This window comes from Urocitellus parryii, chromosome 3 (assembly GCF_045843805.1).
Source record: "Urocitellus parryii isolate mUroPar1 chromosome 3, mUroPar1.hap1, whole genome shotgun sequence".
NCBI classification, from domain to species: domain Eukaryota; kingdom Metazoa; phylum Chordata; class Mammalia; order Rodentia; family Sciuridae; genus Urocitellus; species Urocitellus parryii.
In genome coordinates, this window is record NC_135533.1 from 157,414,167 (window position 1) to 157,553,708 (window position 139,542).

Consider the following 139,542-nt stretch of genomic DNA (forward strand, 5'->3'; position numbering starts at 1 on the left):
CTGCAACATCCGTATTTAAAGTGTACAGCTTGCTAATGCTAAATTTGGAGGTGCTGGTGATCTTGATGAATTGCTTAAGGTGGTGCCTTCCCAGATTTTCTTTCTCCCTGCAAAGCTGTTTCCTCTCTTGTAATTACTGGAATATCTAGGGGAGAGAAAATTTGCAACTGTGTTAAAAAACAAAAACCTGGGAGTGTAGCTCTGTGTTACAACAGCAGGCTCAGCATAGGAGAGGCTTTCGATTCTAGCCTCAGCACCAAAAACATAAAAAACAAAACCTTGTGGCTGGAGATACAGCTCAGTGGTAAAACACTTGCCTAGCAAACCGGCGACCCTCGGTTTGATCCCCAGTAGGACAAGAAGAGAGAACCTATTTCTCATTTTCCGCTCATATACCATATTTTTGGCATCTGATTTTCGTATCCAGCAACAATGATAGAAGAGCCTGCCAATGGTCAATCATCATCCCTTCTATATATATTGGCGGAGTACTAATTTAGGGAAGAGCTGTCCCTTCTCTATTTCTATCCTCCCTCTTTTTACGGTTCCAGATATAGTATTAGCAAATGGAAAACTGTCAGACAGTTGAGCTTACTTGATTTTTAAGAAGTGATTGTTTGCTTTTAATTGGCGACTGTACGGTGCCTAAGTGTGCACGGCCTCTTCCACACTGCCCACTTCGGAGGCGGCCCGCTGGCTGCTCTGTTTCCGAGTACCCGGCGCTCCAGTTCCCGTCGCCCGCAATAATTCCCGCGCTCCCTTCCTCCCGGCATCCCTCGCGCTTGCCCTCCCGGCGCTCCCCGCGGCCGCTGCCCTACCCGCGCGGAGCCCCTCCCGGGCGGTGACCGTTAGTACAGCTTCAGTCTCTGCCTCGGCGCCTGGTCCCGCCTGCGCAGTCGGAACTATTGGGCCGCGCGCTCCTACCGCGCCCGCCACTCGCCTTGGATTGGCAGCCTCTGCAGCCGGCTTCGCGGCTCCTCCAATGCTGGGTAACCGCACGAGGGGATTGGCCACGCGCCTCAGAGGCCCGCCCTCCGCTCGGCCGGCGCGGCAGGCGGGTCCCGCAGACCGGAGGGTTTGGGTGGCCTTTTCAGATGGCGGCGGCGGCGGGGCGGTGAGGGTCTTTCTGCTGTGGTTGGGCTGCGGGCGGCTCCGGCAGGCCACCGCGCCGCAGGTAGGTGCGGGGCGCTAGGGGCGCCCCGCGTGTGGACGGGCGGGCGCTGCGGCCTGCGCGAGGGCGCGCCCTTCTGTCTCTCCCTCCTCCCCCCAGGCTGAGGCCTGGTGCCCGGGCTCGGGGCGGGGCGGAGGGCTCGAGGCGGGCTGGGCCCATAAAGAGACCCGGCCTTTGTGAAGCAACATGGCCGTGGGCAGCGGAGGTAGCCGAGAGCTCGCGGCGGGCGCCAAGACCGGGGCTAGAGCTGGGATACGGGGCCCGGGCCCAGGCGTCGCAGACTCTCCTTGTCTGTATGTCTGGGTAAAGAGCCTCCTTGTCTGGTGGCCCCAAAGCCGTATCATCGCCCTAAGGCGGGATCGATGTGGACTGGACCTTATCTGCTTTAACAGAGTTTGGGAAATCTGAGAAATCAAGTCTTCACCAAATGCTCTTGGATTATCATGTAGATAATCAGATCGTGGTTTTATTGTAACAATGAACGTGGTAGAAATAAATGGAAAGTGGCAACCTGTTGACAGCGGTATCTGTCAAGTATCATCCAGTGGACTTAGGTTGCTCATGGTAGGAATTTGATTTTGCCATTTTGCATGCCTGCATGTACCTTGTTACCTGATGCATAGCAGTTCCAACTAGTGCCGACGACTCTTGGAGAACAATTACTAGGCAAGGGTCCTTCATTTTTTGGCCACAGACTGGACTCCCAGTCGTGGGAGTGGCCCAGACCGTTTTTGCAAGGCTCTACTCACTGAAGGGAGTGAATGGCTAGTCTGGGATGCCAATTGAGTACCGCTTGTGAGTATAGGATGTGAGGCCCATTCGAGGATGACAAAAGGAATGGATGAGGTCATAATGCTTCTGGGTCGGGTGGGAGGCTGCAGCAGGAGAGGCATGAGTGGAGGGCTGCAACCACAGCAGGGACACTACAGCTAGTGCTTCCATGTCAGTCCACCAAGTGGACTCCAGGGAAAGGTGCTTTTCAAGTGTGTTGGGTTTACTTACAGCTGTGCAGGAGTTTAGGGATCCTGCTATGGGTCCGTTGCTGGCTCACAGTCCAGATTACAAGGCAAGGTTTGTGTCTGTGTGTTGAGTCTGCTCAGGTAGCAGTGAGGCCAGAGAGCCATTCTTAGAGCCCTGCATGGCCAGGCATGGTCTGGAGCACTTTCTAGGGGCGGTTTTATAGTCTCATGGTAATCTTGGGGTGGGAAATCTGATTTTGACTAGATTGCCTTTTGGACTTTTGTTGTTGCTTGCTCCTCCCATGTGATCTCATCCAGCCTCCTGGCTTTTTTTTTTTTTGGTACCAGGGATTGAACTCAGGGGGAATAGACGACTGAGCCACATCCCCAGCCCTATTTTCTATTTTATTTAGACGCAGGGTCTCAGTGAGTTGCTTAGCTCCTCACCATTGCTGAGGCTGGCTTTGAACTCACGATCCTCCTGTCTTAGCCTCCTGAGCCGCTGGGATTACCATGCGTGCCACCACACCTGGCCAGCCTCCTGGGTTTAATGCCAACTTTCCTTGACATCTTCCATGTCTCCATCTTCAGCCCTGTCCTCCTTTCTAGGTGCCTCTTCTTATTATCACATTACTTTAATGCCAAGTAGCTGTGTTCAAACCAAACTCCAGTCTTCATTAACATCGAAATGATCCTCCTCATACTTTCTTTTATTTTTCTTTCTTTTTTTCTTCTTTTTTTTTTTTTTTTTGGTACTGGGGATTGAACTCAGGGCACTCCACCACTCAGCCACATCTCCAGCCCTATTTTGTATTTTATTTAGAGACAGCGTCTTACTGAGTTGCTTAGCGCCTTGCTTTTGCTGAGGCTGGCTTTGAAATCTCGATCCTCCTTTCTCAGCCTCCCTAGCTGCTGGGATTACAGGCGTGGTGCCACCATGCCAGGCAAATGATCCTCCTCTAAAGGAGGAGGATCTTTTCTAAAGTCACCTTGATTCCTCTTTCTTATGCCTTCATATGTCCCAGAGGAGGCCTTCTGTGTCCAACAATGTGCCATTTCTCAGCACTTCAACTAAATGTCTTATTCAAATTTCCTAGTGGGTATCTTAATTCTTCTCTTTGTTCCCCACTGCCACCTACCTATAGTTTTTCTGGATACAGAGTGATTCTTTAAAACTATAAGATAGTATATAACGTGAGGCAGTACAAACTCAGACCAGATTGATTGGATGGCAGAGCAGCTGCACCATTTCCTAGCTGTGTGACCTTGAGTGAATTGTGTGTGTTTAACCTTTCTCTTCCAGTGCTATGTGAGTTGTAATGCATGAAGTGTTTAGAGCAGAGCCTGACTGAGGGCTGAATGCCACTGCTTATCTTGGATTATGTGATATCATTGTTTGGACCCTCCTATCCAGTGGCCCATATCTCAATATAAAAGCCATAGTCTTCCTGACCTGGCCTACTCTCACTCCCCATCAGTGCACTGCCCTAATTTGACCATACCACACCTGGTCCTTTGCTTTTCCTCCAGGTATCACCTGGAATGTCCCCTCTTTCCACCTCTGTTACCCCCTTAGCTTCCTTTCCCCTACTGTCAGGTGGATACTGGTTGTGAGGCTTTCTCTGATCACCCTTTTGGAAGCTGCCTCCAGTTCCCCAACACTTTTACTTTGTTTTAGCTTGTATACTTCTTAGCATGTGATGGGGTAGATGATTTTTTTAGTTGTTACTTGTCTTTCCTGATAAAATGTGAGCTCTGTGGGATGGGTTTTGTCTGTCTTGTCTTCATAGCATCTAGAATGGCATGTGTACTATATGGAAGACATTCAGCAAATACTTGTTGAGTGAATAGAGAAAATTTATAGAAGGAGAGTAAGGAGCTTACCATGACTGCCCACTGCTGATCTTTGGGGCTGGGCAGCTTTCTTGTTCCTCCAAGCTGTGTGCTTCTTCAAGGTCCCTTTCACTACCTATTATGACCTTTGTTTTGTGCTTGTATGCTGGCAGTCTTCCCCATCCTGTACCACCATTTATTTCCAACCCTCACCTCCCTTGATCTTCTTGCCTTTAGCTTTTTTTTTTTTTTTTTTTTGCCCACAAATCATGAATTGCCTCCCTAGATTCCCTGCACAATTGCCAGGTTCTGTGAGGTCCAGTCCTACCTTTTCATAATTCAGGGTCTGTAGCACCGAGCATGTTGACCTGTCCTCTACAGTGGTCTTTCTTGGTTGCCAGGAGACTGACCTTCTTGATATTCCTTGTGCCCATCTGGATGTAGGCTCCTTAGCAATTGCTGCTCTTCTCAGTCTATCTTTATCTTTGTGCCATACCTCTTGAATCCTAAGCAGTTTGATGGACACAACTTTGGGGAGGTATTGTGTTAAATTCCCATTGAATTCGGAAGTGTTAGAAAATCCTAGGATCTAGGAAATAAAATGACAGTGTTGTGGTCATTGCTCTTACAACTGTGTCCAGGCTCTAGGGACTTTGTCTCTTTTTGTGGTAGCATCTCCCTCGGTAGATGGTTAGTGAATATTTAGTTGAATTTAACGCAAATAAGACTCTTTGTGTTGTGTCCCTTTCAAAGTATAACTACCACACTCTATCCCTTCTTAATTGGATGATTTCTGTTGTCTCCTGTTCTTTCTGGAGTCTTTGGAATATGAGTTATGTTACATGCAACTGATTGAGCTGTCACCCATGGATGTGGCCATGTTTGTATATCTATACTGGTGTGCATGGCATGTGCATGCCTGTATGTTTCTGTGCATGCAAGGTGTAGGAATGTTAATGCATTTGAGTGTGTGTGTGTTTGCATGTGCTTCTGCTGATGGGCCTCTCTTCTTGTGGCTCTTGGTGTTTCTGCTTCCTCATGCTCCACCCCTGTCTTCTCTACCTCCTGTCATCCTTTTTTTATGGTGCTTCCTCTGTGGTGAAGCTTCCTAGAGTTACACTACAGTTACAGTCTTCCTTCTCTGGTACTTCCCCCCCTGTGATTTTGGCACTTACCTCCTTGCTAATGTGATCTGGCTTACTAGAGCTATTTGGGCCAGTCAGGACTCCAGAGCTGTGGCCTCAGCACCTGTCAGACAGGTCTGCCTGGAGCTTTCCTTCATCCTCTTCTCCAGATTCCTTCCTAGATCTGGAATGGAAAGGAGAAGCCTTCTTGTTATCTGTCCCTCTTGTTATCTATCCCCATTGGGTCACATACCGTCAGTTCTGACACTGTTCTTGATGTATCTAGATCTTCTTTTGTACTTTTGTCCTCTGGCCTGGAGGGCTGTCCTGGGCACAGCTGTTTATAATTAGCACAGCTGTGAATCTTTTTTCTGACTAGAGTCACTTCACCATTGGTGGCTCATTATTGCCCCCAGGATGGAGCCAGGCTTCAGGTGGCACCCAGGACTCTTTGTACCTTGGCTCCAGCTGTCTCCTACAACTCCCCAGAAATCCTAGCAGGCTCCCTTCCCAACAGCCACTCGCCCCTTTCCTCTACTGGGAACAGAACTATGCCGCCACCTCTGGTGACCTCAGCACGCTGCATCACTATCCTGTCCACGTGCCACGTTGTGGGCCCAGGAGAGGGGGTCCCTGGGTAGCAGAGCACCTGACCATACCTCTGAGGCCCTTAGTGCTGCAGAGTTGAACTGAGGGTCTCATGCTCACCCTTTGACTGACCCGGCCCTTGCAGGTGAGTGGATTGATGTCGCTCTGATGGCCTGAGGGAAGCCACACACTTTATGTGTGTTCCAGAAAGGGCGGCCTCCCACCGCATGCTTGATTATCTACCTAAATAGGATGAGTTAGTGGAACACTATGGTGAAGTTTACTGTAGTTTTTAAAATCCTTTTTGAGCCTTATTATATTATTTTTGTTCTTCTAAAGGAGGAATTAAAGTGGTCAATAAAAAATTTAATTATAATTTAAGAAATTATAATTTAGGTGCTGAAGGAAAATAGTGAAGTTAGTATGTTCTGATGTCTAAGAGGTTCTTATAGGCAGTATTATTTTAAGTACTTTACTATGCTGTTAATAGCGCTTGATTCTTAACTTGATACCAGGGAAGTGAAAGGTTTCTGTCATTTCGTGACGGTATTTTTAAATTTCTTTGCAGGTGGAAGAAGAAAGGTGCCACTTTGGCATGAAGACAGACTCACTTAGTCGTCAGTCTTTTAAGCTGAGTGCATTGTGATTTCCAATAATTGAGGCAGTGGTTCTAAAAGCTGTCTACATTAATGAAAAGAGCAATGTGGCCAGCTTGACTAAGCAGCCAGTGTGCACAGCGCGGGCAGGACGGCACTGGGTCTCGACGGACTTGTGCATGTTAGCTGTATAGATTTGTGTAAGGTGTTTTAAAACTTTGGTCTTTTAAAATAGTCTTAACTGCTTTTAATATGGAGACATATGAGAGTCCCTCTCCTCTCCCGCGTGAGCCCGCAGGAGAAGCTATGATGGAGAACCGAGCTTGCCCTTTCCAAGTGCTGCCCTGTGAACAGTCTCCACCACCTCCCCTGCAAACGTCCAGTGATGCAGAGGTAATGGACGTTGGCTCTGGTGGTGATGGACAGTCCGAACCCCCTGCTGAGGACCCATTCAACTTCTGCGGAGCTTCTCTTCTCTCCAAAGGATCCTTCTCTAAGGGCCGCCTCCTCATAGACCCGAACTGTAGTGGCCACAGCCCACGCACCGCCCGGCACGCACCTGCGGTCCGGAAGTTCTCCCCTGACCTTAAGTTGCTTAAGGATGTAAAGATTAGCGTGAGCTTTACCGAGAGCTGCAGGAGTAAGGACAGGAAGGTGCTGTACACAGGAGTGGAGCGCGACACTCGGACCGAATGTGGTCTGCTCCTTAGTCCTGTCAGTGGAGACATGCATGCTTGTCCCTTTGGCGGGAGTGTTGGTAATGGGGTAGGCATAGGGGGTGAGAGTGCGGATAAGAAGGATGAGGAGAATGAGCTGGATCAGGAAAAGAGAGTGGAGTATGCAGTGCTCGATGAGTTAGAAGATTTTACTGACAATTTGGAGCTAGATGAAGAAGGAGCAGGCGGGTTCACGGCTAAAGCAATCGTTCAAAGAGACAGAGTGGATGAAGAAGCCTTGAATTTCTCCTACGAGGTATGTTGGCGACCCCTCCTCTGGAGGGCTCTGAGCAAAACCCAAAGAGAGGTTTGGGAATAGCTGTATCTTTTGAAATCAGGAAAATGAAAAACAAAAACAGGAGCCAAACCCATGTGAGGTTTCTCAGCAGCACCTAAGAAAGATATAAGGAGTCTTGGTTTTTAAGTTTCTTCTTGAAAAGTTTGGCTGACATCTGCCCATGTATCCTCTTTCCAACCTGATTTGGCAGGTGCTGCTGAAAAGCTTCCTTGGCAGGGTATTCACCTGGACCAGGCGTGTTGGTTTCACTTGTTTTATCCTGTTTGTTTTTCAGATGATCATGTACTATCAGGGCACACCTCGGCCCCCTTGAGCGCTGTTGCTCTATGTCTGTCCTAATATTGTTAAGCTTCCCTGTGGTGCAGGAGAACAGGCACTAGGGACTGTGAGATCTGAACACCTTGTTTTGCAGGATGACTTTGACAATGATGTGGATGCTTTGCTGGAAGAAGGCCTTTGTGCTCCCAAGAAGAGGCGAATGGAGGAAAAATATGGAGGAGACAGTGATCATCCATCTGATGGAGAAACAAGTGTGCAGCCCATGATGACCAAGATTAAAACAGTGCTGAAAAGTAAGTTTGTGGGTCACAAAGTAGTGTTTTCAGGCATTAGAAGTACCATTGTTTCCTTCACAAAAAATGTTTGAAGAGCCCTCTGATACCAGGCATCAATCTGGGTAGAGACATGTGTTTGAGTATAGCAGTCATGTCTGATGAAAGGAAAACAGATTAGACATAAGGACTCACCCTTTGCACAACCCAGGTACAGATTCTGTTGTTAAGTGTTTTGGAAATTATAGAGCCTTAGACATTGTGCAGAGGAGGGAGCATCAGTGTGTGCTGGGAGACAAGAAAACTGGCAGCCAAAGGATGTGGAAGCCCAGTGATGGGTATTCAGCAAGGTGGCAGGCAATGGTTATGGTTCAAGCTTTGTGTCAGGTTATGTGGGAAACCACTGAAGGTAGGCCATTGTTACCTAATTTCTATTTAAAAGCATGACTCCTGGGCTGGGGATGTGGCTCAGGCGGTAGCGCGCCCGTCTGGCATGCGTGCGGCCCGGGTTCGATCCTCAGCACCACATACCAACAAAGATGTTGTGTCCACCGAGAACTAGAAAATAAATATTAAAAAAAAAAAAATTCTCTCTCTCTCCCCTCTCTCATTCTCTCTTTAAAAAAAAAAAAAAAAAAAAAGCATGATTCCTAGGGCCTCAGCATAGCATGTGTACTTTAGGTGGGAAAGGTAGAATTTCCTTGGAGAGATGTGGTAGTGTTTTGTATGAGCATGCAGTGGGTCTTGCACTTGGATTTGAGGATCATTAATACGAGAACAGTTGAGAGGTACCCAGAATTGTGCTGTGAGGCTCTGTCATTAAAGTGGGGCAGGTGTGGGATGAGTTGGGATTGGTTTCAGTCTGCACTTGCCTAGAGGCACCTGTGATTGTCCTGGTAGAGATGTTGGGCTCAGAAGAAGGGCTAAAGAGATACATGAGTACTCAGGCACATGGATGAGACCCTGGGTGCAGAAGGTGATGAGTGAATGGGATGGAAAATAAGAAGTAGGTGGCATGTGACTGCCCTCCTTGGATCACTTAGGGGACAAGTCAGCAGATACCTTTTGTTTGGTGGTAGATGAGTAGAAGGAATGTCAGGATGGGTAATTGCAGATGTAATGAACATGAGGCTGCAGCTTCTAGAGGAGATGTGGGGCAGGGTGTGATGATTTTGGAAGGTTGGCATCGTGTTCTTCCTATAGTTTCAGCAGGCTTACTCTGAGCATTTAAACCTAAGTCCATTTTGTGCAACCCATAGTCAGCAGTAGACCTGGTCTGCCTAACTGCCTAGCAAGAGCCATGGCAGGGACCTCAATCCTTACAGCTGTTGTGAGGTCTTCAGCTATCTGGGCTGGTTATGACTACTCATTGTCATAGATGAGTGGCCAGAAACCTGTGTTATGTATTATTCTTGGCTTGTTTGCTTCTCCAGATTTAGCCCAAAGATAGTATGAGGAAACTCCACCATGACCCAAACCCTGGGAAGAAGGGACCATAGGGTGTACTCTGACCTACAGAGCACTCTTCTGAGCCATGTCTAATAGTGACCTATGTGTTAGGTATAGGCCCTAGGGTCAGGTCCGCCAGGTTGGGAGACTACATTTCCCTGAGAGTCATTGATACTTTTTTCTTTTAAAAAATGTTTGTTTATTTACTTGGTACCAGGGATTGAACCTAGGAGCACTACTGAGCCACATTCCCAGCCCGTTTTTTTATTATTTTTGAGACAGGGTCTTGCTAAGTAGCTGAGGGCTTCCTTAAGTTGTTGAGGCTGGCTTTGAACTTGTGATTCTCCTTCCTCAGCCTCCTGAACTGCTGAGATTATAAGTATGGGCCACCATGCCTAGCTGTTATTTTTTCCATAATATATATATAGTGTTTAGATTTCATCTGCATTTTTTTCTTTAGTTTCTAAATTTTATTTTGTTTTAAATACCAGCAAAAACATTGCTTTATAGGGAGGTTTGAGGCAAGAGGATCACAAATTCAAGCCCAGCCTGGGCAACTTAGCAAGACTTTGTCTCAAAACTTAAAAAAGGGCTGGGGATGTAGCTTGGTGATAGAGTTTTGTTTTTTTTTTAAATTTAAATATAATTTTTTTAGTTGTTATGGCTGAGGATTGAATCCAGTGCCTCACACATCCTAGGCAAGCACTCCTCCACTGAGCTACATCCTCAGCCCCAGTGGTAGAGTTCTTGCCTAGCATGTGAGGCTCTGGGGAGCCCTAGCATTCACACATTTAAAAAAAAAAAATTCTGAAACTTTTTGCTTTATTTTTTATTTATTTATTTTTTAGTTGTAGATGAACACAATACCTTTTCATTTATTTTTATGTGGTGCTGAGGATCAAACCCAGTACCTCACATATGCTAGGCAAATGCTCTACCACTGAGACACAACCGTAGCCCAAAACTTTTTTCTTATGGCCTATAAAGCAAAGAAGGGGTTGGGAGTAGTGTCTTAAAACCAATATAGAGCTGGTTGTGGTAGCACATGCCTGGCATCCCAGTGGCTTGGGAGGATTGCAAGTTCAAAGTCAGCTTCAGCAGCTAAATGAGGCTCTAAACAACTTAGAATTGTCTCAAAATAAAAAAATAAGGATGTGAGGGTGATCTGGCTGCAACATCTGTTACCCCATTGATTGCCAGGGTTGATTTGACTGATCTGGCTGTTAGGTGGGTGCTCCCTTCCTCCCTCACTACTCTATGTGCATCTCTCCTGAAGCTGCATGCTTGGTTGTAGGGGATGACTTTCCCTGATAGAGGAGGAATGTTCTTGTCAAGGGTATACAAGTAGCTGCGCTCTCCTGCAGCTACTAGAATCTCCAAACAAGCTCTCAAAATAAAAAATAAAAAGGGCTGAGGGTTTTGCTCTGGGTTCAATTTCTGCTACCAAAAACAAAAACAAAACAAATAAAACCCCACCAATATAAAATTTTTTAAATTAATTTTTATTTATATATGACAGCAGAATGCATTATAATTGTTATTACACAAATAGAGCACAATTTTTCATATTTCTGGTTGTATACAAAGTATATTCACACCAATTTGTGTCTTTATACATGTACTTTGGATAATAATGTCCATCACATTCCACTATCATATCTCACCCCATACTTGCTCCCTTCCCTCCTACCCCTTTGCCCTATCTAGAGTTCCTCTATTCCTCCCACGCTCCCTCTCCCTACCCCACTATGAATCAGCCTCTTATATCAGAGAAAACATTTGGCATTTGTTTTTTTTGGGATTGGCTACTTTCACTTTGCATTATTTTCTCTAACTCCATTTACCTGCAAATGCCATGATTTTATTCTCTTTTATTGCTGAGTAATATTCCATTGTGTATATATGCCACATTTTTTTTTTTTTTTATCCATTCGTCTGTTGAAGGGCATCTAGGTTGGTTCCACAGTTTAGCTATTGTGAATAGTGCTGCTATAAACATTGATTTGGTTGTGTCCCTATAGTATGCTGTTTTAAGTCCTTTGAGTATAGACCGAGGAGAGGGATAGCTGGGTCAAATGGTGGTTCCATTTCTGATTGTCCAGTTGCTTTCCATATTGGCTACACCAATTTGCAGCCCCACCAGCAGTGTATGAGTGTGTGTTTTTCCCCAAATCCTCTTCAACACTCATTGTTATTTGTATTCATAATGGCTGCCATTCTGACTGGAATGAGATGATTTGCATTTCTCTAATTGCTATTGAGGATGAACATTTTTTCATATATTTGTTGATTGATTGTATATCACCTTCTGAGAATTGTCTGTTCGGGTCCTTTGCCCATTTATTGATTGGGTTATTTGTTTTTTTGGTGCTTAGCTTTTTGAGTTTTTTATATACCCTGGAGTTTAGTGCTCTATCTGATGTGTGAGGGGTAAAAATTTGCTCCCAAGATATAGGCTCTCTGTTCATCTTACAGAATGTTTCTTTTGCTGAGTAGAAACTTTTTAGTTTGAGTCCATCCCATTTATTGATTCTTGATTTTAATTCTTGTCCTAATTGAGTCTTATTAAGGAAGTTGGTGCCTAATCCCACATGGTGGAGATTAGGGCCTACTTTTTCTTCTATTAGATGCAGGGTCTCTGGTTTTGCTCCTAGGTCCTTGATCCATTTTGAGTTGAGTTTTGTACATGGTGAGAGATAGGGGTTTAATTTCATTTTGTTGCATATGGATTTCCAGTTTTCCCAGCACCATTTATTGAAGAAGCTATCTTTTTCTCTAATGCATATTTTTGGCGCCTTTGTCTAATATAAGATAATTGTAATTTTGTGGGTTAGTCTCTGTCCTCTATTCTGTACCATTGGTCTACCAATCTGTTTTGGTGCTAATTCCATGCTGTTTTTGTTACTATTTCTCTGTAGTATACTTAAGGTCTGGTATAGTGATGCCACATGCTTCACTCTTCCTGCTAAGGATTGCTTTAGCTATTCTGGGTCTCTTTATTTTTCCAGATGAATTTCATGATTGCTTTTTCTGTTTCTATGGGGAATGTCATTGAGATTTTGATTGGAATTGCATTAAATCTGTATAGTGTCCAATATAAAATTTATTAATTTAAAGTAGTGTTTTATAATGACATGTCACCTGGTCACTAGGAATACTGGTTGACAGATAATGCCATTTATTAGCAAAGCATACCTGACCCCTGGGTTGCCATTTTTGATCAGGCAGGAAAGAAATACAGTGTTCACCAGAAGTGGAGACGAGAGCTGAGGCTAGAACTCCTATCTTGCACAGTCTTATTCCAGGCTCCTCATGCACTAATTCTTCATGTATAAGTTCCTACCTTACACCAAATGCTGTCTTAGAATTAGCAGGGAGCAAGACATAGGAACTTAGATTCTCTGGAAAGACCCAGATATACAAATACACAAACATAGAAAGTTTGATGTGCAGGAGGCTCCATGGTGACAGTACTAAGTGTTTAAAAATAATTGCAATATGTTCTCATCTTTCATGCAGGTCGTGGCCGCCCACCTACAGAGCCGCTGCCCGACGGCTGGATTATGACTTTTCATAACTCTGGAGTCCCCGTGTATCTGCACAGAGAGTCTCGGGTGGTCACCTGGTCCAGGCCCTATTTCTTGGGAACAGGAAGCATACGGGTAGGGGAGGCATCAGTTGTGAATTAAGGGTGTTTGTATGACTGAAATGTGCCTGTCTATAATGTTTTGTACTGAAGCCAAATGGAGGCTGGTGAAAGGCATCAGGTTTTCAGACTTTGAGTTGTTCTTGTAACCTCTTGCAAATTCCCTGTCCACAGAAACATGACCCTCCTCTGAGTAGCATTCCCTGTCTGCATTATAAGAAAATGAAGGACAATGAGGAACGGGAGCAGAGCAGTGAACTCACCCCCAGTGGGGAGGTGTCCCCTATCAAGCCCCTGAGCCGATCTACAGAACTGGAGTTCTCCCTGGAAGAGCCTGACCCCATGGGCGCAGACTCCGGGCCACCAGATGAGAAGGACCCGCTAGGGGCTGAGGCAGCCCCTGGGGCCCTGGGGCAGGTGAAGGCCAAAGTTGAGGTGTGCAAAGATGAGTCAGTTGGTAAGTTTTCCTAGGGCATTTTCTTCCTTCCTTTCCACTTAGAATCCATCTGCAGGGGTGCTTCTACATCCCACCCCTACCCAGAGATCTTATTTCTCCCACCAAAAGCCATCGTTTCTTGTTCCTAGTTGCATCTGTGTGTGTGTCTGCTCCAACATGACTGGAAAGGCCTGTCTCCCTGCTTTTGAGAGAACCTGCCTGAGTGTGGCATTGACAAGTTCCTGTGCTCAGGCTTTTCAGAATCTATATGATTGAAGCTGCCATACAGGATGAGCAGCCCTTTTCTCCTGGTTACTTATATGATCTTTCCTGAACTCTTAGTTTTTTGGTAGAATGTGCTCTTGTGGTGGTGTTTGAATTTATCCTTATGATCTCAGAATGGACCTTCAGTCCATACTCTTCAATCCATATGTTTCTTAAATTTTGCAGTTGCTTATTAGATACTTTTTGGTGTTTTCTAGTCTCTCCTCCACATCTTTTAGTTTAGTTCTGTCCCCTCAAGTAATAGACTTCTCTTTAGGGTAGCACATCTCTTTCAGCCTATCTGCTGAATCACTTCAAAGAGGACTTTGTTTTCAGCTTCTCCGTGTATTGCTGTACTGCCTATGCTATAACTCAGTTGAGTGTGAGGTGCCCTGGAAGAGGTGTGGGGAGGAGAAAACTGTTGCTGAGGTAGGGGAAGTGGACTGGGAAGAGTTCAAGTACAAAGGTCCAAAGGAAGGGAGCTGTCTGGATGTGTTAGTGATTGCAGAAGTGGGAGGATGGAAGGGAAGAGAGTGACAAGGTCAGAGTGGTACTGGGAAGCTGCTATTGGAAGTCAGATACTTTTCTTTTTCTTTCTTTTCTTTTTTTGAGGTGCTAGCAATCAAAAAGGGCCTTGTACATGCTAGACCATGTATAAGGTGTACATGCTTGTACACCAACTGAGTTATATCCCAGCCTCAGGTACTTATTTTGATAAAGGGAGAGAGAGATCTGAAGATTATGTCATTTTGTTTTTTCTTTCTTTTAAGCTTTTTTTTTTTTTCTCATTTTTCACGTTCTTGTTTTTGCTGCAAATAAGATAAAAGGATATCCCAGGAATCTAACCACATGGGACCTGCCAGAATAATTTGAATTGGTAGAGGGAAGAGGCTTGATTTCTTACTTTCTTTACGCTTTGAAAGGGACAGGGAAAGGGAAAGAGAAATGGGTATTGTGTGGTCCAGGCTTATTTGACGAGTAGCCTTTCATTATCTTGTATACAAAGGGAACATGACTCCTGCTTTCAAAGTTTTGTTGGATTCTCTGGTAAATCTTGCACAGATCTGGAGGAATTTCGAAACTACCTGGAGAAGCGTTTTGACTTTGAGCAAGTTACTGTGAAAAAATTTAGGACCTGGGCTGAGCGACGACAGTTCAACCGTGAGATGAAGCGGAAGCAGGCTGAGTCTGAGAGGCCAATCCTACCAGCCAATCAGAAACTCATCACTTTATCCGTGCAGGATGCACCTACAAAGAAAGGTGAATTGGGCTTATAAATGTCAACATCAGCACACATAGTATGTTTGTTTGTTTTAATTCCATTTGTTTAGTGTGTGTACTTTGTGAGTGAATTGCACTTAATTTAGAGCTTATGTTTATCCTATGAATGCAGAGGTCTGCCACATTCACGGTGGTGAGCCCCTAATGAATGATTCAGTAATACAGATGGTGCCAGCTCCCTGAGTACTAGCTTGTGGTATCTCCTCACGCTGTTGCTGAGATGGTCCTTCTTGTCACAGAGTTTGTTATTAACCCCAACGGGAAATCCGAGGTCTGCATCCTTCACGAGTACATGCAGCGTGTCCTCAAAGTTCGCCCTGTTTATAATTTCTTTGAATGTGGTAAGTTTGACTTTCTCCATTTCATTCCTAAAGAATATTTAAAGAATAAATGTCAACATCACTTTGGTATGGGCTAGGGAGGTGGCAGCTGAGTATTTGGAATGGAAGTACAAAGGAAAGTCAAAGAAGTGTATTGCAAATAGGTACTTTGTTTTCACAGAGATGAGGGTGAATGACTCTGTTTCCTTTCTCTAGTTCTTCCCATTTGCCTTGCTGTCTCTTGACCTTGTATTGTCTCAGAGCCTTGTGAGGAAGGCGTCTCTACTGTGCCTTGGGTCCTTTCCTGTTCCTGATACCCCTAGTGGATGAATAGACCTTAGATTGCCACATCCCACCAGCTATCTTGCATGATATCTTCCTCACATTTTTATGTGAATTAGCCTGTCTTTGGAAGTCAAAGCCTGGTTGTTTCTCTAGTTCACTGCATCCTGTGATTCCCCACTCCTAACAGTCCTGTGTTCCATCTTTCAGAGGCTTTATCCGTATTCCAGGAGGCTCTGCCTCTAGCTCCTGCTTCCCCTTTGACTCAGTCTCTCATGGTTCTCCATTTCTGTCAATTTTCCCATTTGTGCTGTCTGTTCCTGACCATCTCATTCCTGTCTTTACACTTTAGGGATTCTGTGGTCTTTGCAGATGAGCTGACTTGCTCTCTGCAGAGATGGCTGTCAATGTGGGCAGATTGTGTGTGTACATACTTTATGTCTTGGCAAGTGTGTTTTAAAACAAGTAATTTTAACTTTAAGAGAACCCAAGTGAACCTTTTGGTGCCTCGGTGACCATTGATGGTGTGACTTATGGATCTGGAACTGCAAGCAGCAAAAAACTTGCGAAGAATAAAGCTGGTAATGTGTTTACTTCAGTGTCCTGGAGACATATGATGCCTGCTGGGTTTGCCTTCACCTTATTAAGGGAGGGGTGTTAAGGGAGGGGCTGAGCAGTGGCAACAGGTGTGGGTGTGTGGGTGGGGCACATTGACATTATTTATGTAATCATCTACTTGATTTTTAATATTATATGTTCATTGGAGTAGACTCAAATAGGGTAAAGTATGAAACTTGAAAGTAGAACAGAAACTCCCTCTCTGCTAAATGACAGGTGGGCCAGTGTCTTCTGTGCTTGCCCTGTCCATGCACTGGTTAGAGTATACTTTAGAGCCAACTGGGCCATGCTGGGTGCATATTGTAGAACAAATTTGTTTTGAAACTGAGCAAAATGTGGGCATGTCAGTAAAGAGAAGAGGCGGATCAGCATGCTGCCACTATTCTCAAGTGGTTTTTACATTTTTGGGCCTATTTCCTGAGTTTTTTAGACACTACAGTAGGGAGTAAGTGCTCATTACACACAGCTTATCTTATCTCCTGGAAAACTGGTGTTTACTAGTTCAAATCCATTGCTGTTTTGTACCATGTCCTTCCTATTCACTTCTATTACTGGCCCTCATAGTAATTGGCATTCTTTTACTAAAGCCATTTTGCTTAATATTGTTTTATTTGGCCTCCTCTATGGAAGGTACACATAGCAGAATAATGTTGGTTGTCCTTCCCAGCCCTTAAATCCACAGGTGTATTCTTGAGGTTTCTCCCATTTTTATGTTGTCTCCCAGAGCAGGTCTGCCCTGTGCAGAGCAGAAAGTGTGTACAGTTTCACTGGATTTCGGGGCAGTGAAAATCTTTTCTGCTTCTAGAACTCAAGAGTGTCCCTCTGTGTTGCTTTTTTGTGGTGGTGAATGCTGAGAACAATGGGAAACCTTTCTGCATTGTGTTTACTGTCTGTTATTTCCTCTGCATGGCTGATCCAAGGCTTACACTGTCCACTTCAGTCACCAGGAAGGCCTACTGACAGTGTTAGAGAGATTCTACCTAAAACTGGTTTTACCAAGGTTTTGAGCATATAATCTACAAATGGGGCCTGGTGTAGGGTGGAAATATTCTGGGGTATGGTCTGGGCTGTCCCCTTGGCAGTGTCACTGTTTGCTGCCCAAGTGCTGGTATTTGCTTCCTCCACCCAGACTCTAGTTCTAGACATCTGCATTGGAATGTCTTTTTTACTTATTTATTTTGCTGCGCTGTCTTGCTGGCAATTGAACTTTGGCTGGGTCAGACTGAACCATCAGCACATGGGCTGTTATACTTACTTCTCCTAGCCAGTGGTGGGTAGCAGCCCTGTTCATGTGGGTGTCTCCCCTTGCTCTGCCCTATATATATTCTCTCCAGAATGTACCTCAGATCTAATTGCCTTTCCTTGCCCATGGCAGCCACTGCCCTGAACCCTGTTCTGGATACCTGCAGTAGCCTGCTATCAGGCCTCTCTGTTGGCCCTCTCAAAGTTATTTTTTCACACATCACCAATGCAGTTCTAAAACACATTCGAACTCCTCTTTTGCCTGTGATGAGAACTTCATGGTAAAAGTATACACACTTGGTATGGCTTGTGAAGCTTCTTGTAGCCTGTCCCATTATTGCCCTTCCTTAGGATGTGCTTTTTTTCTTATCCTATCCTGACCCTGCCTCTAAAATGCTTCCCCAGGGCTCTTGCTTACACCTCTGAGCTGTGGAGATGGGAACTAGCACAGGGCTCACTCTATAGGCCAGGCAGTGTACCTGGCTTCCCTTTTAGCTAGAGCCCCAGAAAGAGGGCTGTGTTTACTCTCTCACCCTTGGGCTTTTTCTTTTTATAGCCCGAGCCACACTGGAAATTCTTATTCCTGATTTTGTTAAACAGACCTCTGAGGAGAAGCCAAAAGACAGTGAAGAACTGGAGGTGAGTTCTTATGGTCCTGCTCTGTTTAGAGTTATGGCTGCAATGTAGCCACCTGACCTATTGACCTGATCTGAGGCTTGCCCACAGGCCGTGCCCATGTCCTCTGTGCCCTGATTTAGTCATCCAGCCTCCAGGTTATTGTTCATACTTCATAAAAGAGAAAACTTGCTTGTCTTTTGTGCAATCAGGGAAAAAACTGTCCTTTTTTGTTGGAGATTTTTGTTCCTTTGTTTTGCCACATTGAGTGTACACTATAAATGTAGATCTGTGGTGGGAATGAACCTTTGAGGTAGAATCTATAAGATTTTGATTGTTCTTTATGTTTTAAGAACCGTTTAAATCTAGTTGTAAACTTTTTAAGGTGAATATGATTTTATGGTTATTTTTAGCAAGGACTTTTCAAATTCTGAAGGATAGATTCTTTTTTTTATGACAGCTTTATTGAGATAATATATATACACTATAAAATTTTACCTTTCTTAAAAAAACATTTATTTTTTAATTGTAGTTGGACACAATACCTTTATTTTATTTATTTTTATGTAGTGCTAAGGATTGAACCCAGGGCCTCACACATGCTATGCGAGTGCTCTACTGCTGAGCCACAACCCTAGCTCTATATTTACCTTTTAAAAACTACAACTCAGTGGATTTTTGTATTTTCAGTGTTGGACCACCATCACAACTGTTTAATTTTAGAATATTTTTATCACTCAAAAGAAACTCAAAACCTATTAGCAAGTCACTCCCAGTTCTTGTTTTTCAGCCCCTGACAACCACTAATTTGCTTTCTGATCTTGTAATTTTCTAGTTTCAGATATTTCATGTAAATAGAATCTTATCATATGTAGTCTTTTGTGACTGGTTTCCTTCACTAGTATGCTGTATTGTTAGCTGTAGGTTATCAGAATGAGGATGCTTCCTTTTATTTCTGGTTGTGCTGAATTTTTAAATTATTTTGAGACAAAATCTCACTATGTTGTCCAGGTTGGACTTGGACTCCTAGGCTCAAGTGGGCAGCCTACCTCAGCCTCCAGAGTAGCTGGGATTATAAACATGTGCCATCACATCCAATTTACTACTGAGTATTTTCTTTCTGTTTTTGGTGATGCTGGGGAATCAAACCAAAGGCCTTGTGCTTGCTAGGCAGGTGCTTTACTGCTGAGCTATATCCCAAGTCCCTGCTGAGAATTTTTTGGAGTTTGTTAGATGCCTTTCTACTTCTATTGAGATAGGTGATCATGTAGTTTTATTTTTTATTTTATTATGGTTTATCTTAGTATGGTGTATTACATTGAGTTTTAGATATTAAAACAACTTTGTATTCTTGATAAATTCCACTTTGTCGTACCATATAATCATTTTTACGTGTTGCTGGACTTGGTTTGCTAGTATTTTGTAAAAGATTTTTGCATCTGTATTTAGAAGGAACATTGGTCTATAGTTTTCTTGTGTTGTCTTTGTCTGGTGTACTTATCAGAGTAATATTTGCTTTCTGGAACAAGCTGTACTTGATCCTATATCTTTTTTTTTTCCTGATTGTATACAAAATATATTCACACCAATTCTTGTCTTCATATGTATACTTTGGATAATAATGATCATCACATTCCACCATCATTTTTTTTTTAAAGTAAAACTTTCTAATGTATCTTCTTTTACCATTTTTTTTAGATATTTTCCTAGTGGTTTTTCTAGGAATGCTAATAACATATAAACCTATTAAAACAGCTAGTTCAGATTAATACCAACTTTAGTTGCATGTAAAAATTTGTTCCTATTGTAGTAGGTACTATGATTGAGCCCAGGACCTTGTGCTTACTCTCACCATTGAGCTACATCCCCAGGCCCCTCTGGGGATCAGGCCTCTCTGTTGGCCCTCTCAAAGTTATTTTTTCACACCCCACCAATGCAGTTCTAAAACACCTTTTAAAAAAATTTTACTTTGAGACAGGGTCTTATGAATTGCCCTTGCTGGCCTTGATCTGAGCCTCCAGAGAACCCTGTATTGTAGGTATATATCATCATGTCTAGCTTAGAAACAAATTTTTTGCTTTTCAGTCTTTTGTCATCCACTGCTCTCTGACTTTTGTGGTTTCTGAAGAGAAATGCTGGTACTCTTATTGAGGCTAGCTTGTATTTGCTGAATCCCTTTTTTTGCTGCTTAGAGATTCTCTTCTTTGACCTTCAGCAGATGTGTCTAGGTGTGGATTTCTTTAAGTTGAGCTTCTTTGATGCGTAAATGAAAGTTTTTCATTCAACTTGGGAAGTTTCAGCCACTGTTTCCTCAAATATTCTTTTTGCTGTTTTATTTCCCTGCTTTCTAGAACTCTAATCAATGTAAATTGTTATATCTAATAGTAAATTATTCCACAGGTTTCTGAATCTATTTTTCTTCATTCCTTTTTTTCTTTCTGTTCTTCAGACTGGATAATCTCAATTGATCTATTTGTAAGTTTGCTGATCTTTCTTCTGCCTGTCTGAATCTCCTGGGGAACTTCTCTAGTGACTATTTCATAATTCTCTCTCTCTCACTCTCTCTCTTTTAGCAGTGTTGGGGATTGAACCCAGGGCATGATGCTGTGCAGGTGCTTAGCCATTGTGCTACACCTCCAGTTTCTCATTATTGATATTCTGTATTTTGCAACATATTCTTTTTATTTATTTATTTATTTGTTAGTTGTAGTTGGACACAATATTTGATTGATTTATATGTGGTGCTGAGGATCGAACCCAGGACCCCACACGTGCCAGGCAAGTGCTCTGCCACTGAGCCACAACGCCAGCCCCATTGCAACATATTCTTAAATTGCCCCCTTTTTTTTCAGCATTCTTCTACAAGCTTTATTAATATTTCATCAGTGTTTTACCATAACATTGCTATTTTACAGATCAAAAAACTAAAATTTTAAACTGATTATAGTACCGCAGTAATCCCAGAGGATGAGAGGCTGAGGCATGAGTAGGATCTCAAGTCTGAGGCCAGCCTCAGCAACTTAGGGAGATCCTGTCTCAAATAAATAAATAAATAAAAAGGGCTGGGGATGTGGCTCAGTGGTTAAGCACCCCCTGGGTTCAATCTGCAGTATCCCCCCTGCCCAACAACAACAAAAAAAACCCTAAAATTTTTAGCATAATTAAGTAACTTGACCAAGGTTATACAGCTAGAAAGAAAACCAATATTCAGATGCAGACTACAAGAACTCTTTGCCTAATGAAGCTGTAAGTCTTCCTTTTCTTTCTTTTTTTTTTTAACAATACTGAAACTCAGAGGTACTTTAATATCGAGTCATATCTGTAGCTCTTTTTATTTTTATTTAAAATTTTTTTAAAAAATTTTTTTGGTACTTGGGATTGAACTCAGGGTCACTCAGCCACTAAGTCACTATTTTGTATTTTATTTAGAGACAGGGTCTCACTGAGTTGCTCAGCACCTTGCCGTTGCTGAGGCAAGCTTTGAACTTGTGATCTTCCTGCCTTGGCCTCCTAAGCCATTGGGATTATAGGCGTGTGCCACTGTACCGGCTTAGTTCTTTTTATTTGTTCTAATTAGTTATACATGACAGTAGAATGCAGTTTGACACATCATACATAAATGGAGTATAACTTCTCATTCTTCTGGTTGTATAATCATACTGGTCATATAATCTTATATGTACATTGTGTAATAATGTCTGATTCATTCTACTGTTCTTCCTACCCCCGATACCCTCTCCCCTGCCTTTATTCCCCTTTGCCTAATCCAAAGTTCCTCTATTTTTCCTTAGCACCCCCACCACCACCACCATTGTGAGTCTGCATATCCGAGAAAACATTTGGTCTTCATTTTTTGGGATTGGCTTATTTTGCTTATCATGATATATTCTCCAGGTCCATCTTTAATTCTCTAGACAGGATTTCTTTTAGTTTGAGTTTTTTTTTTTTTTTTTTTTTTTTTTGAGAATTTATTAACATTTATTTTTTAGTTCTCGGCGTACACAACATCTTTGTATGTGGTGCTGAGGATCGAACCCGGGCCACACACATGCCAGGCAACTGCGCTACCACTTGAGCCACATCCCCAGCCCCTAGTTTGAGTTTTTTATAGGTGATTTAAAGTCTTTGTCTGGTAATAGTTTGTATTAACTCCCCCCCCCCCAACATGTGGACTATATGTACTTTATTGTTTTTTTTGGCATGTCTTGCCATTTAAAATAATGTGTGGCAACTCTGAAAATCAGATTCCTACCCCTCCCCAAAGTTTATTGTTTATGCTGTTTATTATTGTTGCTATCTATTTGGTGACCATATTAGTTTGCTAGGACTACTGTAACAAAATATAACAAAACAGGTGACTTAAACAACAATAATTTATTGTCATAGTTCTGGATGCTAGAAGTCCAAAATCAAAATGTCAGACCAGTTAGTTCTTTCAAGGGCTGTGAGGGAAGGCCTTTCTTTTGGTTTGGAGATGGCTGTCTTCATGTTCATGCCTTTCCTTGGAGGCATGTTTGTCTCTAAATAAGGACACAAGTCATATTGGATTAGGGCTTACCCTAGTGACCTTGTTTTGTGTCACATGATTACCTCTGTAAAGACCTTATCTTTAAGTGTCTGGAATTGTGGCTCAGTGGCAGAGCGCTTGCCTAGCATGTGTGAGGCTCTGGGTTTGAATCTGAGCACCACGTATCAATAAATAAAATAAAGCTCCATTGACAACTTAAAAAAAAAAAATATATATATATATATATATATATATATTTTAATATTTATTTTTTAGTTTTTGGCGGACACAACTTCCTTGTTTTGTATGTGGGTCTGAGGATCGAACCCAGGTTGCACACATGCCAGGCCAGCGCGCTACCGCTTGAGCCACATCCCCAGCCCCTAAAAAAATATTTTAAAAAACCCCTATCTTTAAATACATTCACATTATGAGATACTAAGAGTAAGGACTCCAACATGAACATTTTGGGGGGAGACAATTCAACCTGTAATTATAATGACTTTCCCAGACTAACTTTGAGAAGTCTATATTCTTTTTAACATGTGCCTACCAAGTGAGTCACTATTGCATTAGCTTAGTGGTCAATTGATGATTTGACAGAGATTTACTTAAACTGTCCAGACCAGTAAGTCTCCCATCCTATGCTGAGGGGCTCTATATGCTTGTTGGGGCCTCTTCTGTGATGCTGCAGGGATTGGCAGCTCTGTAGTAGCCTTTCCTTCCACCCACGCACAACCTTCAGCCTCCTAAATGGAGCAGTTAAGGCTTTTTCAGGTCTTTTCTGTGCCATCTAGATCCCTAGACATTGAAAAGCTTTTCAAAGTTCTATATGAACACCTCATTCCCCAGCTTTTCCTTATAAGATTTTTGGTCAACTTCTCGTTTGCACTATTAGTAGCACAGCCTCAAGCAACTGCAGTATGAGGCTGTTATCACTGATTACTTTTGCCAAAATGCCCTGGGGAACTGGACTATTTTTCCTCAGTGAGCTCTAAGTCAGGGCAAACAGAAAAGTCCTGCCATGAGGCTTTTCCAGAGAGCTGCTAGATAGGCAAAAGAGTGACAGTTCTCTTGGGTTAAGGTCTTGGGAACACATTCTGCCTTCAGTGGCTGCCACAGAATTGGTGTGAGTGGATGGGAAAGGGCAGGTTAAAGGGCCATAGAGTTCACTGTTCTTACCAACATTTAACTGCTTTTCTTGAATAAATAAATACTCCTTAGATTGTTGAAAGCCTTTGTTAAGTTTCAGAGTTCTACAAAAGTTGATTTAACAATTTTTGCTAGTGTTCTTTTGTGGAGGAGCAGATTTTGAAGATCATTATTTCACCATTCCAAAAGTGCTTTAGGATGCATTAAAATTTCTTTTTTTATCTTTGTGAACTGATTAATATAAATATGTAGTGTTAAATTGCTCTTAAGTTTCTAAATGTTTTTTGTGCTTTATGAAACTTATTTTGTCATGGATGGTCCACACAGATAGGTCAGAGATGCCATTCTGCGTAGGTACAGTCTTATCAAAAGACAAATTGCAACAAACTTAGTTTAGAGATCTTAATTGGTTTTATTTGCAATTCTATATTTGGGCAATTTGTAATTCCATATAGAGTGAGTGGTCTAATTGGCTGAGCAGAGGTATTTGGTTTTATAGAGAGGGACTGAAGAAAGATGGAACAAAGAACAAAAAGTAGATTGGTCATTTCGAAGTTACTTTCCTTATTAGAAGAATAGAAAAAATAACTTTTTGGGGGGTGGGGTGGGGATGGGGGGTACTGGGGACTGAACCCAGGGTCGCTTAACCATGGAACCATATCCCCAACCCTTTTTTATATTTTATTTAGAGAAGGGTCTTACTGAGTTGCTTAGGGCCTTGCAGCTAGGGCTTTGAACTCATGATCGTCTTGCCTTAGCCTCCTCAGTTGCTGGGATTATAGGGTGTGCCACTGCACTCTGGCCTGATTTCTTGCTAATTTTTGGCCCCAAACTGGAGGTCCTTTTCTCCTCTCAGAATTGTGGACCCAATGATAAGACCAAATTCTAACTTAGCAGTGAAGGAAGATTTATTGTTAACTAAGATAATAGGAGAAATAGGGAGAAATGCTCACTGACCCACTTCTGAGATTATTTTATATATATATATATATATATATATATATATAAAGAAATGAGGGAGAGATTAGGCTAATTATATTCATGTCTTTTCTGTGAATGGACAGAGAATTTTTAGGAATTTGGGTGTCACCTTCTTTTATTCCTTTTATGGTTCTTTCCTATCCTTGTCATGGCAGTTGTCAACTGTTATGGTATTGTCGTTTATCATGCAGATAGAATTATATGAAGTTAAAATGTTTGGCAGTCAACTCTGGCAACCATCTTAGAACCAATCAATTTTGGGTAGCCTACCTGAATGGGTACTACTTCTAGCTTAAGGGCATCTTGTCTTCAAAGACTAACAAGATTAGGGCAGAATTCTTAGTGAGAACTTAAGCAACTTAGCAAGACCCTCCCTTTCTCAAAATAAAAAATAACCCTAGGTTTAATCTCTGATTAAAACAAAACCAAAAAATTAGGACAGGACTAGGTCCCCTAACATACAAGATTAGAATGGGGTAAGAGTTTTGGTTTGGAAACATAGAACTTTATATCATTGGATGGACTACATTTTGATTTTTAGTCTTTTTTTCTGGTGGGGGGTGGTGTCTCAAACTTAGTTCAAAACATCCTGTAATTCTTTTTTGACCAAGGATTGAACCCAGGGATGCTTAACTACTGAGCCACATCCCCAGCCCTATATATATATATTTTATTTTGAGACAGGATCTCACTAACTTGTTAAGTTGCTGAGACTGGCTTTGAACTCTTGATCCTCCTGCCTCAGCTTTCTGAGCCTCTGGAATTACAAAGAGGTTCCACTATTCCTGGGGCATCCTGTAATTTTTTAACTGTCTCCAAGTACTAAACTTCTCCAGTAAAAGTTGCATTTCAGCTTATTTTCTGAATGACTCAACTATGGGGAAAATGGTTTTTCAGGGCAGCCTTCTGAATAATGTCTGCTAAGACTCCCTTGTGGCCATTTGCACTCTGAGGACAGGATTTGAGGTTGATGGCACTTAGCCACGTAGGGTTCATAGCACCATCCTGAATGGTGACTCTGCCTGTCCTGTGATAATAGGGAACTCTGTGTGTGTGTGTGTGTGTGTGTGTGTGTGTGTACACATGCACAGAAGTACGAGTAAGTGACTAGGTTCTGGTATTGGGGATGGTCCAGCTGTAAGTTAGTTTCTCAGCATATACTCTGGGACTTGTCTGGGAAGTGGACCAGAGACTGTACTGGAAAGTAGCTCTAGAAAGAGATTTTCCTAGGTGAAGAAGAACATGTAGGGGAGGAGTGCTGCTCAAGTAGCTTCAATTAGGTTTGGAAATCCCCCAAATCTCCCCTTGTGTGGAGTCTTTTCCACACCAGTCTTCGAGTTATCTGAAACCAACTGTGTGTCTGATAATTCAGTTCTGACACTGTCTACTTTGAGTTAATGTCAGATCTTACAAGGTAAAGGGCTCAGTCTCACAAGGCTCATCCCACAAATGGGGGACCCCTGGCTACTGACATTCCTACTCAGCCAGCTACAAATTTGGGGATTCCCACATGCTTCTGTCAAGTTCATTAGTTTTCTAGAATGACTTCCAGAACTCAGGAAAACATTTTGCTTATTACATTTGTTATTAAAGGATAAATGAGTGGCCAGAAGAAAAGTTACATATGGTGAAGTTTGGAAGGATCCTAAGTGCAAGAACATTTATGTCTGGGGAGTTGGGGCATACTGCCCTTCTGTCATGTGATGTGTTCATAAAACAGGGAGCTCCCTGAATATCCATCTAGAAATTTTATGACTCAGTCTCTAGTCCTCCTCCTCTCCCACTGTGGTCAGGGTTAGGGTTGAAAGTTCCTACCCTCTAATCTCATGTTTGATCTTTCTGGGTACCAGCCCCAATATTGATATTCTAAAAGAACTCCTTTATCTATCTCATTAGCATAAGCTTGGATATGATGGTGTAGGTTGTTTTATTTTGGGGAGGTTTTGTGTTGTTCTGGAATTTAACCCAGAGCCTTACCTTGCCTTGCCACTTGGCCTTTACCACTGAGCTATATCCCTAGGTCCTACTGGGTCATTTTGAATAATAAAAGATACTGGCATCACTCAGGAATACCTCAGGTTTTAGGAGCTATGTGCTCAGGATTGGAGACCATACAAGACGTATTTTTATTATACCACACCTTGGTATAAGAGATACTTTTATATAGTGTCCCAGGTGCTCTGGAGAAGTTTTTGGATCCTTCTAACTTATTGCATGTATGTGTCTCTGTAGTTTCACATTTCTCTTGTCAGAGGAGAAAGTAGCTTTTCCTTCAGCAGGGTGGATATTTGAATAGTACATGCCTGACTGAAAGGGATGGCCATTCTGTTTCTAGAAAGTCACCTGGGATTGGCAGTTTTTCATGCTTCTGAGGCTCTTTAGGTTGGAGTGGTCAGAATTGTGCAACTCTTCTCCAGGCCTTCCTGGCAGATTTTGGAATAGTATCCTCTCCTTGAGTGGCCTGGGGCAGGGCTGCTTTGGAAGCCCTCAGGTGATGCTTGTCAGGTGCAATGATCTCAGAGTCTACCAGGAGGGCCTGAGTCCCTGTGCCACCACAGAGTAGAGAACCTTGGGATAAAGTGTGTGAATTGCATGATTAAAATGAGGAAACTTGAGGAACAGAATTGTCACCATTTCTTTTCGTGAAACTTTTGATCCCTTCATCACATTTTGTTGCTAGCAGTGGGTTAGCAACATGATTCATGGTTGTTTGAGAATTTAGGTATTAGTGACCAGATATGTCTCTTTAATTTTTTCAACTTACTTTTTTTTTTTTTTTTTTTTTTTTTATTTTTTATTTTTTTATTTTATTTTTTTTTTTGAGAGTGAGAGAGGAGAGAGAGAGAGAGAGAGAGAATTTTTAATATTTATCTTTTAGTTCTCGGCGGACACAACATCTTTGTTGGTATGTGGTGCTGAGGATCGAACCCGGGCCGCACGCATGCCAGGCGAGCGCGCTACCCCTGAGCCACATCTCCAGCCCTCAACTTACTTTTTTATTATTATAAAGTTAAATACACTTTTTGGTGTAATTCTAGGAGTTTTGACAAGTGCATAGAATCATACAATCAGTACCACAATTAATATAGAATATTTCCCTGGCTTCCCACATACTCTCTCAAGCTGTCTCTTTGTAGTCAAACTCCTAATTTGTATCTGCTGAATTTTCTCTATAGTTTTGCCAGTTCCAGAATTTCCTATCAGTGGAGCCAGTGATAGCCTTTGTACCTGGCTTCTGTGACTTGGCATATTTATCCATGTTGATGCATATGTCTTTAGGCCTTTTGTTCTGCTGAGTAGTCGCTACCAGATGGTTGAGCTACAGTGTCACTCCATTCTTACATGAGGGTCACTGATGCATTTCCAGTGTTTCATTGGCAATAAAGTTGCTCTGGGGCTGCCATGAGGATAGTGTGATCCTTGAGATTGATTTCTCTTAGGTAAATACCTATGATGGGATTGCTGGGCCAGATGACAGTTGTGGTTAACTTGAATTGCCCTGGTGCCTTTCTTACTAATTTGGTGGCCGTGAACTGTGTGTCTGTCCCTTCAGCGAAACCACATTACCTTGATATCTTTAGAAGGTATAAATCCTCAGGCTTTGTTCTTTTCAAAGAATATTTTTGGCTACTTCAGCTCCTTTGTCTTTTTATTAAAATCTGCTAATAGGATTTAAAAACAGTATGTTGATTCCTATTAAATTTTTTGTTTGGACTAGTGCTGAATCTGTAGATTTAATTTGAGGAGAATTGACATCCCAACAATATTGAGTCTTCTAAATTATAAATAGTCTAACTCTCCATTTATTTACATGTTCTTTGATTTTTTTCATCAATGGTTGGTAGTTTCAGCACATAAATTTTGCTTATTTCGTGTTTTGGCACTATTATGAGTAGTACTTTGGTTTCAATTCCAATTATTCATTGCTAGAATGTAGAGAAAATTTATTATTTATATATTGACCATGTGTCCTGTCATTTTGCTAACTTATTAGGTTTGGTAGTTTTTCTGTAGATTTTTAAAAAAATTTTTTAAAAAAATTTTCTGTCATGTAAACTATAAGTAAAGATGGTGTGGTTTCTGTCTTTCCAACCTGGATATCTTTTTTTTTTTTTTTTTTTTTTCATGTTCTTACTTAACTGCCCTGGCTAAAGCCATTATTGAATAGAAGTGATGAAAACAGACATCCTGTTCCTCATCTCGGGAAGCATCTACCTCTCACTGTTGAATGTAATGTGAGCTATGGGTTTATTGTAGATGCCCCTTAACAGTTTGAAAAAGGTCTTCTCTGTTCCTGGTTTGTTCCTGTTTTTATCATGAAAGTTTGTTGGATTTTTTCCAAAAGCCTTCTGTATCTATTGACTTCATCATTTGATTTTCTTCTTAATTTGTCAATATAGTTAATTATGTGATTTAAAAAAAAAAATTCTTGGGATAAGTCCTACTTGGGTACTACACACACACACACACACAGTCTATATCCCATATATATGTATGTTTATGTATCCCTTTTTATATGTGAATGGTTTCCATTTGCTAAGAAGGTACTATTTAGAATTTTCGCATCTGTGTTTGTGAGAGATGTGTGTGTGTGTGTGTGTGCGCGCACACACACACACACATGTGTACCCACAGTCGTTGCCTGGTGGTAATGTCATGGTATTAATGTCTCATAAAATAAGTTGGGAAGTGTCCTCCTTGAGTTTTTTAATAGAATTGTTGTTTTTTTCTTACTCAGTAGTCATCACCAAAGAAGCCCTCTGGACCTGGTGTTTTCCTTGTGGGAAAGTTTGTAATTACAGAGTTGATTTCTTGAATAGCTACGGGGGTAATCAGACTATTTTGATGGCTTGTGACCTTTAAAGTGCTGGTCTGTGTTGTCTAGACAGGAGTTAATGGGCATTAGGCTATCCATGTGTTCCTCACAGTTCTTTACTGTCCACAAAGCACTGATCAGTTGGGTTTGTCCTAGGCTGTTTGTCAACAGTGATTATCTATAGGTCACTTCTGCAATTTTGTCTTCTTTCCCCAGCTGGAGCTTCCACACTTCCTTGGCAGGTTAACCCTCAACATGTGTGGCCTGTGGCAACTTGCTCTGTATTTTCATGGCATGGCTCTTTTACAGAGACTAATGTCTTTGTGCTTCTGAGCTTGTGCTCTCTAGCATACATGCTGGCTGGGCTCTGCCAGGGAGGAGTCTGGAGCCAGAGGGTAGGCAGCCTATCTGCCCAGCCCTGACACTGGCCCAACAGCCCAGGTGCTGACCTGTGGTTAGACCGTGTGTTCTTATAGCTGAGAGCACCACACATTGCTAATTGGTTGGCTACCTTGCCAGCCCTTGCTGATGGTTCCAGGGCCTGACGTCCTGGTGAGTGACTTTCCCACACTGATGCGGGCACTTGAGAGTAGAGGCGTCTCTTGGCAACCTGTTTGAAGACAACAGCCAAACCATGGCAGTTGGAGTTCCTGCTCACCATCCTCTGCAGTCCTCATCAGAGATGCATCTTCCTTCCTCCGTGCAGTCCATGGTGAGTCTGCTTCCTCGCCAGAATAGAGCGAGGGCAGAGGAACCTATGTCAGTGCGGAGAAGTTCTGGCACACCTTGGGTCCTGCACAGCAAAGCATTTATGTTGAGTCTCAGCTTCTTCATGTGTCTTCAGGCCCCAAGTATTTCTCCCATCCATGGCTCTAGGCCTCTGTAAGGGCTGTGGGCTCCTGGTGGACTCCCAGGAGAAGCTCTGTAAGGGCTGTGGGCTCCTGGTGGACTCCCTCTGGCTGGTGAACCCCACTGTTTCTTGTCTGTTTTAATCTCTTCATGCGTGTTTATTGTCAAGTGGGTAAAGCTAACCTTTGCTCAGAATCTCAGGGGGACCCTCTTCTGGGTTGCATTGTGTCCTCTAAAAAGCCATTAGCACTTAATGCTAATCTCTAATACTTCAGAATGTGACCTTTTTTGCAAATAGGGTTTCAGATATTGTTAGTTAACGTGGTCATAGTGTGGCAGGGTGGTTGTGACTGGCATTCTTATAAGAAATAAGAGAGGGAGAAAACACCAAGTGAAGATTGGACTGGTGCTGCTATAAGCCCAGGGAGCCTGGACCACCAGAAGCTGGAAGAGGCAAGGAAGGATTCCCTAGAGCCTCCAAAAGAACTGACTTTGAATTTTTTTTTTTAACTTTTGACCTTCAGAATTGTTAGACAATAAACTTCTGTTTTTTAAAGCCACCCACTTTGCTGTTCAGTCATGTGTTAATGGGGACACATTCTGAGGAATGTGTCATTAGATGATTTTGTTGTATGAACATCAGTTGTGCTACATTAAGATGGCCATGATGCCACTAGGTGATAGAATCTTGTGCCTATTATTGACATGTTTGTTCTCATTGGTGCATTTCTTTGCTTTGTTACTGCAGCTCCTTCTAGATAGGTGGTCTGTGTGCCAGAATGGGCTGGACAGCATCTTTCATTCATCTGATACTGAGTTAGCCAGAGAGTGAGGAAAGGAAAGGCAAGGTCAGGTATGAACTCTGTCCCTGTGGCCAGTGCACGGCTGGTCTTATACACTTCATAGTTGCCTGTTTCCCATGACTTGTGCAGAATTTTGCTTTTTCCCTTTGGTGGTTATCTTGGTTCCCTGTTAACCCTTCTTGCCTTTTCTGTTTTTTGATTTAATTGATCTGATTGTGTAGGCAGGGCAATGACATAGTTGGAGATTACAGCCAGGCCAGGGCCAACCCTTCCTGGCTTTCTCAAACTGGTGTCTTTGTGAAACTTTAGCTCTCGGAGAGCCAGCTTTAATATGTCTGGCTTCCTTTCTCCTACAGTCTGAATTATGAGAATGTTAAAGGATCTCTTGGAAGATGGTTTATCATTAATTTCTGTTGAGTTGTTCATAGTTAATCAGAATCAGATTGAGAAGAGATGTTCCAGATCTTCTGTGTGCCCAGGCTTTTTGTCATGCCATGCTTAGGGGAGTGGCTGAGGACATGGGCAGCTGGTCAGTGAGGTATAGAGTCACTGGTCCTCCACAACTGGCAGATTTCTAGCAGGTCTGTAGGGGGTGTAAGTGAGGTAACAAGAAAAGACATCTAAGCACCTGGGGGAACTTAACAGCAGGGGGCCACCTCTCTGAGGCTGTGGGTTTGGCCAGGACTAATGAGCATCTGCTTTGTGTTGTAGTATTTTAACCACATCAGTATCGAGGACTCGCGGGTCTACGAGTTGACCAGCAAAGCTGGGCTGTTGTCTCCATATCAGATTCTCCACGAGTGCCTTAAAAGGTAGGATGGGAGGTACTTTTTGTCCTCAATCAGGTCATGGGAGCTCCTGGGCATCCCATGTCCTTGCTGGCTATTTGGGATGAAGTCACTGCCAGTTTTCCCTGGGTTCACAGGAACCCTTTACCCATGGATGTCAGGCAGAGCCCCATGGGATTAAATTAGGTATATGGAGAAGTTCCTTTTTGTCAGTTAGGAAACACTTTGGGGAGAGGTTGGCCTTTTCTTCAGTCTTTAACAGGCTTTTCCAAAGAGCTCTCCTCCCCAGAAGCTGCCTTTTTGTCCCTACAGTTGATACCCCTTGTTGTCTTTGTTTTCTCTTGAAGAAACCATGGAATGGGTGACACATCCATCAAGTTTGAAGTGGTTCCTGGGAAAAACCAGAAGAGTGAATATGTCATGGCATGTGGCAAGCACACAGTGCGCGGATGGTGTAAGGCCTTTTTTCCCCTGCTTCCCACATAGGCTGATGTTTTCAGATAACTGCTGGGGAATGATGCCAGATTGTGTGGTCTTATCCTCCTTTCTACATGGCTTGGTCCCTCTGTCATTGCCCTGAATATCAGTCCTGAGCCACAGCTGTTCGTGTTGGCTGCACATATTTGCCTGAGGTTGGACTGGTGGCTGTCCTGCCTGTATGTCTTCTTCCTTTTCTACTCCTCTCTTCATCTAGCCCCTATCCATGTGGGTGGGAGAAGGGACCAAACTCTTGGAGCAGCAGGCAGAGGTTCCCATCTACTAGCTGGCTATCACCTACCCCACTGTATTCTGATCTCTGTGGGTACTACCTGTAGTCTGCTCACTTTGCATCTGTTTTTTTGTTGTTGTTGTTTTTTTTTTTTTTTTTTTTTTTTTGGTGTGGTATTGGGGATTGGATTCCCAAGGGCCTTCTACCACTGAGCTTCATCCCCAGCTCTTTTCATATTTTATTTTGAGACAGGCTGTCATCAAGTTGTCTTGAACTTGCAGTCCTCCTGCCTTAGCCTCCTGAGTTTCTGGGATTGTTAGGCATATGTCATTATGCCTGGTTCTGAAGTAACCAGTTTTCAAAGCTAATTTAAGCTGGGCATGGTGACACACCCCTGTAGTCTTAGTTACTAGGGAGACTGATCGGGTAGAATTGCTTGAGGCCATGAGTTTTGAGACCAGTCTGGGCAAAATAGTGAGATTCCATCTTAAAAACCAAACAAAGCAAAATAAAAACATCTAACTAATTGTAAAAGAAAACTACTATAAACACAAATTAGTTTTATATGGATTAGAAGTAGTATACAGTGGGTCTGAGAAATTACAGAACCACATTTAAACCCATGTGTGCCCTGCTGCCTCTGGGATTTCCCTGTACCCTGCAGAATGTAGTCACCACTGAGACAGGCCCCTGAGCAGGCTGGGTAGGCATGAGCCACTTGGTTAAAATGTTGGGAAGTATCATTGATCTGTCTGGAAGGCCTAGGAAAGGCCTTTTGCTGGATCTCCACCTCATAGCACCTTCCCTCAAGGAGCAGCATGCTTACAAGGTAGGTTGCTGCTAATCTGTTTGTCAGGGAGTAGGGTGGAGGATGGAGACTTCTCAGCTGCTTGGCCTGGGTACATACCCTTACCTGGATTGTCTAAGGTCATACTCTAGGCAGCAGCTATTGCTTGGTCACAGGACTGTGACTCTTGGGTACCCAGAAGTGGAACATTGCTTACTGTCCTATAGAATGCTCCAGCTGGTCCCTGGGTAAGTGTGGAGGATCAGTGACTTCTATTTGTGTGAAGTGGCCACGTGAACACTGGGTGTTTCACATCCAGATTCCCTCTCTTTAACTTTGCTCTTCCTTTAACAGGTAAGAATAAGAGAGTTGGGAAACAGTTAGCTTCTCAGAAAATCCTTCAGCTGCTGCACCCACATGTCAAGAACTGGGGGTCTTTACTTCGCATGTATGGCCGTGAAAGCAGCAAAATGGTCAAACAGGTAACTGGACCCCTTGTCAGATCCTAGGGTAATTCCTCTGCTTCTTTGCCTCATGCCCTAGAGCTTGCATCTGGGGTCTTGCTGTCCGAGGGTCACAGTTTGGCAGCACTGCTCTTGCTCATGACCGCCTCTCTGCTATGTCATGTCTGTGACCATATGGGTAGGAGGTAGGGTCATCTAAGCCATCTTCAGGGGACATGGGCTGAGCCTCGCTTTGTGGCTTTGGGGGAGGTGACTGAAGTGAGAGACAAGGCTACAAGGCCAGGCATAAGATGTAGACCATGCCCTATTGCTGAGGTTTGTGAAGGATTGAGAGCCAGGCCCTCAGCCCTTCCCAGGGCAGTGTCCTCTTGTGCTTAGTTCAGGACTTCCAACAGCCTGAAGAATGTATGTGTTTCGTTTCTTTAGTTTTTGCCAAGATTTTAAAATTTAAAACAGTGCCCAAACCTAAGGGGTGGAGGGAGGTACTGGGAGGTGAGTGTTAACATTTTCTATTTTTATACCTAATGTTTACAGAAACCATCAGGGTTGTCAGAATCCCATTTAGTTAAGGGGTAGTGGGTTGGTGGCTGCAGGTAGGATGACCCTAAGGGTTGTGTTGAGTCTTCATGCCACCCTTCCTTGGACTGAACCAGCAGCCGGGAACAACACAAGAACCTTGAGACCATGTCCTTGCTCTGGTCATGACAAGGCAGAGTCCAAGAATTACATGGATGCATTAATGACCTGTATCCCCCCTACCCCCCACCTGTGGTGCTAAGGCTCAAACCTAGGGCCTCTTATGCTAGGCAAGTGCTCTATCACTGAGCTATACCTCCCACCCCAGGGTAGACATTTTAGGTAAATGAGTTCAAATGTAGGTTAAATTTGCCTTTGCTGTGCATAGTCCTGGGCTAAGACTGAGGGAAAGAAGGCAAGCATTGCTTTGGCTGTGGGTGGAAACCTTTCTCAGCTGGAAGACAGTAGGCCCAGCCTGACACAGCCAGGAGGAGCTGACACAGTGCAGGAGGAGCTCTGGCATCTCAAGGCACAATAGGTGTCCTTGGCCATAGCCTCTCAAGACAGCTTATTCTGCCTACTGTGCAAGTTGTGGGAATATAGAGAGCTCAGTTCTGGGGATGTATCTGGCTGGCAGTGTGCTATCTCCACAGGCTGCATCCATGATCTGGTCACTGTTCTGAGGGCTTCTGGCACAGCAAGTTCCTGGCTTCCTGTTCTACCCATTGTAGGAAGTGTAGCTTTCTGTCCAGTGAGGTGGCATGTTCAGGGAGCTATGAACTGCTGCTTCACATTCTCTGCTGCTGTCAGCAGGCCAGGTGCAATCATAGGCAGGTGTCAATGTGTAGTTGCATGGCCACAGCTCCTGGCCGCTATGTGCCTGACAGATCCTAGTGCTTCTACCTCAAGGGATCATGAGACAAACTGCTGCTAGCGGTGGAAAGGTTATGGGCCCTAAAGAGCAAGGCTTTGTTATTCCCTAGGAGACTTCTGACAAGAGCGTGATCGAGCTGCAGCAGTATGCCAAGAAGAACAAGCCCAACCTGCACATACTGAGCAAGCTCCAGGAGGAAATGAAGAGACTTGCTGAGGAGAGGGTGAGCACTATCCACAACTACTGTCCCCTCATTTACTCCTGCAAGCAGTCACTGAGCCAGTAGCATCCCTAGGGCAGCCATGGAGGAACATTAGATACTATGAACCCATTCCTGACCTCTGACACTCTGGAAATGTCTGAATCCTCCTTCCAGATGAGACTTGCTTTTCTTTGAGCTTCAATGTCATACTTTTGTAAAATAGCTTTATTTTTAGTTAAGGTAGAGAATCAGTAGGCCAGCCTGCCAGTGGGTGAAGGGCTCAGCCTCTGAGGACTGACTGGGTCTTCATTTGGAGCTGGGTGTTTGATGACAGGGATGGTACAACAGCTTAGGTCTCCTGAGGAACTCCAAAGGGTCACAGAAAACTGAACCTGGGCAGGGCTTTGTCCTGGTGAAGCTCCCCCCTCCCCTCAGGCAGATAGTGGTGTTCCCTGTCCCCAGGCACTGTTCATGTGATCATTTACAACCCCACCTAGACCTTCCAGGTTGCAGTTCTTTCAGCTCTGGCATCAGCCTGCACCCATGTACAAATCCTTAGAACTAGATGTCTGCTGCTTGTGGTCTGGGAGATGCCTTGCTTTTGCTTTCAGGTGGGGTTAAACCTTGCCTGCCTGAAAGTAGCAGGGCTGACAAACCTGCTCCTAGTTGGGAAATAGGCTTTGGGGCCCAAGGGCAACAGGCCCAGGACATTGTGACATTGGGCAAGCAAAGCAAATGAAGAGGCTAGCTGAGGAAAGGGTAAACATTGCCCGTGCCATCTGTGCCTTATTTTGCCCCTGCAAGTACCCATACCTGTAGCTGGGATGAGAGAGACTCGCTCTAAAGGGAGGGGTGAATCCTGGCTTCTAAGATGTCACCTCACTCAAGTTCTTCACTTTTGGGTATGTGTCCTGATTGCCAGGAAAGTGATAGCACATGGTGTCCCTGGGAGATCCTCTTCAGTCCCAATCTAGCTTGCTCCTCAGGCCTTCCATATAGCTAAGCACTGCAAGCACCTGTGCCCTCTGGAGTCCAGGGGTCTCCTGATGCTGGTCTGCTGGCCTCACCCTGCCTCTCTCCTAAGCCCACCTCACTCATATCCTTGACCTTTTGTTCTTCCAGGAGGAGACTAGGAAAAAGCCTAAGATGTCTATTGTGGCATCTGCCCAGCCTGGTGGTGAACCCCTTTGCACTGTGGACGTGTGAGGGAGGCAGCCTGGGCTGGGGCAAGGGGCCATCAGCAGCACTGCCTGGGAGAATACCAGCCACCCACCGCTCACTCTGCAGCCTCAGGCCACCAACCTAAGTTAACTTCCCTGCAGCCAGTGTCTGGAACCAAACCAGACGAGGCTCTGGTACATGGGGACAGCCATGGCCATATACAGCACAACGGTCAAGCAGCAGTTCTCTTCTGGAAGCTGCTCCCAGGCCTGAATGGATGTGTTTAAGGATCAATTCCAAATGATTACCCAAGTGGAAGCTAATAATTTGGACTGCTGCAGACTGCTCATATGCACCTGCTACAGGCTTTTAATGAAGGTTTTCATGAATTTTAGTATATAACACACACTGACAAGAAATGATACTCAGATGACAGTTGAGTAAGGACAGCTGAGTCCTGTGGCTGTGGCTGGCTCCTGATGCCAGGTGGCCCCTGTGCCCTGAGCCACTGCAGGGACCTGTTAGAAGGTGCACATGGCACCCTGTCCCTTACCACCTGCCTTCTGTGTTTTCCCTTTTTCTCTGAAAAAGTTATAAGAGTTAGGAATATTTCAGACCATTTTGGTTTAAAATAAACAATTTTAGCATCGAACTATTTTTCAGAGATTGCGGGCAAATCATCAAGGTAGCTATTCTCTATTTGTGACTGAAGTTGCCAGTGAGGACACCAGACCCAGTCTCTGCATCAACTTGGCCTGCTACTGGGCTTGGTCTACTCTTTGATCTTGTCTTAATGTCCTAATACTTGCCTCCCTGGACACTGAGGCCCCTGCCTTTGTTGGCATCTGGCAACAGGTTTTTTTACAAAGATTTTTGCACAGTTGAATCCATCTGTCCACCCATCAATTTTTAAAGCTTTTATGATATTTTAGCATTTGCAAAGAAACTTTTACAGTGAGAGTAGAAGGTAGATTTGAAATCATGCATTTAAGCAAGCGGACTTCTTTGAAGAAACAAAGGCCTTTAGTGCAGTACGCCAAGGGCTAGCTGAATACATGGTGGCTGACTCAACTTTTAGTGACAGTGGCCTCCTTGGGTTTCAAGGGCAGTTCCCCTGTATAGCCAGGTCCAGTGTCCAGCTGGCTTTTCAACTTGTCACCTGTGCTCACGGGGTAGCCTCTCTGAGGTAGATTTTTCTGTCTGAATTAGCATGTGTGTGTTCAGGACCCTGGTGGTGGTGGCCAGCAATTGAACTGTCCCCAGCACCTGTTCAGGGGTCATGTGCTCACTGGACACCAGAGCCCAGCACTGGGCTGTATCCTCATGTTCCATGACATGTCTCCTATCATATCCCTGCAGTCAAGAAGGCATTTGTCCTAGAGACGGAATGTCATCTGAGTTGCCCACACTGTATCCCTCCCTCACACCTGTGTGACTGAGGTTGACTTTTGTGTTGACCTTGAGGGGGGAAAAAAAAAAACAACCAAAATCAAGTTGCTGTAATTAGACACTTGCTTCTGTCTTGCCTCCTGTCTGCAGCTGTGAATAGTCATTTGACCATGACTGTTGCCCTTGAAACGGCCAGATTGACCATTGTGAACCAAAGCTTTGTGCACACATTAGCCTAGAAGACAGTGAGCTTCACTGGGCTGGTTTGTCCCAGATGCCACCACAGCAGGTGCTGCCACACAGTTGTGGTCTCTAGTGTCCTCCCTCTGCTACACATGGGCACAAGCCCTGTATGCACACAGCTGTACTGTGGGGCCTGTGCCAATGCTGCTTCTGTGCACTAGGCCACAGCTGTTTGAGTGAGCCTCAATGGTCTGAACACATAAAGCAAACTCTAAAAGGGAATGGCTGATATTTATTTCTTCTGGGCACGGGGGTGGAATAACATTGTGGACCCTCAATTGGCTGGACTCCAGCCCCTTGGAGGCTGCAGTGCCTACTAGTAGACACATCTGTCCTTGTTAGGGGGTTAGCAGCAACCTGGTATGTATAGCCTTTGGTCACAGTATGGAGGTGGCCTTCTTCCTGGGTTGAGGGTCAGGTTGATTTTGGGAGCAATTAGGATCTTTTCCTCAGGTGCAGGGACATCCTTCTGCTTGCATACTCTGGAACATCCTGTTGATGCTTGGTCTTGAGGCTTGTGTGTCTCTGCCTCTCCAAGCATAAAACCTAACATCCTATTAAATAGCAAGCTTTGCACTGTTCAGGGCCTTGGTGAACTCCTTTGGCAAGCCATGCAAATTGACCCCCAGCCTGATATCCAGGCCTGGTAGGGTGTCATAGAGGCTCAAGGGTCAGACTAAAATGAAGGGCAGAAATTCCCAGGCAGCTTGGATAGGGTTGAGATATTTCACTCACCCTGTCCCTTTGCATGCACAGAATGGGGCAGAGAGGAGTCCCTGTTTACCAAAGTTCTTCACAAACACCCTGAATTCAGCAGTTGTTTATTCTGGTCCTCATAGCCTGGCTGTTCCAGAAGGATGGGGTGAGGGATGGACAGGCCATAGAAGTCCAGCTGTCTTCTGAGCCATATCACGGTCATGTTGGTCCTGGCAAGGCAACTAGGCCTTGTGCCCTGTGATTGCTCTTCTAAGCATCTTGAGACAAGCAAGACTGCGGGAAGCCCCCTAGCTTCTGCCCCCATGATAAGCCCTGTTCTGGAAGAGCTGGACCCTGCAGTTTCCAGGGCCTAGGATGAAAAGGAGGCCCCAATTTCCAGAGTGGTATCATTAGCGGGCTCTTGTGAGGGCTGGGCTAGAGGGCCTTGGTGCTCTAGGACTCCTGTACTATTGGGGTGTTCCACCCTCTCGAACAGAATGAGCATCTCACAGTGTGGGGTTTGTGGGAACAGGTCCACGGCCACAGCTTTGACTGGTCGGAAGGGGATGCCCTTGACCCGGTTAGATGGGGCCCTGCAGAGGCTGTAGTGGGAAGGGAGTGCCAAAGTCAGTCCTACAGGACTAGCCAAGGACTCCTGGGGGAGGCAGAAGAGTGCTGGGCCCCGGACCACCCCAGATCCCTGTTTTAACACTCACTCCACAAAATTGCTCATGGCTGCCCGGGGGTTGCATGAGACATACAGGAGCCGCTTGAGGTTCTCAGCTCTTCGGATGGCAAGGATCACCTTGGAATCTGAGAAGGCAGATATAGGCTAGGTCCCCAGACCTTAAACTGCACAGCCTGGCAGGCCACCTGCCATCTCCCCAAGTGTATGTCACTCACGCAGGCCAGCTCGCGGTGGGTCCAAGATGGCCACAAGCTGTTGGGAGGCCAGTCTGCACACCAGAGTGGGCACCAGGTCCTCAGCCCTCCCGCAGTGGAATTCAACGTTGCTTAGCTCTGAAGATTGCACCATTGTTGTCAGTGGGCCTGGGATAATCTCCCCCATGGGTCCAGCCCTGAGTGGCACCATAAGGCTCTTTGGAAAACACTGGCCAAAGAATTTCTTCTGTCCTATTGAGTACCTTCAGAACTGGAGCATGTGGGTCTACAGGTTCCTTTTGGGCCCCTCTGCCCCCCAACAGGTCCTCAGAGCCATGGAGTATGTTATAGGTACAATGGTTGAGGTATAACCAGGACCACCAGCCTGCTGCATGGGCTACAGACTCTCACCATTGGCATGGGCATTCACCCGGGCATCCTCCACAGCCTCCTGGCATAGCTCAATCCCAATGACTCTCTTTACCTTCTGAAATGGAAAAAGGGCCAGATGATGGCTCCCTGTCTGAGGCAAAGTGGGCAGCTGAATCAGACTGGGTCTGGGACCTGGGAAAGGACTGAGCCTTCAAGTTGTAGAGGTCAGTGGGAGTAATGGGGGAGGGTGGAGAGGTGAGAGGGCAACCTCAGCTGGGTCAGGAGGGCTTACCCAGGCAAGGGCCAGGCCAATGGTACCGGTGCCACAGCACACATCCAACACTGTACTTTCCTTGTCCAGCTGGGCCCAATCCTGGATGACTGTGTAGAGCACCTCAGCTGCAGGTGTGTTCACCTGGAAGGTGGCCATGGCACACTCAGTGCAGGTCTCCCCTCCTGGGGCAGCCCCTGACCCCAGAGGCAGGCCTACCACCCCACACACCTAGGTTCCCAGCTCCATCCTGCTGAGACTTTCAGGGTCTCAGTGACACGCCCGCTGGCATCATGCCAATAATCTTACCTAGTCTCTTGACTTTAAAAACCAAATTTGTGCCAATGTGCACAACCCTAACCACACCCCCAATTATAAGAAGCATTTCTATAATTAATGGATTTGTATGGCCCGCTCAACCTTATCCAGCTCCCCAGACTACAGCCTCCAATGGCTTCCTTCGCGATGCTAGTAGAGCGTATCTCCCAGCCCCACCTCTGGCCTTCCAGCAGGTCCTGCCAAGCCTGACTTCAAAATAGGGTCTTTACCTATTCTAAGTCTCCATACCTCCTAAAAGGTCTCTCCAATGTCAGCAAGAATGAGGGTAAAACTATTCTCTAGCCCAAAGACCACTGAGGCCTCCTCCTTGCCAAGGCCTGGGTAGTGTCCTATGGTAATAAAATGTGCATGTTCCTCAACCTCTCTGTGATGAGAAGGGCCATCACCACGTGTATCTATGGGTTACAAGTATCGAATCAGGGACCAACAACCACTTTCCCACCCCAGTCTTCCTGTGCCTCCCCCACCTAGATGCTTTCCCCAGATATCTGCAAGACTAGCTAGTTTTTTATTGCCATCTAGTCCACACTGTCTCCAACATGCTCTGATGTTGTGTCAGGCCTCCCATTCTTATGTCCTTGTGCCACACCTACCTGGAAAAAGGCATGAGGAGAGATCTGGAATGTCAGCCCAAGCAGGTCCTCCTGAATACACCGGTCCCCAGCCACATGCTCCAGGAGTAGGCCCTCCTGGCTGGGAGTCTTTCTGTGTGTGGAGAGGCAAGTGTATCAGGGTCACCTGCTCCTGCAAGCTTCCCTCCTGTTCCCACCTGGGCTCCTCACCGCTGTCCCTCCTCCACGAAGTAAAGACAGGTCACCCCGCTGGTCCTGCCTGGTCCCTCCATGAAATGTTGTACCAGGGAGGCCTTCAGCCCTGCCAGTTCCTCATGGCTCAGTTTCTAGAGTAGGTGGTTCAAATCTATCAGGTTGTGCCAAGGCAACTCTCAGAGACCCTCCCCCACCAGAGCCACCCGCCTGAGACCTGGGGGTGGAAGTAGGCAATGGCCATGGCCTGGCCGCGGCGGCTGGTGCGTACAGTCAGCTGCTTCCAGTGGCCTGCATATGTCTCAGGGTCATATGCAGAGTATGGGGTGGACCTGTGGGAGCCATGAACAGCCATAAGTACCCAAAGTTTGCCAACCAAGACCAGAGGGACAGCATTCCTGCTTTCTCCCCCTGGTCATCTCTCCCCTCACCCTCTCCTCATGTTTCCCAACAGCAGGCACTCCAGAACCCTGGGGAGGACCCACACCCTCTGCTCCCAGGTGCTCTCAGAACTTCCCAGGGGCCCAGTCCCAGAATCTCACCGTATGAATTCCTGGAAGGATTTCACCACCCGTTTCGTGGCTTCAGGGATATGCACTGTGTCAAAGGGGGCTGCTACAGCACACGTCCCACCCTTGTATTTGCCAAGTCGGCAGCCAACAGTGTTATCTTCCCCATCTACCCCAACGCCAACCAGAAACTCACACTTATTACGATACTCAGTCTGTGGGGAGAGAAGGCAGAAAGAAGCAGCCAGAACTTACCCTGGCTATCCAGCACTTGTGTAACATAGCAGCAAGAGCAATACCCCAACTTCCCCACAGAGGCTGGCAGTTGAAAAACAAGACAAGTACTGGTCACATGATGAAACCAGGAAGAAACAAAATAGGAAGAGCAAAAAGAAAGTTTTTAAAAAACACAGGATGGGCTGGGGTGTATGTTGCTCAGTGATATGGTGCTTGCCCAACATGCTTGAGGCCCTGGGTTTGGTCCACAGAACTGCAATACCTGCCCCCAACACAGGATAGGGGCTTGTGGCCATCCCAGTCCCACCTGACCTGCTGGGGTGATGGCCTGACCCCCTCCAGTGGGCAGCAGGCCTTGTTGTGCTTGTGCCTCTGTGTGAGCAGCCAGGGCAGCAGTGTGCGATTGGTGTTTCCAATTTCCCTGCAGGATGAAGGAGATCTGTGGTTTCAGTCAGCCCACTGCCCCCACCCACATTGGAATACTTCCCAAAAGCTCAAGCTCCTGGGTCCCTCCCTTGAGACCTCACTATTGCCACTGATAATCACAGGAGACTTACTGGCCACCACCCTGACAGCTCAGATCCCATGGTGTATATCCCTCATAGGGCAGGCAGCAGAGTTGAGTTCTGGTGCTGAGAGTATCCTGCCCCAAACTCACTTGGCAAGCCTTTGCAGCACCTGCTCACACTCCAGCCGCTTTCGCTCCAGCTGCTCAGCATAGGGCACTGTCCAAAGAGGGGTCACCACATCAGCAACTCGCATTGCTGGTGGCTCACCCTCTTGCTGCCTCTTCCTGGCCATGGGGTCCGCCTTGGGGCGGGCCAGGCGCACGCTGAGTGGGCGGCCTTTCCAGAGGGCCCCATGTAGCACCCGAAGGGCCTTGTCCCGCTCAGCAGCACTGCGAAAGGTCACAAAGGCACAGGGTGGTTGCCCAAAGAGTTTTGTTTTATGGGGCTGCAGGCCAAAGCGGCCCAAAAAACGTCGGACATCGCTGAAGCTGGCATGTCGAGGCACATTCTGCAGCTCTAGCTTGAAGATCTCTGAGGTGAACAAGTCATCCCTGATGTAATTGTAAAGCCCAGGTTGAGGACCAGAGCCTGCAGCAGTCCTAGGCCCCTCTTTCTCCTCCTGCTTCTCCCGGGGTAATGGGGCTTCAGGGCTGTCCAGGACATTGCTGCAATGCTGGCTGCAGACCTCCATGGGCTCTGAGGCCTGTGTGGACAAACAGCCAGACTGAGAACCAGATCCCGGGGCCTGACATCCCCTTCCCCAGGATCATTTTTCCAACACCCAGGCCCTCAGCCCACCTGCACCTAGCCCCACCCCAACAGGCTTCTCTTTTCTATCCTCCTGAGCCCACTACCATCTCCTTCCCTACCCCGTGTCACCTTTTTATCCCACCTCTTCTTCCAGGGGATTCCTACCCCACCCCAACTCCTCCTCATCTCCGCCCGCGTCTCCCTTCATTTTACTTCGTTGTTCGGCTTCTCACTCATCGTCGGGACAGTCAGCTGCCTGGAGTGGGCGCCACACGAGGGCCGCCTTGGCGCCCAATCTTGGGCCTGTCACACAAAAGGTGCTCAGAAAGCAGGTGCGACGTCGCGAGGCCAACTCTCCAGCTCTGCCCAGGAGATGGGGGGGCGGAGAGGTATGTCGGGGATCGAACCTCCGGTGTTCAGAGCCTCGTTTCGGGCACGGGGATGCACCACCCGCCAGCCCACCAGGGGCCCGTGGCAGCTGCTCGATTCGCCAGCCACTCTCCAATCCGCCAGCGCGTATCTCCGGGCCGCGTTTCTCTATGGTCTTGGCTTCCGGTGACGACATCAAAACGCGCCATATCAAATCCTCAAGCCAGTCCCTTTCACCAGCGCCAGAGCGCGCGCGCGGCCGGTGGACGGAAATGTGCGCGGGGGCCGTCGGGAGAGCCCGCTGCTGTGGCTGACTGGCTGGCTGGGCATGCGCCGCGGGCGTTTTGGCGGGAAGCACAGGGTGGGCGGGACAATGAGTGTCCGCTTCCTGCGCCAATAAAGCTGCACTGGTTTTGAATCGCGGCGCGTTTCCCGCCGCCGGGGTCAGGGGTTGGGGTTCGGGTCGCGGGGCGGAGGGAAGAGCGGGCAGGCGGGAGGCGCCGGAGCCAGACGCGGAGGAAAGAAGCTACGACTAGTCGCCTAGAGGCCTCGGAGTCAGTGAAGACCGAACCAGTCGAGCTGCCGCCGCCGCCGCGTTCCCATGGCGGCCGCCCAGGTGCGGCCTGGGCCAGGCGGGGACTGGGCGGGCGGGGGCCAGGGGGCTGGGGCCGCTATCGGCGGCCACGTGGGCGGCCCGTGCCTCCGCCACCAACCCCCGCCGGCCTGTGGAGCTAGGGGCCGGAGCGCGCGGGGCCTGGGGGCTCGAGGCCTGTGGAGTCAAGTCTAGCGGGATCTGGGGGCGTAAGCTTGGTTCGCGCGGGCTGGAGGGCGCTCGCGTGACCTTGGGGTGGGCCGGGAAAAAGCCATTGCCACGCAGGGCTGTCCTGCTTGCCCCAGATAGGGGCAGGAGACCGGTTTCCTCCGGCTCGGCCCACTGGTGGGCTTTCCACCGGGACAGTATTCTTCCATCCCGTCGCCCACGCAGCACTTCATTCATTCGGTCCTTAGGTCTGGAACCGCCGCCGGCCTCCGTGGCGGAAGCTCGTGTTCCAACGAGGGGGACGGGTCGTGGACACGCCGACCCAGGGCGGGGGCGGCTTTGTTGGCTGCTAGTGTCTGGTCGGATGCCGGCCGCAGCGGAGCCGCAGTGCTGTGAAACCAAAGGAAGAACAGCGAAGGGCTTATGTTTTCTTTTCCTGTTTGAGTCTAGTAGTGAGTCTGGGGTTTTTTCTGTATCGTCAAGGCATGTGTTTTGTAAAACTTAAACTTAAATGTGATAATTTGTGCTCTATAAATCTTTGAGTTGGTTCAGACCCTTATGACTTTGACTTGTGATTTTCTTAGAAACCTATCAACTTAATTTTCCAAGCCATGATAAAAATTTTGGCAGAATTGTGAATTCCGTGTAAATACTAGTAGTCTATAGCAGTCTTTTGTCTTTTTAGTAAGAGCATGCATGGATATCCCTTAGTGAAAACTCTTAGATTTGCATTTTGCCATAAGGCTAACATTTGCTGAGTTCGTCATTGTGTCTTTTGATCTTCACATGGCAGGTATCATTATCTTCATTTTACCGGTGAGGAAACGGGGCTCAAAGAGATGAGGGAGTTTCTCCTAGGCTACTCCTCAAGGAGCCACAGACAGTCTGCATGGTTCTGATTGATGTTTGTGGATCTGGGGGAGGGGTGCTGAAATCCAGTGTCTTGCTGCACACTTAGTGCTGTGATTTTGTGGAGTTGGATGTAAATGCACATTTTTGCTGATGTGAAAGTCTGTGAGCTTAAATTCTGATTTGGGGTGAGGCCTGTCCTTGTTTTCCGGATGCCACTCACTATTGGGGATGCCTGCTGTGGGCCAGGTTCTCCAGCCTGCAGCATCACCTCTTTGCATCTTCCTGCACAGGACCCTCATCAGGACCATGATACCTCTACTGAGAATGCAGATGAGTCCAATCACGACCCCCAGTTTGAGCCTATAGTTTCGCTCCCTGAGCAAGAAATTAAAACGCTGGAGGAAGATGAAGAGGAACTTTTTAAGATGTAAGTATGTTCATGTCACTGGAGGGAAAGTTATCTTTAGTAATGTGGAAGTTATGGTTTTTGTGAGCATCACATCTTGGCTTGGCTTGATTGTGGCTATTTGAAGTGTTACCAGAGATAGGCTGTGTTGACAGTAGAAATGAGATGAAACAAAATATGAGCACACACATGCAAGGATTTAATTTACTTTCAACCGAAAGGAGAAGACCTGACCTATGGAGGGACAGGCTGCTCTTTGAACAAAGGCATACATAAGCTTTTTATTGATTTTTCTGGGGTTGGGCTAAAATCTGGTAATTTTCTATTGGTATAGTTTTTGAAGATGTTTTTTCTTGTACCACACTAGGACCCTTCCCTGGGTTCCCTAGCTGTCCTTACTTGCCATCTCACCTCCAGCAGTCCAGTTTCCTTCCCTTGGTGGAGCTGGAAGTCTTAATTGTTTTTGCAGCATAAAGTTGTATCTTACCTGTTTTCTGTTGCTATATCAGAATACCAAAGAGTGGACCATTTACAAAGAATAGAAGTAGGGGGAGATGTAATTCAATGGTAGTGCCCCTTTCCCAGCATTATGTTAAGATATTACTTGGTGGTAGAGCACTGCCTAGCATTATGTTAAGCTGAATTAAGTTTTCAACAAATGTTTAGGGCACATTTAAATAAGTACAAACTTTGGCAGTCTGAAATTTGGGAATTCCCGACTCTTTATTTGGAATTACAAGTGAAGATGGATAGCTTTATTTATGAGGTTTATTTGTGTGTGTGTGTGTGTGTGTATTTAATTACTTTTTGGTTGGGGATTGGTTGTCTGGAAATTGAACCCAGGATACTCTACCACTGAGCTACATCTGTACCTCTTTTTACTTTTTGAGACAAGATATTAAAACGAGGTCTTACCCAAGTAACCCAGGCTGGTCTCGAATTTGCAGTCCTCAGACCATGCCTGGCTCAGGGTTACTTTTTAAAAAGTAGTGTACACACGTTAGTGGTGGGGAGGTTTTGAAGTACCGCTAAGTATGAGCTTTGTGTTTTGTGTCTACATCACAGAACTACAGAGATCATAGCTTACGCCCAGAATTGCCTGAGATATTAAATTCAGTTACACTTCAGTGAAAGTAAGGTTTTAGTTTATTCCTTGTGCAAATTTGTGCCCTCTAGTCTCCACCCACTTCAGGTAGATCCAAGATACCAGGTTTGGCTATTCTGAGGTGGACGAAGGAAGATGAGAGAATTCCATCCCAAGCCATTCTTCCAGGGATTGGGGCTGGAGAAGGAAGCATGGGCAAAGAAAGAAAGCTACAGGTGCCCTTTCAGTCCTAGAGGGTGGTGGGCATTTTCCTAAAGATACAGGATTACTGGTCTCTGTTCTACCTTGGGATTGCTGTGGCCCCAGGTGGGGATAGCTCGTACTTGAGGTGACATGATACTTGTCACCTCCTTACCTGCCATGGGTTGAGAGTGTTGCTGTCTTGGGCAGGGCCACTTGCTCTCAGACATGAGGCCAGTTGATTGGGCCTTTTCATCTGGACCTTTGGGTTTCCTGTTAAGTAATCTTGTTTTGTTTTTTGGTAAGGGATCGAATTTGAGGGCACTCAACCACTGACATCCCTGGCCCTATTTTGTATTTTATTTAGAGAGAGGGTCTCACTGAGTTGCTTAGCACCTTCCCTTTGCTGAGGCTGGCTTTGAACTTCCCATTCTCCTTTCTCAGCCTCTCAAGCCTCTGGAATTACAGGCATGCGCCACCCACTGTGCCTGGCCTGTTAGGTAATCTTGTGAGAACATGGTATCCCTGGACTGAATTGAGGTTGGAGGAGGGTAGAGTCTTTGGTAGAAGAGAGACAGGCAGAACTGGGGGTGCAGAGGGAGGATGCTAATCTGAGCCCTCAGGACAGAACTATTGATTCACTGCTGGATCCTGGGTGCCCCTATAGGTGTGAAGTACTGCTCCTTGACAGGGAGATTCATGTCCTGGTCCTCTGGGTTGAGGGCACACGAGCAAATTTATCTCTGGGAAGACTTGGGCCTGAGAAAGACCTCTATGTGGCCATGGGATGCTATGGTAGGCTCAGCCTACTGAGGGCTTTTTTACTTTTTCCCTTTGAGGGGGTCATATGTTTTTGCTGGGGAAAATGTTGAAACTATTCACATTTTTTTCATTTTGGCTGTGAAATTAAAGTGGCCTGTAATTTGTTGGCTGTGCTGCTCTTTTGGGTGGTACTGGGTGCCTAGTAGTTATTTGAGCTCAAAGGAGGGAAAGAGTGTTTGTAGAAACATGGGATCCAGTGGCACATAGCTGTGCTGTGTTTAGCACTCACTTAATGGCTTTTCTTAACAGGCGAGCAAAGCTATTTCGATTTGCTTCAGAGAATGATCTTCCAGAATGGAAGGAACGAGGCACTGGTGATGTCAAGCTCCTGAAACATAAGGAGAAAGGAACCATCCGCCTTCTCATGAGGAGGGACAAGACCCTGAAGATATGCGCCAACCACTATAGTAGGTGGCCTCTTAAGGTTGATTTTTAAATTCTCAGCCCCTAAGCTATGTTAGATTGACTTGGGACCTACAGGAAGTTTTTTTAGGCCTGACTTGGAACCTGGGAATGTGTTGTTACATGGAGTGCATGTTTGTGGTGTTTGTTGAATTTAAGATATGAAGTATACCTTTCTTTTGGGCTCAGTGGTACATGCCTATAATACCAGCTACTAGGGAGGTGGAGGTAGAGGATTGCACATTCTAGGCCAGCCTGGGCATTTTAGCAAGGCCCTGTTTTGAAGTAAAATTATAGAAAGGGATGAGCATGTAGTTCAGTGGTAGAACACTTGGCCTAGCATGTGCAAGGCCCTGGGTTTGACCCCCAGGGCTGGGAAGGAAAAAAAAAGTCTTTCAAATGTGCCTTTTAACTATGAGCTACAGTGAAGCTTAGAGAACATGGGACGTGAGGTTTAATTAGATGGGTCCTGATAGGATGGATGCAGAGCACCAGGCCAATCTTGGGACATGGAATGAATGGGAGGGTGTCCCTACTGCTTTTGTCTGCTGACTGCCATGCAGAAACAATTCATGCTCCTCTTGGTGGGTGCTGTGTTGAGAAGCACATGTGTCCTGGACCATCCCTTGGTAGACCTCCTAGTGCTGAGTCTGTATTTTCCAGAGCTATCTGTGTGGCTCCCAGTGTCTGGTGCATTTTATGGGCCCTTGTCAGGTGGGGAGGATGGTTGTGAGTGTAGGCCAGGCATCCAAGTGGGGTGTGGAGGAGGTACGGATGTGTAGAATGTACAGGAGGCCTGGAGACTATTATGTTGGGCTGCAGTGGATGAGATCTCTGAGCTCTAGTTTACACTGATTTGTAGGTGTGGCTGTGAATGGGGTCATAGACCCACCTGGAGTCCCTGGAGACTTCTGCCAGAGGCACAGGGGTCATTGACTGGGTGGAGATACCAGGGACAAGGTGTCTACAAGATATCTGTAGACAAGAGGCTCTCTTTAGGGGACGCTCCCTGATTGGCTGTGGGACCCGTCTCCCTTCTTCTCCCCTCAAGTTTGCATGGGCCTAATGGGTTCAGGATAAGCATGTTTATTCTAGGCCATTGCCCTGTCTTCATGACTTAGAAGTATTTGTTATGGGACTCTGATATCAACTATTCTCATTCCTCAGTGTTCGTCTTAGACGATAGAACATGGAGTGGTCATGCTGGCCTGATTATGTGTCCTGGATGAGAGTCCTGTTTCTGGATTTCTTCCCTTCCATTGACCCCCACCTTCCAGTCAGCCAGATTGAATGCCATTAGGAAGGGCTGGCTCCCTTGACTTTGCCCTGATGTCTGACTTTAGGCCTTGGGACTACAACACTGGGAGGCTACTACCAAGGGGCTTGGTGTGAGCAGTCACACTGGAATCAAAACTGAAGCTTGCTTTACCCATGTCCACTTTTCTGGAGGTAGGGTCATCTGTGATGAGTGGTCTTAAGATAGTTCATTCAGGAAACCCTCAGAGATATCCTCATGGTCAGGGAGCGGGTGCCTTCCCACATTTAGGACAGTACTAAATGTGGATGGTTTTAAGTGAATATGGACTGTTTTCAAAGAGGTTTGGGTGAAATGTAAACCCTGTGGGATTTTGTCTGGGCCTGGTTCTCAGACCCCAAATTTTCTATGTTGCCTGAAATGAGTCTTTCAGTTTGATGAGCTTCAGAACTCTTTTTGGCCGAAGGATTTGTGAGCTTTCCTAGGTAGTCCCCATCAGCCTCATAGGCTTTTCTCTTCCAAGTCACGCCAACGATGGAACTGAAGCCAAACGCCGGCAGCGACCGTGCCTGGGTTTGGAACACCCATGCTGACTTTGCTGATGAGTACCCTAAGCCAGAGCTGCTCGCCATCCGCTTCCTAAACGCTGAGAGTAAGTGGAAAGGGGTACCCTGGAGACCTACTGATTGTAGCATTGCAGTGCAGTGTTGCTTTTGGAGAAAAGGTGACAGTGACTGGGAATGTTCATTGGAGAGTTTTGGCATGCTATTTGGGAGCTGTGCAGGGTGTTTCCTCTTAGGTGCTAATGTTGAGCAAGTGTCCATGGTGCAGTCCCAGATCTTGCTCCTCAAGCTCCAATTCCCATTGGGTGAGTGGAGCCTGAGTCAAACCTCAGGATTTCCTACCCATTGGTGCTTTTGCCAGGTTTATGGCTCCCTGAGGCTAGGTACAATGATGTCACCTGGATACCAACAACCTACAGAGACCATGCAGAGGTCCGTAGATCTAGGCTGACCTCTCTCCTGCTTAGGGTTTTTTCATGGATTTGTGAAAGTTGAGGAGTTAGTGGTTGCCATGTCTAGCACCCCAGTAGTTGATGGTTTGGTGGAGTGGGGCTGTCCCTCCAAGACTGTGTGGCTCCCAGTGCCTGGTGCACTTTATGGGCCCTTGTCAGATGGGGAGGATGGTTGTAGAGAATAGTCCTTGGAAAAGTCCTTCGTTGTATGAATTATCACAGTCAGATGAAGGGAGATGGCCCAGCCCATCCTTAGGTTAAAAATTGCATAGGACAAGAGCCCTCTGGGAATCCTGGTCTTTCAGACCCTCTAGGATATGTCCTTTCCACACTTGGGCTCTTAGGAATTTATCTCTTTTCTTTCCACAGATGCACAAAAATTCAAAACAAAGTTTGAAGAATGCAGGAAAGCGATTGAAGAGAGAGAAAAGAAAGGTGACACTATGCTCCTGGAAATGGGGGGTTCCTTGCAGACTCACTCTGCACCCAGCTGCAGTCCCAGGCGGGTGCTTTTTCAGTCTGCTAAAAAAACATTCCAGGAGCTGTGGCTGCCTGAATCTGTCAGGGACAGTGCAGCTGCCTGGGGACACAGGGTACTTCCGGGGGGGGGGGGGGGCTCCTGAGCTCATGTTCATCATCATGGCTCACATCAGTGGGATCCAGGTGGGCAGTTAAGTCATAATGTATGGAACCTACCAGGTGATTTGAGAATCATATCCTCATTTTCTCTTTGTAGGACTTGATCTCCTGGTTCTTAGGGGCAGATGGTGGCTGAGGTAGTAAGTGACCAGATGTCACTGAGCAGCCCAGTAAGAGTGGCCAGCAGTGTTTTCTCTGGGCTCAGCTGGGGAGATTAGTGGGCAGTTCTCAGGGATGAAGTATCCCCTGTGCTCTGGGCCTGGTGAGGAGGCAGCATGATCTGGACTTCTATTTTCTTACTGTGCTCTCCTTTTTGGTAGGACTGGGCAAAAATGATAATGCTGAAAAAGTGACCGAAAAGCTGGAAGCTCTTTCTGTGAAGGAGGAGAACAAGGAACCTGGAGAGGAGACCGAGGAGAAATCGGAGAAGCAATGAGTCGTCTTAATTTCTTTTCCTTTTTCTTTTTCTTCTTTTTCTTTTTTTTAATTTTGCCCTGCCCTTCCTTTTGGGTTTATTTTTATTCTGTTATGTTTTCATAAGGACTTTATATAAAGAACTGAATTCCAACATTCAGGTTTTTTTTCTTAAGTTTTTACCTTATTGAAGATGACTTGAGAAAATCCATTCCCCAGTCATGAAAATGTACTGTGCTAACTTTCTTTTCCATAGTGGAAACACTTATTTATAGTCATCAAAAATAGTGAATAAAAAATGCATTTGAAACCTGGAGCAGATGGTAGGACTGCATGTGTGTGGACAGTACTGTGAGCACTGTTGGTCCTGGCTAGCTCCTGGGGGTGCCTGCCTGAGCTCTTTTGAGTATGCATGTTCAGGTCTGCCTGTGACTGTGATGGTGGGTCTTGATGTTGCCACGGGTTGTATCTTGGAAGACTCCTTACCTTGCTGAGGTTGTGGGTCTTGGAGAACTTGAGCTGCTGTTGGCCACTGGAGGCATGGTGTGTCAGCCCGTGCTGGAACAGGGGCTGGTGCATGGGGCTGAGGTGTGTTCTGCCACTTCTTTAGGCCTGAACAGCTGTTGTTGCACTGTGGTGAGGAGATAGGTGTGTATGTGTGTGTGTGTGTATGCATTTGGTTCTAGTTGGCCCCTGTTGGCAGAGTGGTGGGCATAGTCCTTGCCAAGTGGGGTTTAGTCCTATATCCCTCCTGTGGGAAACCCTGTCAGATACCTCACCACTTGGAGCAAAGTATCTCAACTCTGGACCTCCTGGACTTGAAATCTAAACTCAGCCTTGTTTGAATTGTGAGCATCTGCAGTAGCTTTAAATAAGAGGTGTTTTCAAGCATGCTCTTTGGGGTTTGGTATAGCAAAACATGTTCTCAGACATTTTCTTAAGGGGAGAAAGGGTTTCGTGTACAAGAGGCTTTTTAAAGCATGTCCTGACTGTCATGTGTCTAAGGTGACCAAGAGACAAGGCTCTGGGAGTTGTGCCAGCCCTCCCCACCATAGGGCAAGATTGAGCAAGGACTTGACCCCAGATGGGCCACAAGATACTCAATCATGACTTGTGGCAATTTGCCCTTAACATCTACCAGGGTAAAGTGTGGGCATCTGCCACACTTCTGCTGTTGCTCCTTAATCTCTCCATCTGTCAGTGGTGTCTCCTACTGGCTGTTCTGTCTGACCTTCCTGAGTGCCTGGTCCTGCTTGGTGAGTGTATGTCCTGTTTAAACACAGTTCCTAATTCCTGCGGGAATCAGCTGCTCTTGTTATAAAAACCCACACAAAGACTGCACAGGCTATCTCTTGTCTGCTGGGAACCTTGTGAATTACCTCCAGCACATTGGTACTGGCTTGGTGGGGCTCTACCCCAGGAGGAGTTGAGGATTGCACACAGTGACCATTAAGTCCTATAGCAGTAGAATTGTGATGCTGTAAATCAGGTGGAACCTCACTGTGCTGTTTACATTCCCTTGAAGCCTCACAGGCACAGGAGTCAGATATGTTGCATACCATGACTTGATCTTCCTTGAAGAAAGCCCTCCACTGGGATAGAATGAATGTTTAACATTGTCTTCGCTTTGGGTTCCAATAATCCTCCAGCTAAATTACTTCATCTAGGGATGGGAGAAGTATTTCCAAACGGCGTTTCTGGCAGCAGAAAGACTCTTCAGAATGGATGGGGGACACTACCATCCTCTGCTCAGGTTGTATCATGGGGTGCATTGAAGGAAATAGCTTGTGACACTGTAGGAAGTTCTGCTCAAAGGGAGACATGCAGGGGACTGAGTCAGCATCAGCCCTACTGGCCATCATGTAGGCTAAGTAAGGGTACATACTGCCCAGCCTGACATGTTTCCAGGTTGTCATCCTTTGGCAAAAGCAATGTAGGTCCTAATAGAAGTTAGGGATTATGAGGAATGCATCAGTGTATCTGTGTTCCAGATGTGTGCCAAGACTGCCTCCCCCTACCAGTGGATACCTGAAACCTCATTAGTGAATATACTATTATTTCATATATAAATATACATATACACATAACTTATGTTAAAGTTAAGTTAGGCATAGTAAAAGATTAACAATGGAAGAAGATTAAATGGTAATAGTGAATGTAATGTTGAAATTATTGTACTAAATATCTTAGCAACATTTTTTTCCTTTCCTAATTAAGTGGAAAACTCACCTTTTCATTTACAGGAAGAACTTCACAGCTTCTCTTTACATATCCAAATTGGCAGCATTACTACTACTTTGCTTTGGGGCCATTATTAAATAAAGGTTACTTGAACATAAGCATTACAATGCTAGGGCAGCTGATCTCATAACTTAGAAGGCTACTAAGTGTCAAACGATTAGGGTAGTAGATACAGTGTGGATATGTTGGGTGAAGGGATAATTCACATAAGCTGTTTGGAGCAGGATGGTACAAAATTTCATTTAAACACAATATAAAACTCAAATTATGGGCTGGGATTGTGGCTCAGTGGCAGAGTTAGGCACTGGATTCAATCCTCAGCACCATATTTAAAAAATAAAGTTATTTAAAAATTCATTGTTATTCAATTTTCCATTTAATAATTTTTGGGTTGCAGATAACTGAAACCATTGAAAGCAAAACTGCTGATTAGGGGGTATAGATAGCCTTACATCTCAGGTCTGTGTGTTGAGTTGACTGAGGAAGCACCTACTTGCTTCGTTTTCCCTGTCCCTGTCCCTTGGACAGCATGAGGCTGAGGAGCAGTGAGTGAGGCCTGTTTCATCCTCATGGTGCCCCAGCTTCCCCACTGCTGGCCCCATTGCTTGTCTGGCCCTGCAGGTAGAGTAAGTACTGAGGCTTACCTCACTGGGACCCCTCTGGACCCCTGTCTGCCCGCTTATCTGTGTTAATAAGAGATCCAAACCTGTTTCTCCCTGTGACATGTTTGACATTTTTCTTCAGGGCTCTCCAGCCAGGGGAGGAGATGACTGTCCTTGGCACCCTGTATACAGAATGGGTGTGGAGTCAGACCTGGACCTACAGGGCCTGGTGTGATATAGGTGTGTCACATAAGAAGTTACTGTGAGGTTGGGGCCATTCCTAATGGAGGGCAGGGTCTGAGCTTTCTGTATTCTGAGTGCAGAAGGGCAGAAACAAAGTCATGGGTTGAGTTGCTCTTCTGAGATGTGTTCCCATCCCTGAAGTTCCTTTTGAGACCACCTGAGAGCTGGGGCGAGGTGGTATCAGGTCTTTGCTCACCAGTGTGCAGGGATCCCTCTATCTCATTGTAGTCCCCATTAGTGCTGGGAGAACCCTCCCCCTTCCCCTGTACTGGGCCTTCTGGAGTGGAACATCCTGCAGAACAGAAGTTTAGGAGAAATCATTTCTGTTGGATAGCTAGCTGCATTAAGGCCCCTGGTCCTCTAACAGCCAGATCTTCCCTGAGGAGCTTGTTAGGTGCTTCATAAGACTAACAAGGCAAAGATCCCAGGTTTGAGATGGTGTGACAGGGAGGAGGTAGCTGCTGGGTGCTGGGTCTTGGCTAGAGGATGAGGACCCTCCTAGGTCCCCATATGGGGAGGGCTGTAATAGGTTCCAGAGCAGAAGACACCCGGGGCATTTTGGAGTGGCCAGGACAGGCCCTTGTTAGAGAGGCAATAGAACTATGAGGTCTCCACTCAGGCGCTGAGTGTGCTCTGCCAGGGAGTCCAGTGCAGTTGCCCAGAACTCATTCTCAGACGACCTCATTCTCTAATGCCGGTCCACCTTAAGTGATAACTGCACTGGTACTGGAGGGTGGGATTTCCTGCGGGAGGTGGGCCTGCTCACCGGGCCTATCCCGTTACTGGGCAAGGTGATGGCGCCCCCCTGTGGGGCATCCAGCCTCTGGGAGGAGTCCCAGGGTCTCACCCTTCCAAGCCTGCAACCTGGGCCAGGATGCGGAGGGGCCTATGGCCCCTGCTCGGTTCAGACCTGAAGAATGGCATGAGGGTTGTGAGATGGGGAAGGTTGATAAACGACACTGATGCCCCTGCAGTACCACAAAATCCACCCCACCCTCGTGACTGCCAGATGGCTCCAGATGAGGGGGCTGTCCCTGCCCAGGAATAGCGTGTACCTGTGGCCATCAGCCTGCGCCAGGATGCACATGTGATTAGGAGAAGGAACTATTTAGGAAAGGTCTGTGCAAACAGGCCCAGGAGGAAAAACCGCACCGGGTAGGACCAGGATTTCTGGCTTTCACGGAGGTTGCCACTCGTCCCGCAAAGTCTGCAGGGTACAACAGCTGCGCTGAGCCCGAGGCAAGGAGTGACCCCGCCCCTCTGAAGGTCTGGGTATCCGAGGGCGGAGGGCATTTGCGTGGGGCTGCAGGCGGGCCGCGAAGGAGGCCAACGCACCGCCCCCCCTGCCCCCCGCGCCGGCCTCCATCCTCGGCAGCCGGGTCCACCTTAAGGGGCGCGCTGACATCAGTGCGCCGCCGCGCCCCGTGGGGTGGGATTTCCTCCTCCTCCTCCTCCTCCTCCGCCGCCGCCGCCGCCGCCGCGGGTTCTTCGCCGAGTCCAGCCCGCCCGACCCCGGCCCGACCCCGGCCGGCTCCGCCCGCCCGGCCCCGGGGAGGGATGCGGCGGCGCGGCGCCCAGGATGCCCCGCAGCCCCGGGACGCGCCTCAAACCCGCCAAGTACATCCCGGTGGCCACGGCCGCCGCGCTGTTGGTCGGCTCCAGCACCCTCTTCTTCGTGTTCACGTGAGTTGGCATTGCGTCCGTGTGCCCGGGTGGCAGTCAGGCCTGACATAGATTCTTGGGAATACAGAGGCAGCTACCGGGCTGGGTAGCTGGGCCGGGCAGGGGGCTGGAATCAGACGGGCTGGGCGGGGCGCGGGCTGTGAGCAAGGCGAGCCCCCACCCTGGCATAAGGGACCGCATCCCGGAATGCCGCGCGTTCTGGAACAGGTGAGCCACATGTGTGTGAGGACAGTGGTACTAACTGGGCATCTCAGAGTTGTGTCAGGCAGGCCCTGGGTGTGGCAGCAGCCCTTCCCTTTCACAAAGCTCAGGAGGGGATGCGGGCTGCCCAGAATTACTAGCCTTCCTTGCAAGCAGCCGTGGGTGCTTCTTGGGTCCCCTCCAGAATGCCACCCCAGGCCAGTGCCAAGTTATTCCCGCGTAGGTGTGGCCTGGTCTGGTTGCCACATGCTTACCCCATAGCTGCTGATGACCCTGGCCAGGTGGGGTCCTCTGCCCTCTGTTGGCCTTCCTCTTTGGAAGCTCTTAGTGGCCATTTGAGTTTGAGAGGCTAGGCTGGGCTGCACTCAGAGATAGATGTTTAAATAGCTTTGCTGTGGGCTTCTCATAGGGGACACTAAGACCTTTGAGGCTAAGCCTCTAGTTATAGAGACAGAATCCCCTTGCTCACAGGGCCTCAGGTGGCTCCAGTTTCAACTTCTTCACCTCAGACATGCTGGCTTACGGCCTGGAGTGATCTGCTGACCTCCCTCTGTTGTCCTGGGGTCACCCTAGGGATCTTTCAGGCATGAGAAGGGATTGCTGCGGACCCTTTCCACAAGTCCAAGCCCAGGTGGGCAGAGTGATGGCTTCTGAGTGTGAGTGAGCCTGGAATGGGCAGGAGTCAACCTACTGCTCTTTCACCTTTGTAATAGCTGGGGTGGCAGCCCATGTGCATGGCGAGTCTGAATTGGGTGCTTGAGGAGGCGGGAGAGTACTTACCTGGAGGCTGGGGCTGCAGACTGCCAAGAATGTGTTTAAAAAAGGCCTGTGTGGACGGGCTTATTTCTGGCTCTGGAGAGTCAGTGTGTTCTTCTCACTCTGATGCTGCTGACTATGGGGCAGAGAGAGGTGGGTGGTGGGTGAGGTTGGGGACCCATTCCCTGGGGCTTCTGGGAGCATGGATCTCAGCTTGGTCTTGGCCTCCCAGGCACTGGGGTGGTGTGTCTGTCTCAAGTCTTATTACCCAAGTGCAATCCAGTGTCTTTTCTTATAACTTAAGGTTCTCCATGGAGAACTTACGAAATGCAGGGGGAAAAAAGTTTTAAAGAAGTTAAAATTCATCCTCCAGCTCATGGAGACCACCCATCTCCTCATCCTCAGAGAGCTTCTCTGTGCCCTGGCCTCACCTCTGTGGCACCCAGGCCATGCAATAGGAGTGCTTGTGAGCCACTCACCTGTGATTTCAGAGTCTATTATGTGCTCTTTCCTGTGAATTGACCCAGCCTAGGCCTTGAGTGCTGAGGCTGCTGCCATTCTGCAGGCTGCTAGTACTTCCTTCCTCCGTTCTCAAAGCTGGAGTTCTAGGGTCATGGACAATGGTGCTTTTGAGGTATCGGGTTCCCTTTGGAGGTAGCACTCCAATTTGTGGCCCACGCTGAACTCAGCTAGTCTGGGAGAACATGCAATATGTGTCTCAGTGGCAGGATGGAGACTCAGTGGTGTTATTGGGTCCCATTTGTAGGAACCATCTAGTGAGACTCAATGGCTTCACCTGTCCCTTGGCAACCTTGAGGCCATATTTCCTGGGCTAAATTGGGACTTTAACTTGCCCCACCCTAGCTCTTCTGGAATCCACTAGGTGGCTCAGTTTTTGAGAAGGGGTCTTTATAGGGTAGGCCATGACAATTCTGATTAGATGGAATACTAGGTAGGTCTGGTGGCCATGCTGAGTGGGTGTCCTTGGAACAGGCTTCAGTGCCTCCTTTGTGGCTTCCTCATGTCCGGTGGCTTCCTCATGCCTGGGCCCACTTTGGCTTCAGTGAGGGAATGGTTCCCTACCCTGCTCTCATGATCTATATGGGGTTTCTATTTTCTTTTTTTGCTCCTTGGACTTTACCAGATGGTGAATGGACCCCAGGTCTCCTCTCTGCACTCAGTAATGTGAGTTGCCCCTTTCAGGGTAGATTCTATTTCCATACCAAGTGGGCCATGTTTCTGGTATCATGCAAGATCAGGAGTCTGAGGCCTGCAGGACTAGGGATCCCTTCCCTCAGCCAGCTCACCAAAGGCTGTGGGGCCAGTAGGACATTCAGACATCTTTCCAGGAGAGGCTGAGGTGTGGGAAGGATGCCCGATTGAGAGTGTACATATTTTGAGGTTGGAGTGTATGTTGTATGGCAGATTCTTAGAGCCCTCCAGGTGGGGTTTGTGTCCTCTGGGCTCCAAAGGACTTCTTACTATAGTGCAACACTAGGTTGGGTCAGGTACTTGGAGGGTCCAAAAGCTTTCAGGGCAGTCCTCTGCTCTGCCTCTATTCTGCCTCTCCCCAGAGTCACTTTGCAGAATGACAGGACACTATGCATGCCAGAGGACTAGGGCTGGGCAGTCTTATCTCTGAGGCATCTGAGTTGGTGTGGCTGGACCTGAGCCCTCTCCATGTTGGAGGCTTAGTCCAAGACAGCAGATGGTCTAGGCCTGAGGGTTAAGGGGCTAGGTAGAAGAAGGGCTGATTGTGCCTTGTGGGGAAGAGCCTGAGGGTGGAAACTCAGTGTGAACTCCCCTGCCAGGACATGATGCATGTCACCAGGGACTTCCCTGCCCTCCTGAGCCTGTTTCCCCATCTGTCCAGGTGACTATAGGGATCAGACTGGTAGGTATAGATGCTTCATGATCCAGAGGCCCTGCTTTGAATGACCAGGGCAGAGTGGAGTCCTGGCATTCCATGGGCCAGTACCACTCTCAAATGCAAACTGTTAATGAAGAACCTGATATAAAAGAAAATGTCTGAGTTAAAAATTTCCATTCCACATTTAGCTGTGGCAGACATTCTGCCTGTAAAAGTTCCCCATCCCCCTTTACAGGGAGACTCTGCTAGCCTAGGCAGGACTTAAGACCTCCACCCTGGTGGGGCACACTGTAATGACTTGTGTCCTGGCTTATGTCCCTGCTATTCAGGAGGTAGGGCTGGAACTGGAGGAGTGCTTGGAACTTCAGAGCTAGGCCCCCTCCTGGTTCTCCATTTGGTCCACAGCATGGCTTGAGTCAACCAGAAGGGGGTCATAGGGAAGTTGTAGGCAGGATTCATGAAAGGCTAAATGCTCTGCCCATGGCCCAGGGGCCTGTGACCTGCCTGTCTCTTTCTGACCCTCCTGCAAACTCAGGTCTTGGGTTATGTCCTGCAGGGGAAGAGGGTGAATCCAGCTGGGGTCTCTGGAGCCAGGTAGAGAAGGATCAGCATGGTGCACATGAGCGGGGAATATCCCCGGGGGCAGAAGATCCTCTCAAGCTTAGTGCTGGCACAAATATGGTTTGGACATTGTTGCCCAGGAGAGCTCACATGTCCTCTTGTTTCCTCCTGTGTCTTTGTGTATCCTTGCATGTTCTTGTATGTCTTTCTGTGTCTTCACACATCTTTGCATGTCCTTGAGTGTCCTCATGTGTATTCACATTTGCCCTGTCCCACAGGGGAACAATGGAAAGCCCAGAGAGGCAGAGGGATTTGCCTGAGGCCTACAACAAGGGGCTACTGAGCTGAGGTTGGACAGAGCTGGGTGTAGGGGGAGGAGGGGTGTGTCTTTGCATGTGTGTGTTCATGTGTGCATATGCATATGCTTAGGCCTCTATGATTGAATGTGAGCTCTGCTGGCATTTTTGCATTCATTCACCTGCACACAAGTGTGTGTGCCTGTGCATGTGTATGTTCTTGCATATATGTGTGTCTTGCTTGTGGATATATTTGTATGTGTTCATGCATATGTGCTTTTTTTTTGGTAAAAGAGTGGTTGTCTGTGTTTATGGACCTGTATATTTGTATTTGTGCATGTGTACTTTGGAGCATGTTTGTGTGTGACACATATATGTGTGTCCACATGTGTGTTCAAGTGTGTGTATGTGCCTGTGTATTCTCTTTGTCTCCTCCACCACTTAGCATGCATGCTTCCTAAGTTCTGGGATCTGCCAGGGCCATGATGGGTTAGCTAGTGGGCCTGTCCCCCTTAAGTGGGGTCTAGGTTCATGGGTCCCTGCAATAACACCTAGAGGGCGACAGGGAGGACAAGTGCCTGGTCCTGGGCCTGAGTCAAGCCAAGGGGCTGGAGATAATAAGAGAATGGTGGCTTAGGTCTCAGAGAACTTGTGTGTCTCTTCAGTCCTTTCTGATACTCAGCTAAGGCCCCCCACTGGCCCTCCCAGACATTTGGCCAGGTGGTGCCCACACTGGACAGAGGCTACCCAGCATCTCAGTGCAAGCACTGCCCTATTAAGAGCACAAATTTCCAAACGTGACCCTATCATTGCACAGCTACTGTCCACATCCCTTTCTCCCAGGGAATCTTACTCAAGTCAGCTGTCTAGCCCACCTGCCTTGAGGGGAAGAAATTGAGGCTCAAGGAGGTTCTAGTGGTATAGACTACCTGGCCAGCAGGGACTGGACAGCTGAGGGGTTCAGGCCCTGCCTACACCACGGGTGAGGGCACTCCCAAGACCAGTTCCAATTAGGGCCAAGGAACAGGTTGAAAACCCAGCTCAAATGCACACTGGTCCCAAGGCCTCGGATCCTCAGGTCCTTGTCTATAAAATGTGAGGACAGCAGCTTTCCCCTTCCTCACAGTTGGGAGAATGGGGATGTACCATACAGGATGGGAAGCCATGGATACAAGGACAGAGCCCATGACTGGCCTCTTCATGTGTCCCTCCACCCTGGGGACCTGCCTACTGCCTCTCCCCTACATCTATTCATCCATCTACCTCATCTTCAGCTAGCCCCTGGACTCTTTGGTCTCTTCCTTTTCCAGCGCAGGCCAACTCCACATGCTTAATGACATACTATCACTGTCTTGATTTTTGTTGTTGTTGGTACTAAGGATTGAACCTAAGGGTGTTCTACCACTGAGCCAAATCTCTATCCCTTTTTTATTTTTATTTTGAGCTAGATATTCTCACTAAGTTTCCCCAGCTGATCTCAAACTTTCAATCTTCCTGCCTCAGCCTTTCAAGTCTCTGGGATTTCAGGCATGCACCACCATGCCTAGTGTTGTTTTGTATTTCTTAATAACTTTTTAATAAGGCATCCATATTTTCATTTCACACTGATTATGTAGTTAGCCCTTCCCAGAAAGTTCTGTAGGGATCTTGTTTGTGCCATCCAAGGGGGTACCTTACCTCGCCCTGGGCTGGACTGGTTCTCTCAGTGTGTCTCCCCTGTTTGGCATCAGTTGGGGTATATGCCTTCCACCATGCCAGGCTGGCCATGCCTTAGGGCCTCAACTGTTGCCTTGCTGAACAGCATTAGGTCGGTGGTCAAAGACATGTGTTAAGTGCCATCCGTATACCAGGCAGGGATGGGGAATATGAAAAGAAGGTGTATACGGGGGTCTGCATCCCAGAACACCAGGGTAGGGGTGAGAGGCAGATCTTCCTGGCAGAGAGACCCTTGCAGCTGCAGATTAATGTACACACACTGTGTCCATGCTGGCTGTGGAGAAAGGGAAGGGGTAACTGACAGCTCTTGGCCCTGTGGAGGACACTGCCGTGGGAAGCAGAATCTTTAAATAGCCTCTTGCTTTCCACTAAAAATAGTTCTGCTGCCATGGAGGTGGTTGTTGGGGCGGCAGAGCTGGCTCCTGGCCAAGGCAGGCGTGGGTGCACTAGCGTGGCTGATGTGAGCTGGGGTGGTGGGCAGGACTGTGGGCCCTATTTGTCTTGCTGGCAGCCACCATTGCTACATCCCTATAGTTAGGACTACGGTGGGGGAATCCCCACTGGCCCCTGACTCCAGAAAGGGCTCAAGCGCAGGATGGGGAAGGGAGTGTGTATCCCCTGTGTACCTGACCACTTGTCACAACAGCTGGGTGCAGGGGAAGCCGCAGAAAAACAATATGAGGGTCCAGGTGCTTTTTAGGACCTGAGAGGTGGCACTCAGGAACTTGCTGTAGGGTCAGGGTCAGGGGAATTGAGAACCAGTGGGTATCCATGGAGGGGACTCTGGGCAGGCTCCTTGAGGATTAGAGCAGGTTCTCTTTAGGGAGATGTGCAAAACCCTTTCAAGAAGGCTGCAGAGAACCAAGTGTCCTGGAAGGCTTCTTGGAAGAGCGGAAAGACTTGGAGCTAAGTGCTGCAGGGTGGTAAGAGGTGGGAAGGGGTAGGAGCCTTGTGCTTTTCAAGTGTTTCGAAGTGTTCTGCATTGTTATCTGGGGAGCAAGGTGACAAACTGAGAAGAGGCTGCCAGTGGTGAGGGATATGTTGCTGTGCCCCTCAGGGAAGAGCAGGGAGACTGTCCCTCCATATATGACTCATGTTTGTGGTTTTCATTACTCCAGAGTCTTCCTTGCGAGGGGTCCCTGCAAGGCTGGGGATAGGTTTAGGTGAGGCCTGAACTGACTGGAGCTACCCAGGCAGGTTACTGGCCTCTATACATCATAGCACCTGTGTGTTGTCTTATTTTCTGTCTTGGTGTTCACTTCCTTTCTGTGTCCCCCCAGGAAAGGGGAGCCAAGAAAAGTTGTGCCTGGGGCAAAAGGATGTTTGTAGTTTGGCTCTGGGCCACCCATCCTTAATGATATAACCCCAGTCAAATGGGCCTCTCTGAGCCTCATTTCCCTCAACTGTGAGTTACGCTCCAGACAGCTACCCTGGGGTGTTGCCAGGTTGGAACTGGCATGGTGGGAGGACTACACACTGTACACGGTGTACAACAGCATCTGGTGGTTGAGCCAAGGAACAAAGGGCTAATGGGCAGGGGTCTCCCAGTAGGTCTGCAGCTGGTGGCCTGATGGGTCCAACCCGCACAAATCAAATTTCCACGTCTTATGGATCTGCCCTTTGCCTTTATACTGTACCCTACGTACTTAGCTCTCTTCCTGGCTTTCCATTGCAGGTGCCCATGGTTGACGAGAGCCGTGTCCCCAGCTGTTCCTGTCTACAATGGCATCATCTTCCTTTTTGTCCTGGCCAATTTCAGCATGGCCACCTTCATGGACCCTGGTGTCTTCCCCCGAGGTAGGGCTCTGTGTTGAGGCAGCTCGTCTGCTCATTTTCAATGAAGTATGAGGGGCTGAATTGAGGGACTTAGTGGTTCCCCATAGATAGGCTGGGCAGGGGTTTTCCTGATAGGGAAGTCACTTTCTTGTTCCCTGCCACTCTGTCCATCTCCTGATCTGCAGCGGACGAGGACGAAGACAAAGAGGACGACTTCCGGGCCCCGCTTTACAAGAATGTGGATGTGCGGGGCATCCAGGTCCGCATGAAATGGTGTGCCACATGCCACTTCTACCGCCCACCACGCTGCTCACATTGCAGTGTCTGTGACAACTGTGTCGAGGTGACTATCCCATTGCTCTGTGCTTCCCCAACCAGGCCTTGCACCTAATCTTCACCCCCCTATGTGCCCTGATGCACTGCCTCTGCCTAGGACTTTGACCACCACTGCCCTTGGGTCAACAATTGCATTGGACGCCGGAACTACCGCTACTTCTTCCTGTTCCTGCTGTCACTCAGTGCACACATGGTGGGCGTCGTGGCCTTTGGCCTGGTCTACGTGCTGAACCATGCCGAGGGGTTGGGAGCTGCCCACACCACCATCACGTATCCTTGATCCTTGAATGCCCCTCCCAAAGGCAGTGTAGGCCAGGCATGTGTGTCACAGGGGAAATTGAGAACCAAAGGGGTTGATCAGCTGCCTAGGGGACCCAGTGGGTGAGTTGTTATTCTTAAATGGGCAGAGGAGGGTATTTGGACACAGGTACCTGCTCAGTGCCACTCTGATGGGGTCCACCCTGTCCTTGCCTGCAGCCATTGACCTTAACCAGTCAGCATGGCTGTCATGTGTGTGGCTGGACTCTTCTTCATTCCTGTCATCGGCCTCACTGGTTTCCACGTGGTGTTGGTTACTCGGGGGCGCACCACTAATGAGCAGGTGCAGATCTCACTGGGGCAGGGCCTTGGAAACCCTTGTGTGAGGTGTCTTGTGCAACTTTGGTGGGAGGGGTCGCAGGTGTGAGGCTGTGCCTACCTGTCTCCCTGCATGCCCCATGCCTGTGGACACTGCAGTCACCAGCAACTGATGGCCTGTATATTCTACAACTCCCTATAGGGATATGCTGGGATGGCCTGAGTGAGGGTCACCCCTGGGCTGACTGCTCAAGCTGCTTTCCACAATCACCACTTCTGAGGAACCCCAGTTGCCCCTGCCTATCCCTCTGCCTACCCTGGCCTGTACCCTGGGTGGCCAGGCTGGCTAAGGGGTCCCGTGTCCACAGGTGACTGGGAAGTTTCGCGGGGGTGTGAACCCCTTCACCAGAGGCTGCTATGGGAACGTGGAGCACGTGCTATGCAGCCCCTTGGCACCCCGGTGAGGCCCGGCCTGGGCAGGGGGGTGAGGTAGCTTGTGCTGGGTGCAGGGTGGGCAGCCTTGAACCCTTAGCGTGATATCTTTCTGCACTTTCCAGGTGGGGTTGGTCCTGCCTTTGGTGTGTGTTCATAGCCAGGTTGTTTGGCTGCTGATTCCTCTGTTCCTGATGCAGGTACATGGTGGAATCACCCCGGTTGCCGCTCTCAGTGAGCCTGAAGCCACCCTTCCTTCGGCCTGAACTCCTGGAGAGAGCTGCACCGCTCAAGGTCAAGCTTAGTGACAATGGGCTGAAGGCAGGACTGGGCCGCAGCAAGGTGGGGGCCTGGGCTGGGAAGGAAGAGGGGATGGGAATCAGACCCTTAGAGTAAGCAGGTGGAAGGAGGAGGAATTGGGAGAATTATGGGGAAGGGTCCCACCACTCCAGGAAGGAATCCTCAGTTAAGTCCCACCCCCTATCCAAGCCCCACATACCACTGAGCCCATCCCTCCCAGTCTAAGGGCAGTCTGGACCGGCTGGATGAAAAGCCACTGGATCTGGGGCCACCACTGCCCCCCAAGATAGAGGCCAGCACCTTTGGAGGTGACCTGAAGACCCCACGGCCTGGCAGTGCTGGTGAGGTTGGACAGCCAAATTGGGGGAGGGACATGGACTGACCCCAGTCTGACATTGGTCCTTTTCCCCAGAGAGTGCCCTGTCAGTGCAGAGGACCAGCCCTCCGACACCTGCCATGTACAAATTCCGGCCAGCTTTCCCCACGGGTCCCAAGGCGCCATTCTGTGGGCCTAGCGAGCAGGTGAGGAGACCAGGCCATGCTCCTGGAGAGTCCCCACTCACAGAGGGCCATGTGAATGCCAGTGGGACCCTACCCGGTTGGGACCCTGAACTGGGGTCAATTGGAGGGGTACAGGGTGAGATATTCTGGGAGGGCTGATTCTAGTGGTCCTAAGCCTGGAATCTCTATCTCTTGGTTGGCATTGCCCTTAGGCCAGATGAGAGGCTGCCCCCAGGAGCAGTGTGTGCCAGGATGACTTGGAGTTTCACCATTAGCGAAACTTAAGGCCCATGGGAAGCCTTCAGAAGAACTTGAGATTTCTTTGAGAAAACCCATTTATTTTCTCCAAGTTCAGTACTCTGCTGTCCTGCTTTCAGAATAACCCAGAGCCCCGAGTTTTCTCAGGGCTGCCATCCCTCCTTGAGGTCTAGCCTTAGAGGCAGGCCTGAGTCCAGGCCCCATTCATCTAGACCAGCTTCATCCCTTAGGATTCACATCCTGTTCCACCTCCATTTTAGGGATTGATAGCTGGGGCAGTGAGTCTGGGCTTTCCTCGATGAGGGTCCATTTCTGGTGGGTATGCAGTGACCCTGTCCACCTGGAGGATGGTCAGCCCTGGTTGCTAATGGGGGTATTCTAGGTTCATTCCCTGCTTTACTTCCTTCCCAGGACTGACCTGGATCCTTCAGCCTATTGAAGGTTCAGTTTAGTTGGCTAAGTGCACCAAGACCATTTTTCACCCTCACCACCTTTAGGATTTGAGGTTCCTTGGGCTACTCTTCAGCCTAAGTCAGCTGCCCCACAGAGACTGAAAGAGACCCCTCTTTTCTGTGGCCATGGCTGCCCTGAGAAGGTGGACTCCCTGGCTGGGTAGATTCTGAGGGCATTACTCTGGCCTAGAGTAGTGGAGTTCCCACTTCTTTGCTGCCTAGAGTCAGTGTTAACCTGGGTGTTGCCCATGTAGCCCTTTCTCACCTGGGGCTGGTGGGCAGTGGCAGGCCCCACACAGTCTTCCCTCCGAGGCCTCTGTCCTGGCTCCATTCTGTTCCAAATTCCTTCCATGGTTGGCATGAGAGAGGTGGGCATAGTCAGAAAACAGGAAGCTTCTTCTACTATGTGTTGGTGGCATCTGCCATGGCCTATGTCACCAGCATTACAGTCTATATTACATGGGCACAGAGTACCTGGTGGCTACAGGTTGGGGGTGTGATTGGGTAGGGGTGAGAGTGCTCTCTTTCTCCATAGGTTCAAGGCCCTGACTCCCTGACTATAGGGGATGACAGCACCCACAGCCTGGACTTTGTGTCTGAGCCCAGCCTGGACCTCCCAGACCATGGTCCCAGTGGCCTGCACTCAACCTACCCACCGTCCCCACCACTCAGTGCCACTGATGCCTTCTCAGGCGCTTTGCGCTCTCTGAGCCTCAAGGCTGCCAGCCGGCGGGGTGGGGACCATGTAGCTCTGCAGCCCCTGCGTTCTGAGGGTGGTCCTCCCACACCCCACCGGAGCATCTTTGCTCCCCATGCATTACCCAACCGAAATGGCAGCCTGTCCTATGATAGCCTGCTTAACCCTGGCTCACCTAGTGGCCACACATGCCCAGCACACCCCTCTGTTGGTGTAGCTGGCTACCGCTCACCCTATCTACACCCTGGGGCAGCAGGTGACCCACCACGGCCCCCACCCCGCAGCTTTAGTCCCGTGCTGGGTCCCCGGCCTCGGGAGCCCTCACCAGTACGCTATGACAACCTGTCGAGGACCATCATGGCCTCCATCCAGGAGCGCAAGGACAGGGAGGAGCGTGAGCGGCTGCTGCGCTCCCAGGCCGACTCACTCTTTGGTGACTCTGGAGTCTATGACACACCCAGCTCTTACAGCCTGCAGCAGGCCAGTGTGCTGTCTGAGGGTCCTCGTGGCTCTGTGTTGCGCTATGGCTCCAGAGATGACCTTGTGGCTGGGCCTGGCTTTGGTGGTGCCCGCAACCCTGCCTTGCAGACATCACTGTCTTCACTGTCAAGCTCTGTGAGCCGGGCACCACGGACATCCTCCTCCTCCCTGCAGGCCGACCAGGCCAACAACAACGCCCCTGGGCCCCGGCCTGGAAGTGGCTCACACAGGTCGCCTGTGCGTCAGGGTCTACCCTCCCCGCCTGGCACTCCCTGCTCGCCCTCCTACATGGGCCCCAAAGCTGTCGCCTTCATCCATACGGACCTCCCGGAACGGCCACCCTCGCTGGCTGTGCAGAGGTGGGTGTCCAGAGGTGTGGGTGGGTTTCCCAGTGCAGGGCAGCCATCCAACCACCTGCAGGGCTCCTCTTGGCCCAGTACTCAAGGGTTGTCCTGGAGCCCTTTGGTTGCCTGCTGGGATGGGACAAGGAGGGTGGGCCTCATCCTGCCTTGAAGACTTCTCAGTTATCCATGTGAGAGTGGCTCGGTTCTGAGGATGCCCTGGGCATGCTTCATATGTAGGAGCAGGAAGATTTGTACCCTGAGATCAACATATCACATTCTCCCAGAGCTGGTGCAGGCTCAAAATGTGGAAGGGCAACTGGGCACTGGTACCTTTTTTTTTCCGGAACTAGTACCATGTGGCTGCATGGGTTTCCTTTGGGCCATGGGCTCTGACCTTCCTCAGTCTGTTTGGCACTCTCCCTGGGCCTGTCTCCATGCATCTCCAGAGGCTGAGACTGGGGGACATCTCCTTATAGTGAAATGTGCCACCTCGGGCACATAGTCCCTGGAACAGATGCTTCCCTGTTTATAGAAAGACTGGCTATAGGCTTCTGGTGGGTTGGTAATTGGTTCTGCCTCATAGAGCCAGGTCCAAGTAGGAGAGCTGAGCCTTGTTTGGGTCCAGTTCTCATGTTGGGTAGGTCACAGAACTGCTGTGTCCAGGTCCTGAGAGCTCAGGCTCAGTTGTTTCAGATTGGCAGATGAGGCCCTAAGGGGAGAATTTTTCATCCAGGCCACTTGGCCACAAAGGAGTGGGAGCCCAGTCACCAGTGGTCTTGCCCTGACCTGGCCTCCCTACCCTACATATGGCCAGGAGCCCATTTACTTTTCTTGGGATTAGGGATGTGGCTGTGGTAAGGCGGGGACAGTAGTTGGGGAAAGGAGGGACTCCTGCCTTTAGGAATGTTTAAGTAGTGAAGTCAGAAACACCATGGTCAGCACTGGACAGGCCAGGTAGCAGGAGAACAGCCCTTCATTTTTCTGAGAGGGAATGGGGAGCAGACCCGGTGGTGGCTTTCCCAGCTCAGGGCACCATGACATGGGCAGGACCTAGAACTCCAGTTTGATGTCCACCTGCCTGCCCTGTTCTCTGGTCATTGCCAGCTGGGAGGTGTTGAGGCAACCAGGAGGATGATAGCAGTTCTGACATGTTTGTCCTTCCTGTGATGGCACAAACGCTCTTTAAGAGGCCAGGACAGAGGGCTCCAGTCCATGTCTGCGTGTCCTGTCACCCCACCATCCTGTGTTCACCATGAGTGTATGTATGTGTGTGTGCTTGTTTTAATGCAGAGACCACCCTCAGCTGAAGACCCCCCCAAGTAAGCTTAACGGGCAGTCCCCAGGCTTGACCCGACTGGGGCCTGCTGCAGGTCCTCTGGGACCCTCCGCCAGCCCTGCCCGGCACACGCTGGTTAAGAAGGTTTCCGGCGTGGGTGGGACTACCTACGAGATCTCGGTTTGAGAACTGACTGCCACCCGTCTGCTGTGGTGCCATGGGGACCAGGACCCCATAGTGGCTCTCCCCATCCCCACCGACTTCTCTACCCCAGAGAAAGGAGGCCGCCCAAGCCTGGTGTGGATCAGCAGGAGAGAGCCACGCCTCCACAAGCTTGTCCCTGCACCCTCTGCCTGTCCATCCACTCATCTGCTCATGGGGAAGACAGGATCTTGAGCAGTTTGTGCCAGGCGGCTGGCCCTGTGTTTCTGTTCTTGATGGGGCAGTGAGGGGGACCCAGACTGCCTCCTCCCTTGGCCAAGCTCAACAACATCACTCTGTCATGCTCCCTGGCTAGTCTCCAACAATCCCATGGGTTTACCTCCTCCCCTTTCAGAGGGTGCCTGGGGCCCTGCCCTCCCAGCTGCTCCTAACATGTTGCCTTTCACTGACCCAGCTGGCAGCTTGTAGCTTGGCAAGGCCGATGCTTCTGCAGTCCTGGTCTACTCTGGGTTTTGACGGATGGATGGACAGATGGACAGCCAGCCAGCTGTGGCACGGGCCCTAGCTCTGTGCATTTTGTCTTGCCTGGCCAGTGGGCTTGTGTCCCTGTGTCTGCGTGCTGTGCTGCCGTGCTACGTCTGATGTGTTAATGCTCGGCCGCCGCTGTCCCTTTCATTGAAGCCTTAACTTCTGCTTTATGCTCTTGTGGGAGGCGACGGGGGGTGGGGGGGGGGAGAGAAAGTAATGGGAACAGGCACAGGGGTCACACACAACCCCAGGAGGCCAGTGAGACCTGGATCACCCTCCCTGCTAAACTGGAGAATCCCCACCCTAAATCATACGCAGTCCTTGGCTCTAACCCGGCCGGTCCCATGTGGAAAGCACATTGGGGAGGGGGGGACCAGTGCTTCCCCTGGTGTCAGGGACCTGAGAGTAAGCACATGGCAGCGTCAGCTTGCGTTGTGTCTGTTTTATGTTTTTATATCTACATCTATATATCTATAATTTTATTAAAAAAAGAACTTAAGAGTCATTTTGATCCTTTACTTGGGCAAGGTCAGGGCTGTGGGTGCAGGGGCCCCAGGGGGTAGCTGATTGGCTCAGGGTAGCACATTCTTTGTGTGCATTTCTGCTGATGAAGCCGAGTCAGGTGAGAACTGGTAAGCATGAGGCATCTGTCCTAGGGAGTTGGAATGGGGTGCTGGCTTGGATAAAGGTTGAACTTCAAGGCAGTCACTTTTGTCTGCCATATGCTAGAGATGGGATTGGGGAGTTCCAGGAATCAACAGCTTTTCAGGGCTGGCACAGCCTGGCAGGGACTGAGGGGACTGGGGCAGACCCAGTGTAGGAGCAATGGGGAGGCTCAGGGACCCAAAGGGAGGTTCCCTGAGCCTTGGACCCCACAGCTTTGCCCTAAGCTGACCTCCACCCTTTCTGCTTCTCTCTCACGGATGCCGTGGCCCACAGGGGGCGAATAGGCACCTGTAGCCGTGGATGGGGGCAGCGTGGCCAGCCCAGGGGGACCCCTGGCCTGCACCTGTGCCATCTTGGCCTCCCTGAGGACCGCCCTCCACTGCGGGCCCCCTGGAGCCAGGCTGCTGGGGCACCCCCTCGTGGGACCATGTGCCGCCTACACTCGGCAGCCTCCAGCCTTTTCCCCAGCCTCTCGGGACCCTAGTGGGATGCAAGTGGGCAGCTCTGGGGCCCTGGACAGCCCAACTGGAGAAGCAGGAAGCCAGGCTGCCATGGACCCTGGGGTGGGGCTGGGTATGGACTGTGGGTCCTTGTCTCTACCAGCTACATCTTGACTGACTCAAGACTGCCAGGGCCTGTGACCCTGTGTCCAGGTGACCTCAGGAAGTCCTCCACCTGCTGCAGGGGGTCCAGTACCCCATTGAGGGTGGCCCTGGAGTTGCTGTGACCAGCATGACATTCACCCCAGCCTCCCTATCCTACCAAGCACTTTAGACTAAGCCACTTCCTCCTGGGGAGCCTGGGCCTCTGTGGGTTGGGCTGGGGAGGGGGTCTCAGGTTTCCCCTGCCAGTTACTACAGTCCCTCTACCCTGCCTCTCCAGAACATAAACAGATGCCTTAATTTCCTAGAGCCACCAGCCTGGTGAGCCCTGGGATCCCAGCCCATCCAGCTGGGCCCCTTGCCTGCCCACCGGATTTCCATCAGTATCTCTGCTCTGGCTCCACCTGGTCTGTCTGTGTCCAGGGATGAGTGATCCATGGTCCACAGTCCTGCAATCTCTGAGCCTGCTGGACCTGGTTGTCCTCCAGAGGCAGAGCAGGATGACCCTCCTGTGTAGGGTCCTTGTCCCAGGATCCACCCTGGGCACTGGCTCTATTCTCCCATTTTGGGACAAGAAAGCCACAAAGCTATTCTCTATTGTTCTAAGGGATACTTCCTCCATTTAAATTCCCCCAATAAAATTTTTGGTGTTTACCTCCATGGCTCTGTCCACCAATGTGGTTCCCCTGTCTGAGCCTTGGGCAGTGCCAGGAAGCTGGACTGGGTTGAAGAGTGGAGTGGGGTGGTAGGAGGGGAATGGTGGGTAATGGGAACACTACAAGGTCAGTTGAGTCAGCAGACTCAGGGATCCAAGCATGACCTCTGAGGTACCTGGGAGGGCCTGAACCATGGACCCCTGGTTCTCACTGTGCAGATACCTTTCAGGGGAAACCATCATTGTTGGGGTGGAGGGCAGCAATATGGGACATGGGAGTCAACACTGGTGCTTGCGGTTGAGGCAGGGATGCTGCCCTGAAGGACCCCTCCCCACCACTGCCAGATTGACAGGGCTCCTTGGGATAGGTTGCTTTAGGAAGCACCAAAATGCCCCTTCCACACTGTTTCCATGGAAACAAGCTCACACACCAAGCATGTCACGACTATATGTCCAGCCACAGGCCCAGCCCTCAGGACAGACCCTGCCTCCACCCTTCTCCGCAGCTCCTGGCAGGGACGGTGTGCAGCAGTGCTGTGGCCAGGGGCTGACGGGGCCAGTGGGCACCCAGGGCAGCGCCGGTGGCTGCCTGGCCTCCTCCTCGCTGGGGCCGCTGGGCCTCCGGCCTAGAAGGGCAGGAAGTCGTCCACCTCGAGGCGCAGGAAGGGGCCCAGTAGGGCCCGGAGCTTCCAGACGGCGGCTCGGCTCATCAGGGGCGGCACTAGCCCCTCGAAGGGTGCGGGGTCCACCACGTACACGTAGGCAGCGGTGCAGGCCAGCAGGGCGCCCAGTAGCAGCCTCAGGGCCAGCAGCCTGCGGGCGGTGGTGGTCAGGGGCAGGGGGTGCCCACAGGGACGTTCCCAGGGGGACTGGGCTCTGCCTGCAAAGTGACCTACCAGAGCTGGCCCTTGAGGCCCTCGGAACATTCCAGCTGTGGCCTCCCTTTCTGTTGGGGAGGGGGCTGGGTCAGAGCCTGCCTTGAGAGCTATGGCAGAGGGTGGGGGTCCCTGACTCTGGAGGACCCACAATAGACAGGGATTTCAATACAGTCAACCCAGTTGTGCCCCTGCCCCATCCCTCCCGCAGGGGCCACCTTCTGCAACTACTTTCCACGATGACTCTGGTCACCTGGTTCCTCAGGAGGATCCCACCTTGGGGCTTGCTGTCAAGATACCATTTCTCCACCACCCCCCCCAGAAGTACCCCTGGGCCAGGTCTCCAAACTGGAAGAGTGGCCTGGGGTGGGGAGCTCACCTCCGTGCACTCCATCTGTTGCTCCTTCCTGGCCTGGGTGCGGCACTGGGCCCGCTCCCTGGGGGGCCGCACTGTCAGGACCATGTGCCCCTCACCCCATACTTGTGCCACCCCCTACTGTGGAACTGGGGGATCAAACATTGATCCACCCCATCCCGACCTGGTTCAGTCAGGCCCTGGTCCCCTACATCACCCCAGAATCTCCAGCTGAATGTCCTCCATCTGCTCTAGCACGCCCCGGATGTCCTTCTTGAGGTTCTGGGGGATAGAAGAGGTAAGACAGATCTTCCACCCTGACTACCTGCTGCCCTCCCCTGCCTCTCACCACCACCTAACTCCTGCCCTGCCCTCCTCATCCTCCTGGGGACTTACCAGGAGCCCAGTGGCCTGGTTGTTCAGAGCCATGTGTACCTCTGCCACACCGTCCCATACCTGGGAGTAGGAAAGTTTGTATTATGTTCAAGGAACAGGATCTACCAGTGGGGATCCCCTCATACCCTCTCCCACTCTGGTCTGGGTGAGCACCTCAGTGATGGCCATCTTCTTCCTCTCAAAGGACAGTCTTATTTGTTGTAGCTCGTTCTGGATGAGGAGAGACAGTATGGGCACGGGAACCCCCTCTCTGGGCCCAGGTCCCTACTGCCAAGCCCACCTGAGACTGCCGAACGAAGGCCTCCTCCCCCTGGCACAGCTCCCGCCGTAGCAGCTGAACAGGTGTCCTGTCCTCCAGGGGCCGGGTGCTGGCTGATTCAGGGGACTATGGGAGAGCCTCTAGATCAGCCCAAGGCTGTGGGCAATGTCTGCAGCCCTGGGCAGCTGGGGGGATGCTGCTGTGCAGGGTCACAGGGCTGCACACTTGTTCTCACCCAGGCCAAGGCTGTGCAACTTGAGTGCTCTGGACACAGGGGCAGGAACTGCTGTCCTGGACCCAGGAGGACCCCCAGCTGCTCCCGAAGGTCCTGGTTCTGCCTTTTCTGGAGTTGGGAGACAGAGAGATGGGGTCATCTATCATGACTGCTTTTCATGTGGGAAACTGAGGCAGGGTCTGGAGCTTTGAGGTGAGGTAAAGGCCTGGGCAGCTAGGATCAGCCTGGAGCCCATCCAGCTGGTGGCTTTGTACTTACCAGGCTGTGGTTCTCCTGCTCCAGCTGGAGAAAGGATTGTTCTGCAGACCCCAGCGGCCCGCTCTGGAGCTGAGAGGGGGCTACTCTGGGTGAGGCTGGGACCCCTCTTCCCAATGGAAGGCTTGGACATGGGCAGGGTCTAGGCCCTGTACAGGGGGATCCCCCCTGCCTGAATGGCCCCTGCTCTTGCCCTTGGTGCAGGGGCCAGCCCCACCCCAGTTCTGCCTCCATTTCTCTTTGTCTTGGCCCTACTGGCTCTCTCACTCTCTGCCACTGCATCTCTCCTTCTTCACTTGAAAGAAAGACCCTGGTTGCCTCACCCCCCACCCTGGGCTCCCTGCCCCCTGACCCCGGGGCTGGAAAAGTCCTCACAGACTCCAGTGAGTGAGTGGAGGGGATGGGAACCAGACAGGGCCACCTTACAAATCCCTGGCAGGGCTGATCCAAGCATCCTCCGTGGCTGCCCGAGGCTGGGGCTGGGGGACACTGGGAGTGGGAGTGGCCACATGGTCCCAGAGTTTTTGGCCCCTCCATCCCTCCCTGTGACCCCTTCCTGACCCCAGGTCCAGGCTCTGGCCTGGCTGACCTGCCACCCTCTTACTGAGGGTACTTTGGGTGTCATTCTGGCTCACAGGTTTGCCTGGGTGACAGTCACAAAGGCCTAGGTACAGCCAGGGAGGTCATAATGGGAGAGCTGGGGCGGGAGCCAGGCCCTGGGGGCCCCTCCCACCACAGCACTGCCCTCACTGCCCCTGAGTTCCTATGACCCATGTCCTTCTCTTCTTTGTTTTCCTCCTTCATTCCGTGGAAGTTCCTCAGTGAACATCCCCAGGAAGCTGGTTCAGAAAAATCCTGAGTCCTGGTTGAAACCAAGTTGGTAGAAATGGCCACTGATATGGCTTCCCCCAGGATCCTGGACACTCTGCAATATATCCCAGCCAGGTCCAGATCCTGGAAGGAGGGTGACATAGCCCACTAAAAACCCCGAAGAACCTGCTTAAATCAGGTTAAATCATGAGTGTTTTCATTTCTAAGTTTTGGAGTAGTCTATCATATGAGAACAGATAATCATGAGGTACCTCAGAGGTCTATAAGCCTCTTAATCTGGCTTCTTGCTTGCTGGATGTTAGTCTGGGGAGAGAATTAGATCCTAAGGCATCCCCTGTCACCTCCACCCTGGGAGCTCAAGGACAGAAAGTAAGGTCCTTAGTGCTGCTAAGGAATCTCTGGAGCCCTCTCTGACCTCTGAGACCCTAGGATTTCTTGCTTATTGAGAGTATCTTATTGTTCATGGCACTGGGCACTTGGTAGGCACATTCCATATTTTTATTCTTTAGTTTTTGCAGTGCTGGAGCTAGAGCTCAGGTCTTTATGCATGCTAGGCAAACACTCTACCAATGAGCTACATTCCCAGCCTGGCATGTTCCATCTTGAGACTTAGTATTCTGTTAATAAAATCTTTTCTGCTTTTCCTGTCCTTAAAAAAAAAAACAAACTCCCAATAGTTAGATATTGGGCCTTTTTATTGATTTTATGTTTTCTTTACTTTTTAAAATTCGTCTTTGTTATTTGTAGATTTCCTTGAGTCCTAATACTCTCTTTATATTATATACAGTTAGGATCACTTAGTGATGAAAATGTATTCTGAGAAAGTTATCATTAGGCAATTTGGTTGTCAAATATCATAAAGTGAACTTACACAAACCCAGACAGAATAGCCTCCTATGCCAAAGCTATATAGTACCTAATGTATGACACAGCTTTCTGCTCCTAGGGCCATAATGAACAAAACAACATGAGATTAAATCAAGCACAAGAGAAAATGATGCAAACAAGAGGCACAATAAACATGAGATGTTTGAGGGCTGCTACTGGCATAACAAGAGTGTGTTATTTTACAATAAACTTTATTTTTTTACAAGTAGAAGGAGTACACTATAAAATAACAATATGGGCTGGAGTTGTGGCTCAGCAGTAGAGCACTCACCTTGCATGTGCAGGACCCTGGGTTCAATTCTCAGCACCACATAAAAATAAATAAGTGAAATAAAGGTATTGTGTCCAACTACAACTAAAAAATAAATTAAAAAATAAATAAATAAAATAAAATAACAACAAAAGTGTAGTATAGTAAATTTATAAACCAATAACATAGTTATTTAATACCTCATCCAGTATTCTGCAATGTACCTCATGATATGTGCTGGACTTTTATATAACTGAAAGTGCAGTAGGTTTGTTTACACCAGTATCACCTCAAACATGTGATGATGTGCTATGATGTCATGAGGGCTACAACATTATTATTTGATAGGGAAATTTCAGAGCTCTATTATAATCTTTTTTTTTCCCCAGTGCTGGGGATCAAACCCAGGACCTTGCAAATACGAGGCAAGCACTCTATCACTATAACCCCAGCTCTCTCCCTTACAATCTTATGAGACCCACCATCCTAAATGTGGTCTGTTGTTGACCAAAATGCTGTTATGCAGTCCACAACTGTATATCTATGGTTTAAAAAAACGTTCTTTGAATTTCAGCAGTCATATTTTAAACTGTGGTTGTCTCTATTGTACCTTGGATGCCTCCTATTCTTTTCTCAGAACATCCTATTCTCTTTTAGGGATTCACTGGATTTTGAGGGGAAGGAACATCTTTTGCCGACTGTTTTCTGTCTTCACTTTTTGGTTCTTCTCCCTTTGCCCCTTTGTGTTTGGTCTTAGGACTTCCCATTAGATGCTGTCCTCCATTATCTGACTTTTCTTTCTTTTATTGTCCCTGTTTATAAGGAAGGCTGGAAAGAGCCAGCAGGTACTTTCCTCTCCCCATTAACTGTAGGAAGCTGCGGGGTGGAGGGAGTAGTTGAGCTCCTGGGAGGAAGGCCTCCTGCACCAGCTCATGTCTTCCTGCTGCAGCTCTGAGGTCTGAAGTGGAGAATAAATTTGGGGGTTTGCCTGGGTAGTTCTCGTTGACACCTGAGGTTCTACTGTAATTATTAAAGGAGTACTACAGTGCACAAGCCAGCCCCAAACAACCTGATTTTCTACCCTTCCCTGGTTTCCGCACAGGCTGTTCCCCTGTCAGTCCCTACTTCCTTCTGCAAACGTTTGTTGAAATCCTTCGTTTCTATATGGCCTCTCTCCTGTTCTCTTCTCCACATAGGGAAGATATATAGCCAGAGGCACTGAGGGTCTCACGGACAGAGGAGATGATGCACAAAGACGGCAATGGTGGCTCATAGTGGACCCAAGTGGATACATGTGCCTCTGGTGCAGGAGGCTAAAATGCATTTCCAGGGACAGGGCAACATATGTGCATCCTGTAGCAATGGGCTCTGACCCATGTGATAGGAAGGGTCAGGAACCTGAATCAGTGGCTTCCTGAGTTTCTCCTTAGCTTCCTGGGCGGCTGTTTGCTCAGCACCCAAGAGGGAGGTAGAAGCTTCCAGGGCCCTCTCCTGACACCGGCCTGTTCATTCCCCTTTGGGATTTCATGGGTCTTGGGTGGTGCTCAACTCAGAGATGGGGACCACGAAAGGGCTCTTGGAGGGCCTTTGAGGTGAGATGGGCCATGGGTGGGAACTGGGAGCACAGCATCGGCAAAGGCCCTGAGAAGCTGGCATGGGGGACAGTGTGCTGTGTTCCTTAGGCTGCTAGGTGCCCAGTAGGTATTCAGGATGTTCAATGACTCCTGTAATAATGACAATGACATGGTGGCACAAGGGTGAACTGCTGAGTGAGATCCTCAGGTTGCACCCTGCTAGGCTGCAATCTTCTAGTGACTATGAGGAAGTATCTTGGATACCCTAGAAGCACTTATGTCCTCCTGCCACTTACGACCCCAGGGTGCTTCCCTTCTCAGCCTGGAAGCTCCACACTCCCTGATCACCCTACCTTTCTTTGTGCTGTGCCTGGTCTAGAAGTCTGGTACCAAAGAAAGTCAGACCTGAAGATCATCATGAGTGTGTATGGGGACTCTAAGAGGGAGAAAGGAGCACTGGATCTGCAGCCATAGTGGACTTCCCACTCACAGGGCAAGATATGCTAACGTATGCCCAGTGCCATGTAATTAGGTGTCCTGGATTTGGGAGGGAATAAGGTGTCCACATCCAGTGAGGGCTCTAGGATGTTCATGCAGGAAGAGGGTGAGTCTGCCTCAGGTTGGAGTACTGTCTAGATGCTGGAATTCCCAGCCTTGTGTGTGGAAAGTGTGGCCAGCCGAAACATAGTTTTTTGGAGGGTGGGGAACCGTGGCCCACGTTGCTAGGCAGCGCGCCTCCCTGGACGCTAGTTACCATGGCAGCAGCTTCCTGCCCATGTTGTCATGACGCCCAGATGGCCTTGGAGAGCCTGGAGCAGTGAGAAGGGGCCTCCTCAGTTGCCCCTGCCCCTCCATGCTGGTGCCCAAGGTATTCTGAAGAGACGGAAGAGAAGGCAGGACTGGCCACTGGCATGGAGACCCGGTTCTTTCTGCCTAGAGCCAATCTGGGGGCAAGGGCAGGGGCTGGATGGGGCACTCTTGCCCTTCTCAATGTGGCCTTGACATTCAGTGTCCTGAGTTCACTTCAAAAGCTGGAAAACAGGCGCTGAGTTGATGGACCAGCCACAGCCCCTGGAGGGGGTCCCCATCTTCCATTCTCCTTAATTTGGTTTCCTTACTCAGATCTTCCTAGCCTGCCCATCAGGGGAGCCTCTCCCACTTAGACCTTGAAACTGCCCTACATGGAAGATCAGGTATGTCAGCAGACTCTGGAGAACTGTCTCTTAGACCCTATCAACTTCCCTGTAGCAACCCTACTATAGTCATTGCCTCCCTTCACCTGGAGCTTCGGGTCATTTCCTAGCCCCTTCACCACCTTCCCGGGATCTGGTTGTGTTCTGAGAGCAAGCTTCCTTTTTTTCTGAGCATCTAAGAGGTGCAGAGTGACACTTGGCCAGGGCTCATGGAACTTTTGAGGATGGTTTGGCCCCTCAGGCACTCCTAGACTCATAGCCAGGAAAACAAATCCACTGAAGGCTGGGTGAGGAATGGGGGTGGCCTGAGGAGTGACCACCCCATTCCAGGTCCAGAAGACAGGGAATGCTGGACCTCCATTCCTGGTAAGAGGACATGTGCCACTGAGTGCTGGGTGGCCTCCCCCGGACTCCCCAGCATGGAGGGACAGAGCAAAAGAGAGCCCTTGGTGGAGGATATATGCATGAAGTCATGCTTCAACGCTGCCCTGTCCCTGGCATGGCCACATAGCTCCTAAGGTATTGGCCGTGGCAGACCATTTGTCTTCCCTCCCAGATGACTCTCTGGATACCTGCTGCTCATATTTTTTATTTAAGAATTGAAAAGATTATAAGAATGTCAAAGAAAATCCTCTTGTGGACAACACAGCCTCAATAAATCATAGCCAGTCCAAGATGTTGAGGGCTCCAAGGCCTGGAGAGTTAGTATGCTGGGACTTCCAGGGCCCTGGTGCTCCAGGGTCACAATGGGTGTGTTGGATGTGGGTATGTATCCCCTCCTGAGCCCAGAGGACACCCCTCCATAGGACCTCACCCAGATAGGCTCAGTCCCCCTTCTTGGTCCCCTTAACAGCTGGATGTTAGTGCCTGAGAAGCCAGAGTGGCTGGAGGGCCTGATGGTCAGAGCCAGGTTTACCTTACTGGGGTCAAAAACTGGGATTACTGTTCACCCTGCTCTCCCCTTTGCTTTGCCCAGCTCCTGCTGGGTACTGGACTGTTTGTCAGCTCAGGAAATAGTGCCAGACTGTGACCTCATGAAACCTGTTTTTGTACCCTGAAAACAGAACCATCCCATTCAGTTGATACTGTGGGGCCCACCTCAAGTGGCCTTTCATCACTGCCTATCCTTTTCCAGGCTGAAGGTGCTGGCAGGAGTGAAGTTCAGTTCTCACATCTACCACCAGATGGAGCCAAGACCCTACAGACCAAATTAGGTTTCCGGAACCCAGTGCCCAGGGCTGGAAGGGCAGTCCTCTGACAGGGGCACCTAGGGGAGAAGGGGAAGTTCATTGAGGCTGAAGATTCTGGCAAGTCAGGGCCAATGCTAGGTCCTCTCCACTTGGATCTGTGGTTTCTGTGAGTGGCTACAAGAGGGTCTGTCCTGGTTGTCACAACTTCTCTTGCTAGTTGAAGGAATCCTTCTCCCCAGTATTAAAACTGAAACAAAATATTCTGAGGCTCACCCTAGCAGTGTTTATGCCCGCCCTTGACTCTCCTAAACTGGTTTCATGTTTCCCTTCTCTTAGGTCTTAGGACCAGGTGAGCGGGTCTGTCCAGTTCACTATAGCCCTGGACAATTTATGTGAATCACTAGCCCCAGGGTTTGTGAGACCTTGGCTAGAAAGTGGCCCAAGTTCTTTATGGGGGGATGAGGGTTGAGTGGAGAGAAAATTGTGCCCAGGGCCAAGGCAAATCTTTGCATCCCAAACTCTCTAGGAGGTCAGTGCAGGTTCAAGATGCAGCTACTCTCAGGGTTTCTGAGAAACAAACTACATGTAAGGGTCACCTGGGAGACTGGGGAGAGCCAAGGAATGTGAGGGCCCTAGAGGAAAGGTAGTAGAGGCTAGCACTTTACCTAGAGAGATGAGGCCTTAAGACTTGGTCTGGGATGACCTGTTAGGAAGGCTGGACAAGGCTATTGTTCTGAGTGACCATATGGTGCTTGGCCCTAACCTATATCTACCATGTTTTTTTCTTATCATAAAGGTTTCAAGGTTGCCACTTGAAGTGTTTATTTGTATGTTGGGGTCAGGGTCCTTGGGGAGGGGTCTCAGTACAAGTTCCCTGGAGTCCAGAGCCCACCCTGCCCCTTCCTGATCTGGGCCTGGACCACCAAGGCTTCTGGGAAGCTTTACATGTCTGACTCTTGGAGCCAGGCCAGAGGTCTGGGCTCTTCTTGATGAGAGGGAGGCTCTAGGGTGCAAGGCAGGAGTGGGAGCTGGGAGCTCGGTTCTGGGGGAAATAGGCCTGTTTGGGATGACTAGAGGGTGGAGGTGAGTGGGCAGGGCCTGGGAGTGGCTGAGAATTTGTGGATTGGGGAATAGGACGTTCTAACCCTGAGCTCTCAATGAGGCCTGAGTGCAGCCTTGACTCCAAGCAGCCTGTCTTCTTCAGCCACGAATTTCTTCATTGATAAGGGACTGTTGCAGGCCTCCCCTGCCCTAGCCCATAGCACAGGGCTGGGAAGTGAACTGACATCATGCTCTGCCATTTGATCATGAGGATCTCAGGTCCCCACCTCTGAGGTTCTAGGCAAGCCCTTGACTTTTGGAAGGGGATGAAGGGAGTGAGGGAAAGTGGAGGTAAACAAGAGAGAGTAGAGAGGAGTGCACACTTGCTGGGTGGGGACATCTAGCCCCTTTTTGGTGCTGTGTTTGACTGTCTTCTTCTCTACTCTAGTTCCTTCAGCTGGCTCCACTAGAGGGCGCTGCCCAAAGGCCACCTGCCTCCCCAGAAGAAGGTCAGCCTTCCCAGGTTCCTGGTGACCCCAGAGTATTGCCCTGGACCCTAAGTTTGTCCATATATCCAAGGTGGGAGGCTGCTTTTTGGGCCTCACCTCCTTCCATCCACAGGGAACAGATCCTCCATTCCAGTGAAAGCACCCACTCCCCTCCATTGATACAATAGGCAGCAAGTCCCAGCTGCTCTTAGGGATTATTATTATTATTTTTTCTCTCTTAAACAGTCTCACTGATAGGTTCTGTGTTTAAAGTTGGTTCTGCTGAGCACAGCTGGCCAACACTCACAGCAAACTCAGTCTTCCATTTGAAGGGCTTCAGTTTCTCCACCACCAAATAGTCCCTTGGCCAGTGAGAGACATGAACTTACCCACAAACTGTTACCACCAAACCCATCAACTTATAAATTAATAAATCATTCAATCAACTGGTTACCTGCTGCCCATTCCACCTGGAAGTTCCCCTGCTGGGTATGGGTGTCCAGGCTATGATCAACACATAGCAAGCACAGTTGCTCCTTGGTCCTGTGCCTGGTCTTGCCTCCAATTCTTCTACCTTCAAAGCCTCTTAGATTCCTGAACCTGAGATGCCAGGGTACCTGTGGATACCAATGCAGCCAGGTGGGCAGTGGGTTCCCTGTGGTTAACAAGATGGAGGGTGCAGGTGGGTAAATCCTTCTCCCTTCTCATCAGGCTAGACGCTCCCCCTGTATCCCTCATCCTGCCTAGCTCTCCCACTTTCTCCCTCTCTCTGGCTCCCTGGGTCACATTTCCCAGAAAGCTGTAACTTTCCTGCCAGGGCCTCAGACCTGTTTTTTTTTAGGAGGCTCAGGCTAAGACAGCCCTCCTACCAACCACCCACACCCTTACTCAACCAGCCGACAAAGGAGCTAGCCACTCCACCACCCACCCCTCTAGCCCACCCTATGGCTAGCTACAGATTCTCCAACCAACCACTGCCCACTCAGTACCTGTGCTATAGAGCCACCAGGTACTTTCAGGGAGGCAGCTGGAAGCATTCTTCTTACTAAGACCCTGCAATGATGATAAAGGGCAGTATCAATCCCTCGCTGATGTGCCGTGAGCAAGCTTGCTTGTACGGGGGAAACGTTTAATTTATCTCAGGAACTGGGCGCAAGTTATAAAAATGGTAATTTCTTGGAGATTCAATTACGTGTTTTCATTGTTACCGTCGGTAATCAAGGAAACGATTTTTAAAGATAGGCTGTAGGATGATAACAATCTCAAGGGAGGAGGATGGGGGCTGGGCTGATAGTTTGGGGATGAGGAGCTTTGAAGACTGTCTGCTGCAGGCAGGGCTAGTGGGACTGGTGTATCCTGGTTCCTTCCAGGCTTCTTTGGTCTCGGTCTCCCCACCTACCAATGCACCCATCTTCAGGGCCCTGCAGCTTAGAAGTAAGGGTCTGCATTTTGGGGTGGAAGGTAATGAAGTAAGACTTGATTCTCTGGTCTCATGACTGCCAGAGATGGGTGTATGTCCTTTTACCTTTTCTACCCAGTGCGTGGAACTGTGCGTGTCCATCTCCCCAGACCTCTGTGGAGGACAGATAGGACCTCCTCTAGGGGAATGGACCTGATTCCCCCCTCCCCAAGTGATGTCTTGGCTCTAAATAACATCTCCAGGATTAATGGTGCTGGCAGCCAACATCACCAGGTGATTGGAAAAAGGGTTTTATAGCCCCACGGGTGATATTGAACTTACATCTGACATGTATTTCCAAGATGGGATTTTCCTCCCTGGCAAATGTGGCCCATTTCACACTAATTATAATGGTAGCTCCTTACTACTCATCCCCACAGCAGGGTGGCTGCCCATTTGGGGGCATAGGGCTGAGCCTGCCTGAGGGTTGGGGCTGTGTCATCTCTAGGACTCCTAATCTCAGCAGACCTTCAGATTGGCTCTAGGGAAGGTGGCCTCATCTGGCCAGGGGCCAGGTGAGGGGAAGAAAGGCACCCACAAGGTAAAGATGAGGCCAGCCTAACTGGGCCACACCAAGGAGGAGGCTGGGAGGAGAAACTGGGCTGAAAGGTGGGACTGCCTGGAACCTCCCAGGGACCCATGGGCCCTTTATCAGCCAGACTCAGGGAAGTGAACTGGCTAATCCAGTAGCAGGGTCTGGGTCCTGTGCTCAGCTGGGCAGTTGACTTTGGAACTGGCTTTACCTCCCCTTAATGCACTCTCCCCTAGTCTCCGATTTCCTTGACTCTTGTTCCTGCAGCCAGCAGGATGCTGGCCTTGCCTGCATCCTGCTCAGAAGGATTTTAAAACTCAGGGTTTTGACTTAGTACAAGGCCATGGGGACATGGGGCCCACCTCCAGGTTGGTGGGGCAGGTGTCTATGGAGAACCCCTTGGGATGGGTTGGGGCCTAGGGAGGGAAGAAAAGTCCCCATCTTTCATACAGAGATGGTGTCATGGGGCACTGACCACCAGCAGTAACTCTTAACCATCCACTGACCATGGAAAACTGCCTTCATCCATTTCTGGCACAGGGTTTATCTGGGGCCACACTGCAGGGCAAGGACACATGAGCAGGTGAGCAATAGCGTGAGCAACTGTTGACCTGGGAATATCCTGCCAGGGACTGAGGAGTGGCTGTTGGAGCCAGTGGGTCAAGTGGAGACCAGGAGTGGGCTCTGTACCCCCTGGAAGCTCTGGACAGGGTAATCCCGTCCTGCTCCCTCCAACCAGGCCTTGCAAAGTGACCCCACCTGCCATGAGTAAACCTGATAGGAGAGGGAAGAGGGACAGTGCCTGGCATTCTGAAAGAGGACTTTTCCCAGAGTAATTACCTTTAATTCACTTGCAGTAAATACTAGGCTATTTTTCCCTTTCCAATAATTGCACTTATTTATTTTTAACTAAGATTAAATGTTCTCTGTGAGCTCAAGATATACTGACTGCCTTGTCAGGTTCAGTAAGAACTGTGCTCTTCTTGCCTCCAGGGCCAGCCCACCAGAACAGGGAAGGGCCCAGTGGCTCTGGGGTACAAAGAAGTTGCTTGTCCACAAAACCCTGGGTCTTAGAGAATCAATTTTCATCATCACTGCTGTCACCATAAACATGACTGTAATCACCACCACATTGCCACGATCACCAAGCATCATCTCCATCACCACCACCTCCACCACCACCACCACCATCACCATAATTACCTCCACCACCACCACCACCACCATTACCATTATCACTACTACCACAACACTGCCATCACCATCATCACTACTACCAGAACTACCACCGTCATCACCACTATCACCATCACATCCTCCTTCATATCTACAATCACCGTCATCACCACTATCACCATCACATCCTCCTTCATATCTACAATTACCACCACCACTACCATCTCCATCACTATGATTACTAAAACTGTGAACATCATCATCACTGTTATTATCACCATGTCAACAATTCCACACTGGGTTTCAGGCTCTCCATCTCTTGGCACTTGCTCCAGAATAGGAGCCTCCATGTTGGTCTGATTGCAATTGAGGAGTGTCTCACATGATAGTTTGTGGGGGTGGATATTGTGGAGAGGGAAGATAGGCAGGCTGAGACAGGTCTTGAAGGACCTGGTCCACAGCACATGGATACTCTCACCAGTGCCCGCTTCTGTCTCAGTACCAACCAACCTTCTGTTGTTGACCAAACTGGAGGTGAGGAAGCAGCAAAGGAAGGGGAGGGGGTGGAGGTGCCCTGGTCTTTCTGTTTGTCCACATCACATCCTCCCAAGCTAAAGTATTCTCCATGGCCTCCCCAGAGCTAAGGGCAGCCAGAGGAGGTGCACATTTTTCCCACAAGCCTCAGCTGTTCAGAACTTGTCGTAGCAAGGTGGTCAGAGTCTACTGCACTGGTTTCCTGCCCATGAGCCTTGGTTTGCTCATCTATGAGATGGGATGACTCAGTAATCACTGCTAGTAGGCCATGGAAGAGTGCCAGAATGCCCATGAAGGGCCAGGTAAAGGGTGTTGTGGACTGGAGTTGGTGGGGTGCTCTTACTGTGTCATCTGACAATAGCAGCAAGTGAGCTGGGCACTTGGGCCCTCAGTGGTGCTAGGTCACTAGGGCCACATAATGTCATCTCTGGTACCTGCTTCATCATCCCCTGGCTCTCCAGCCCTACTCAGCCATTCACATGACCCATTCTGTCCTTACAGAGCCATCTGTGGGCACACAGTGTAGTTTCTCATGGAAGTTCCTTTAGTGCTTCTGGCCATGGGGCTAAAGGCTATTGGGAACTGGAGATTCTAGCAGGGCCAAGTGTGGTGGTGAGGCCTGGATTTGGTGGTAGGGCCATGGGGGTAGGGCAGGCACTTTGCATTCTCCCCAACATAATCATGTTAGTAGGTCTCAGTGCTGGGGACCCCAGCTTATGGGCCTCATAGAGGACTCATATTGGCTTCTGCAAGACCAGAATGCATGGGAAAGGCAGGGCAAGGACACATGAGCAGGTCACGCTGATGGTTCAGCATCTGGGACTCAGAGGCCATGACTGGAGGGAGGGTTCAATTATCCTGGCTTGCCCCCAGAACCTTGCTTGCACTTAAGATGTGCTTGGTGGGTAAGCATGCCAGACAGTGTGGGTAAGAAGCAGTCTGTTCTTGTACCAGGAAGGCCTTTGCCTGCCTCAATCTGCACAGAGGGAGAATATATGGAGGTGCATTAAACTCTCTCATGTTTGGGAAATATTATTAACAATTAAAAATCTTAAATATTGGTGACATTCCCGATGGCCAGATAATTAATACAAGAGCAGATAATAATTACTTAATGATTAATAACTACACTTAATAGTTTTCTAAGTAATTATGATAAAGAGAAAGTTAAATAAAAAGCCATCAAAGTTGCTGATTCCCTGCATTGTGAGGGCACCTTGGTGCTAGAGGGTGGCAGATCCACTGTCTCTTGGCCACCCTTGCTTCCTGATGTTATATGCAAGGGGTTGATGTTACACACACAGAGTAAGGACATTGCACTCAGGATTAGAGTGGCAGGGTTTCTCTGCCCAGTACTGGGCCACGTGGGTGAAGCCTATCTCTCTTCCTACTCTTTTTGGCTTATGGGTGGCTTTGGAGTTGTCTTAGAGGATTGGTTCAAGACCCTCTGTCCGATCCCTACAGATGTCCCAAATCTCAGGGCTAGTGGGCTGGGGTGGATTTCATAGGCCAGTCCCTCATTATCCTACTGCCTTAACCCTTCTGGTCCCTGGGTATACCCCTCCATTATCAGACGTGTACTACCGTGTTCCTGGGATCTGACCTAGGTCCGCTGTATCCACTAGTTCTCATTAAAGTGTGAGTAGTTGCTTGATTCTGTCCTAATTCTCTAAGCTTGCAGATTTAGGTGTTCATCCATGTGAAATCTTCATATTCAAAGGGAGGAAGAGGGCAATTCTATGCATAGGAGGTCTGGCACCCTCCATCTTGAGTCTAGTGGACAATGGCTTAGAAGCTGCTAGGAGCCCAGAGTGGGGCAAGATTTGGGAGTCTTCTGCCTTTCATCTGAGCAAGTTTCTCTCATTTTGATTTTTCTTACCTGATCCCCCTCCTAGCTGACATGGTTATATTCCTCTCTTACCCCCACCATCCTCTGAGCAGAACCTTCCTGAGTCGCACAGCTTCCAGAGCTCTCAGAACCACTTTGTCCCCTATCTGGAGCTGATGCTATCTTTGCATGGTCTGCCATGAGTCTCAGAATGGATCAGTTAGCTCTGGACATGGAGAACAAGGAACCAGACTTTGCCCTTTAGGAAGGCCAGGCACTCACCTATGAAGCCCCATAGGGGAAAATGTGAATGAAAGTTAGAAAGGCTCATGGACCACCCTGGGGGCTTGGACCTGCCATGCTTCTGGGATCTGGACCAGCCCTGCTTCATCTACCAATTCTCACTAAAGTGTGAATGTGTGTGCTTCAGAGGCCTTGGCTTTATTTCAACCATAGTGGTAATAATAATTTGGGCAGGATCACAGCTGGGGCAAAAATTAGAGGCAGAATCTAATAAGACAGTACTGTACCAAGCTCAGCTTTCCCACAAGATTCTGACTAATTCCAAAAAGGAGGAGAGTGGCCCCCTGGTGGGGAGACCTTGAAGCCTTATACCAGTGAGAGACACACGGCATCCCTTCTGGGGCTACGACCCCAGATGCAAAGATGCAAAGACATCAGGAAACAGCAGAAAACCCCAGAAATGACAGGCAGATTATCCATGGCCACCTCTTTCCTAACTCAGAGCCATCATCATCATCTTGATGGCAATGATGCCACTGGGGCAGATATGACACTGGGCACCTGGCTATGGGCCTAGGAAAAGTGGGTGGGATACTGGGTTGCACTTGCAGTTGTTTTGAAAATTTACACATTTTCAAGGTATAAGATTAAGAAAAGGCTGCTGCTAGAGAAATAAAGGGCCCAGATTGGTGGCTCTGTGGGAAGGGACCTTCCTGTCAGAGGAAGACAGTTCCCACAAGCTATTGGCCAAGTGGGAATGGCTATGCTCCCAGTCTGGATTTCCCATTTTTGAGAGTGCTATTTCCTTCATCACCTTCAAGGTCACATCTGGATGGATAAATTGAAGCCTGAGAAGGTCAGGGCTGCCCATGTTTTTGAAGGCTAGTGTTGTCTCCACTGCCAGCATAGGCCCTCAGAGCAGGATCACTGTGCTAAGAGTGTCCCTTGGTCAATACGTCCTCATTAGCCCTACCACAGATCTTCTACTCTGGAGTTAGAGGCCCTGAGGCCATTAGTGGGATAGCTGGCTCCTCTGAGCCTGATTGCTCATTAAGGCTTCTTCAGTGGGACACCTGTCATATTCCACTGCCTGCCCCCTACCCCAATGTGCTGGGAAAATGTGACCTTGCTCCTGGGGGTTGCCTCTCTCAAATGAAATAGGATGGGGGTAGACAGAGAGAAACAGAGCAAAGGACGGAGGCCGTGAGCCTTTTTATCTTGGAGATATTTACCATAGGGAACTGTCATGTGGTGGATCCCCACTAGGTGCCCGGCTGCCCCTTGGTATCCATGGGCCCCAGGCCCATGTCTGTTCTGAGAGCCAGTGCAGATGCTCCGTGGGTGGTCCTGCAGCTTCTTGGGAGCACTGGGCTTAGCCTTTGGCAGGGAAAAAGCTGGAGGCTCCCAGGGCCATGACATCAGTAATCTTTGAGCCCCTGCCTGAGGCTTGGATACTCTAGGGTGGGTGCTGCCTCAGCACACAGGGACCTACTCAGAGGCCTAGAAATCCCTCCCTAGAGTTCAACCCTTTCCCCTTTAGTCCTCGGGGATTTGGAATGAGACCCAGTGATTTAGTGGTCTGCCTAGTTAGGCCTCCTCATTAATAATGCATTCCTGCTAATGACCTTCTCTCTTCTGTGTCATTAAATGTGTCCTGCTGCTAGTGGGTGGTGGGAGGCAGTCAGCTGGAGAGGCTGGGTAGGAGGAGCAGGTACTTGTGCATGAGGCAGGGTGGCTGTCACTTGGGGGCCAGGGAATATTCAGTGTCCCCAGCTCCAGGCAGGGGGCCAGCAGTGAATTCATAGGTGCCCTCTTCATCCTTAAGTTGGAGGTCTGTGGGAATGGGGGTGAGGTCAGGGCAGTACTGGGGGGACCCATGGTCCTGGGAAACAGAGGCCCAGGAATGCTCATAGTATAAGGATTGGGCAAAAGGAGAGTTGGATGGCAGATTCCTGGCAATCCCACCAGGTGACAGAAGAGAATAAAATGGCAGTGTTTCAGGTACTTCTGAGGAAATTAAGGTTGAGAAGGAAGGACCTGTTTAAGGTCTATTTAAGATCCCTCTAGGAAAGTGGGACTTGGGTGAGGGCTCTCTTGGCTAGCCAGACTTTTTTTTATATTAGAACTTGTCCTCTTCTTGGCCTCCACCCTAGCCACTCCTGTCTGTGGATTCCATGGGGGCAGAATTTCAGCTATAGTCTGGGGCTGAGGACATGGTTGGTCCTGGGGGACAGTGGGGATATCCCAGGTCAGGACCCAAGGATGCCCAGGAGGCCTCCCTGGATCCTTATTTGGTAGCAAGGACCCAGTTCCCACCACTCCTCTGTAGTCAGCTGAGAGGAGTCCTCTGTTGGGCATGGTTACAAAACTTCTAAGACTTAATTAAAATCAATCTCCAATTACTCAAATGCCATTGATTTGGGTCTCCACTAAAGGGGAAAATATGATCATCATTGTGGGAAACGTCAATATTATAGCATCAAGCATTTGCCTGGGCACGAGGCAGGCCAGGACCCACCAAGTCCTGAAGCCTGAACTCTGGGCCAGGGACCACATAGTCATCCCTCAGATCCCATGACTATGTTCTTCCCAAGGGAGGTCTTGGGGGAGAAAGGAAGGCTTTGCCATTCACTTGCCAGTGTCTCTAAGAGATCACCTTCTGTCACAGAAACGGGCTGAACCGGGGATGTGGTTCTTGGACAGTTTTCTTGAAGTGCATGTCTGTGTGGGGCCAGGGCCAGCATTGAGTGCTCCATGGAGATCATCCATTTACCATTTTTATGTGGCTGGAATTCCTCTTGAGGTTGGAGTGAGGACCCCTGCCTTTTGGACCTGAGTCATCAGTGGCCCACAGTTTCATTCCCAATCAGCTTGCAGGTGAGTAACTGCAGGAGGGAAGGGCCCCATGGCCTGTCATAAACCCCTCTCAATTACAAAGGCCTCCAGGTCTGGACTCAGCCTAGGGGCCCATTGGACACTAGGTGTTGCCACCTCTGTGTTTGTCTCACCAATTAGACCTTTTAGTTACAGCCTTAGCAGGATGGAGAGCAGAACACATCAACAGATGTAGAACATCCAGCAGGGAGGAGGTGACACTGTGCAAAGACTCAGGAGAAGTTCCTTAGACTTGAACACCTGAAGACCTGGTTTCATAGCCCAGAGCCTGACCTGGGTCCCGAGAACAACCACAGCTGGGAGGCCTCACGGACAGGCCCAGGGCAGAGGAAAACCCAGGGACACAGTTACTTGGGGGAAGATTAAATGGAGAGCCATAATCTAGTTTTCCTTCAAAAAAGAAATCTAAAACCTTCAACTCACATGCCCTTAAAATAAAGTCACATGAAAGCTGGGATGTAGCTCAGTGGTAGAGTGCTTGCCTTGCACGTGTGAAGCCCTGGGTTCAATTCCCAGTTTCAAATAAATAAATAAATAAATAAAATATTATCTATAATTGCAGCCAAGTACTAAAATATCCTGTGATTTTGCTCATTGCTATGGAAGGATGAAGGCTTATCAGAAGTGTAAGGAGGAGGTTGGGAGATGAGGAGGTGCAGGTGGTGGGGGAGGGGCTGTGGGTGGAGATGGGGGAAGGCTGCTGCCGGCCTGTCACTGGCTGGCTGGGTATTTCCTGTGACTTCTGTCCTTGGCAACTGTCCCTATTCACCCCTTGGACCTAAGCCTTTGTGCTCCTGGGGAGGGGGTGACTAGAATCGGAGTTCAGCATGGGGGTTAGACTTCTCCAGGAGAGGAAAGAAAATATGAGAAGGGAAAGGGCCAAGGGGGTGTGGGAGGAGGCATTTGACTCAACTCAGCCCAGAGAGGCCCAGCCTTGTGCCATGATGGCCAGCAAGGTTGGGGGGGACAAGGCTCTGGGTGGGCTCTGGGGTGAGTGGTGAATTGGGATGCATGCACATCTAGGTTAATAGTGATGACAGGCTGTGGCCTTGTGTGAAGAACCCTGTCCCTGGTGGCTGCTCTTGGCCTCCCCTTTGCTCGTGAACCACAGCCTTTCCAAGTGGGGACCTTGTGTTGTGCTGAGTCTTTTGTTACTTTAATTAATGCCCAGCTTCCCGATGCCTAATTAAACTGGAATTGCTCCATGTCCAATAGCTGAGTGTCCCATTAGATACAAGTTAATGCAACTGTCGCATCGACAGTGAAATGAGGCTCTTGCGTCCCCAAGGAGGAACACAGAATGCACCAGGAGGATGTGCAGCCTGAGAGTGGCTGCACACAGAGGCTGTGCTGAGCATGTTTCCAGCAAGCTCTCGACTGACCCAGCACTGTGGATGTGGCCAGGGCTGGGTACTCCAAGTCTAAAGTGACCACCTTGGTCCTTGAGCCTCCAGCCTGGTTGCTCCCTGTTGGCATTTTCTGTTCTGACTACATGAGAAACTCATGCCAGCATAAGAAAAGTTGGAAAATGAAGAAAAATTAGAGATAAGAAAGTGAAGACTCCTCTAACCCAGAAATGGGTGTTCCTTCTGTGGGGTGACAGATGCTCTTCATAGCCTGTGGAGGCTGGGGTAGGGCCTTTGTGTGAGTGATGGGCACAGAAACCACACTGAGGGGAACTTGATTCCTCATGAACTGGCAGTTCCAAGCTGAGGTGCAGGGTGGGAGCCAGCTAGGGGTAGGGGAGTATAGTATAGTACTCTGTACCTGCAAGGCTTTGCAAGTGTCTAGATGTTGCCCCAGTTTTGGGCTTACCCTGATGGCCACAGTGTGCAGGACAGACTAAGGGAGGATTCTGCCACTGGCTAAGGTGCTCATGCTGTTTGGACTGTCACCCGAGAGCCTTAATTCAATCCCCTAGAACTCTTGGTGGAGTGAGGAGTGGACAAGTGAATAACAAGGGTTAAGCCTTCCTGAGAACGCTTTCTCCCCAACTCAGACAGGTGCCTGTCTACTGCACTAGGCTCCCACATTGGGCCAGTGGGCCCTGAGGCAAGAGAAGCCATAGTCTGAAGTGGGTATGGCCAGTGGGTATGGCCCAGTCTGATCTAGAGCTATGGAGCTGGGGTGAGCACAGGCGCTGGCACAAAGATAGGTCTCTGGTTCATGGGCTGCTGGTCCTGGCTCTCTTTCCCCAGCTTGTTCACAGTCTGAGACACCCTTGTTGGGGTTGGGTCCACATCAACCTTGCCTTCTTCTGTACATCTGTTGCATTTCTTTGACACAGCATGCTCCAGCCTAGCACCCTTGGGCTGAATGAGCAGGCCTCTTACAAGTAGGTCCCAATATTTCCCCATTGCCCCTAGGATACCCCACAGTTTGGTGTGGTTGCCTTTCATGTTCCTGCCCCTGAGAAAAAGGACAAGTCCCCTGAAGCTCCTGCTGTGGGTCAGGTTGTTCTTTGAGCCCCTCATTTGTGGTGTATCATTTGCTGCTGTTTGCACAGAGATCAAATCCAGGGCATGTTTGTTTAGCAAGATTGCCTGTGCTGGAGCCCACCCCGAGGAACAGGCTGGACACAGAGTGGATATGTAAAAGGAGCATCTCCTGAGAGCCACTCTGTCTGTAGCCCAGGCCACTTTAGAGGGCTGGATGGGCATAGCCATGAAGTAGCCATGTATAGTTGGTGCTATGCCTGCATAAATGTGACTAGCTGAGGGCCAAGTGGATAGGTCCCAGCTGTACTGCTTACTTTCTACAGTCCTGGTTCTCTCCCTCCACAGTGGCTCATCATACCCAGGCAACACCAAATTCTGCCCTCCAGATCACTTCCCCAGGTACTGAGTGGCACATTGAGGGACACTCATTAGGGTAAGGGTTAGGAAGAGCAGCCTCATTTCCTCCTGCAATGGAGTCTCAGCAGTTCTTGTCTTATGGTGAGATAGTGGAGATCAGAAAGACAGCAAAATTAGATACATTCTGGAAGCCTGGCTGGGGATGGTAGGGGGCCCAGCCTGGAACCAAGAACACGGCCTTGAAGCAGGGATGCTGCATTTGTGTCCTTCTATCGTTCACAAGCTGGGTGACCTTGGGCAAACAGGTCTCCCTCTATGAACCGGTGGGGCAGACAGGAGAAATCTCTCTATCAGTGTGAGGATGATCCACATCCAGCTCTAAGAAGATCAAGGGAGGCATTTTGTGGGTAGAGAAGCCATAGTCTGAAGTGGGTATGGCCAGTGGGTATGGCCCAGTCTGATCTGGAGCCATGGAGCTGGGGTGGGCACAGGCGCTGGCACAAAGATAGGTCTCTGGTTCATGGGCTGCTGGTCCTGGCTCTCTCTCCCCAGCTTGTTCACAGTCTGAGACACCCTTGTTGGGGTTGGGTCCACATCAACCTTGCCTTCTTCTGTACATCTGTTGCAGATCAGGGGAGGCATTTTGTGGGTAGAGAAGCCATAGTCTGAAGTGGGTATGGCCAGTGGGTATGGCCCAGTCTGCTCTGGAGCCATGTGGCAAATGCAAGGTCCAGGGAACTTGTCCAGGGAAGTAAACTTGTCCAGGGAAGTTTATAGGAGGAAAAGGGACTGCTCTGCAGGCAGTTTTGTCTGCTGAGCCCAAAGCCCACTTAAGCCCAGTGACTCTACCTCAGCAATCATCTTGGAACTGGGCTCCATTTCCTGAGGGGCTTGTCCTTGGTTTACTGTACACCTTGTCTACTTAGGAGTTGTAAGGTGAGGGGATGGAATGTTTTTAACTCTTATCACTATTCAGATAAGGTAGACCCTAACTAAAATCTTGAGGTTGCCGACCTGCTCCTTTGGGACATTTGAACTGATCTATTTCCTTGGGGGATATTGACATATGTGGGCTCCTGGATGAGTTCTAACTGGGCTCTGCTCCATTGCCTCATCTAAGTACCTTGCAGTGAACCTGCCTGCACGGACTCAGTGGGACCACAAAAAATGGCCACACATTCTTTGACCCTCCATGATATGGATCTTCATCCTTCCCTGGGCCCACATGGGCTTTGGAGATCCATGTGGGTTTTGGAAAACACTAACTATGAATATGGGGTGGATGTAATGCTATGCCCAGACCCAGGCCTTCTATGCCTAGAAGCTTTCATTTCCTGGTCTTAGCCCTGTGCTGCCACAAAAGAAGAGATCATGTGGAGAGGATGGTAAGTCCTGCCCTATGGCCTGCATTCCAAGGCCAGGCATGCAAACACACTCCCTGAGGATCACTGAGTGGCCCTTGCATTTGCCACATGGAACAAAAGAACCACAGCACTGAGCCTTGCCTGAATTCCAGACTCTCCAGAGCAAGCTTACATAGAGATTGCGCTGCTTTGTGGTACAACAGCAGGTTGATGGCTACTAGTTCCTCTATTTCCCTGCCATTCAAGCTTATGGGATGGCAATTCTGGTCTGAGGGATGGAACTTTGTGACTATGGTCTTGATGCTGTGAAAAGCACCCTAGTCAGGCTGGTCTGGGTGGCCCAGCAGGAATCGGGGCAGGGTCTGATTTAGGGCTCCCTTTCTAAGTTGAATCTGAACCCATCCAGTGACAGTGGCACAGAGGAAGATGACTAGCGCTTCTCATACTGGTGTGCATATGCCTCAAAGCCCAGCTTCATAAAGCATCTGCAATCCCCCTTCAGGTCACCAAGCACCTGTGCTTTTTTTCTGCTACAGCATCACCTCCTTGATGGTATTGGATTTTGTTTTGTGTTTCAGAAAGAGGCCCATGCAAAGTTTAATTCACCTGTCTGTTGGCTGGTGAGGCCATAAGCAGCTTAGGGCAGGTGTGTCTTGGGCTCTTTTCTTAGTCCCCATGTCTTGCTGGACACACAAGGGATGCACAGACAGGTGTGTGAGGGAGAAGCAGGGACTGGTGGGGCCTAGGGAGACTAGGCTCCCACTTGGTACCTTCCATTGTTTCAACAGCAGCTGAGGAGAAAACAAGGACTTTACTGCTGTCACAAATATTTCATTCTGAACATTTTACAGTCCACAACTGCTGTGAACACTGGGCTCCTGTCGGAGCTAGAAGATTCATAAAATGCATGTGAATTTTTATGTTCAATTATTCCAGATTCCCTGCTTGGGGCCTGTGAGTTGCCCCTTGTACAATCCAGCTCTCAGGTTCCCACCTGTCTGTCTCCCCTCGCCAGCTTATGCTCAGCAGAGAAGCCCATTCCCAACCCCGCATCCTTGTGACCCTGCACTCTCATCTTCCTCCTATATCCCAACCTCACCTGCAAGGAAGGGAAGGGCTCTTTAGTCTCTCTGAAGCTCTATTATGCACAAAACATTAGGGGTTTCAGCTGGGCTGGGGCACCCTGGATCACTTGATTTGTGTACCTACCAATGGCTGTTACTTAGGCTCAGTCTCCCCATGCCTTGTTTTCCTCTCCCGAAAAATGGGCTTATGATTGTAACATTGCATGGGGCTACTGGGAAGATGCTGGCCATGGGCACATCATTACCTCAGACTGGGGCTAACAGACCTGGATTGGGGCCAACTGTGTGTGGCTCAGCCAGGCTCAGGGCTCAAGGCAGGGGCTGCCCTGGGTTTGGCTGCTCAGGGGAGTGTACAGGCCAGCAGGCGTGGCTGGGCACTGTGGGGAGCAGCTCATCAGTTGCAGCCTCACGTCCCTTCATTACGGTGCCTGCAGAAGATGTTCTCTGATTAGTCTGCTGAATTATGAATTAGGTTCCGGGTCCCTGTGCAGCTGTTCCCAGCTTGTCATCCCCACCACTTTATTTCCCCATCTGCTTATAAAACCAGGAGCATCGTCCTGCAATAAACACTTCAAACACTTTTTTTAGGGGCTAATTAATTGTGTTGCATTTCTCCGACACAGCATGCAGGCCGGACCTGCCCCGAATTCCCAATGTGAGTTCGGCTCCTGCCTAAGTGCCTGGGGAGGGGGATGGGCCCAAGAGTTTGTGTGTGGCCTCCCAAGCACATGCTTCTCAAAGGCAGCACACAACTCCTGCTGCAACAAACTGGGCTGTTATGGGGAGCCATTCTCACACGTGATTGGGCAACTCCCGGATTGGGTGTGAGGCACTCTGGCTAAACTGTGTCGGAGCTTTCCCCACCCTCTCCTGGTGCGAGAGCCTGTCCGTGTGGGGGTGTGACTGACCACTGACCCTGAGGCCAATCACTGACCCTGACCTTGGAGTGTTGCCCCCCTCAACCTTCACTGGATGGAATTCTCCCCTGAATTTCTTGTTCCCCAATAAAAGGCCACTCCCTGGTGTGCTCGCTCTCTCTCTCTCTCTCTCTCTCTCTCTCTCTCTCTCTCTCTCTCTCCTGCTAGCCCTGGGTAATCCTTGCTGCCCTACCGGGTGGTTCCAGGTGTCAGCCACAGAGGTGAGAGCCGTCTCCGACCTGGTCATAGAAAAAGGTAATTGAGTCTGTGTGTTTATTTTGATCTCGCTAGCTAACTTTTATGCCAAGAACCTCTTTAATGAAACCAGTGCGCTGGGCGCATGGTGGAAGGCTGTCTTGCAACTGAGGCAGTCTATTCAGGTCCCCCCTGGGCTTCCCCTTGGTATCCTTTGGCTAGAATTCCTTCACTGGGGCCAGATGACATTTCCACTCAACTCACCTGTGACATATCCAAGGTCAAGTTCATGTCCTGCTGCTAACTGGCAGCATTGACCCTGTGGTCCCCAACCCCCTCCCCCAGTGTTCAACCTTCACTATCCTCCCTCAGCATCAACCTCCTGTCTCCTGCCTTTGCCCATGTGGTTCACTCTGCCTGGAGCACCTTCTGCCCTCTTGCACCTGATGGGCTACTCCTACTCTTGACACCTCCCTTGAGAGTGTCCCAAGGGTGGCACTTTCAGGTGAGCCATTTTCTCTGCCTCTTTAGGGGAGGCCTTTGGGAGCCCAGTCTTGGCTCTGCACCCAAAGAGGCACTCCCTGTGAAGAGACCCAGAGAACATTCTGGAAAAGGTCTCAAACAACACTAATAAGAAAAAAAAAATCACAATTATCGAATTACAAAACAGAATTCAGAGACAATTAATTTATGGCAACCATTTGACCGCTCCCAGTGTGGGGTAAGTGGTGTCTATTAACTTGATTCTTAAAGTAGGCTTTCACTAAGTCAGAGTTTTTGGTGTTTAACCTGTGGTCAGGTGTCTGGACCCCTGATTAGCTCCCTATGGCAGCAGGACCCTTCTATCTGCAGATAGGACCTGGGAGGTATCTGTTGAATCTGCCTTGTGGGACCTAGGATTTTCTCCTCCAGGATAGCATGGCTGCTATGGGCCACCATCAGGTCTGTTGGATCTGGCCAGTAAGACCCCTAAAATTCTTCATTGCCTTATTCTCAGACACTGAGGTGAGTTGGGGTCTTTGCCTATTGCCACCCATGGTCCTTCTGTGTTGTCCTTCAGTCTTCAAACTGAAGTCCCTATGGAGGACCCAGCCCTATCCTCACCCATAGTGCATGGGGAATAGTTGAGCCCAAGGACACCTCATCTGTGGGGCCTCCAGGCTCAGGGGAATGACATTTGGGGAGGCACTTGCCCAGCCCTCATTAATCTTATCCTCAAGCAGTTCTGATGCTGGAGGCACCATGAAAAGTTGTGGGGTAGGTTTTTGCATCTCATCATCTACCCAGGGCTGAAGGCCTGTGATTGGCTGAGCCTCCCTGTAGTCCTAAGGGAGGGAGCTGAATCCAAAGAGACCAGGGAAGGCCATTCCTCCTCCCAATGAGCCTTGGACCCCTCAGGCCCCAACACTGGGGTTCAAAATAATGGCACTTGATCAGTGAGGGCCCATGGGAGATTTGGGGATGTGAGAGTCCATGTACATGTGGAAAGTCTGCTGACCATTCAGTGTGAGTTCCCTAAGGAGGATCTTGTCATGAGACTGAGGGTGGGAGCTGGTCTGGGCATTATGACACCAAGAGCAATAGCTGGAGGAAGGGACAGGGATAATATGGGTATGTCTGGTGTGGGGATCCTGTGGGTTGCTGGGGTTCAGTCTTGGTGAGAACCCCAAGGAGCCCAGTGGAGAACATATCTATCCAAGAGGACTAAGGCTGGTGTTTGTTCTGAGTGTAGTGCTTGCTTGTGACTGCATATGCTCATGAGTGATCTCCTGGTGGCTGAAGGGTGAATGAGTCCTGATAGCACCTGCCACACCAGGAATGGAAAGGGAGGCAGATAGGGCTAAGGACTACTTGGGGAACGTGCCCAAGTCAGGGGTGGATCTTGATGGTGCCGGGCACAAGGAGATCTGTTCTTCTAGGACAGGGCAGCTTGGCCCCTTCTCACTAATCCAGAAGATATAGAATGCTATTTTCCCACCCCCCAAAGGACCAGCTAGCCTGCAGGAGCCCCACTAAGAGATGGAGGAGCACTCCCCTGTTGGCGGGGCTCTGCTTGGAACAATTTTATGGGTTGTTAATTGTTATGCTTCCATTTAATTCTGGGTGTCATTCCATGTCAGCCAAGCCAGACAAGCTGGGATTTATGCCTCCAAATTATGGGGCTCGGGATGTTCAGAGGTAAAACAATTACCCATCAATCAACTACCAACAGGCATGCGCTGGGGCTGGCAGCCCTGTTAGCAGGTGTGGGCAGCTATGGCCCTAGTGAGACCCCCTGAGAGGCAGGATTGCTTTCGAGGACAGTACAAGCTGGGTGGAGTTCCATCCCAATAAGCTTGTTCCTGTGCCAGAGCTCAGGTCTCTGAGAGGCAGCTCTCATAAGAGATGAACCTGGGGTCAGTGCTTCCATCCCAATTGCTCAGAGCCTTAGTCTTTCCCATGTATGACAGATCCCCAAGTGAGTGTGGGTTGAGGGCGACCTGTTCAAAGATGTTGCAGGGTCATCAAGAGGGCAAGACCATCTGTTCAGCATGCCAAGGGGCCACAGTCAGCATGGTCACTTGGCTTAGAGGGTCAAGATTGCTAGGAAGGAGAGACAGGTGTCAACACAACCCACAGAAGGAAAAGTCATGGATGTCTTCAGTGTAGAGAGTTAACACATGAGGCCTGAGACCCACCTGAATCTGTGCAAATGTAGATGCAGGGGACCCTACTAAGCCAGAGGGTGAGTTATGCAGCAGGAAAGTTCAGGGAAACAGCCTAGCACAGAGGGTCTTTGACTTAGTTTCCCTTCTGTGACCACTGAACACAGTATAGAAGTCTTGGTGGGGGGCAGACTCACAGACACGCAGACCAGATCCTGAAAGGTTTTTCATGAGGAGGTGGAATGGGCAGTGTCCTGGGAGCTATAAAGGACAGCTGGAATGGGACAGGTGTAGATGGAACAGGTCAGGGGTGCAAGTAGGGTAGGTATCAATGAGATGGGATGGGTAAAATAATGGGATAGGGGGCTGGGGATGTGGCTCAAGCGGTAGCACCCTCGCCTGGCATGCGTGCAGCCCAGGTTCGATCCTCAGCACCATATACAAAGATGTTGTGTCCGCCGAAAACTAGAAAATAAATATTAAAAAATTCTCTCTCTCTCTCTCTCTCTCTCTCTCTCTCTCTCTCTCTCTCTCTCTCTCTTCTAACTCTCTCTTTAATAAATAATGGGATAGGTGCAGGGAAGGTGAGATGAGGACATGGAAGGACAGACATGGAGTGAGGAGAACATGGGTCTATAGAGCAGACCTGGCCCAATCTCTCATCCTGGTGTGATTGGAGCAAGGTTCCTTGGTCCTTCACTCTGGGGAGCCCCTTCTTCTCTCTGAGCCTCTCAGAAATTATAGGGCTAACATGCAGTGGATCCTATATCTGCTGCCTGGTTGGCTGCTCATGGAGGTAATGAGTAAATGGGATAATAATAGCAATCTCCTCAGCTGGAGACTTCTTGGGGGTGACTTCTCTCCCAGCAGTTGTTTCCCCCCAACCTTGCTGTCCTGGGACAATCATGCCAGCCTCACACAACATCCATCCTGGGCACTCCTCAGCCAGGTGCAGCACCAGCTGGGTCTGAGGGAGGTAACTTTTTGGCAGGTCAGGTAGGTATCCTGAGAGGTATCTTTCCCTTGAGACCCAATCATGTTTCCTTCCAGAGACATCTCACACTCGGACCTGCTGTCAGCACAGATACCCTTCCTACTTGTACATGAGGGCCCACATTCTCCCCTGCATCCTGACACCATTATTGCCCTGCAGGGAGTGCACTTTCAGGGAGGGGCTCAGCCTGGCTCAGTGCCCATGCTGTGGCCCACTCCCATTCCAGCCCTCTCTCCCTCAACCCTGAGCTGTGCAGCCTGGGGCTCACCCTTGGAGGCTCTGTGTAGTCTGATTCTCTTGATTTCCTCTTGGCTCTGAGACACACTAAGCCAGTGATCACCTGCATTGAGGCCACTCAGAGACAGGGCCTGTCATTGTGGTCCATTCATCTTCTTGACTTGGCAGCTGCCAAGGGTGACTGATGAGGGGCCAGTCTAATAGACGGGGTCACTGGGACAAATGTGACCAGATGACCATTGGGCTAGATGGCATGGTGGCCAGATCCATTCCTCAGTTCCCTTGTACTGGAGTAGAACTGGACTTCTGGTTCAGGGTCATGTCCTCCCAGCATCAGGTCTTTGTGGGTTCATGTTCTCCCAGGGTTGGATTCTCCTGGAGTTATATCTTTTGGTCCAGGGTCAGTCTCCTCCTCAGTGTTCCCACAGGCAGAATTGGTTAGCTGTAGAACCTTCTACATTTTGTATTAAAATCTTTCAAATTGAAAGGACAAAAAAAATGCTTTTCATTTTCTCAGCCCTGTTATCATAGTCTAGTACTATCTTAAGTATATTCTAACTTCCTTGAAAGTCAAGGCACCATGTGGCTTCAACACCCGTGAGTCATTCACACTTAGTTTCCTGGTCACTGCAAGCACATGTGTTTGCTTTCCCATCCTGAATGCCACTAGTGGGCGAGACCCTCCAGGGAGTGTTAACTGCAGTGGGGCTCAGGTCCTTGCTCATCTTTAAACAGAAATGACTGAGCATGTGGGGATGACTGTGCTCTGTCTCTGGTATCTCAGCCTCTGGCTGACTGTCTAGGCTGGGACTTTCGAATGGGAAAACCTCCCAGGGACCCATGTTGGGGCTTCCTGTGGTATTCTCAGATTACATGAGACCTGAGAGGGACAGACTGGGTGCTTCAAAGCTATTCAGTACTGGGGAGGGGCAGGAAAGTGACAGGTTCCTTAATGGTCCAGCCTGCCCAAGGCTGCAGTAGGACACTTGCCATGGGGAAGTGTGGGGTGACCTTGGGGAGTCCCCTCTGACTCTTGGCCAGGTGGCTGTCTGGCAGGGAATAGATTTCACCCTGCCCAGGGCAGTGCTGGACAGATCAGCCCCAGGATCTCCTCTGCAGCTCCTGTGCCCACGCCTATCCCAGACCACTTTCTGCCATGCTTGGGCAGCCATGCTGGCATTTGGCACCTGGGGAGCTGCTGACAGTGCGTGTTCTGCCTGCTGAGGAAGCACTGCCAGGCTGTTTGGAAATGTCAGACTGGTGGGTGGCAGGCCTTGCCCAGCACCCCACTCTCACCAATGATGCTGGACACAGGCTGCAGTCAGTTATGAAGCCAGGCTGGGAGCCAGGCCTCTCTTGAGAGCAGAGAGACACTGATGAGTAGGGAGGGCTGCAGGCTTCTTGGGGAGGGGGAGAATGGGCTGCCCTTGGCATCCGATGCTGATGGACGAGGGCCCTGTCCTTGCTTCTAAAGTAGCCTTGGTAGATTGGTCGATGCAGAAGAGTGATGGTGCATTCAGGACAGTGGAGTGACTGAGGGAGGTTTATTGAAGTTAGCTGATTTCCCATGGGGTCCTTTGATGGCAGCAGTCACCACCCTCCCATGAGAACTAACCATGTCAGGATGGAATGGGAACCCTATACCTCTTCTACCCACTGACTTCCTTTCCCTGCCTCTCTCAGTCTTTTCTCTCTGCTTCTTGTCTCCATTTTTCATTCCTCTGGTTGTTGCTTCATGGTGTTACCTGCTCAAATGACAATGTTCCCCCTTCTCTGGCTTCATGTTTCCACTCTAAAATGGGACATGCCTATTTCCAGCTTTCAGGCCACTTGAAACCTTTTAAAAATATGAATGCTGCACCCATGCTGAGCTGGGCTCTGTCTTGTGTCAGTATGTTTCCTGTGCATCCTGGCCCTGTCTGAATCTCAGTTTACCCATCGGCTGCATGTGACTGAGGTATCTGCTTTGCATGCCAGGGTCAGCCAGGATCTACGTGGCCTTAGGTATATGCTTCTCCAAATCTAGTCTGCAAAGGGGGCACCCACACTTCCTGGCATATCTCCTCTTATGCTGTACTGCCCACCTAAGGATTCACAAGGGCCTGAAGGGTCTCAGGCAATGTTCATCCCCTTCCCAAGCTGATTCCAGCTCTTCTCAAAATCATACCTGAGGGTCCCATGGGAAGTGACTCTGGCTCAGAGTTAAGTGAGATTGTTAGGGGCCTCAGGGGACCAGGTCTGGCCCAGGGTCTATAGATGGGATCTGACTCTTCTGTGCAGGGCCGTTTGCAGGGTCCCAGGGCCCCAGAAATCTCAGTACTGATAAAGTGGGACAGTTGGCTGTTTTGAAGTCCCTCATGGGGGAGCCTGCCCGGAGTACTTGGTATGCAGTGGGGACAGATGGCTCTTGGCAGGACATGTGCCCCCACCCTGTGGGACCAGCTGCCCTAAGCTGGGCGTGTAACAAAGCTTCTGGAAAACAGAGAGGGGCTGCGACTGTGGGAACCAGGGAACTGAACAGTCTTGAGCCCTTTGGGGTTTGAGGCTCATGGTGGGGTTGGGGTTAGAACTGCCTGATCCTTCTCCATAATTGGCTGTTGTAGAGGCCCACAGGTGCAAGGACCCCTCCTGCTCAGCCCAGCCTTAACTTCATTGTTTTACTTCTTTAAGAGAAAAGAAACAATTTCCCATAAAAATTGAAACAATAATCAGAAAATGATAAAAAAAAAACTAGGAAATTAATTCTACCACCGTCCCCTCTTGGGTGGATTTCCCTATTGTCTTCTCTGGGCCAGCCCCACAAGCTCCTTGTAAAAGGCTCCTCTGTGGAAGGGCGACCATGGGCTGCCATGGTTAACATGACCTGGAACCTGTCCTACCTCCTCAGCATCAGTCTCCAGAAACATAATTTCAGTGACTACTGGATTCCCAGTTCAGGGATCTCCTACTCATGGAACTATCTTTCTCTGGTCTGACACTTGGGTTGTTAGAGTTTTCTTGCTCTTATAAATAAGGCTGTGGAGAAAATCCTGGAATGCTTGTGTCCCTCTGGTTTCCTCCAAAGATCAATTCCTAGTGGTGGCTCTTGGGGTCTTGGTGGAACTGGCCAGTGTCCACAGTCTCAGCAACACCTCCACTGTGAGGCTCAAAGCTCCACTCACTGTTGGCTGCCCTACCTCTGCATGTTGGGCCCCACAGAAGCCTAGTCCCACCAGTTCCCCCGTCAACTTGATCCTGGAGTCATCTTCTACTCTCTTGTCAGACACCTTCACAGTCCTGGGGATCACTGGGCTTAGGCACTGTTTAAATCTGCCACTCCTGGGTCTCCGTGCTCTCATCTGTCAGGGGCTGGCAAAACTGGCTGTGGGGTTCTATGGGCATTCCCTGAGTGAACCCTGAGATGTGCCCTCCAAGACCAGGCCTCATGGATGCAAACAGGTACAGGTGGCTTAGGGTTCCTGGTAAAGGGAGTGTCCCTAAGAGCCCTATTGGATGGTAAGGAGGGCTTACCATGTCAGGCTGAGCCCTGCCAGCCTCTTGCCACTTTGGCAGGACAAGCAGACCTGCATGAGGGATGTAAAGCTTTTTTGCCTGCTTGTGTCACCAGCCAGGTCATCTTTAGGGCCTGTCCCATTGCCCTTGTTGTAGGGATTGACTAAGGCTAATTTGAAGGTTTAATAAATGCTCAGGGCCTGTGGTGGGGTATGGAGGACAAGGGCATCAGATTCCTGAGACAAAGGCCTCTGTGAAAGGGCAGCCAGAAACTGTGTGCAGGGGTCAGATGCACACATGTGCTGGAGTATGTGGAGGCTATGATGTGTTGGGCCAGTGGGCCGTGAACATGTGTCCTTTCTGACATCTTGTCACTCTGGAGGCTGTCAGAAGGCTCAGGGATCTGCCTTTTGAATCTCTGAGTGGTGACTCACCCCCATAGGTCTGAGTTTTGTCCTTCTCCCTGTTATGGGGTCCTAAGAACACCACAGTCTTTCATGGCCCCCAATGGTCAGCATGCCTTAGCCATGCAGCTAATCCTTGGCCTATAGGTTTCTTCTCATTCTGAGTCCAACTTCCAATGTTGCTAAGTCCTGGGAATATCTTAGAAACCCACATAAAACAATGGCAGGTTACTAATCAAGAGGCAATGTTGACCCATTTGAGTAGCATGCAGCAGTTGGGAAAGGCATGAGAGCCAATTAGCAAAGATTCCTAGGCAATGGGGCCTCCATGGGCTCAGAATTGGAGTAACAAGGTTCAGTCTTGATGCCTTTTCACCTAAAGATTTGCCCTGAATTCTGGACCTTGGGGATGAAGGGTTCCCACATCCTCCCAGGAATCTTGATAGAGTCCATATTGTAGCCCTGGCTCTGGCTGTGGGCTCAGACTATACCCTTCCAAGGATGGACATATCTCCCAGAAAGTAAGTAGCTCTTTGCAGACCTATAAGTTTCACATGGTTGTTCTCATGATCAAGAAGCAGGCTTGCTCTCTGGGCTTGCTCCCTGCCAGAAAGCTAAGGATGCCACATAGGACAAGGGCCAGGAAAGAAGACTTATTGAGGTCCCCCAGACCAACAGTGGTTGGTGCCATCACGCCTCCTTATCCCTGAGCTTTGGTGACCTCAGTTCTGTTTACCCTCAACTCTGATTGCATTCTCCTCAGGCCTGGCAGCTCCAATTGCAACTCCTGCCTTCTCAACATCCCAGAGACCTACTCTCCAGTTGATTGTGTTTCCAGACACTCCCTGTTCTTCCTCTGTGTGGGGTCTCCTTTCCTAAACTTCTGCCTGTTGGCAGCTTCTTCATCCTGGAAAGACAATGATAAGGGCTTATTGGGCAGCTTTATCATGGCACCTTCCTGGGTAGGTTGGGTTCACAAATGGGAGACAAAAGTTTTGTTTTGTTTTTTTTTTTTTTTTAGTTCTAGGGATTGAATTCAGGAGTACTCTACTACAGAGATATATTCCCAGCTCTTTTTTATTTTTGAAACAGGGTCATACTAAGTTGCCTAGGCTGGCCTCAAACTTGTGGTTCTCTTGCCTTATCCTCCCAAATCTCTGGGATTTATGGGTGTGTGCCACCACATACCCAGAGTAAGCTGGAGAGAAGTTGATCCTGGGGAAACCCTGGTTTAAACAAGGTTCACGTGTCCCCTGCAGGACTTCTCAGTGCTTTTAGCATCCAGATGAAGGTGAGACTAAGAGATGAGCAGATACTTGGGTGTGAATGCTATTCGGCCAGGGTTGCCATCTCCTTGCTCTTTCCAGGGCCTTGTGCAGGGTCTTGTGAATGGGCATGAATTGCCTAGGATCCTGGGGCCTGGAGAAACAGTGGGAAGTGGGAGTCTCAGTCCACAGGAGATACCTCTGAACTGAAGTCAAGACCAAGTCATTTCATGCCCCTACTAGAGAGTGTTGCAGGTGGTAACCAATAAACACTGCATTGAGTAAAGGAACAACTTTCTGAGTATCATGTGGGGTGCTTTTCCTCTCAGGAGGGACCTGAAGCAGAGTAGCCCCCACCAAAATGTAACCATAACCTGTAACCCAGGTGTGACCCAGACCCATAATTGAGGTGCGACCAGAACCAGAATTCAGGTATGACCAGGAACCAGAATCAGGATGTGAATAGCATCATAATTCAGGTGTGACCAGTACTCAGAATCTACGTATGACCAGAACCCAGAATCCAGGGGTTGCCAGGACCTAGAATCCAGGTATGAACAGGATCCATATTCAAGTATAGTCAGTACCTACAATCCAGGAGTGACCTGAATCCATCATTTAGGTTTGACAAGGACCCAGAATCCAGGCATAATTAGGATTGAGGATCCAGGTGTGACCCAGACCCAGAATTCAATATGAACAGGATCCATAATTCAGGCGTGACCAGGACTTCAGAATCCAGGTATGATGAGGACCTGTGATTGAGGTATGACTGAGATCTGTTGCTCTCCAGCTTTGAGTGGAGCTAGAGCCACTGGACAAGGATTTGGGACTTCAGCAGGTCCTCAGCCTCTTGGGGTTTCGTATCATGGTTTGTTTTCATTCTATTTGCACAGATACCTTCTATTTGCCGCCTATGATGCTTGTTTTCCATTTCCAGTAGTGCTGTAAGATTTCCTTTCAAAATATAATCACTTAAGTAAAAAAAAATCCATTTGAAGAAAACCCTCAAGTAAACAACAGTGAAGCAGGTGGGTAGATGTAAGGTGGAGTGGCACATGCATGAGCCTCTGCTGCTGGGCTAAGAGTGAGCCTGGAGGGGATGAGATAGGGAGAAGAGGTGGGAGAGGGGTGAGGACCCTCACAAGGATACTCCCAGCTCTGCCTGGTCTCTATGGCTTCCTGGTCCAGGAGCCAAGGTTGGTGCTGGCCACCTGGTGCTGCTGTAGCCGTGATCTGTTCAGCTCTGGGTTCTAGAGTTCTCTCTGGTCTCATGGTCACTTGCAAGCCTTGAACCTGGGACCAGCTGGGTTTTTGATTTGCCTGTTAATCTTCTAGGATATTATTCATTAGAAAAGTGACAGGGGAAGTCTGGGGTGCTCTGTGTCAGCTGCTCTGGGTGGTGACTATGTTCAAATTCTGTAGCCAAATCCTCTTCAGCTGGAGCCTTTCAACCATAGACCCACACAGGAGGTGACAAGGACCAGTTGTGTTGAGCCAATTCCCTACATGTTCCCTTTTTTTCACAGAGAGTAAACTGAGACCCAGAGCATTGTTTGTTACCTGAAGCTTTACATCTGGATGAGGCTAGACCCTGAACTTTGAGCTTCTCTCTGTAGGTTGGTAGGCAATGCCCAGAGCAAGTGTGTGGACAACCAGAAGGCAGATGCCCTGGGGGTCAGACTCTCCTTCAATATCACCATACATGCTTCTGAGGCTTTTATGCCGGGATTTTGTGGAAGTCATCTTGATCTCCTATCCTGAAAAGTAGAGGATAGCCAAGAGAACCTGAAGAATGAGGGGAGGGGGATGATTGGGAGTTGGCTGCAGGAGATACTGTGTTCACATAGGCAGTGTCCAGAATGAGTACCCTCTGGAGTACTCATACTAAGATGATTTGGAAGTAGGTAGTATAGATCTCTACACAGACAGGATGGCTTAGGGCCCCAGGGGCCAGAGGCTATATAGGTCAGGTTCAAGTCCTGACTGCCTCCTATGGTGAGAACATCTTGTGGACTAAGGATGCTTGTGCCCAGGGGTCACCTCCACAGTAGGTTTAACGGGCCATTAGCAACCTAGTTGACTGGTAGCTGGAGTGAGAAGAAAGAAGCAGGAGGCCCGCATTACAGCTTCCCCCCTTAGGGGCCCTCTCTGATCCATCAAGTGGGCCCCACATGGACCCATGGGGGACCCTTAGCAACTGGGCAGGAGTTTTGGAGCCCAGGGGATGCTCCTTGGACATGAGATGGTAGGCCTCTCACTGTACAGACAAAGAAATTGCAGAAGGTTCTCATGCAACCTGCTAGGAGCTCACAAGAGCAGGTGAGAGAACCAGGAGCAACCCTGGGCTCATCAGTTCAGGAAGCCCCAGACCTCTACCTCCTTCTGTGCTAACTTGACTTCCACTGCTAACTTGAGAGTGAGGCTTCACCATCCATCTCCAACCACCTCTCTCTGAAATGCCTGGAACTTATCTGGACCATGCTTAGGCTATGCATAGGCCACTCCTGGGCCATGCTAGGGCCATGCCTGCCTCAGACCTCACAGGCCTATTGAACCTTGACCATTAAGAAGCATGCACCTGCCTGCCCCTCCCCATGACTGTACTGGCCATTTATACAAAACGTATGAAACACATGAGGACAGAAGCTCCCACTGGAGCTCAGCCACAGTGGGAATAGCCTCTTTTAGCTTTTCTACCAATAAGGCCTATGTCCATGGCTGGCACTATGTCCATGGCTTATTGCTGGGGAGCTTGAGGCCCCGTCGCTTGTTCACTCTGTCCTGTGTTGGACAAACTCCAGGATCTGGATGTGCTGATTGTGCCCTGGATGTCATGGATGTAAATGATTCTGGGACAGATTCTGTAATGTCAAGCTGAAGCAGGTGTCACCAACTGATTGAGGGGGATTCCTGGCAGCAGAGTTTTAGGGAGCTGACCTTGGATTTCATCTGCCTTCCCACCCCTATCAGGCAGGGACTATTCCAGAAGGTTGTAGATGCTTCCTGTGGGTGGAAGAGACTTCCTGCCTAGGGCTGGAAGTGCAGCCTGATAAGCAACCATGATTCTTGAAATTGCTTGGGAGGCTTCAGAGATGCTGCAAGCAGGGTGGAGGTGGATGAGACAGGGTGACAGGATGGGCGAGGTACTCAATGGGGATACATAGGGCTGGCTTGAGCCCTGCAGGATGCTTGTGTGAGGATTCAAAGAGGGGATATGTTGTAATAAAGAGCATGAAACTGCTCATGACTTCACCTCATCGATATCCTTCTGATTACCTCCCACCACCAACTAGGTCACACCTGTTCATGCCTCTGGGGCAGGTGCATCCTTGACCACTCCTTTATAGATTCTATGCCTAAAGTTATGCTTGGTTCTGGGGGTTCTCTGCCCTAAGCTTCTGACCCAACCCCTCCTCTCTAGGGCCATTCTTTCCACACTGGGGCCTTGTGTATAGGAGGGCTGGGTGCTGTCAGGGCCTGGGTCATACTTCCCAAGAGGCAGGGGTGACAGATCTGTGTCAGGAACTAATCTTTCCTGGTGAGAAGGCTCAAGATGGGTGCTGACCAGGTAGATGTTTCTCAGCTGCCTGCTGCTGGTGTCCTCTGCCTGCCCCAGAGCACTCTTTCTCTTCCATGCTCCTGTCCTCTGCTAAGGCCTGTGAACACTTATCACATGCCCTGTTTTCACTTAAACTTTGGATAGCCAACCCAGCAAGATCAGAGGGGATTGATGGAGGTGGGGGTGGGGTAGGGAGAGCCTGGTGGCCACTTGGTCCATACTTCTTGATTACCCATGGCCCCTGCTTGTCCTCTCCTACCTAGCCCTGACATTCCCAGCTCTAACTCACATGAGGGCATATCCTCTTCCTCCAGGAAGCTTCCCAGAAACATTTTTAGACCTCTATGTTCTCAACTCCTCTAGGTTGGTCTGCCTTTCACTGGTGCCAGACTCTGGATTGGTCAGAAATCCCTCTGAGTCCCCAGCAAGACCTTGGATGGGCTTGGGTTGGCAGTAGGAGAGCCTTCTCCTGCTCCTTGGAGTTTCCCTTAGTAACCAGGGCTGTCATTTCTGTCCTTGCTCCTGACTGGCTCCTTTACTCTGTCATCCTACCTGGGGGTCTGTGAGTTGGCTTGGCTGGACCTCTAACCTTGGGAGAGTAGAGAGGGAAAATTTTCATAAGGGCCCATTGAACACCACCTCCCAGGCATCTTGTGATGTTTTACAGGTGAGGAAGCTGAGGCTCCAAGAGGCAAAGCCACCTGTGTGGGTCACAGAGCTGCTTTCCAACTCCAATCTGTAGCCACATCTCCAGGAAAGCAGGACTTTCCAGGGGCAGTTCGTCAAGGCAATGAAATTTCAGGTACTTGGATGAGCCCTTCTTGACTCTTGGAAGGAGTGAAAGAAGCCAAGGGTCAGGGGTGGACATGGAGAAGACTCTCCCTGGGGTTGGCTTGCTTGGGGTGGTCTGATAACACCCTTGTTTGTCACCTTCACAGAGAACAGATTAATCTATCCCATTTTTCTGTTGTGTCACCCTGTGGGGATCTGGAGACCCCCATGGCTTGGGCTCTGTGCTCACTCACTGCCTCTACCAGTTGCTCCCCACCATGTGGTCTCTCACCATGTGCTGAACTTGGCTGCAAGTTCTTGGCCTTGACAATTTGTCTCTGTGAATATGTGTTCCATGTCCTCGTGGCCTTGTGGAGGCCTCCACCGTCTCAGTCAAGGCTCCTGAAATTCCTTTCTTGGTGCTGTGAAGGCCAAGGGCTACTTGTCTTCTGTTCCTTTTGGGCTCCTCCTATCCTTGCCTGAACCCCAGGCCATGACATTCCCAGGGAGGTGGCAGTGCAGTGGAATTTCCTTGAGGATGTAGTGTGCTGGAGCTTGCTCTGGCTGGTGACAGCTGACTGTTTCTATGGGTCTTTTCCAACTCCAAGAGTAGTGACATCCCATTAGTAGCTTGGAATCTGTAGAGGTGGGAAAATTTACAACAATTGCCAAGCCTCTAATTCAGAAACACCTCCCTGTTCCCAGTTCAGTAGCCCCTCATAGGCTGAAGGAAGCTATCCTTTTATGCTGGCCAGGCAACTGCCACCATAGAGCTTGCCACACTCCATGGTCACCCTCAAATCCTTGTAGGTCAACTATAGCACTCTGTCGGAGCACAGGGGGCTGTTGGGGTGGACTCTCTGCATCCTTGACTAGAATGTCCATAGCTGGCTCCAGGCCCACCACGAAGGGCCCATCATAAGCCAAGACAGGTGTCTCCCAAGAATCCTTGTGTGGACAGGAAGTTGGAAATGTTGGAGGGCCCCACTCTCAATATTGTCTTGCCTTCTAAACTTCCCTGGGGCTTTCACGGACTCAGGGAAGAAGGGGATTCAGCCGGGGAAAATTAACCTGGGAGTGTCTTAGCTTCTCAGAAACTTACCTCAGGCTCCACAAAATAAGCAAATAACCCACTTAAATAATAAGGCCTCTCCAGGATATCTGAGGCCCAAGAGTGAGCATGACACAGACCAGGCATCCATCACCCCATGCTTCCTAGTTCTGTATTTGTAACTAGGCAGACTGTTTCTGGGAGCCCATCCCTGGGGGGCTTTTAGGGTAGAGGCCCCTGGCTAGGGGACAGTAAGGTATGTGCTGGCATGTGAGGCCTGTGGGATAGGGTGAACACTTTCTGGCTGCTTTGCCTCCAGTTTTCAGGCCACCCCTGCAGGCCACCCCCAGCCCCCAGCCTTTGAAGCTGCAATAAATATTGATTCAGGCAAATCAATGTGTTTCAGAGGACCTGGGTCGATAGCAAAGTTACAAGGTTCAGGGCAAAGTCATACACATGCCTAACTCTTATTGCATCAAGAAAGAGCCAGAAGGAGCTAGAACAGGATTGGCTATATGTCTGGGGTGCCAGTGCCATGGCCAGAGGCTCCCAAGGGGATGGGGTAGAGGAGGGGTTTGGTAGATATTGGCCTCTAAGCTCTCAGCAGGCCACAGGGCTGGCAGACAGTGTTCAGCCACCTGTTCCTGCCTTGGGCTGAGCAACCAGCTGTGTTGCTACTCTCCCCACCCTGTCCAGGCACCAGGACCTGAGCAGGTCTTCATGTGATAGCCTTGGGGCCAGGCCAGTGCAGAGGATACTAACAAGACAGCCTCCCTTGAGGCTCTCTCTTAAGCTCCTGCCCTCCTGAGAGGAGCTCACCATTTCCTAAATTGTCTCCTCTATCTCTGCCTCCATCCATAGCTCACCCTGGCTCTGGAAGCCATAGAGGCAGTATCCTGCCTCCTGCCTCCTCCAAGCACACACAACTATGAGACAGCTTCTGTCTGTTCAAGGTCACTATGGTTGTTTCCTTTACCTGGCCTATCCATTTTTCTAATAGGTTTCCCTGAATTGAGTCCAAATCCCTGAATGCCTGTGGAGTCTCAGAGGACCTTGCCTGCTTTGGTGCTTTTATACCTGCTGCTGCCTCTCCCTGGAACTCATATTCCCTTCTCTTGTCCACCATTCGTTGTTGCACACTCCTCCTATCCCATTCTTCCTCTGAGCTTCTCCCCTGCCTGGAACTACACTCCCCAGAGTACATAGTTTGGGACTTAGACCCTGAAAGGATACTACCCACCCTCTGAATCCACCTAAGGGGGGAAGCTGAGTGGAGTAAGCTCCAGGGACACCAGCTGGGTGGGTGGGTGTCTGGGCTAAGCCGTGACTCCCCTTTCTTAACATCATTCCCTCCTTCTCTCCCACTTGGTTAGTTCTCCCTCCTTCTCTAATCAATTCTCATGGCTCTGACCCATTCTGCTGCACTTCCTCCCATTGAACTTCAAGGCTGAGTCTGGTGTGCTCTAGTGGGGCCACTTTATTTATGAGAATTTGGCAAATGCAGATGTGCTGTTTCCAGCTAATAGCCCCAAATCACTCGTGCCGCCCCATTAGCGGGGAAACCGGCCTGTGTACATTACACACTGCCTAAATAGGAGCCGAGGCAGCGGTTTTATGACCCCATAAAACTTTGGGAGGTTTATTGCTATTGAACAAACATGTAATCCGATGCTTCAAGTTCAATATATGTTGCCAGCGGCATACAGAGCTGACTGAGATTGTGGCTCCCACAGCCGGGCTGATCTGTGGAGACATCCAGGGTCTTTGGAGCTGATTGGTGATTGATCAGATGTAGGACAGAGGTAGGATTTGTGGTGGTCTTGTAGGGGCCGGTCTTGTGGCATACTGAAAAACCTAAGGACAGCAAATGGGAGAAGCAGTTGCGTGGGACCAAAGGCAGGGGGTTGGAGAGGGGGTGCTGGGTAGAGGCTATAGCAAAGAGAGTGCCTGTTCTCTGGGGAGAGGTGGGCCTTGCGTAGCTCCTGGCAGGGGCAGGAAAAGGGACAGACTAGGGAAGGGTTGATGGCTAAGCCTTATCCAATAGAGGCCCTCACCCACCCCTCTATATTTTGGACCATCTCTCAGCCCATCTATTCTCTGATCAATAATCTTGTCCACCCAACTATCCATCCATCATTTCATCCAGCCCTCTACCCACTCTTTCATCCACCCAACCACTCCTCTACCTACCTATCTGTCCATCCTCTCATCAATCTGTGTTAGTCAACTTGGTTACTATAATAAATACCCAAGATAATCAACTTGTAAAGGGAAAAGTTTAATTTTAGCTCACAGTTTTAGAGGCTTCAGTCCATGATGGGATTTTGGACCTGTGATGAGGGAGCACACCATGGTGGCATCATGTGGCAAAACTGCTCACTTCATGGGAGTGAAGTGAGAAAGAGAAAGGGGCTGGGGTTCCACTCTCCCCTCCAAGGGCATGTTTCCTCTTAAATGTTCCACTACCTTCCTATAGTGCTTCATTGGGGACCACTCTTTAATACATGGCCAATTGGGGGACATTCCAGATCCTAACTATACCCCTACCCATCCCTCTATTTTCTATCTATCCACCTAGTCACTTATCCATCTGTCTATCTGCCCATCTATGGTGTGTTCCATCCTCCTGCTCACCTGGCCATCCACGCTTCCACTCAGAGCTACTCCTCATCCAGGGACAAAGCTATCCTTTGAGTTCTAGAGATGGCCCATGCCTGACTATGTGGCTTACATCACTATACAGAAGATTCTAGCTTTGACCTTGACCAGGGTACCACCAATAATTCCTTTCTCATGTCTATGTTTCATATAATTATTTTAAATAATGGTGATTCTTAGGGCTAATGGCAGTTTATTTATCTCCACTTAACCTTGTCTGTGCACATACTCTTTCTTCCAAATTCATATGTGACTCTTAGTGAAAGGAAAGTGACCACAACACTCGGAGTGACCAAAAGATCTTTATTGCAGCAGTGCAACAAAGAGAAAAGAAGGAAGGAAAGAGAGAGAGAGAAAGAGAGAGAGAGAGAGAGAGAGAGAGAGAGAGAGAGAGAGAGAGAGAGAGAGAGAAAGAAGAGAAGAGATGAACAGGGAGAGAGAAAGAGCAAGAGAGAGAGAGAGAGCAAGAGAGAAAGAGCAAGAGAAAGAGAGCAAGAGAGAGGGGGGCCTGGCAGGAGGGAGTTTTTATAGCCCAAATATAATGGGGCCTCTGGGTCTGCAAGCTGCCTTGTTGGCCCAAGGGGGGTTGAGTGCTCAGCCTTGAGCGGGACTTGACACAAACAGGTGATAAAGGACCAGATAGAGGGGGGTTTGAGTGCATGGGCTATCTTGCAGCCAACATCTGTTCAGCCTGCCCTGCAGACAACACAATTCAGCCTGCTCTGCACCCAACACTTAGAACTTGTCAGTCCTTTGCATTTATCTCATCCTGTTGAATTCCATCATAAATAACATAAGCAATTCCCTGTTATTGGCTATTATTGTAGTTGTTTCCATCTTTTTTGCACTTACAAGTAAAGTGGCCACTGTCTCAAACCAGGTGGCTAGTTCTGTCTCTCTGAGTATTTTTCAAAAATATTTTTTAGTTCTAGATGGACACAATAACTTTATTTTTATTTATTTATTTTTATGTGATGCTGAGGATTGAACCCACTGCTTCACATGTGCTAGGCCAGCATTCTACCACTGAGATACAACCCCAGACCTCCCTCTGAGATTTTCATCAGGTCAGGTTCTGAATAGGGCCATTCCTGGGCTGAAAGCTAAAACTTTCATGATCCAGGATATTTCTGTCTGGTGACCTCTAAAATCTGACTCTGATCCATGCCCTCAGAGGAAGAGGGACTTCTGTGGTTCCTAGCCAGAGAAGTTGGGGTGTGTTCACTGTGTGTTGGAGGAGGTTCACAGATGGGAAAAGTAGGGGTGGGCCCCCTGCTTTGTGTGTCTCCCGTCATTGTCAGGGGTGCAGCCATCTGTGTTGCCTCATCTGCAGTGTGCTCACATCCTCCTTGGTGTTTTTGCTTCAGATCAGCTCATGCCATGTTAATGGTATTAATTTTTTTGTCACATTAGTGTCAAAAATTTACCCAACTCATTGCTTGCCTTTTAACTTGATGTTTTCTTTGGAGTCACCTGAGAATTTAGCTTCCACACAAAGTGTACTCATTTTTGCTTTTATTCTTAGAAAGTTCTTTCCCACTGGGGATTCAGTAAATATTTGCCTCTGTTTACTTCCTGTTCTTTTCATTTGTTTGAATTATTCTCTGTTAGCACTGCCTTATACCTTACCCCACATTAGTGGGCCCCACATTCTCATCTAGTGGACACCCTGGGTCCTTTCTCCCTCCCTCCCTTCCTTCCCTTCTTCTTTTTTCCTCCCCTCTTTCATCCTCTCTCTTTCTTCCCTCCCTTCCTCCTTGCTTCTTTCCTTTCCCCCTCTTTCCCTGGCTCCTTACTTCCCTTCTCTCACTCCTTTCTTCTTCTCCTTCTCTCTTCTCTTCCTTTCTGCATAAACTTTTCTCAGTATCCTTGAGGCTGCAGCTACGGACTGGACTAAGACCTCAGAGAGACTATTCACAGACTTACCAGCACAGTCGTGCAGAGCATAGAAAGCAGACATTCACTTTCCAAGAATGATATGGGGCTGAGAGCAGGGAGCTGACTAGCTGCAGGAAAGAGTCATGGGGTGAGCTGGAGACTCCATAATATTCTTGTAGTGACATGGGGTGGGCAGGATTTGGCCAGGAGTGCAAGGGGTGAAAGGTGTCTGCAGGAGTCGAATTTTAGCACTGTGTCAGGTGTCCAGGACACCACGGATGGGGCTAATTAATGTAAGTGAAGGAGAGGTGGCAGAGCTAGGCAGGAGCAGCTGGTCATGGATCTCCTCCGCATCCCCAGAGCAGCCACGGGTCCTACTCAGTGGCCCTTGTTAAAACACAAGATAAAACCTTTCAGATCATTGAAGGGGATGGGAACTGAAACCAGTTTTGAGGGAGGGGCACAACTGGGAATGCTAAAGACCAGGGGGATGAGTATGGTTAGTCGGTTGCTTTAGGGAGATTCACCATGGCCTGAACAGAATGGACAGAGGTAGCTAGGGAGGGGACTGAGTGTCTAGGCCTGAATGGCACTAGACAACAGGATATTGGTGCTCTCTGGGTTGTCTGGCTCCATTCCACTAGCTCTGCTAGACCCTTCCCACCCCAGGGCACTTCTGTCTGCTGGCTTCTCAGGAGGATGTCCTGCTTTTGTCTACATCTATAGGACACGTTTTCGGACAGGTTCCAAATGGTCCTGAGTAGGAGTCATAGCTCTCCTGAAGATGGAAGATGCCAGCCAAACCTCTGCCCATCTTGGAACCTCTGCCCATCCTGTAAAATGGGATGATCAGTCATTGAGGTAATGTGTGTGGCATGCCCGGTAAACTTACTTGGTGCATGGGAGGTCCTCCTTAAATAATCCAGAAATGTTTCATCCCAAGGAATTCCTGGGTCCCTTTGTCATTCGAGCTCTGAATTCCCAGCTTCAGTTCCACACTCTGTAGCCCCTCAGTGGCTTTTATGATTGCTCCAGGGGTCCAGTGGATCTCTATGCTTATGCTCTTCCCTGTGTTCTCAGGTTGGATCCCCCCACTCTGAGAGCAGCAGGGTCTTTGGGGATTGATAGAATTAAGGTAATGTAATAAGCTTTTGCACTCTATGAAGCTGGGCACCAATCTGGCTCCTGCAGGGCCAAGGATGTTCTCCTGAAATGCCTCTTTCTGTTGCTTCCTGCTCCCACAGAAAATGTGCCATGCAATGACCCACAATGGCATTTCTTGCCTTCTGAGCAGTGATATGTTGAGGTCTTAGCATCCCCAGATGTCCTTCTGTGTCACAACTTATTTCCTGTGGCAGCATTTCCTGTCACAGTTGGTCTTGGCAGCAATTATGGGGACTATATGTGGGGAGATGGTGGAGGCAGAGCTCAGGAGGGAGACCCTGTTCCTGCCCCTCAGCAATGCTAACAGCTCATTGGAGGTACCCATGGTGGAGGAGGAACCTGAGAGACAACCTCTCTAGGACCTAGTACTTTCACCCCAGCTGATGGCCAGCCAAAGGGTAGACACTGTAAGAGGAGGCATTTCCTAAGGAGGGAGCCAGTAGAATGGAGGCCAGGTCCTGGGGCAGGCAAGCCAGTGTTCCTGGGGACCCTGAAGCACCATTTCTATGGATAAGGACTAAAATGAGGCTGTTGTATGGCTGGAACAAGATGAGAGCCTTTTGGTAATGTATTGGCCCCATTACTGACCACAAACCTGATGATTCAGGCTTGACTTATGGAGAGGAAAGAAACTTAGAGCTAGGCTAGAGTCCCATGCATCTGTCAAGTGGTTAGATACTGGCTCAGATGCCAGCTCTGGCTACATTAACAGAGGATGAGTCCTAGAAGGAGGGAGGAGGGATGGCTGGGCAAAGAGGTGCTTTGAAGCTTTTGCAGAAGTGGGTACCAGTTGTGGCACTATGACTACCACCTACACATGGATATGGGCTGAGTGGCAGCCTGGGCTGCTCTCTTGGGAAGAAGGTGAACTTTTTGCAAATCTGGGGTAGCCCAAGTCCCAGAAGCAGAGTTGGGGAAGTAGACTCAAGGCAGAGTCTCAAAGAGTTGGATCTGCTGTGACACAGGTCTGGGGTCCCTTAAGGTTGCAAGATAGTGAGTCAGGAAGCCCTCAGGAACAGTGCCCTGAGAAAGAGACAGCAAGCAGGGCAGAGTGACCGACTGGAGGAGAGTGGGGAAGCCCTGAGAACCTCTTCCTGGGATAAGTATGTCCCCAGAGCTGGCTTGGCTTCTTTGGTAGAGCAGACATGTCATCATTATGGCTGAAATGCAGCACATTAGCTGTGGGGTGGGGCAGGTGCCACATCCAAAGGACTAATGGACAGAGAGAGGAGGGACCATATGACTTCAAAGCTTGTTGAGTTAATTATCAGCCTGTAATAACACTTGACCTGGGCCTGCACCTGGCTCCTATTACTGATAATTGCGGGGACCCTTTGCCCTCAGTCACCTTGATCATAGTCCCTGCCCTGTGGTGGCATATGTAGTTGGGGGAAGTCTGGAGGGGAATGGGGGCTGGGGAACTGGAGGAAGAGAGATTCAGAACCTCTCTGCTGGGCCTCCAATGGCCTGGAGTCTCCAATAAGTTTGGAGCAGACCCTTGGGGAGAGAATCTGTAAGAATGAGCATGGTTCCACAGAGACACTGAGAGTGGATCTCACCTCCTTCTCTGCCCCTCCCTAGTTCACCCCTATTTTTTCTGCCTTGTGATTCTTTCTTTTTTTATTCACACTCCACTTCCTACAGGATTGATCACAGATTTGAGACTCAGTCATTCATCAGTCAAAAAATCTCCTGGTTATGCAGGGCTGGGAATTTGTGTGTGTGTGGGGAAATGACTTGGACCTTCCAAGGCATTAAATTGTTCAATTCATCAGTTTTAATTGGGACAAATGTCTCTCTGGAGGCATGGGTTTACAAATGTCCCACTAGGGTAGTCTGGTAGGGCCCCAACATCTCAGCTACACCTAGGCACTGACATAGCAGTGGTACTCTTGAAAGGTGTGGTTGGAGTGACTAGGGTCACCTCCAGGGTCATCCTGGGTATGGCTGAGTTTTGCAGACAGACCCAACTTTTCCCATGTCCCTTGCTGGCCTTGTTTGTTCCTCAGCTGCCCTGGCCCCTGCAGAATCCTCCATGGTCTCTCCATGAGCAGAGTTGGGCTCCATGATACCCTGGTAGCAGAGCATAGGAGTCTCCACCTGGCATAGATTTAATTATAGCACCTGAAACCTGACATAGGCTAAAGTTGGCCACTGTCCTATAGAAGTTGGCCTCTTGCTGTTCTGATGGACTGGTGGACCTCTCTTTGTCATGGGGACTAGCGCACCTTGCTTCATTGCATTTCTCCTGAGTTATGGATTTAATAGTAGAGAAGCCTCACGGGGCCATGTGGGATGCTCTGTGCTGGTTCAGGGTCCTGGCGGGAGAACAGGGATATGGGCCTGTCATTGCCCCAGTGCCTGCCCAATGCCTTGGAAGCAAGAAGAGGGGAGATTTATCTTCCCTGGATTTACAAGGTACTAACCAAGAAAAAGCTGAGAGGCAGAAGCTGAATAATTGATGGCCTGGCTCACTGGGGGATCCGCCAAAGCTGACAAGCTAAGATGTGAGGCAGAGGGGCCTTGTGTGCTGGCCTCACAGGGCTGGGAAACCATCCTGAGGATGGTCAGTATAACAGGAGGACACTAATTCAGGGTACAGGCATCATAGGCATCTTGGGCAAGTGTCAGAGGCCCTAGTACCTGGGTCATGCCAGTGGGGGTCTGGGATACTCAGGATCTGAGCTCAGAGGACTCTAAAGCTAGTTCACCTTCCAGCCCTACTCATGCACTTGTGGGTCCTACCATTTGTCTATCAGCCCCATCAGTCCACAATGACCACCACATTCCTCCATCCACAGGGGCCTGGGTGTGGTTCCCATGGGCTCTGCTCTCAGCTACTTGAATGTTGGGAGATGAGTGGAAATTAGGGGACGGTGCAGGGGACTGGGATGCCTCCTCAGCCAGCCTTTCCTCAAAGCCTTGGCCTCTGTCATGGGAGTACTTCCACATCTGCCAGGGCATTTGACTTCTCCCCATGTCTCAATCTTCTCTTTCTCCTTAGTCACTCTTCCAGCCAAGATACTACTCTCTGCCCCAGGACACAGAGAGGCCAGGGAGTGGTGGCCCTAGTAGGAGCCAGGTTGAGCCTGTCAGTCAGGTCCTGGGGACAGGTGAGATGCCACTCAGGGAAAACTAGCCATAAAGCCCTGTTCATTCAGGACACTATCCCTTTCTAGCCAGTTTAATTTGTATGAGGGGCTGTTGGCCTGGCCTATTCCCATAGGCCCCATGCCACATTTTCTTGAGGAAATAATGCTCACAAACTTACCCTCCCTCACAAATCCAGCCAGTGTCTTTACAGTGGAGGGATTTGCTTCTTTTTATGAAATGTGATTTTATGAAATGTAATTTTGCTATCCTCCTTCTGGCTGATTGATCTTCTGAAGGTCACCCAGGTGAATCTTCTAAGGTCGTGCCTAGGGCATGGGTGGGGAGGCACAGAGGCCTCTCTGGATAGCTACTGGAAGTGGCAGTAGTCACATGGCCCACCTACCAGGCATCCAGGTTCTGCTGCACTGAGAAGACTTCAGTTCCAACGTGCCTCAGTGTCCCTTCCAGACCCTGCCTGTGTTCAGCATCCATGGATAGGGTCTGGCCTGCAAGACCCTGGCCTCTGAGGCTTTTCTATTTACTAGAATGGATGTGATAATAAGACTCATGTACAAAGCTTCTCACACAGTGGGTCCTGGGCATCTAAGAGGGTCATGGGCTGGAGACCCAGTCACAGTGAGAAGACGAAGTTGCAGGGTCACAGGGTATTCTGAGTCACCCTCTGTTGGTCCATACTCCTTCTGTGAGCTGTCTCAGATGCCCATGACCCTATACTGCTTCCTGGCTCTGTACTGTTGCCTTAGACCCAGTGGCCAGTGGCCTGATCCTGGTCCCCTTCACATGGCCCCTAGAAGCCCACATGTGAGAAGGTGTTTACTGGGCCAGTCAAACTCAGTTGGATCAACCCCTGAGTTTGTTTTCAATTAACACTTGTTTAGTGAAGTTTTTCCTCCCCAAATCTGCCTGCATGCAGGCAGGCACTCTCTTGGCCCAGCGTAATCTGCTGAGCCCTTGCTCAAATATAAGCAGCTTTGCCGCTTTCTAAACATGACTAATCCAATTTGGGTTTTGGGGACTGGAGGTGGGCAGTGCCAGGAAGCAGCCAAATCTCTGTCACCCCCAGGTACAAGGAGAAGGAGCTGGGGCTAGGGCTGTCTGGGGGCCTGGAGGGGGCCAAAGGTGGGGTACTGGGCAGCTCTGGCTGGAATCAACTATATTATTCCCCTCCCCATCTCACTGGGACCTCCTGCTGTGGAGTGAGAGTAGTGACCAGAGACAGTCTCATCCCCTGTGTTCATCCTGACACAGCTCCTCCCCATCTCTTCGCACTCATACTGTCATTCTGTCTGCCTCCTCTGTACAACAATCAGCATAGTGCATCCTTGAAGCCCTGCCAGAGAGACCAGGCCCAGATTGGGTCCATCCCCCTTTCTGAAAGACCAGCCAGGTCCCAGGAGTGGTGGTAGTGGGGCTACACATCCCTGGGGACCAGGGCAGACCTTCCATAGCTTGAAACCCCAGAACCGCCCCCCGCCTCACACACAACTTGCTGTCTCTGTGGGAGCTCCCGGTCTCCAGCCCACAGGCCTCTTGCCTCTAAGTTGTACTTAACTGTGGCCTGCAAGGGCCCATGCGCTTGATTTTGCTTGCCCGAGGCAGAAACCGCAAAACAACCCAGAATACGCATGGCTCCCAGTTGACGGATTCAATTCAATTTCACAAATATTGACCCTGAGTCTAATCCACTCGTCCTCCAGCGCCAGCTCATTCCTCTGAGGGGCTCAGCACGGCAGCAGCACATCCTATTTAATCCCATCCGACAATGTTACTAGTTCTTGGTGAGGGAGCTGAGCTCATTTGGGCCCTGGCAGGAAAGGCAGGAGCTGGGGTCTGACCTCTGTGTCCAGGTTGACCAACGACTGCCATGGAAGGATGTGAGAGGTCATGGGTCCATGTGCTGGCCAGGTTGGGCTGGACCACAGGGCAAGAACTCCAGCCAGCTTAGGGACTACCATACTTGGTGAACTGGGGGCCCGTACCCTTGTCTGAACGCCAAAGTGGGAAGGTTCCTGGGGCTCAACCTAGACCCACGTGTAGCTGGGTAAGCCCAACTGTCCAGAGTTCAGGCCCACTAGGCATGACCTAATCCTGGATAGGGTATCCTGCCAAGCCTCTCCATGTGGCTCCCCTTCAGCAGGACAGGGCCAGGTACCTGGGACACACAAAAAGATACTTTGTATTGCTAGGCTGCTTCTGTCCCTTCTGAGTCAATTCTTTCTGCTATGGGGGCTTCCTTTTCCTTTATCTGGCAGCCTGACTCTACCTCCTGAGGCTTTACCTGGACTCTGTGTGGCTCCAAGGCCTGGGGTGGAGGGTAGGAGTCTGGTGAAGAGAAACGTTGATGGAGGGCAGGGTATCAAGGGCCATGAAGACCAGAGTCCTTGGTGAGCAGTTGGGCACTGGCCATATGGATGCCCCTTATGCCTGTGGGGGCCACTGTAAGGGGAGAGTCAGAATTTAATCCACAGGGGGCCCTTAGGCTTTGGTTTCTGGTCAGAGATAGCAAGAACAATCATATCCCACCTTAGCAATCCCCTGGCTAACTGTCCCAGAGGCTTTCCCAGATAGCACCCTTGAAGTTCCCCAGCAGAGAAAGTTCTCATGTGCTCCCTCTGGCCATCCTCCCGTCTCAGCCTAGGCTGAGGCTAGGCCCCCACACTTTAGAGAGAGTGAATAGGCTCTAGTGTTCCCTGATAGGCAGAGCCTGGGTCTTAGGAGTGATCTTGGAGTAGGGCAGGACTCCATGTGTGGGAAGAAGTGTAGAGAGTGTTAGCCCTGAGCTGAGGCCCCAAGACAAGACTTTGCCCACCAGATCCTTGACTTAGCTTTTCTGACTTAGCATCTAGCATCTGCTGGGTAACTGTAATACCATGGTTAACTCAATACAGGGACATTTATCAGAAATGGAACTGATGGATTAAAGTGGAACCAGGTGAATTGATTTTTCTTCCCCTGGGCACTTAAATGTTGCTCTCCATCAGGTAGTCAAGTCCCAGGGTGGGGTGGTCATGAGACAGAGGCAGGGGTGAAGGGGTTGATATGGTGTGGGGTGAGGAATGGCTGTGTGGTCAGACAGAGAGTGATAGGTCAGCTATGGACAGTGGTGAAGGATAAGGGATGGCCACGGTAGGGAGAGAGGGGAGGCTGTGGGGACAGGCACAGGCTTGCTCCAGCCCAGCTTCTGGCAAATGGGACTGCATTAGAGAAGTTCTGTCCCATCCAGAGGGATGGGAACTGATAACTGATTCCTCCCCCACCTGCTGTGTGACACCAGGCTAGCCTCAGTGCCCTTGGTATAACCCTGGGGGAGGGGAAGCCCAGTGTTCATTCACTCATTCATTCATGCATGTGACAAACACTGAAGCAAAGGAAAGGTGATGAGCAGCCCCAGGAAACAACATACAGGAATGGCAGCAATTCAGATGGGACATGCAGAGAGGTGAGCTGTCTCCTGGAAGGTCTGGTCTCAGCTTGTGCTGAGGTCCTCGTTCCCATGTATACTCATATCCACTCTGCAGTGCCCCACCTGGCCTGTCTACCCTTCTCTGCACTGTGGTTTTTATAATAGTCTCTCTTTCTCTGGGAGTGCTAACTAACCCTGGCCCAGGTATGGACTAGGTTGAGCAGGATGTTTCAACTTCTGGAACTATGAATATGGATGGATAACCCATGGGCATTGCAATATCCTGCCATGGCAGGTGGCATTGGCAGGTGCTAGACAAGGAAGGGCAGGTGAACCAGTGCTAGGCCTTCATGTCAGGAGCTGGGGCCAGCCTGATCCAGGGAGGCCAGGAGAGGCCCAGGGTGAGAGTCAAGTCCCCAGAAGGCCTGGAAGGGGACTGCCCTCTTTGGAAACTTGGAGATGGGTATTTGGGGAGAATGTCTTGCAGCCTGGGACCTAGAGGCAAGGGCTAGAACTCTGGGCCCTGGAGAACTTGGGGATTCACTTCAACCTTAGACACCCCCCAAAGCACACCACCCCCCCTGAAAAAATGTGTTGGCACAAATAAAACTCTGAAGTGATGGCTGGGGTTTCCAGGTCCAGCCTGATTTCCCTATAGGAAGGTCTGAGTCTGACCAGGAGAGTAGGGGATTCCAGTGGTTGTGAGCGGTGTGTCTCAGCCTCACTTTTCCCCTACATTTGATTCTGTAAGGGTGAAGTAAAGCATCAAATGCTTCCCTCTCCTCCAGGCTCAATACCCAGCTACACCATGGGTAAGAATGAGGCAGGACCCCTGTGGACCACCTACCCAGAAGTTTTCTGGCAGCCTTTCCTAGCTTTCAGTAGGAGTGCCTAGTCAGATGATGGCCGCTGACCCTTCCTGGCATGGCCCTGATTAATCAGAGGAAAAATGCTGAGCCAGGAAAACAAAGGGCATCAGAGGGCAGGCTCCTGCTGTGGCTGCAAGGAGCTATGGGTGGATGGAACGCCAGGGAAGAGCAGTCCACAGCCCACCTGAACCAATGGCTAGGAAGTCTGGCCCAACCAGCCCACATCTTTGTACTTGTGACCCCCTACCCTTGCCACTCTGGACTCAGCTCTGTACCTGGGGTAGGCAGCGGGATGGAGGTGTGTCACTCCTGCACGACAACTTCTGCAAACCTTATTTTATCCCCTACAAAACAATTGTGGGCCGGGATACCCTCCCACAGCCCTCAGGAGCCAGGTGGGCTCCTTTCCTAATACCATATCGCTTTGGGAGTGGGGATGGTTCTAGGGTCCTATCTTCATACCCCCATATTCTCCCTTCTAAAAATCTGTAGCTTCCTGATGATAGAGGTCTTGTCTCATCCTAGCTATGTATGGGAACCTGGGCTTCAGTCTGGGGGTGGGGAACCCCTAGGGCAGCATTATTCAGATTGCAACCCATGTGTTGAAATGATAGCCAAATTCATGCTTGGTGGGACTCAGGGATCAAGTTGCAGGTGGACTGTGATAGGAGACTCTGGAGGCTGAGCAAACACAGCACAAACTTGGTAAACAAGCCTGTTTGATCTGCACTAATTACTCTTGACCTCTCAATCTAGCCAGGGGCCTGCAGGAGTGGGGATAGGCAGGGATCTCAGGCCTGGGCAGGGGTTGAGGCCTGGATAAAGCTGACTAAGGAAAGGGGTATGACCAGCAGAGGACACAGACTAGAGCCATGCCATTGTAGGTGGCTTTCCAGATACCCTTTCCCTGTCCTCATGGTACCAGTTGAAAATCCCCATCTGCCCCTTCTCTTTTAAAGACTTGTTCTAAAGTAGGGAGGAGTGTGGAAGCTGTCTATTCCTGTCTCCGCCTGCCCTTCCCTAAGCCTCTGTCCTTTTCCCCCTGTTGCTGCTCCACCGTGCCCCTTCCCTCTTGCTCCAGCTTCCCCTTCCTTTAACCCCACCCCACCCCTGCCCACCCTGCTCACCCTGGGGACTCAAGCTGAGTAGTCTCTTGTTTGGTGCATGAAGAGGGCTGGGCTGCCCCTGGCTGAGAAGGACACCCTCATGGCTAGACCTCTGCCTATGGTTAGAGCCTCCTGGAAGCCAGTCAGCTTGAGCCCCAATAGGCTCATCTTCTATGAAAAGTCTGGCCCTGATGACCCCACAGCTGCTATCACCCTCAAAGTCACATCAAGCTGGCAGTAAAAGGCACAGAGGGCCCCATGGGCTGTGGTTGCAGCTCTCATGACATTGCCAGGAGGGCATATCCTGAAGGTCACATTGTTCCCTTGTCTGAGCCAGTCTCTCTGCAGACAAAACCCCTGATCTTTGGGCAGGGACCCTGTTGACTCTCCCAGACATTGATGAGGGTGGAGTGTCGACTGTGGACACTGATGTACTGAGACTGTCTCACCATCCTGCCTGGCCCACTGAATACTGGCAACTTTGGTGCCACCTGGAGGTCTGTAGTGCTGCCCCAGGCAGCAGGCTTTGTATGCAAGTTCTACCCTATGTGCCCAGGGAGGCATACCTAAAATACCTCTCTATCTGACTCCTAGTGTTGGGGCCCCAGTAATCAACCTTGATCCTGGATGCTAAGCTTGGTTAGCCAGGAGCCAGAGAGTAGGAGAGGAGGCTTCAGAGAGGGGCTTCATAAGGATGGTTATGGTCCCTCCTGCCCATCCACCACCCAGTTTGGCCCCTTACCCAGCTGGATACTGGGTCTGGCTTGTTCCATGAAGCTACTCCTAATGAGATCATATCTATATTATGTTTTCCAGACCTTTGGAAATCTCAGGGATCAATTTCACTTCCACCTCTGTAGTCTTATTTCTGTACTCCCCAGCCTGTCTGGCCCAAGCCCTTTTACTCTGGGATCCTGCCTGTGACCTTTCCAGCTTGGGTCTCATCATCCTCCTTTACCAGTGTTGGACCCTGGACCTAACCAGACCTCAGGCCCTGGGTCCCACTGCTGAGTGACTGTCTGTAAGTCCCCTACCTCATGTCCACTCAGAGTCCCAGGGAAAGTTGGCCCAGTTTCTGAAGTGCTGAGCAGGTGGGCAGCTGAGCAGACACACTGGCTGCTATCATTCAGCTAACCACCTTATGAAGTCATTCCTCACCTGCTCATGGTTCTATCTGGGACTTTTGTGGGTAGTGGGGCCAATTTCATGTCATGGGGTTCAGGGAGGGTCCAGAACACTGGATGGATCCATAGCTGCTGCCTGACACACAGAAGCAACCACAGGCTAGACACAGTCTCTGAATATCAGTGAGGAATCTGTGAAAATGGTCTAAGAAACAGGACAAAATGTGCTTATGTGAGTGAGTCTGTGAATTGTGATGAGTGTGCATGTATAAATGAGCATGTGAGAGCGCAGGGGTGCATGCATGAATATAAGTATGTCAGTGTATGTATGTGTGGGGTGAGCATGCAAAAATTTGTATATATGTGAGCATGTGAATACATATGAGTGGCACATAAAATCCCCTTTTATGGATTCCACCCATCCCTTCTTTCTCCCCTGGTAGATTGTCACAGACTCTTTACAATGTTCCTTGTGAGCATGCAAGTATGTCAAGAGTATGCATGGCTAAATGTACATACATGCCTATGTGAATATGTTAGCATGAGAGTGTGCATGTTTGTGGTGAACATGCAAGTATGCATGATCATGCAAGTGTGTGAGAGCATGTGTTAATGAATGTGTATGCAAATGAGTGCACACAATTGTGTGTGCAGGTGGTCCCAGTTTTATGCCCACATGGTTTTTGGTTCCCTTGGCATTTCCTTTAATAGCAGGGAGGGCTGGAAGTGTTGGCTGAGCTTGCGGGCAGTCTAAAGGACAGGAGCCCTTTGTTCCTCATGCTAGATGATAGCCCAGGAACCAGGTGTCCTCAGGATGGATTCTTTGACCATCCAGTGTTGATGGGGTGCTCACTAACAGCCTGGGAGCTGGGCATGGACTCTGGGGCTGGAGGATACCCCTTACTCACCCCTGATGAGCCTGGCCCCTTTTAAGCCTCTGGGTAGCCCACAGACCTGCAGGGAAAGCACTAACAGGGTAGAACTGCCATGGGGGCTCACCAATTGCACCCTGCAGAGGTGGTTACTGTATTGTCCTGCCCCTGTGAACCCTGATCTCCTTTGGCCAATCTCCACTGTTAGCTACAGCATATGGGCACTGTGCTGTGTCCTTGTAAATCTGGAGGTGAGAACAGCTCTCTGAATGGGGGCGTTTCACATGCGCAGCACGTGTTCCTCGCGCCTGTGGGTGTGCAGGGATGTTTGCAGTTACATGAAGATTTCAGACCCAAGGTGCCGAGCTGCAACTGAGCAGTGCTCAGGGAGGGGTGGGAAGGAGGGTCTCAGCCAGGAAAACGGGGTGGCTTTGACCTTCACCTGGAATGATCATTGGCCTCTATGCCAGCCTGACATTGTCTAGGACACAGTAGGCTAAGATTCTGTGAGTGGCTTGCATGTTTGTTTCTGAGCACTCCCTCCTCTCCAGGGCATCCTGGCACAGCACAGTGTGCTGAAGGGCCTTTGTCGCCCCATAGACACCATCACACTCCTCCTAGCAGTAGAAGTCTAGACACACCTTACTTTGTCGTCCACCGCCCCCACCAGTGAGGGGAGCTGCTCTCTCTAATTTGGATAGCCCCCTACACCACACCACACGCCCACCTCCCTCACAGCTATTCCAGCATCTCTGGGCAGGAGTGGGAAGCCGGATACAGCCGGCTCTGTTGCTGTTTTAGGAAAAGAGGGACTTGAGACAGGGAGGGCCCAGCCCGAGTTCCAGCAGGGTTGCCTGGCTGGGGGGCCTGCGCCTCGCCCCTGCGCCCCCAGGTTCTTGGATCCCTGCCTCATGCACGCGGCCCTCTGCCTGGCAGGCCCAGGGCCCCCAGCCATTGCCCGCCCCATCGCGGGTGTGATTTCGCAGCAGCGTTCTCCTCGCCAGCTTGTGTCTCACATAGGGGATGTTTCCATTTTTACAGCAAAAAGAAGCTGATTCCAAGTGCCTCAGCCACAGTTGGAGCGCGGCAGCCCCCGGGGAGCTGCTGCCATGTCAGGTGCTTTGGGTGGGGGGAATGGGACAGGCTGCCAGCCATGGCCCTAATTGCTGTCATTCAGGGAGCTGACTCTAGCCTGGGGCAGGCAGGAGAAGGGACTATAGGGCAGAAACCAGACCCTGGGGGGAATTGGGACCTGTGTCTGGGTCTCCTGACAACTCCTTCCCAGATCTGGAGCAGTCCTGATTCCATGTTAGAGGGGTCTGTGATTTTAGGGTAGGGGCTTTGCCTGAGGGACACTTGGGATAGGAAGAGGTGGCAACAGAGGTGGAGACAAATACAGTGTGTAGGTTCGAATTTTGGCACTGCTCCTTCTAGCTTAGGGCTGTTGTGGGGATAGAGGCCGCTATCCTCATCTCTGTGCCTGGCACAGGGCATGGCTTGTAGGTGGCTCTGCTACTCTCACCATTTACCTGATTCTGTTCTTTTGCCAAATGCACTTGGGCAACATCCCTGGAGTGGAGGGACACTGTATCTACTGTTATCTCCCTATCTTGCTCAGGGCTGGTCCCCCAGGATGCATGAACCAGATTTTCTTGGAAAGAAATATTTGCTACTCAGAGCACAGAGCAGGTCTGTGGGCTTGACATCCAAAGGTCTCATAAACCAGTGTGAATGCAACTCTGCTCCTGAGACTTGGAAAAAAGGACAGAAAGGGCAGCAAACGACATACACACTGCAATTTACAAAGAAAATAATAAAAATTCTTAGGAAACAGGAAAAAGATTCAATTTTACCTGTCATCAAAGTTGTACACTTTGAAGGAGTAGGGCTCTGTTTGCCTCATCACATTGGCACTGGTGGGGGGGGGAGAGACACTGCAGTCCACAGGGCATCCTACTAGCACTGCAGTCCTATAGGAAAGGGGAGCAAGGACAAGGCCTGCAAGGGGGCTCCTGGCCCTCCACGGAGGTGGGACAGATGCTGGATCATGCCTACACCCTACCCTGTGGGCTGCCCACAGGGGTATCTAGAGGCTCCAGAAAGGAGGAGAAATTAAACTGAGGTAAACAGGACCCAGGGTAGGCATGTGCTATGGGGTCAGCATGAGAAGAAACATCCAACTTGATCCCTGAGGGTTCTGCTTCTCCAAGGCTGGTCCCAGGACCCTAGGTGCACTGCTGAAGGACTGATGAGGTAGCAACCAGTAAACCTTGGGTTTTGCTTATTAAGACAAGAGGACTGTTGAGATGGGCACTGCAGGACCAGTGAGTTCCCACACAGAGCAAGACAGGTGAAAGAGAGTCACACAATAATGCTGGGTCAAGGTCCACCTGAGAATCCACTGATGGCTATGGAACCAGGCCTGGGGGAAGCTGGCTACAAGTTTCACCTTACTCACAGAGCAACCATGAGACCTGAGGACATGCTGCCTTCTCTACCTTAGTTTCCTCCTGATACCTGCTCTCTCCAGGTCCAGCTCTGGTGAGACATCCATGTTCCTCACTCACTGCAGCCTCAGTAGGCTACTCCAGGCCCAGAACTCAGTGCTGCAAGGGGTCCAGCCTCCAGGCCTTTGCTGATTTACACACCTATATGCACACCTATGTGCATGCATACCCATATACATGCTTCCCAGCCTGGCCCATACCCAAACCTGTAACTCATATTTGCTTTTTGGGCCTTCCCAGCTCTGGCCAAGGCTCTGCTCTGTCCCTGATCTCAGCCCTGAGGGCTTAGCATCATCCTTAGTCTTATCCCACTGTGGTTCCTGTCCTTCCAGTGTGGGTCCCTGATGTGGGGAGGCACTTGTATGCATCTCCCTCTACCCTCTGCTGCATGAAATTGTGAGTAGCCTTCAGAGTGCAGTCTTGCGCAGCCTCATCTCTCCATCACAAACTTCTCTGTGCCTCCTTGCACCCCAGCCTCGGCCTCTCCTGGCCCTGTGCCTCTTGAATGCCTCTGGGACCACCCATGTGTCCAGTCACTTCTCTGATAAAGTGACTTTCCAGTTGGTACCTGCTAGCTTCACTGCAGCTGCTAAACCCTGCCTGTCACCATAGCAGAGATAGATTTGCCTTGCCTGTTGGGCCCAGAATGGGGAGGCCTCCAGGGAAATTGAGGCTGCACAGCTTAGCTGGTGATCACTCTCCTCAGTCTGCTGATGTCCTTGGCCTCGGAGACTCTATTCATTCCCCTGACAAATGCATGTGTAGATTGGGCAGGAGTGACCACTCAGTGCTGCTGGGTTTCCTTATGTGATCGGCTGTTCCGTCCAGGGTAAGGGCCCAATTACAGCAGCCTGTGCCCAGCTGGTACCTGGGAGGCTCTGCTAGCTTGAGGTAGTAAGCCTACTTCCTGATCTCCTGCTGCCGGACTGAGGCCCAAGGTCCTTCATCCCAGGTGAGGAAGGAACTGGACAACAGGGCTGGGACCTAGAAGATGGGAGTCATCTGCCCCTGCTCATCCCTGCACCTGCTTGCAGCATTGCCCTGGTGGTGCCTCATGAACCTCCTTCACTGCCCCTATGAATTTATCCTGGGTAGTGATGGGGTTTGGTCATAGGGCTGCCTGTTTCAAAATAGTTTTTAATTATTATTCAGCTGTGCGGAGGCTGTCTCCATCAGGATATGACCGCCATAGAAAAACAGTTTATACTCACAGCTCCTGAGAGAAGGGGACTCCCATGCCATGGGGCCACACCAGAAGTACCAGGACCAGTCAGAAGGAGCAAGGGGGAAATGTGGGGTAAGGAACTAAATCATGGCAGGAATGGGTAAGGCAGTGTGAACAGCCCTAGGATGGACCAATTCGAATGATTTCTGCAGGGTATGGGGCCTAGAAACTGTCTCTAGTGATTCTATACCTGGTGCTGAGGTGATTAGGGCAATGGGGTGTGGGGCTGGTGGCCTGTGGTTTGAGAAAGAAGTGGTTGGGGTATGGGCTCTTGCATTTGAGAGATGTGTTCACAGGGGGGTCCTTTACTGTCTCTGTTTGCAATTACTGAGAGGATCAGCAAAGCTCCAAGATGTCAGAGCATCAGAAATACAGAAAATGAATGGTAAGGTTAATACCACTTCTGTAGGGAAGGTCCAGGATGGAGGAGGATGGCAATGCACCTAATAGGTGCTGATAGTCCAGCTTCCCTGGCTGTAGGGGAACTTTGTAGCATATTCCTTGCTGACTGTCAGCAGCTAAAATCCCTGAATTGTCTGTGTTGGGTGAGCCACAGCTTCAAGAGGATAGTGCTCCTGCCCCTGTCCTAGGACTGGTCCCTCCTGACTACTGTCTGACTTGTATTTTTCTGGGATTGTAGCCCAGGGCCAACCCAGCCCCTCTACTTATCCTCCACATTTCATAGGGAACTAGGCTGGACAAGCAGGGTATTGCCTGAATCTATCTAGATCTGACACAAGCCCCAGGGGATACCATGACAACCTAAGGAGTCCAGGTCCCACCCTCATGGCTATTCCCTCACAATGTAGGGCTGTGGATGCAGGTGCCTCTTCCACTGGACATGGCCCTCTCCACCCCACCACATGAGGACTGAGCACCAAGACCACTTTTTATTATAAATTTTGTTAGGAAAATTTAAAAATACAAGAAAGTGCACCACTCACAGACACAATATGCTGGTGCAAATAATTTTTCCCATTTATTGGGCCCCTGGACTCCCAAATGTCTATGATCCCTGGCTGAGACCAGACTGCTGTGGAAGCAACCCTAACCTATCATGTCTGCAACACCCAGCTCTCTTGTGTTCTGGGGTGTTGGTTGTACTGTTCTGAGTAGAGGAGAAGCTATCCCTTTGGGGAGGGACCATTTGTCAGGGACCTCTCTGACATCAACGCTTTTTTGGTGGCTCTTGCTTCCTTCCTCCTGTTTTTGTCCTTTTGAGAACATCAGATCTGTCCCAGTAATGTCCCCAAGCCTAACACAAACCCAACCTACAGAGATCCCTCAGTATTGCTTGTCCTGTCCACCTCCCTCCTTATATACCCTGACAGGAGCTCCTGCCCGACCTCAGCTTTGGCCTCCAGTGAAGCTATGCTGAGGGCCTTTCATTGCTTTGACCTATCTGAGGGCATCTGTCTTCTAGAAGGGCGATTTGAAACCTTTTAATCACAGCATGACTGATGCCTGGTCTTGCTTCGGTCGTCCAGTTTTATGTGTCCCATTTTACACTCATTTTCCTTCTTGGTTTTTTTTTTCCTTTTAACTAAAATGATCCATTTATTGAGTTAAAGATTGTGTATTCAGGACATTCACTTGATAGGTGATTCTGCATCATAAATAACATGATGAAATATTTTTGTATAGTTAAAAATATTAAATGGCATATAGACTTGTAATACTGTTTTTTATGGAGATGGGTGGGATATTCTGTTTTTCTTTAATTCTGATAAAATATCCATACTATAAAATCTCATTTTAGCCATTTTTAAGGGTCCATTTTGGTGGCATTAAGTACCTTCCCATTGTTGTGCAGTCATTGCAACCATCCATCCACAGAACTTTTTCATCTTCCCAAACTGAAACTTTGTACCTATCAAACAACTCCTCAACTTACCCCAGCCCCCAGCCCCTACTTTCTGTCTACAAATTTAACTACTCTCTGTATGTGTGAGATCATACAGCATTTGTCCTTTTGAGACTGGCCTATTTCACCCCTCTGTTGTATACCTTTGGTTGCATGGCATTTTTTCTCTTTATGTTCTGCAGCAGTGGGAGGTAAAGTAGATGTCCTGCTTTTAATTCTGAGGACTTGCTTCTCAGTTTTCAAAAACACACTTTAATCTCTGGCTCTCCAATTATTAAGCATTTGCCACAAAATTGAGGCAATAGACAGAAATGGGGACCTCAGAGAATGGGATCCCACCACCCCAGATTGAAATCCCATGCTAATGCTTGTCTTTTTTTTTTTTTTTTTTTTTTGGCTTCATGACTGGAAGATCCCACTCATGGTTGGATGCCCATATATTCTGTGACTGTCCCAGGCTTCCTTGACTACCCTAACACTAGTCAACCCCAGAGAGTTGTTTGAAACCCAAGCAAGTTTTTTGTTTTGTTTTAAGGAACAAGTACAGAACAAACTCAGGTTAACAAATACCAAAACACATTAAGCCACCCACCCCATTACGCGACTAAAAATTTTATATTGTACACCATCACCAGGCATGGTGGTGCATGTCTATAATCCCATAGGCTATGAAGGTTGAGGTAGGAGGATCTGAGTTTAAAGCTAGCCTTAACAACTTAGCGAGGCCCTGAACAACTCAGTGAGACCCTGTCTCTAAATAAAATATAAAAAAGGGCTGGGGATGTGGGTCAATGGTTAAGTGCCCCTGGGTTCAATCCCCCAGTAAAAAAAATGTACATCTTCATTTGAGTCAGAGACAGAGAACAATCAAGAGGGACTTTTCTCTGAATGGTTAATGTCTCATCAAAACAGGAGATAGAGAGCCACCAAAGGTATCCTCTTTGGAACACCTCCCATCCTGTGGGAACTTTCCTTGCTTGCTTCTAAAAAACTGCTATTGAATTCTCACTCTCAATCTGTATACTTCATTCTTCAGGTATGTGAGACAAGAACCCTCCTGTGCTCATGCCACCCTATTTCAAAATATTTGCCACTCTCTCATATTTCAGATCCTGGAAGAGACAACTCAGACAATGTCAAGATTAAGTCAAATTCCTGGGTTCTGCACCCCTTCTACCCACCCTATCACCTGATAAGAGAAGGAATACTGAGTTATTAGAACATTCTTATTAATTTTATAATTGTATGTTCCTTCCATAATTGTATGTTTCTCTAGACCTAAGAGTTCGCTGAGTCGAGGAAAGTATTTCAGGACAGTGTGGATGGGGACCTTGTGGGCTCCCAGAATGTCCTTGAAATCACAGGATTGTACCTCCAGACCCCCTTCCAGGGAAGAAAGAGCTCAGCTTCCTGCTTTGGTTTAAAATATTTCAAAGAGGATTTTAATTGGCTTTTTTTAAAGAGAAGAAATACTTTTATTGGTCCAGCCTGGCCCAAGAGCCTGCCCCAACACATCTGGAAGGGTCTGTCTTGGGGTTTTGCTATTCCAATAGCACTGCTGCCCTCCTGAGCTGTCAGTCCCACTTTGCAGAATCTCCAAAATGAGAGTGGCCTGTGAGACATGATTTCATGGGAACTCAAACCTGGGTTCTGTGATTCCAGGTAGAGAAATTGAGACCTAGAGTAGGGAAAGATTTACTGGAGTTCAAAAGCAAGTTGGTGGCATGAATGGTTGCTCTGACAAATGTGGCACCAACTCCTCCGTGAAGACTTCCTGGGGTGGTCACCACTTGATGTCACATTTGAGAGTGAGATAGAATTTCCCTTTTGTATCTATCCCCAGTATCCAGGACAGGACACAGGACAAATGGTTAATGTTCAGTTACTGGATTCAGTCAGCCTATCTAGGTAAGCTCCCAGCCTTATCCCCAAAAGGTTTGTGGAGTAAACAGTATGGGTCACAGGCTGTGCTCATCTTTCAGCATAGCAACTCTGCTCTGCCTTCAACCCCAAGATTCTAAGCCATGAATCTGGGGCCAGATGGGCTTCTTCAGCTGTCACTACAATCTACTCTCATGTTGATGGCTCTAGCTGTACCTTTACTTTGTGCCCTAGTGTCACGGAGCCCTCAGCCTATGGGACATGCCAGAACTTCTCTTCCTGCCCATTGAAAGGTATGGTGCTGCCTCATTACAGCCAACGCAACATTGATTTTGTAAATTATGAACATTTGTGTTTATGGAGCCCTGTGTGATTTTGGCATATGTGGCTGATGATTCAGGGGGGCACATGAGGAAAAAGATGAGCCTTATAAATGAAAACTTGCTGAAATGCCCCATTGTGGAGATTTATGCTGATCCTTAAATATTAGAGATTAATTTTTTGAAAACATCTATAAAATAAGAGATTTATACCTAAAACAATACCATATACTGTGACAGGAAAGGATTAGAGTCAATTTATTCATGTATTAGTCAAAAACTCAATTTCATATATTGTGCAGAAAAATTAAAAACCTTTCTGCATTTTATTACAAATTATGCATTCTCCATATATGGAGATAAATAATTGATGGCATTACAAATACTTAATCTAGAAAATATTTATTAGGAACAGACAACTCATATTTTATGTGTTTTGTTGAGGACAATATTGCATACTTTAAAAAATTAATGACGACTTTTTGCATGAGAGAAAAACCCCACTACTCCTAATTCTTTTGTTTAACATCATGTCCAAGCCCAGGAAAAGCAGCTGGGAGGCAGGGCATGGGCATGGGGGCTGGGACATTCGCTCCCTTGACCCTGGCTGTGGATAAACCAGAGGGCCCTAAGTGTCATGGCTCCTAATAAGCTCCGAGGCTCTAGCCTGGGAAGGTACATTTGGAGAGTGCCAGCAGATTATTTTTATTCTTCAAACTCTCCTTGGTTTGTAATTTTAAAATAAGTGTTTCTGACTTAATCCCTGAAAAAGCACCAAGTAATGAGATTTGTGGACAGATTCTCAGAGCCAGTAAATCAAGGCTCACTGACTTTCAGCCCAGAGAATTTTGGAGCCCATGAATTATCTGGACCCCTAGCTTAGGTCATAGATTCTAGATTTGAAGGAAGATGGGCTTTATGGATGGTATGAATTGAGGCTCTGACAGAGGGGCAGTGGCCTTGTACTCCACAGGCTGCTGAGCCTGCCCTTCAGGAATGGGTGACCCTGCTGTTCTCGTCCCAACTTGTGTTGTCCCTTTTATAGGGGGGGGGGAGTTTCGAGCTTTTGCCTGGAACTCATCCTTGCCCTGGGCTCCCACAGTCACCCCATCTGAGGTCTATGATGAGAGAGGTCAGAGGAAGTAGATAGGGGTCCCAGCACTTCTCAGTCACTATGCAACTGTGCTGCAGCTCTGACCTATGGCTAGGCCTCTCCCACTGCCCGCTGCCCCCACTGTGTGCATGGGTTATTGGGCTGCAACTCAGTGGGGCCCTGTGGCAGAGCCATGGCAATTCTTCATTGCCCCTATAGCAGCTCGCCCTGGGAAGAACTCTGGATTGAGTAAATAACTGCCATGTTTATTAAAAAATAAATTTTGTGCCTAACGGAAGTGTTGTATCTATACATAGAAAAAATGTTTAAAATAAAGACCAAAACAGTTTTCAAAGGCGCCACAATATTAATTATTCATCTTTCACTAATGAAAACATGTTTTTGCAGGCGGCAGGGCTCCTTTCCTCCACATGTGGGTCTCAGGTCTCCCAGGAAGCCTGGCTTGAGGATAGGTGGTAGAGAAGCAGGGGTGAGGGGCTTCTGTGTGGCAGCCCCCAGGAATCAGGTAGTTGACTATGAGCCTTAGTGTCCCCTGAGTAAAATGGGGGTAACAAGGTTCCCATTACAAATACCCTTATGGAAATTTAGTTAGTGTGGGTGCTGAGTCTAGGTAAGGGCTAAGTAGGGGCTGTTTTAGGACTTGGAGCTCAGCAGGGGGTCAAAGAGATAGACTGGCTTGGAGTGACTAGTGGGTACTGGTCACTAGGTGGCCACTTATCACTAGGTGGGTACTAGTGACCAGATCATTCCACTTCCCAGGCAGGCCAGGGAGGAGGGGGCTTGAGGGCCAGACTGTGTGGTAGAGCTACCTCCTGGAGGAGAGAGATGGAGACAAAATCTGGTAACTTGGTTCTGCCAAAATTATTCAATCCAGGGAACATCTGGGTGAACATGCCTCTGAATCAGCCTAGCTAAACAAAGGGAGCTACAACTTCCAAGGAAGGGCAGCCTCATGGCCCAAGGCTTTTCCCTGTCCTGCAGACCTGTTGGCTCACCTCAATCAATCCCCTCTCTGGGGCTTAGTTTCATGGGGTTCAAGTCTATAGAGATTGCCTGCCCCCTAATCTGTGGCCTTACTAGCTATGATTCCTCTTGGCAGCCCCAGATCCTGCTTAAGGACTCATTTTTGTGTCCAGTGAAGAGCTACTTTGGTTTCTGTCCAGTGTAACAGTCAGGATGAGTGGGATATGACCAAGTAACAAATAGTCCCAAACCTAAAAGCCTTAATGCAGCAGAAGAGAATTTCATGCTCACATAATGCTGGTCTTGTTGTCATCGGATGACTCAGAGTCTTTTTGGATGTCCCTAGATTCTGGGCAAGGGGAGAGAGGGAGCCTACCTACCATACCTCACACCTGTCCCACCAGTAGGTCAGAACATCCCATTTGGTTGTGTCCCACCAGAAAAGGACAACCTGATGGGCTGTTAGCAGGAACAGCTGTGAGATACTTGAAAAGCAGTGATAGGAACTTCTATCCTCCTCTGCTTCCACCTCCCCAGCAGGCTGCAATTTGCCCACCATGTGCAAAAGGAGAGCCTTGCATTGCATCACTGTCTAACACAGGAGCCAAAACAAAGCTGGGGCCAGGGTCTGTGAACAGAGCTCCTATCTAAGGGATCATGGAACACTTTGCTCCTGCATAGCCTGGGCCAATCCCAGTATGTGGGGATGTGCAGGTTATTTGTCCTTTTGTTCATTCACTCATTCACTCATTCATCCATTCATTCACACTCTTGGGCAACCCTACTTTGCCATACTTTGCCTACTTTGCCATACTTTGGCGGGTGGATCTCTTTTAAGAAGGGAGGGTGCTGATTCTATCAGTCATTCTTAGGCTGAGCAAGGGTTCTAGGGAGCCTCTCTGAGCTGTAACTGACAGCTAAAGGCTGGCGGGGCACAGGTGGTATCCAGGGCAACGACTCCCCTGGGTGGAAGATGAGCTGTGCCCTCAGGCAGCAGCAGTAGAGGGGAACCCCAGCAGGGGCCTTTGAAGCCCTTCCAGCCCCTGGGGCAATTAGGGGAGAGGGAAAGGGCCCTAGAGAGGGGGCCCATGCAGAGCGGCTCCATCTTTAGCAGACTGCTCTGTCTTGGTCAGCAAAGGATCTAGCCTCCTTATTCAGGGGCCCATAGGGTTGTGGAGTGGTGCCCTTACTTCCACAGTCCATGGGCAGATCTTGACCAGCCACAGTACCCTCCAGGATCTGGGCTCAAGGTTCCTGTATGTGACCCCAAGGCTTGGAAGAAGCCCAGAGGGGCCTGGCCTGTGATTGCCCAGTGTGGCTCGCTTGGAAGGAATAGGGGGAGCAGATCTGGAAGTGGTTGGTCTGATTTTAGCCTGTGAGATGGTGAGGGGAGGAGGCCTGGCTCAATGCCTGGGCTCTCTCTTACCTCCCCTGCCAGTAGGTCTGACCTCGCTGGAAGCGTCCCTCAGCCTGGTATGGATTTCCTGTCTTCAATGAGGCTGCCGTGCCAGCTGGGCTCAGAAACTGAGAGAATGGCCAGGTCTGGTGATATTTTTTCTGTGCTAGTTGGGGCAAGGGCTGTGTGGACTCCATCATCTCAGAACTTGGGCTCCTTTTGTTGCCTGTCATTCCATGGCTCCTGTTGGTGGCTCCTTACTTGGCTTGGGGGCCCTCAAGCTGTACCTGCCCTATAGTGTGGAAAGCAGTCCAGCTCAGGTTCTATTTTCTGTCCCAGGATAGGACCCATTCCCCAGGACAAGAAGATGTTGCCCCCAGCACCACCCCCAGGGCCTTTAATATAGTGTGAATGTGATATAATCTTTGAAGTTGGTCTAGCGAGGCATGAAAATGACCTCACTTAGGAGGCAGTGTAGTGGCAGAAGCCCCAGAGAAGCACATTGGTTGATGGTCACACAGCTGGGCTGGGAGAGGCACACATGCTAGTCCTTGATTTCCTTCACTGGTACTAGGTGGGCTGAGGAAAGGCATGGGGACCCCTGGGCGGGGAAGAGGAAGATATTGGACAGAGGGGGATCCAGGACCAGAGGCTAATGTGGAGAGAAGGTGGGAATGTGAAGTCCGGAGGACAGAACCATAGCATGGTAGGCAGATACATATATACACATGTGTATACATATGTATATGTGTGCAGCATGCTCAAGCACATGTGCACACAGAGAAACACACCTGTACACATATGTGCACATGGGCAACATGC

The 139,542-nt window shown here is 49.3% G+C and overlaps 5 protein-coding genes and 1 non-coding gene across 17 annotated transcripts; 4 read left to right on the forward strand and 2 right to left on the reverse strand.

The window, feature by feature from the left end:
• Nucleotides 1-1,045: 1,045 nt before the first annotated feature.
• Dgcr8 (DGCR8 microprocessor complex subunit) lies at nt 1,046-37,173 on the forward strand. Of its 6 annotated transcripts, none has more exons than XM_026401766.2 (15): nt 1,046-1,174; nt 1,564-1,735; nt 6,244-7,243; nt 7,698-7,857; nt 12,805-12,947; nt 13,106-13,388; nt 14,694-14,891; nt 15,152-15,253; nt 15,997-16,095; nt 17,931-18,013; nt 31,809-31,909; nt 32,233-32,339; nt 33,736-33,863; nt 35,345-35,458; nt 36,560-37,173. In XM_026401766.2, the coding sequence occupies exons 3-15, from the start codon at nt 6,524-6,526 to the stop codon at nt 36,641-36,643; spliced, it is 2,322 nt and encodes a 773-aa protein (XP_026257551.1). In that variant the 5' UTR covers nt 1,046-1,174; nt 1,564-1,735; nt 6,244-6,523; the 3' UTR covers nt 36,644-37,173. The 6 variants fall into 6 exon arrangements, with proteins under 6 accessions (XP_026257551.1, XP_026257553.1, XP_026257554.1 ...); XM_026401768.2 differs by having other exon boundaries at nt 1,621-1,735; XM_077796184.1 differs by lacking the exon at nt 1,046-1,174 and adding an exon at nt 5,635-5,820 and having other exon boundaries at nt 1,188-1,735.
• Nucleotides 37,174-37,334: 161 nt separating this feature from the next.
• On the reverse strand, nt 37,335-44,080 carry Trmt2a (tRNA methyltransferase 2A). 2 transcript variants are annotated; one of them, XM_026401772.2, is made up of 12 exons: nt 43,967-44,080; nt 42,959-43,512; nt 42,613-42,721; nt 42,097-42,278; nt 41,772-41,886; nt 41,573-41,688; nt 41,384-41,495; nt 40,473-40,595; nt 40,220-40,295; nt 39,830-39,946; nt 39,643-39,739; nt 37,335-39,528 (listed from the first exon to the last, which is right to left on the reverse strand). In XM_026401772.2, the coding sequence occupies exons 2-12, from the start codon at nt 43,498-43,500 to the stop codon at nt 39,297-39,299; spliced, it is 1,821 nt and encodes a 606-aa protein (XP_026257557.1). In that variant the 5' UTR covers nt 43,501-43,512; nt 43,967-44,080; the 3' UTR covers nt 37,335-39,296. The 2 variants fall into 2 exon arrangements, with proteins under 2 accessions (XP_026257557.1, XP_026257556.1); XM_026401771.2 differs by having other exon boundaries at nt 43,773-44,080.
• A 290-nt stretch (nt 44,081-44,370) lies between these two features.
• Nucleotides 44,371-52,087, forward strand: Ranbp1 (RAN binding protein 1). Of its 2 annotated transcripts, XM_077796186.1 has the most exons (8): nt 44,371-44,544; nt 44,937-45,140; nt 45,482-45,504; nt 45,831-45,967; nt 48,303-48,460; nt 50,234-50,362; nt 51,095-51,160; nt 51,685-52,087. In XM_077796186.1, exons 2-8 carry the CDS (start codon nt 45,053-45,055, stop codon nt 51,798-51,800), a joined length of 717 nt encoding a protein of 238 aa, XP_077652312.1. In that variant the 5' UTR covers nt 44,371-44,544; nt 44,937-45,052; the 3' UTR covers nt 51,801-52,087. The 2 variants fall into 2 exon arrangements, with proteins under 2 accessions (XP_077652312.1, XP_077652313.1); XM_077796187.1 differs by lacking the exons at nt 44,937-45,140; nt 45,482-45,504 and having other exon boundaries at nt 44,375-44,544.
• LOC113191879 (small nucleolar RNA SNORA77) lies at nt 51,195-51,319 on the forward strand. The gene has a single exon (XR_003301947.1). It is a non-coding gene; the product is annotated as a small nucleolar RNA SNORA77 (small nucleolar RNA).
• Nucleotides 52,088-56,376: 4,289 nt separating the features above from the next.
• On the forward strand, nt 56,377-71,959 carry Zdhhc8 (zDHHC palmitoyltransferase 8). 5 transcript variants are annotated; one of them, XM_026401694.2, is made up of 13 exons: nt 56,501-56,547; nt 57,322-57,379; nt 60,214-60,284; nt 63,623-63,744; nt 63,909-64,066; nt 64,157-64,329; nt 64,558-64,660; nt 65,004-65,095; nt 65,268-65,409; nt 65,588-65,708; nt 65,780-65,889; nt 67,114-68,114; nt 71,005-71,959. In XM_026401694.2, the coding sequence occupies exons 4-13, from the start codon at nt 63,708-63,710 to the stop codon at nt 71,213-71,215; spliced, it is 2,148 nt and encodes a 715-aa protein (XP_026257479.1). In that variant the 5' UTR covers nt 56,501-56,547; nt 57,322-57,379; nt 60,214-60,284; nt 63,623-63,707; the 3' UTR covers nt 71,216-71,959. The 5 variants fall into 5 exon arrangements, with proteins under 5 accessions (XP_026257477.1, XP_026257478.1, XP_026257480.1 ...); XM_026401695.1 differs by lacking the exon at nt 57,322-57,379 and having other exon boundaries at nt 56,463-56,547; XM_026401697.2 differs by lacking the exon at nt 60,214-60,284.
• Nucleotides 71,960-72,614: 655 nt separating this feature from the next.
• Ccdc188 (coiled-coil domain containing 188) lies at nt 72,615-74,900 on the reverse strand. Its single transcript, XM_026401642.2, has 9 exons — nt 74,367-74,900; nt 74,109-74,216; nt 73,895-73,999; nt 73,768-73,824; nt 73,615-73,674; nt 73,436-73,500; nt 73,243-73,300; nt 72,885-72,934; nt 72,615-72,801 (listed from the first exon to the last, which is right to left on the reverse strand). The coding sequence occupies exons 1-9, from the start codon at nt 74,898-74,900 to the stop codon at nt 72,615-72,617; spliced, it is 1,224 nt and encodes a 407-aa protein (XP_026257427.2).
• Between the last annotated feature and the right edge of the window lie 64,642 nt (nt 74,901-139,542).

Bases quoted from the DNA above. Each gene is read 5' to 3' on its own strand.
- Trmt2a (XM_026401771.2), bottom strand. From the start codon at position 43,796: ATGAGTGAGAAGCCGAACAACGAA. The intron at 41,689-41,771 runs GTCTCAGGCGGG...CACCTACTCTAG, and splicing joins TTGCCTACTTCCACCCCCAG to AAACTGAGCCATGAGGAACT. The intron at 39,529-39,642 runs GTGAGTGTTAAA...TTCCCACTACAG, and splicing joins GCCATGAGCAATTTTGTGGA to CCTCTGCAGGGCCCCATCTA.
- Dgcr8 (XM_026401766.2), top strand. From the start codon at position 6,524: ATGGAGACATATGAGAGTCCCTCTCCTCTCCCGCGTGAGCCCGCAGGA. The intron at 7,858-12,804 runs GTAAGTTTGTGG...TCTTTCATGCAG, and splicing joins GATTAAAACAGTGCTGAAAA to GTCGTGGCCGCCCACCTACA. The intron at 13,389-14,693 runs GTAAGTTTTCCT...AATCTTGCACAG, and splicing joins GTGCAAAGATGAGTCAGTTG to ATCTGGAGGAATTTCGAAAC.
- Ccdc188 (XM_026401642.2), bottom strand. From the start codon at position 74,900: ATGGAGGGGCCAAAAACTCTGGGACCATGTGGCCACTCCCACTCCCAG. The intron at 74,217-74,366 runs GTAAGTACAAAG...TCCCAACTCCAG, and splicing joins AGCAGGAGAACCACAGCCTG to AAAAGGCAGAACCAGGACCT. The intron at 72,935-73,242 runs GTGAGCTCCCCA...CCTCCCCAACAG, and splicing joins AACAGATGGAGTGCACGGAG to AAAGGGAGGCCACAGCTGGA.
- Ranbp1 (XM_077796186.1), top strand. From the start codon at position 45,053: ATGCCGGCCGCAGCGGAGCCGCAGTGCTGTGAAACCAAAGGAAGAACA. The intron at 45,505-45,830 runs GTGAGGAAACGG...CTTCCTGCACAG, and splicing joins TCATTATCTTCATTTTACCG to GACCCTCATCAGGACCATGA. The intron at 48,461-50,233 runs GTAGGTGGCCTC...TTCTCTTCCAAG, and splicing joins GATATGCGCCAACCACTATA to TCACGCCAACGATGGAACTG.
- Zdhhc8 (XM_026401692.2), top strand. From the start codon at position 56,444: ATGCCCCGCAGCCCCGGGACGCGCCTCAAACCCGCCAAGTACATCCCG. The intron at 65,096-65,267 runs GTGAGGCCCGGC...TTCCTGATGCAG, and splicing joins TGCAGCCCCTTGGCACCCCG to GTACATGGTGGAATCACCCC. The intron at 65,709-65,779 runs GTGAGGTTGGAC...CCTTTTCCCCAG, and splicing joins CCCACGGCCTGGCAGTGCTG to AGAGTGCCCTGTCAGTGCAG.